The sequence below is a fragment of the Lagenorhynchus albirostris genome, chromosome X, assembly GCF_949774975.1.
Source record: "Lagenorhynchus albirostris chromosome X, mLagAlb1.1, whole genome shotgun sequence".
In the NCBI taxonomy this organism is placed as follows: Eukaryota; Metazoa; Chordata; class Mammalia; order Artiodactyla; family Delphinidae; genus Lagenorhynchus; species Lagenorhynchus albirostris.
In genome coordinates this window covers 8591941-8736119 of record NC_083116.1, presented here as the reverse complement: position 1 = coordinate 8736119, position 144179 = coordinate 8591941, and the positions used below count along the sequence as shown (strand labels likewise).

At 39.4% G+C, this 144179-nt stretch overlaps 2 pseudogenes; one reads left to right on the top strand and one right to left on the bottom strand.

Moving 5' to 3' along the window:
* The first annotated feature begins 3901 nt into the window (after window positions 1-3901).
* Window positions 3902-8060, top strand: LOC132514046 (ubiquitin-ribosomal protein eS31 fusion protein-like; annotated as a pseudogene).
* Window positions 8061-41251: 33191 nt separating this feature from the next.
* Window positions 41252-117160, bottom strand: LOC132514045 (heat shock-related 70 kDa protein 2-like; annotated as a pseudogene).
* Between the last annotated feature and the right edge of the window lie 27019 nt (window positions 117161-144179).

Here is a 144179-nt window from a genome sequence, read left to right as displayed (position 1 = left end):
GATCTTCCCAGACCAGGGCTCGAACCTGTGTCCCTTCCATTGGCATGTGGATTCTTAACCACTGCATCACCAGGGAAGCCCTGGATTGAAAATATTTTTTAAAATTCCAGAAAGTTCCAGAAAACAAAACTTGAATTTGTCACCTCAGCAACCATTTGCGTAGCAGTTACCTTGTATTTAGAACTATTTACATAGCATGTACTTTATATTAAGTATTATAAGTAATCTAGAGATGATTTAAAGTATACAGGAGGAGGTGTGTAGGTTACTTGCAAATCCTACACCATTTTATCAATGTACAAGAGACTTGAGCACCCGTGGAGTTTGGTATCCACAGGGGTCCTGCCACCAATCCCCCACAGATACCACGGGACAGCTGTGCCTGAGCCAGTGCCAATCAGAAGCACAAATACTTAATAGCAAGAAATGAGGAAGAAAGCCTTCCAAGCAGAATCACCTGATTAAATACATAGGGGTGGGAAAGAGAGGGGAACCTTTGGGAAGTGATGAGTAACAGAGTTTGGCTTGAGCACAGGATCGATCCAAGAAAGAAACTGCAAGATAAGTCTGCACAGAGGAATGTCACAGGAAGTCTTAAATTCCATACTTAGGAGTTTGAAACTGGAATTTTTTCTGTATTCGAAAATGTAGAATAGAGAAATGCGATTAAAGCTTCACTAGAAAAATAAACCTGGAATGGAAAGTGAATTAGGATGACATAGAGATAGAAAGCAATTACAGAAATCCAGACAAGACACAATTTATCCATGTAATAACTCATACCTGGATTCCTACAACAGCACCTACTAGCCTTTCTGTCCCCTTCCGGCCCCTCCCATAGCAGCCAGACTGATCTTTTCCAAATGTTTATCTGATGCCCTTATCCTCATCTTTAAAGCCCTTTGCCGTTGCATGAAAATTCAGGTTGTGGCCCTGATCTGCCTGGCCCTGGGCTAGGTATTCTGCTTTATTTCATGACACTAGGCTTCAGCCATACTGGTCTCCTTTCTGTTCCTCAAATAGACCAAGCTCTTTCTACCACAGGACCTTTGCACATGCTGGATTTTTGTCTGCCATTCTCTTTGCCCTTTCATTATGTGGCTTGCTACCTTTTTCAGGCTTCTGTGACTCATACCTAAAGTAAGAACTCCTTTGTTATTCTCTACTCATCCCGTAGCTTTTTAAACTCATACCATTTAATGAAACTTAATTTTTGTTTGTTTCTTACTTGTTCTTGGTCTTTCTCTCTCCACTAGATCTTAGGTGGCGTGAAGGCAGAGCCATGTCTGCTTTATTCATTTCTGCAGTCCCAGTTCTTAGCACAGAGTAGGTGTTCACTAACATTTATTGCTGAATACATGTTAATGATCTACACTGTATGGCAGGCATTGTAATAGGTCCTGAAGAGACAGCATAGAGTAGGAGAGTATCATTGTCACGTAGCTAATGATCTAGAAAAGGGAGACAGACATGGAAACAGAGCATGGCAATGGAGACAAGAGTAGAGTCAAGCCGACCAACTAGGAGACTCTTCTCACTGTTTAGGCAAGAAACGATGAGGGTCAGAGAGATGTTTAAGTGGGAAAAACTACAGCACTTTTAGGGAGGAGAGAAAGGATGAGTGTAGGCCATCACCCTGATTTTTGGACGAAAGAGAGTGATCACAGTGGCAAAGGAAAGAAAAGGGCCATTGAGGAATATTTTAGATGCAGGACTACAAGTCTTGGCAACTGGTAAGGTTTTGAGGAAGAGACAGAAATAAAATGATGACTGAGCTTTGAAGCCAGGGAGGCTGCAGGGATGGTACTTACTGTTCTTACCCAAAGCAAAGATTCTGGGAGAAGGAGAGAGGAAAAGAATTTGAAAAATAGATATTCATTCTTAATTTTCACAACCTTCTCCTCAAACTTAAAGCCTGCCTTTTTATGCAGTACATGGGAAGTGCAGCTTTAAGTCTTATTTAAAATAGAAAATTTTGACGTTTCGACTAGAGAAATAAGCAGTTTCATCCATAGTGTGAGAAGGAAAGTCAGGACTACAAATAACGAACACTGAACTACTGGCCTAAGCCCAGCCACTCTCTGTCATCAACTACCTCTTATTCCACCACATCCAGAGAACGGCAAAGGTTTTTAAAGAGGAAAGATTTCATGTAGGGAGAAATATACTTAAAGAAAACCAAAATTCAAGTATATAATTGAATCCAAAAAAGAAACTTAGCAATTTTTGTGAGCTTTGGGCATCAGGAATACTCACTGATGGTCTGAAAAAATTAATTCCTGGGTTAGATTTGACTGTAAGTGAGAAGATAGCCTTCCAGAACCAAATTTTTTAAAATTCAAGTATTATTTTCAAGAAGTAGAAGCAAACATGCATCTCTGATGGTTAAGTTGGCTTCAAGATTCTGCAAAGAGAACTTTGAGCCAACTTTCTACCCTCTGAACCTTCCCACTGGCTATAATTTATGTCCATGAACGGCACTCATGTAAACACGTCCAACTTTCTATGGCTACTTGGAAAAAACTGACCTCAGAATATGGTCTACTCAGTGGCTGCCCAGAACTTAATTAAAATTCCCAATGGACTAAGCTGACTTCACGTGGTGCCATAACTAAACTTCCTGAAGCTCTTCTGCAGAAACATATGACATGAACCCCAAGCCCAGCCACTATCAATCTTGAACACTCCAAGCACCATAATTCATATTGAAGCTGTGTCTACACTGGCAAGTGTTTTCCAAACAAAATTTATGTTTAAGCAAATGAGCAATTCATTTGGAACAGGCTTAACAGATCAAATGCATTTGTATTGGTAGAAAATGATCTTCCAAAGAGTCATGGAGGCAAAACAAAGACCTTCTTTGAGTAAACCTGACTTGCTTCAAAAACATACCCAAAGTCTTCGAAAAATCATTTCCATTTCCCTAGTCACCTGTGAGATCTCACCATGAGACTGATGATGTTGCTGGGGGGAAATTCTATTCTTCAAGAGTTTAACAACATAATAGGGAGATGAGTGTGTCTTCGTGGAAAACAATGGGTTTTGGAAGCAGAGAGACTTAGATTCAAATATCGCTTCTGCCACTCTTAATATTTGGCATGTAATGTAGCCTCTTTTGCCTTAGTTTCCTGTGTTTTCAAAAGGGATTATGCCACCAATGCCATATCAGTGTCACAAGAATCAAATGAGACAACCCTGCCCATTGGGTATAGGGCAGGATTCCTAGACCTCATCTAGTTACATAAAGTAACTAGAATGATGCCTAATATAAGGTACACAGTAGACAGATTTTAGGCAATTTTTCCTTTATTTTGCTGGAAAGAAACAGCTATGCACATATTGAAAAATGCCACCCTCGCCTTGGTACATCTCTAGGTTGCAGCCATGAAATCTGCATTTGTCACCCTTTCTTTTACTTCTGTTCATATTCAAGTTAATTTCCCCTTCTATTCTCAAATCCGCTTTGTTGTAGCCTCTTTTATTTTCCAAGACAGAGCTTGATTTTTTCCTCCAGAAAGTCTTCCCCGTATCATCAGAAACTATGTACTGACCCAGTACATCTCATGGCTATGTTAACCTGATCTATCTCCCCCGCAGATGCTCAACATTTTGAGGGTGAAGCCAACGTCTAACTGAACTGCTCCCAAGTGTGCTAAGCTAATATCAGTTGATGAGGTCAGTTGGTATGAAACTGGTATATTAGGGCTTTAGTAGAGGGGACAGTAGAATTAGGAGGAGAGGTGGTCAGAGAGACTGGCATAAGCTTGACCATCTAAGTTTAGATTTTATTCTACTGGCAATGGGAAGACAGTAGAGGAATGGCAAGTCTGACTGACTTTTATTTTATAAGAGCCACACTCTCCTGAAGTACATAAATCAAAATTCAGAGGGTGGAAGAAACATGACCAGTTATCAGACGATTGTAACAGTCCAGGAGAGAGCTAACGATGGTTTACATGGTTTGGTAGAGGGGGCTGTGGAAGAAGTGGACATGTCTGAGATGGAGTCAACACAGTTTGCTGATGGACTGTATACAGGGGTGAGAGCAAGGAGTCAAGAATGATCCAGGGCTTCCCTGGTGGCTCAGTGGATAAGAATCCGCCTGCCAATGCACGGGACACGGGTTCGAGCCCTGGCCCAGGAAGATCCCACATGCCGCGCAGCAAATAAGCCCGCGCGCCACAACTACTGAGCCTGCGTTCTAGAGCCCACAAGCCACAACTACTGAAGCCTGCGCGCCTAGAACCTGTGCTCCACAACAAGATAAGCCACTGCAATGAGAAGCCCGTGCACCGCAACGAAGAGCAGCCCCCGCTCGCCACAACTAGAGAAAGCCCGTGCACAGCAACGAAGACCCAACGCAGCCAAAAATAAAATAAATAAATTTATTAAAAAAATACTTTAAAAAACAAAAAAGAATGATCCCAAGTTTTGCAGCCTGGGCAACCGGGTGAATGAAGATGCAGTCTGCTGAGACAGGGAACATCCTGAGCTCCTCTCCCTCCTGTGCAGGACTGTGTTTCACTCATCTTCTTCTCCCCACTGCTTATCACAGCGCCTGATAGACAAGTAGCGCCTGACAAATGCAGGTTGCAGAAATGGTCTGCTACATTTCCCACAGCAAAAATCATCCATAACATTTGAAATGTTCCCTGTGATCCTTTGGGCTTTAACTGAACTGAAACACAGATTCACTGTTTACTACAACGTTGTAAGGATGTGGGTTTTCCATTCTGTGGGCTTAAACTCTAGATGGCTGAAGGCCAAACAGGATTCTGTCTTCATACACGCATAACAAGGCCATGCATCTGCTCCTCTAGCGACGTACCTACTCAGGACCTAGGAAATCCTGAATAATGATAAACTACTCCAAGTGATGGTCTGAGGCTGCCAGAATGAGACATTCATGTGGGATTAGTCAAGGAGTGTAAGCTTACTGAGGACAAAGCCTGTGAGGGACTTAACTCCGTACACATTAGAGGACCTTGCACATATTAGGCCAGACTGTATGTCTAACACTGCTATATAATTTTCATACATCTAGTTTAGTATAAAAATAAGTATGTGTAGAAAGAGGATGAAATTAACCATGATAAATTGCAAACAAAGAAGAAGACTCACCTACAAAGAACTTTAAGAGTAAATTATGATATCTTCTAGTGTCATCTACTGCTTACTTCTTGAGATATAGAATGAGTCTAGTTGATCTCTTTCACCGTTTTAATGATATGCATCCTTAAGATTAAAACACAAGAAGCTTTATCAGTACACCCACTCAGGGTAACGAAATTTCTTACATCGTTGGGTATAGGGCAGGATTCCTAGACCTCATCGCTACTGACATTGGGGTTGGGTAATTCTTCATTGCAGGGGGCTGCCCCGTGCACTGCAGAATGTTTAGCAGCATCCCTGGACTCTACCCACTACATGCTAGTAGCAACCTCACTCCAACTGTGATATCCAAAAATGTCTCCAGACATCGCCAAATGTTCCCTAGGGGGCAAAACCATCCTAACTGAGAACCTCTAGTACAGGGAAAAGGAATGAATATTCATATATTCATTTATTCATTCTATAAACTATTTGAATGCCTACCAAGAAGTAAGCAAGCCTCTGGGAATACACTGGGGGATGAAACAGATATGGTCTCTGCCGAAATGGAGCTTCCAGCAGAAAAGAGAAAGAGGCAGCCAACAAGTACACAAATACATGCCTGCAATAAGTTTCTTTTCTTTTTTTTTTTTTTTTTACAGTAGGTCCTTGTCGGTTATCTATTTTAAATATAGCAGTGTGTACATGTCAATCCCAAACTCCCAAGCTATCCCTCCCCCTGCACCCTGCCCTCCCCACCGCCATAATCTTAAGTTTGCTCTGTAAGTCTCTGAGTCTGTTTTGTAAGTTCATTTGTATCATTTTTTTTTTAAGATTCTGCATATAAGCGATATCACATGATATTTATCTTTCTCTGTCTGACTTACTTCACTTAGTATGATAATCTCCAGGTCCATCCATGTTGCTGCAAATGGCATTATTTCATTCATGCCTGCAATAAGTTTTATGAAAGAAAAGAAAAGGATGTCCTGGACAGGATAGTGAGGGATGGCATCTATGAAGAGGTGGCATTTAAACTGTGACCTGAAGAATGAGGAGAAGCCGGCCAGGGAAGAGTGGGAAGAGGAGTGTCTGAGTCCGAGAGAACAGCATGTGTGAAGCCCTTGCTATGACCCAGACAGTGTGCTGGTCCCACTCCACGCACGTGTCGTTTAGGAAGGGCGCCCTAGGTCCTGGCTGCCCACAGCAATCCCATGTGCACCTGTGGCCCTCTGATTATTCGGATGATGAATTAGACTGACACCTTACATTCAAATATTACAACATTTGAAGGGGAGTTGGTTCCTCTCTCTATGCTACACATAGGCTTGCCTCAGAGATATTGCAAGTTTGGTTCTAGACCACCGCCATAAAGCGAATATGGTGATAAGGCAAGTCATGTGAATTCTTTGGTTTCTCAGTGCATATAAAAGTTATGTTTACACTGTACTGTAGTCTACTAAGTGTGCAATATCTTTCTGTCTAAAAAAAATGATGTTTGTACCTTAATTTAAAAATACTTTATTGCTAAAAAATGCTAACCGTAATCTAAGCCTTCAGCGAGTTGTAATCTTTTTGCCTCGATGTTGGTGGCTGCTGACTGATCAGGGTGATGGTTGCCGAAGGCTGGAAGGCCGTGGTACTTTCTTAAAATAAGACAACAATGAGGTTTGCTGCATTGATTGACTCTTCCCTTCACAAACGATTTCTCTGTAGCATGCAATGCTGTCTGATAGCATTTGACCCACAGTGGAACTTCTTTCAAAATTGGAGTCAATCCTCTCAAACCCTGCTGCTTTATCAACTAAGTTGATGTCATATTCTAAATCTTTGTTGTCATTTCAACAATCTTCACAGCATCTTCACCAGAAGTAGATTCCATCTCAAGCTACTTTCTTTGCTCATCCATAAGAAGCAACTCCTCATCCATTAAGGTTTTATCATGAGATTGCAGCAATCCAGTCACATCTTCACGCTCCACTTCTAATTCTAGTTCTCTTGCTATTCACCACAAATGCAATAACTTCCTCCACTGAGGTCTTGAACCCCACAGAGTCATCCATGAGGGTTGGAATCAACTTCTTCCACACCCCTGTGATTGTTGATATTTTGACCCCTTCACATGAATCACAGATGTGATCCCTTCCTTTCCAGAAGGTTTTCAATTTACTTTGCCCAGATCCATCAGAGAATCACTATCTATGGGCAGCTATAGCCTTAGGAAATGTACTCCTTAAATAGTAAAACTTGAATGTTGAAATGACTCCTTGATCCATGGGCTGCAGAATGGATGTTGTGTTAGCAGGCAGGAAAACAACATGAATCTCCCTGTACATCTCCATCACAGCTCTTGGGTGACCAGGTGCTTTGTCAGTGAGCAGTAATGTTTTGAAATGATTCTTTTTTTCAGAGCAGTAAGTGGGCTTAAAATATTTAGTAGCCTGTGGGCCGGTGCGGCACCCTTTCTTTCGGAGCCGCCATCTGCAGTGGCACCGCTGCCAGTTTGCAGATTTTCGTGAAGACCCTGACAGGAAGACCATCACTCTCGAGGTTGAACCCTCGGATACAATAGAAAATGTAAAGGCTAAGATCCAGGCCAAGGAAGGAATTTCCCCTGACCAGCAGAGACTGATCTTTGCTGGCAAGCAACTGGAAGATGGACGTACTTTGTTTGACTACAACATTCAAAAGGGGTCCACTCTTCATATTGTGTTGAGACTTCGTGGTGGTGCTAAGAAGAGAAAGAAGTCTTACACCACCCCCAAGAAGAACAAGAATAAGAGAAAGAAGGTTAAGCTGGCTGTCCTGAAATACTATAAGGTGGATGAGAATGGCAAAATCAGTCGCCTTCGTCGGGAGCGCCCTTCAGATGAATATGGTGCTGGAGTTTTTATGGCCAGCCAACTGGCAGACATTACTGTGGCAAATGTTGCCTGACCGATTGTTTCAACAAACCGGAACACAAGTAACTGTATATTGGTTAATAAAAGACATGAACTAATGGAAATAAAATATTTAGTAAACCATGTTGTCAACAGATGTGCTGTCATCCAGGCTTTGTTGTTCCATTTATAGAGAACAGGCAGAGTAGATTTAGCATAATTCTTAAGGGCCCTAGGAGTTTCAGAATGGTAATTGAACATTGGCTTCCACTGAAAGCCACCAGCTACACTGACCCCTAACAGGAGAGTCAGCCTGTCCTTTGAAGCTTTGAAACTAGGCATTGACTTCCCCTATCTAGCTATGAAAGCCCTACGTGGCATCTTCTTCCAATAGAAGGCTGTTTCATCTCTATTGAAATTCTGTTGTTTAGTGTAGCCACCTTCATTATGATTTTAGCTAGATCTTCTGGATAACTTGCTGCAGCTTCTACATCAGCACTTGCTGCTTCGCCTGGCACTTTTATGTTATACATACGGCTTCTTTCCTTAAACCTCATGAACCAAACTCTGCTAGCTTCAAACTTTTCTTCTTCTGCAGCTTGTTCACCTCTCTCAACCTTCAGAGAATTGAAGAGTTAGGGCCTTGCTCTAGATTAGGCTGTGGATTAAAGGAACGTTGTGGCTGCTTTGACCTTTTATCCAGACCATTAAAACTTTCTCCAGATCAGCAATAAGGCTGTTTCACTTTCTTATCTTTCGTGTGTTCACTGGAGTAGCACTTTTATTTTCCTTCAAGAACTTCTCCTTTGCATTTGCAACTTGGTTAACTGTTTGGTGCAAGAGGCCTAGCTTGTGGCCAGTCTTGGATTTTAACATACCTTCTTCACTAAGCTTAATCATTTCTGGCTTTTGATTTAAAGTGAGTAATGTGTGACTCTTCCTTTCACACTTAGAGGTAATTGTAGGATTACTTATTGGCCTAATTTCAATACTGTTGTGTCTCAGGGAATAGGGAGGCCTGAGGGGAGGGAGAGAGTCGAGGAAATGGCCAGTGGGTGGAGCACTCAGAACACACACAACATTTATTGATTAACTTCCCCGTCTTATATCAGCACAGTTTGTGGCCCTAAAACAATGACAACACTAACATCACAGATCACTAATCACACATCACCATAACAAATATAATAATAATGAAAAAGTTTGAAATACTGCAAGGATTACCAAAATGTGACAGGGACATGAAGTGAGCAAATGCCATTGGAAAAACGGCGCCAACAGATTTCCTGGACACAGGGCTGCCACAAACCCTCAACTTGTTAAAAAAAAAAAAAAAAAAAGGTATCTGCAAAGTGCAGTAAAGTGAAGCAAAATAAAACGAGGTCTGCCTGTATAAGAAAACTGAGCCCCATTAGGTTAAGTAATTTGTACAAGTTCAAAAGTTAATAAGTGACAAAACCAGGATAATCTTATAAAATTTGTGTCCCACCTGACTCCAAAGTCAATGCTTTTAACTACTCTGCTTTAATGTCTCCCATAGGGAGGGGAAGGATGAAATAAGATAGAAGTACTAAGCAGATATGAGATAGTAAAAGTGGAAGTGATAATGTGAAACACAATAAATATTTGAAGAAATGATATGCTTTGCAATGAGATTAAAGCTGGAATTGGGATCACTGGAACCTGATGGCATGATGGCTCCAACAGGACCTGCAATCAAGTGTTCTTAGAAGATCAGAAGCAACTTCCTCACCAAAGAGTAGTATTCCATTGTATATATATACCACATCTTCTTTATCTATTCATCTGTTGATGGACACTTAGGTTGCTTCCACATCTTGGCAACTGTAAATAATGCTGCTATGAACACTGGGGTGCATGTATCTTTTCGAATTAGTGTTTTTGTTTTTTTCAGATATATACCCAGGAGTGGAATTGCTGGGTCATATGGTAGAAGGAAATAAAAGGAATCCAAATTAGAAAGGAAGAAGTAAAACTGTCACCATTTGCAAGTGACATGATACTATACATAGAACATAAAGATGTCACCAGAAAACTACTAGAGCTCATCAATAAATCTGATAAAATTGCAGGATACAAAATTAATATACAGAAATCTGTTGCATTTCTATACACTAATAATGAACTATCAGAAAGCGAATTAAGGAAACAATCCTATTTACCAACACCTCAAAAAGAATGAAATACCTAGGAGTAAACCTAATTAAGGAGGCAAAATAATTGTACCCTCAAAACTATAAGATGCTGACGAAAGAAATTGAAGATGACACAAACAGATGGAAAGATATACCATGTTCTTGGATTGGAAGAATCAATATTGTTAAAATGACCATACTACCCAAGGCAATCTACAGATTCAATGCAATTCCTTCAAAATACCAATGACATTTTTCACAGAACTAGAAAAATTTAAAAATTTGTATGGAAACACAAAAGCCCCTGAATAGCCAAAAGAATCTTGAGAAAGAACAGAGCTGGAGGAATCATGCTCCCTGACTTCAGACTATACTACAAAGCTAAGGTAACCAAAACAGCATGGTACTGGAATAAAAACAGACACATATAGCAATGGCACAGAATAGAAAGCCCAGAAATAAACCCACACACTTACAGTCAATTAATCTATGACAAAGGAGGCAAGACTATACAATGGAGAAAAGATGTGTTTTCAATAAGTGGAGCTGGGAAAACTGGATAGCTACATATAAAGGAATGAAATTAGAACATTCTCTGAAACCAGATACAAAAATAAACTCAAAATGGATTAAAGACCTAATGTAAGACCAGAAACCATAAAGCTCCTGGAAAAAAAAATAAGTAGAACACTCTTTGACATAAATCATAGCAATATTTTCTTGGATCAGTCTCTTAAAGCAAAGGAAATAAAAGCAAAAATAAACAAATGGGACCTAATTAAACTTAAAAGCTTTCATGCAGCAAAGGAAACCATAAACAAAATGAAAAAACAACCTACTGAATGGGAGAAAATATTTGCAAATGATATGGCCAATAACGGGTTAATATCCAAAAATATATAAACAGCTCATACACCTCAACAACAATAATAACAACAAAAAACAACCCAATGAAAAAATGGGCAGATGATCTGAACAGACATTTTTCCAAAGAAGACATACAGACGGCCACCAGGCACATGAAAAGATACTCCGTATCACTAATCACAAGGGAAATGCAAATCAAAACCACAATGAGATTATCACTTCACACTTGTCAGAACAGCTATCATCAAAAAGAACACAAATAGGGCTTCCCTGGTGGCGCAGTGGCTGAGAGTCCGCCTGCCGATGCAGGGGACGCGGGTTCGTGCCCCGGTCCGGGAGGATCCCACATGCCGTGGAGCGGCTGGGCCCGTGAGCCATGGCCGCTGAGCCTGCGCGTCCGGAGCCTGTGCTCCGCAACGGGAGAGGCCACGGCAGTAAGAGGCCCGCGTACCACAAAAAAAAAAAAAAAAAGAACACAAATAAATGTTGGCGAGGATGTGGATTAAACAGAACCCTTGTACACTGTTGGTGGGAACATAAATTGGTGCAGCCACTGTGGAAAACAATAGGAGATCCCTCAAAAAACTAAAAAAAATTAGGCTTTTTGAGCCATTAGCATTGCTACTTAGGTATTCAGTCAACTTCTTTATTTTTTCAATACACTGAATTCTTCAGAAGATCTGAAGATCCCTTGTGGTGCAGTGGTTAAGAATCTGCCTGCCAATGCAGGGGACATGGGTTCAAGCCCTGGTCCAGGGAGATCCCACATGCTGTGGAGCAACTAAGACTGTGTGTCACAACTACTGAGCCTGCACACTAGAGCCCATGAGCCACAACTACTGAGCCTGTGAGCCACAACTACTGAAGCCTGTGTGCCTAGAGCCCATGCTCCGCAAGAACAGAAGCCACCGCAACGAGAAGCTCACTCACCACAACAAACAGTAGCCCCTGCTCGCTACAACTAGAGAAAGCCCACGTGCAGAAACAAAGACACAACACAGACAAAAATTTAAAAAATAAATAAATAAATCTATAAAAAATAATGCACGTTCTCCTGGGAAGAAATATAGATGTGACATTTTTTCATGTCTTGGTTGAACTGTCTGGTCTGATACACTAGTCTGGTTGTAGCTGGATGTAGCAGCTTGATGGACCTGTATGCCACTACATCAATGTTCCCCATTCCACGATGGCCTTCACGAGCTCACCCACAAGAGAATTTACTATATGGCTCTCATAGTTGTTTCTAGTTGGGGAAAAGACTAAACAACAGAAAAAGAGAAAGTATAGCACTCTGTTCCAGGCAGAAATTACCAAATATCAAGTTGGCATTGCAGTGGTACTTTTTTTGTTTTGTTTTGTTTTTGTGGTACACAGGCCTCTCACTGTTGTGGCTTCTCCCGTTGCGGAGCACAGGCTCCGGATGCGCAGGCTCAGCAGCCATGGCTCACGGGCCCAGCCACTCCGCGGCGTGTGGGATCTTCCCAGATGGGGCACGAACCCGCGTCCCCTGCATCGGCAGGAGGACTCTCAACCACTGCGCCACCAGGGAAGCCCTGCAGTGGTACTTTTTCATATCCATCTGTGCTTGTCTGCTTGTACAATCAACACTTATTGTCTGGGATTTCAAGCAGTTTAAAAAAATATTTCTAGAAAAACAGTGCCCCTTTGACCTTTAATAAAACTTTCAATTGTCATTTGCTATAACAGAAAAATGTTGGAAAATGCCTATTCTTTTACCTCATTATTTTTTTTCACAGTGAGTCATAGAGGCGTTGTATTTTTTTTTTTTTTTTTTTTTACAGTAGAACAGAAATAAAATTTCTCAACTTATTTGGAAGGGGGTTTTAAGTGACTATCTAAAGTAGCTTCCATGGTGTCTTTTTTAAGCTAATATTTTTTAGCAAGTTTATTAAGATATAATTCACATATCATAAAATTAACTCCTTTAAAGTGTACATCTTCAGTGGCTTTTAATATACTCATGGAGTTGTGCAACCATCACCACTACTCAACGTTAGAACATTTTAATCACCCCAAACAGAAACTTCATACCTATTAACAGTCACTGTCCCGTTCCCAATCCCCTCTCCTCCCTCTCCCAAGAGCAACCACTAATCTACTTTCTGTCTGCATAGATTTGCCTATTTTGGACATTTCATATAAATAGAATCATATGACATGTGGCCTTTTGTATCTGGCTTCTTTCATTTAGCATCATGTTGTCAAGGGTCATCCACATTGCAGCATGAATCAGTACTTTATTCCTTTTTTAAAATTTATTTATTTTATTTTTGGCTGCCTTGGGTCCTTGTTGCTGCACGTGGGCTTCTCTCTAGTTGCGGCAAGTGGGGGCCATCCCTCGCTGTGGTGCACGGACCTCCCACTACAGTGGGCTCCCCTGCTGCGGAGCACAGGCTCCAGGCGCACCGGCTCAGTAGTTGTGGTGCACGGGCTTAGTTGCTCCACGGCATGTGGGATCCTCCCGGACCAGGGCCCCAACCCGTGTCCCCCTGCATTGGCAGGCAGACTCCCAACCACTGCGCCACCAGGGAAGCCCTTCATTCCTTTTTATAGTCATAATGTTCCACTGTGGACATGCCATACTTACTTACTCATTTATCAGCTGATGGAAATTGGAGCTGTTTCTACTTTTTGGCTGTTATGAATCACACTTCAATGAACATTCATGTACAAGTTTCTGTGTAGACATCTGATTCCATTTCTCTGAGCTATGTACCTAGGAGTGGAATTGCTGGTTTCCCCCAAAAGTTTAAACAATGGTAATTTAAACAGTTATTGTAGAGATGGGTTATTAAGATAAAATAATTGGAATTCTTCTTATAAACCACTGTAGGCAGGCAAGAATTTGTATTAGAAAGATTTAATTTAAAGGTTAAAAAGACTGACAGATTATTTCTCAGATTTAATAGCTTGTAATTAAGCTGTTATCAACTTTAACATTTCAAAAGCTGTTTTCTTCTTGTAACTGGTCATTATAAGTTAGGTTTCTTTCTGCCTGTTTTAGCACTGCTATTACTATTTATGAATTTCATTACTGTCAAATTATAAATTATACTAAGAAGGATTGCTATGTCAGGTCATAACTCTTAGGCCATTTATATGTTTAATTTACAAGGTTTAAAATAGCTGTATTGTTATATTTGTGAATAATTAAATGAGCTAATACTGTGACAGAAAGTATAAAAACAGATGAACATAAATTGTGCTTGCTATTTCATTCATTCACTAGGAATAAGGAATACAGTTTTGTTATAAAAATCACAAAACACTTTCCTGGCTTTAGTTTGAAAATGCAAGCTCTAGTCTTTAGAAGTATTTTCTTAAATATATCATAAGGTACATTTACTGCAATTGAACTGATTTACGCTCTAAAATAACTGCACTGTCAGTCTCGATTAGGGCAGAAGGAATCATCAGGAGAGGCTGAAGTTCGGGGACTAAAAGTGGAGGTTTCAATCAGCCCACTGCAATCAGCCAGCTCCTCACAACGTCCGCAGGACATCCTTAGGAGCTAATTAGGCCTCCAGCTACATTCTCTAGAATCTACACTCTCCACAGTCAATTGTAGGGATGGGGACTTTCAGAACAGACCATGTGATGAAACATTTGAGAACTTTTTAATGTTATAATTAACGTATGGGTTTAGTCACATCTCCACTTAGTCACATCTCCGTGGAAAAGACCCTGTTGCTAGAGATGAAATATCCTTGCCCCTATACAAGGCCAAGGCCTCCACTTGTGCCCTAGATCTCATCCCTTCTTACCTACTAAAGGACATCACTCCAGCAACTCCCTCCTAACTACGTTTGCATTTTCCCCTTTCTATTCCACTGTCCCCAGCAGCACACAAACATACTGTCATTTCTCTGACATTACAGAACAAACCACACAAACTACCTTAGACCTTAATCCTCCTGTCAGCTATCTCCTCATTTTTATGCTTCCATTTGCAGTAAAACACTGGGAAACAGTTCTCTACACATCCTGCCTCTAATTCATCTCCTGATTTCTCCTCTTAAACCCACTATGAACAAGCTTTCACCTCTACCTCCACCAAAGCTGATCTTGCCCTGCTCAGAAATGACCTTCACGTTATAAACCCCAGGGTCAATTTTCAACTGTCATCCTAGTCGACCTATAGACAACACTGAATATGAGAGACATTCCCTCCCTTTTCTTTTCTGTTTTTTTTTTTTTGGATCGAACCCAGGCCCCCAGCAGTGAAAGCATAGAGTCCTAACCACTGGACCGCCAGGGAATTTCCCCCCATCCTTTTTCTTATTAAGCTTCTTCACTTACCTTCCAGGGAGTTTTTCTCTGGGTTTTTCTCCTATTGGACTGGTTGCACCTTCAAGGCTTCCTTGGCCAGTTGCTTTCCTTGCACTTTTCACACTGTTGTGCTCCAGGGCTCAGTCCTTAGAGTGGGTCTCTTTTCTATCTACACTCTCCTCTTGGTTTTAAATACCATCTACATATTGATAACTCCCAAATTCATATCACCAGTCCATACTTCTTTCCTTAACTCCATACTAGTACATTTTACTTCCTATTCAACATCTCCATCAGTTGTCTAATTGACATCCCAAAATGAGCGTGTTCACAACATCATTTTTGAGGTTCTATCAAAACTTACTCCAGCCTCATTCTTCCCCACACCGTAGGCAGAAGCGCCATCCTTCTCGTGGCTTGGGTCCAAAAGTTTGGCGTTATCCTTGATTTCTCCATATGTCCCTCTTCCTCTCTCCTTCTCTCATAGTTCGTATCTAATCCTTCAGCACCTTGCACTGCCTTGTCGAACCACTATAATCTCTTGTCTGGTTCCCTGCAAAGCCTCCTAACTGTTCTCCCTGTTTCTCTCCTTTCCCCCTGTAGCCTGTTCTCAAAACAGCAGGCAGAAAGACCCTGTTATTACACAAATCAGATCACGTTATCCCTCTGGCTGAAAAAGAATCCTCAATCGCTTCCCAACTCAGGGCTCAGAGTCAAAGTCAAATTCCTCCACAGCCATACTTGGTACAGTCCAGTTAACTCTATGACCTCATTTCCCAAAATTTTCAATTTCCCAATTAATCACTCTGCTTTTTTGCCTCAAAATTGCTATTCACATTCCTGCCCTGGGCCTTTGCACTTACTGTTCCTTCCTCCTGGAGATCTCTTCTCTAATTCTGTCACCTCCATCAAGTCTTCCCGAAGTCCTCTTTTTCAGTGAGGCCTACCACGCACATGTACTCCTCTACCACTAACGACCCTTCACTGGCACTACTCCCATCCTGATTTTTTTCCAATGTCCTTATTTATTATGTTTACTGCTTATTCACTATATCCTACAATTATAATGAAAGATCTATGAGGGCAAGGATTTTGGGGGGAGTTGCTTTCATTCATGCTGTTTGCCAAGCATTTAAAATAGTACTTGACACACAGTAGCTACTAAATAAATATCCATTGACTAAATATATCAATCAATCAAACTCAGCATATCCAAAACAAAACTTAGGAAGTTCCTCTCCCTGACCCATATCTCAGCAAATGGTACCACCGTTAATCTCATTGCTCAAACTTAAGACCTAGGAACCTGCCTTGATTCATCTTTTTCCTCCACCAGCAAATACAAGCGGTTTATCTTCAAACTACATCCAGAACTGGCCACTTCTCACCGCCTCCATCACTGCTATCAGAGCCCAGTCCACCATCATCTCTTACCCGGGTGACTGGTCTCCTTGCTTTCACTCTAGCTCCACAGTCTATTGACACTTCTGTCAGACTGATACTTTTATCTCTCAAATCAAAACATGTCATCTCCACATTCTTAACTATTCTAAGTGGATGCCCACTACACTTGGAGTAAAATCCAAACTCACCATGAGACATTCAACCCAACAGATCAAAGCATAACAGGGACTTAGGACTAAATATCTAGAGATCCTTCTTTTGTTTTAATGCTAAATGAAGTCAGCTCTACCCAAAGGCAAATTATAGCCTGCCCTGTGAATGGTAAGGTCATCACTAAAAATCTCTCAGACACAAAAATGCAAAGCATTTGATCACTGCATTTGGGTAAGCAATGTTAGTGACAAGCAAAAAAATTTGAAAAGAATAGCAATCAAAAGAAATGTAATTGGATTAGATTTACCCATTGAAAGATAGGGACTATCACAACAGATTAAAATAACACAACATAGGAAAACAGTATGGAGGTTTCTTAAAAAACTAGAAATAGAATTACTATTTGACCCAGCAATTCCACTCCTGGGTATATATCCCCCCCCCAAAAAAAACCCAAAAACACTAATTCAAAAAGATACACACATCCCAATGTTCATAGCAGCATTATTGACAATTGCCAAGATATGGAAGCAACCTAAGTGTCCATCAACAGATGAATGGATAAAGAAGATATGGCATATATATATGTGTGTATACACACACACACACACACACACACACACACACACACACACACAGTGGAATACTACTCAGCCATAAAAAAGAAAGAAAATTTGCCATTTGCAAAAACATGCATGGACCTGGAGGGCATTATGCTAAGTAAAATAAGTCAGACAGACAAAGACAAATACTGTATGTTACCACTAACATGTGGAATCTAAAAAATACAACACACTAGTGAATATAACAAAAAGGAAATAGATCCACAGATATAGAGAACAAACTAGTGGTTACCAAAGGGGAGAGGGAAGTGTGTGGGGGGGCAATATAGGGGTAGGAGAGTAAGAGGTACCAACTATTATGCATAAAATAAGCTACAAGGATATATTGTACAACACAGGGAATATAGCCAATATTGTATAATAACTATAAATGAAGTATAACCTTGAAAAATTGTGAATCACTATATTGTACACCTGTAACTTACATAATATTGTACATCAACTATACTTCAATAAAAGATAATTTAAAAAAATAACACAATGGGAGAGGAACCAAGATGGCGGAGTAGAAGGACGTGCTCTCACTCCTTCTTGCGAGAACACCAGAATCACAACTAACTGCTGGACAATCATCGACAGGAAGACACTGGAACTCACCAAAAAAGATACCCCACAACCAAAGACAAAGGAGAAGCCACAATGAGATGGTAGGAAGGGTGCAATCACAGTAAAATCAAATCCCATAACTGGTGGGTGGGTGACTCACAGACTGGAGAACACTTATACCACAGAAGTCCACCCATTGGAGTGAAGGTTCTGAGCCCCACATCAGGCTTCCCAACCTGGGGGTCCGGCAACAGGAGGAGGAATTCCTAGAGAATCAGACTTTGAAGACTAGTGGGAATTGACTGTAGGACTTTGGCAGGACTGGGGGAAACAGAGACTCCACTCTTGGAGGGCACACACAAAGTAGTGTGTGCATCTGGACCCAGGGGAAGGAGCAGTGACGACAGGGGAGACTGAACCAGACCTACCTGCTAGTGTTAGAGGGTCTCCTGCAGAGGCAGGGGGTGGCTGTGGCTCACCGTAGGGACAAGGAAACTGGCAGCAGAAGTTCTGGGAAGTACTCCTTGGTGTGAGCTCTCCCAGAGTCCGCCATTAGCCCCAGCAAAGAGCCCAGGTAGGCTCCAGTGTTGGGTTGCTTCAGGCCAAACAACCAACAACCAGCCTAACCCATCAGCAGTCAAGTGGATTAAAGTTTTACTGAGCCCTGCCCACCAGAGCAATAGTCAGCTCTACCCACCACCAGTCCCTCCCATCAAGCCTCTTAGGTAGCCTCATCCACCAGAGGGCAGACAGCAGAAGCAAGAAGAAGTACAATCCTGCAGCCTGTGGAACAAAAACCACATTCACAGAAAGAGAGACAAGATGAAAAGGCAGAGGGCTATGTACCAGATGAAGGAACAAGATAAAACCCCAGAAAAACAACTAAATGAAGTGGAGATAGGCAACCTTCCAGAAAAAGAATTCAGAATAGTGATAGTGAAGGTGATCCAGGACCTCGGAAAAAGAATGGAGGCAAAGATCGAGACGATGCAAGAAATGTTTAACAAAGACCTAGAAGAATTAAAGAACAAACAAACAGAGATGAACAATACAATAACTGAAGTGAAAACTACACTAGAAGGAATCAATAGCAGAATAACTGAGGCAGAAGAACGGATAAGTGATCTGGAAGACAGAATGGCGGAATTCACTGCTGATGAACAGAATAAAGAAAAAAGAATGAAAAGAAATGAAGACAGCCTAAGAGACCTCTGGGACAACATTAAATGCAACAACATTCACATTATAGGGGCCCCAGAAGGAGAAGAGAGAGGGAAAGGACCAGAGAAAATATTTGAAGAGATTTTAGTCGAAAACTTCCCTAACATGGGAAAGGAAATAGCCACCGAAGTCCAGGAAGCTCAGTGAGTCCCATACAGGATAAACCCAAGGAGAAACACGCCGAGACACATAGTAATCAAATTGGCAAAACTTAAAGACAAAGAAAAATTGAAAGCAGTAAGGGAAAAATGAAAAATAACATACAAGGGAACTCCCATAAGGTAAACAGCTGATTTCTCAGCAGAAACTCTACAAGCCAGAAGGGAGTGGCATGATAAACTTAAAGTGATGAAAGGGGAGAACCTACAACCAAGATTACTCTACCCGGCAAGGATCTCATTCAGATTCAATGGAGAAATCAAAAGCTTTACAGACAAGCAAAAGCTAAGAGAATTAGGCATCACCAAACCAGCTCTACAACAAATGCTAAAGGAACTTCTCTAAGTGGGAAACACAAGAGAAGAAAAAGACCTACAAAAACAAACCCAAAACAATTAAGAAAATGGTCACAGGAATATACATATTGATAATTACCTTAAACATGAATGGATTAAAAGCTCCAACCAAAAGGCACAGGCTTGCTGAATGGATACAAAAACAAGACCCATATATATACTGTCTACAAGACACCCACTTCAGACCTAGGGACACATACAGACTGAAAGTGAGGGGATGGAAAATGATATTCCATGCAAATGGAAATCAAAAGAAAGCTGGAATAGCTATACTCATATCAGATAAAATAGACTTTAAAATAAAGACTGTTACAAGAGACAAGGAAGGACACTACATAATGACCAAGGGATCAATCCAAGAAGAAGATATAACAATTATAAATATATATGCACCCAACATAGGAGCACCTCAATACATAAGGCAACTGCTAACAGCTCTAAAAGAGGAAATCGACAGTAACACAAGAATAGTGGGGGACTTTAGCACCTCACTTACACCAATGGACAGATCATCCAAAATGAAAATAAATAAGGAAACAGAAGCTTTAAATGACACAATAGACCAGATAGATTTAATTGATATTTATAGGACATTCCATCCAAAAACCGCAGATTACACTTTCTTCTCAAGTGCGCATGGAACATTCTCCAGGATAGAGCACATCTTGGGTCACAAGTCAAGCCTCAGTAAATTTAAGAAAATTGAAATCATATCAAGCATCTTTTCTGACCACAACGCTATAAGATTAGAAATGAATTACAGGGAAAAAAATGTAATAAACACAAACACATGGAGGCTAAACAATACGTTACTGAGTAACCAAGAGATCACTGAAGAAATCAAAGAGGAAATCAAAAAATAACTAGAGACAAATGACAATGAAAACACGATCATCCAAAACCTATGGGATGCAGCAAAAGCAGGTCTAAGAGGGAAGTTTCTAGCTATACAAGCCTACCTCAAGAGAAAAGAAACATCTCAAGTAAACAATCTAACCTTACACCTAAAGGAACTAGAGAAAGAAGAACAAACAAAACCCAAAGTTAGCAGAAGGAAAGAAATCATAAAAATCAGAGCAGAAATATATGAAATAGAAACAAAGAAAACAATAGCAAGCAATAAAACTAAAAGCTGATTCTTTGAGAAGATAAACAAAATTGATAAACCATTAGCCAGACTCATCAAGAGGTTGTTTGATTTTTGTATTTGGTTTGTATTAGAAATCTATGACTATTCCCACTGCCACCCTTAAGTAAAATAAATCACCCTTAAATAAAATAAAATAAATCTCATAAGTAAAAAAAAAGAAAAAGAAAAAAAGAAAAAAATCAGGTGAAGACTGGGAGTGAGTGAAAGTATAGATGGGACAAGAATGGTAGAATGTCAATAACTGTTGAAGCTAGGAGATGGATATACCAGGGCTCATTATATTATTCTGTTTACTTTGTATGTATTTGAAAATCCCAAACTTAGAAGCTGAAAAACTAAAATCAAACTGTTCCATGTAATAAGCTTCCAATTCCTTTGTGTAAAAGTTTATTGCTTCTTTTGTTTTACAGTGCTAATTATAACAGCATTTGTGTCATGTGAAGGCTGCATTATGAATTGCACACTAAGTCATCTTAACAACCCTGATTATAACTGGGAACACAAAAATCTGGTTGTGGGAGGTGGGCAGTGAGAAAAATATTCCAGGAGCACATTTTAACCTGTCATTATGTAAAAATTGGTGAGAGCCATCCCGTTCTTAAGGAAAGTAGGACAGTAAGTATGACACAAAGATGGCTCAAAGACGTTTCGTCTCAAGCCAGTTGATTTTTCTCTTCTTCTACCAGATGGAAGCCCTGCAGAGACCATGGTGATCTGGATACTTAGACAGCACCTCCTACTTTTTGTAATAGCTCTTGTTTCTTCCCTCAAAGGCGCTAAAGGTAGGAATTTGGGGGTGGGAATATGAGGTGGAAATTAAATAAAAGAGTAAAGGAATTTGGAAAGTGGACACAGAGGTTATTTTCTATAATCCTATCACTCAAGGATCTAATTTATCATGTGGAAGTACATATGTCTTCTCACAGACACCAGTGAACTTCCTGCCAGAACAGAAGCAAGAACCCTCTAGTAAGAATGTGTGGAATAACATGGAGATATCGAAAAGCATAGGATATATTCTGGGACTATTAATAGTCCAGATGGCCCAGATGCATGAAGCATGAGTAGGGAAATAACCTTAATAAGTCTAAACAGCATAGGGAGACTTGTACTTACTATTAGGCACCCATTATCTCATTAGGAGAAAAATCATCCCAAAAGTTTAAGAATGAGGTTTTGGTTAATATATTTTGATGTAAAAAACCATACTTTTCTTCTCTCTTGCAAAATGAATTACATGAACCCAGCTCATTCATATAATATTGGGATTTATCTTTTTCATAGAATAATAACAATAATACCAAATATAAAAGTAGAAGCAACTTGCATTTGCATGGCACTTTAGATGTGTCAACTAGTAATGATAACATTTATGGACTGCATATTATATGCTAGGGACTGTGCTAGGTATGTCAGAAGACTGAACTCATTTGATCCTCATAGCAACGATAGCCCCATTTTATGGATGAAGAATCTGAGACAGAGAGGTTAAGTAAACAGGGTCATGCAGCTAGTGAGTGGCAAAGCTAGGATTTGAACCCAGGCAGTCTAGCTCCGAGCCTGTGCTGCATTATGCTGTCTTTCAAAGCTGACATGGTCTATTAGTTCTGTGGCTGCTGAAAAAATTATCACAAACTTAGTGACTTAAAACAACACAGATTCGGCTTCCCTGGTGGCGCAGTGGTTGGGAGTCCGCCTGCCGATGCAGGGGATGCGGGTTCTTGCCCCGGTCCAGGAGGGTCCCGCATGCCGCGGGGCGGCTGGGCCCGTGGGCCGTGGCCGCTGAGCCTGCGCGTCCGGCGCCTGTGCTCCGCAACGGGAGGGGCCGCAGCAGTGGGAGGCCCGTGTACCGCAAAACAACAACAACAACAACAACAACAACAACAACACAGATTTATTACCTTATGGTTCCGAAGGTCAGAAGTCCTAAAATCAAGGCGTCAGCAGGGCTACATTCCTTTCTGGAGGCTCTAGGGAAGAACACGGTTCCTTGCCTTTTCCAGCTTCTAGAGGCTGCCCACATTCCTTGGCTTGTGGCTCCCTTCATCCATCTTCAAAACCAGCATCTCTCTGACCCTTCTTCTGTTGTTACATCTCTTTCTTTGATCACAGCCAGGCAAGGTTTTCCACTTTTGAGGACGCTTGTGAGGAGATTGGATCCACCTGGATAATCCAGGCTACTCTGCAGACCTCAAGGCTCTTAAGCTTAATCACGTCTGCAAGCCTCCTTTGCCAGGTATGGTTGTCACAAGCTCCAAAGATTGGGACATGGACATCTTCTGGGGACCATTATTATGCCTACAACACATGGTTTCTTCAAAGGCTTTTCACTTACATTGACTGATTTGATATCAACTGTATGTGAAAGTGAAGTATGTACATTAACCCCATTTTCCATACAGAAAGACAATGTTTTGCCCCAAGGTCATAGAGCTAGCATTAGGGCCCTCTACAAATGGATCTCAAACTACCTCTCTAGTCTCATTTCATACAACTTCCCTCTACCTAATCTCTAGTCACAGTGAACTTTTTTTTCCCCTCAAAAATGTCACCCCCTTTGCAATTCAGTATTTGGATGTGTTGTCATACCCCCTGGGAGGGAGTCCCCACCATCTTGACTTGGCAAACTTTTACTCATCTTGTAATGTCCCACTTAATGTTCTCTGCCAGGTGTTCCCACATCACCCAAGCAGCTAGTGGCAGGGTTCTCACCGCCTCTGTCATACTCTTGCTATACACTAGCCACACATCGTAACATATGTGAACACATGGTGTTAGGATGCAAATGATTCTAACTGCCTGGTTTTGATGGAGATGCTACTATGATTGACATCAGGAGACTAAAGTAAGGATAACACACACACCCTTCCATAGAGAACCTGACAACCTGTTGCATAACTCCTAGACTCCTCAGCCAGACCCGAGTTATAAGATGGGGCCAGAGAAGAGAAAGCTTCTGTGAGGAGAGTAGCGAACAGTTTCTTTAGAGGGAGTGGTAGCCGGGCTGTGAGTCCCCAACCTGGGGACAAAACTTCAAGTGCACCTTTGGACAGTGTTTCCTTTAGTTGAGAGAGAGAGAGAGAGAGAGAGAGAGAGAGAGAGAGAGAGAGAGAGAGAGAGATGGCCCGTGCCTGACTCATGCCTGAGAAAGTTAAAGCCAACATTCATCCTGGGGGCTGACTCCTACCTGGGACTCCAGGGGGCAAGAAAGTGCCTGACTCCTCTTCGATGGTAAAGCCAGAGATTGCACTGAGATTGGCTAGCACTTTCAGAGGTTGTCAAAGCAAGGATTTTCCCCATGGAGCACATGAAGTTCACCTGGTGAAACCTTATCATGACGTTGTCTTGAATCCTATCCAATACGGTTACCTGAGAGGTGAGAACACCACAGTGGAAAGAGGCTAGATGCCCAGGAGCTGAGAAGTAACAGTGGTAGTTTGTTAGAATAATGGCCCCCAATGCATCACAGCTGTCACCTTTCTCCTTTACAATGTGACTCTACTCCTCTTTCCATGATGAGGTGGAGTACATTTCCCCACCCCTTGAATCTAAGTAGCCTTTTAATTTTTTGGACCAATAATTGCAGCAGAAATGATATCATGAGACTTCTGAGGCTAGGCCTTGAGAGAACTTGCATCTCCTACTTTATCCTTCTTGGAACGCCTGTGTCATCAAGTAAAGAAGCCTACTGGAGGATGACAGATGGGTCATGTAAGCCCAGCTAAGAGTCAGCATCAAAGTGCCAGTCATAGAAATGAGGCCATCAAAACTAGCCCCCCAGCTGACCTGTCAACTGACTGCAAACATGGGTGAGTGAGCCCAGCTGACATTACTTAAAATCGAATTGCCCAGCTGAGCCCAACCCAAACAGCCAGCCACAAACTGTGAGAAAATAAATGGTTTTTGCTGTAAGCCACTAAGTTTTGGGGTGGTCTGTGTTAACAGATGACTGATGCAAGCAACCATTTGAACTAGAGGTGCATCTGCTGGTGTAAGAAGAACTGTAAAAGAGGGGCTCAGCAGGAAACCTCCAAATAGCCCACGAAAGCACCCCCCAAGCTAATACCAATTTTAACCTTCTATATCAGACTCATCCAATAACACCAGCTTTTGCCATCTGCCATGCCTGGACAGCCAAGAGTATCATTACAGATTTATCTTCTTCCTGCCTCTATCTCCCTTCCCACTTCTACAGCAGTGTCTTAGTCTGTTCCGACTGCTATAACAAAAATTCCAGAGACTGGGTGACTTATAAGCAACAGAAATTTATTTCTCACAGTTCTGGAGGCTAGAAGTCCAAGATCAGGGTGCTAGCAAGGTCAGATTCTGTGAGGGCCCTCTTCTGGGTTGCAGATGGCCATTTTCTCAAGTGTCCTCACGTGGTGGAGGGGACAAGCGAGCTCTCTGGGGTCTCTTTTATAAAGCACTGATCCCATTCATGAGGGCTCCACCTCATGACCTCATCACCTCCCAAAGGCCCCCATCTCCTAACACCATCATGTTGGGGAGGTTAGGATTTCAACATATGAATTTGGGGGGCAAACAGTCAACCAGCATCAGCAAAATTTTAGTTTATTGAAAGTCTCAATTCAGCATTTAGAATAGACAGACCTGGGTTAAAAAACAAAAGCCAAAAAAACCCAAACCCCAAACCAAAAAAAACCCAATTCCCAACCCTCAACTTGGACCTGCTTTAGCTGGAAGCCTGCAGTGGGAAAGAGGAACACGGTTCTCTGCTCTTTCACAGTTCACCTATTCTCCTACCTGTTTCTAAAAATAAGAAGAAATGTTCACGGCTTGCTGGAGTTTTTATATATGGTTATGGGAAGTTTAAAGGGCCAGTAGAAGACAAAAATAAAGTCACTTAAAAAAACAACAACAACAATGTACAGGCTACTTAAAGAGATGTTATAAGTAAAACAACACAAAGTTTGAAGATAAAGCAAAAGTATGAAAAGGAAATACCAAAAAAGCTGCAAAAATATAAATACCAAATGCAAATAATTTATAGAAACAAAGACACAACATAATGATAAAAGGAACAATTCACTAAGAATTAATAGATTCGTGCATTTTTATGTCCCTGACAGCATAGCCTAGTTTCCTAAAGATGGCCTGGTCTCTGTTTTCTGATAACATCACGTCTTCTCCGTGACTCTCCAGACCTAGAGATCACACAGCTCCTGCCAATCTCAACTATTTCACCTTCCCATTTGGTTTCCTCTCATTAATATCACCTGTTAACTAATTCTCTGTATTAAATTTGCTCTTTGTGAAAGACTTCAAGTGATTTCTGTTTTCCTAGTCATACCATGACTGATACAAGTATATTATTTTTCGAGCAAAAATAGAACACATACAAATTATGTCATGTCACGTCTCACAAAATGTTCTGGTTCTGTTCCATTTCCTCCCCCTCACCATTCATTCTCTGCTTTTCTCTCCTTTGTTCCATGTCCTAAGTGGTTAACCCCTATAAATTGCATTATCTGGACTCCTTACACTCTGCCTTCCAGTTAGGTATGGCTAATGGGAGGGTCTACAGGAGACTGGAGAGCACAAAGAAAGAGAGGTCAAGGTAGTTTCCTCCTGCTCCCTCCCTGGCTGGATGGGTGCCATGGTTCTGGCATTAGCAGGGCCCTTCTATAACTTCAGCTTCTGCATCTGCATCTTCATACAGAGCATCCCTGTTTCCACTGCTCTACATCTCACTGGGTTCCCATAATACTGTTTCCTCCCTTTGTTCCTTAAAGCTTGGAGATCGTAATAGTCCTTTCTCACTGTTGACAGTCCCCAGCTGTTGTAACCTCCCCCAACATATTTGTAAATAAATTTTCATCACAATTCCAACTGAGTGTGCCTTCTCTTTCCTAGACCTTGAGTGCTGCTGAAGCTGATACACAAACTGAGACTGATACCTAAAGGAAGCTTTCACAATTTTCAAAAAATTAATATCAGACAGATGAAAATATCTCATAAAACAATTAGATTAGAAATCAGCAATAAAAGTTAAGTGTATATATATATGCATAACCATACTCCTAAATAACTACTGAGATAAAGGAGAAAGCATAATGCAACTTATGACTAAATGGTAATAAAATTATTATGTATCAAATATTTTATAGTAATATTTGATGGTATTTTATACAGATACCTTTTAGTTAGTTTTATCTATTTGTCTAATTATTTCTTCACCATTCTTTCCTGCATCTCAGACCTTTCTTCAGGAGTCTATCTTTCTTCTTCCTGAATAATTTATTTAGAAGTTTCTTCAATGAAGGCCATTTGTAAGTATGTACTCCCAGTTTTGTTTATCTTAAATGTCTTAATTTTTCCCACACTCAAGACAGTTTGGCTAGGTATACACAATTCTATGTTGATGATTATTTTCTTTTAACTCTCTGAGAAACATTCCATATCATTTTCTTGGTAGTTGATTTTGAGTTCATTGTCTTTGGTTCTGTAGGTTCACAACAATGCGAATATTTCTTTTTATATCTCCTGCTGTATATACCTGGTATCTCCTATATTCAAGGATTCTAGACTTTCATCAGTTCTGAAAAATATTCAGGCCTTATAATCCTCAAAAATTACTCCTCTCTTCTCTTTATCCTATACTTCTTGGTCTTTGATTTGATAACATTAAACTATTTCTCTCATATAACAAAATGACAGCAGGTTAAATCTGCATGATAGGTAGATGGGCATTTCAGTATATTTGAACTATTTGATAATAAAAAAGAGTAACTGCCCATGGCTAAGGATTGTCAAGTGCTTAAATGTTTCTGAACTGATGAACATAACACAAGAGCAGAAAATGTAAACAAACTTAGTAAAAAGATAAAACCTAAATAGTACACCTTTCTTCCAAATCATTACAAGCATTTGAACTACTTCTGAAGACAAATTCAGCTCTATTAAAAAGCTATACACTAGGAAACAAATGTTTGCTTTAGATGCTAAGGAAAGATTCCCATGTTTCCCTGGAAAATTCTGGAATATATCTTGATTTTTAGTATTGGAGTCATGGAACACCTAGCAGTAAAGCATTACATCCTAGCTGACAATTTTATCCCCTTGTGGCTTGACTCTCATACAGGAGGTTTTCATTTAGGTGTTATTGTTTGGCCACCAGGGGTTGAAACTGTACCTCATTCAACTCAACTCTATATCTCCAGTGTCCAACACGGAAGCTGACAGCGAAGAGGCACCTGAAAAATGTTTAATGCAGTGCTTCTTAAGCTTTAGTGAGCATTAAGAATTCCCTAGGAAAGACGGTTAAAACAGTTTCTTGGATCCCATCACAAGAAATTTGGATTCAGTGGTTCAGGTTGGGGAGTGTGAATTTGTATTTCTAATATGCTCCCAAGTGAGGCCTATGCTGCTGGTCTGAGGACCACACTATGAGTAATACTGGTTTAATGAATGAAAAATGTATGTGAAGATATGTTGATTGGGGAAAACATTGAAATTTACTCATGGTATTATCTGATTCTTTTTTTGAGTGATCTATGTAACGAGTATTCTGCTTTTCCTTCTTATGGAGAGGCCCTTAAGGTGATGAAGCCCTCACAATCTTGCTCATAACTGACTTTTCAAGCCACACCAACCTACTCTACTTTCACCGAACTCACATGCACCTCCACACCCAAGTGCCATCATGTATGCTTTTTACCCTCTGTCTTGAAAGTCCTACTTTCAATCAAACCTTCATCCTTCAAGGCTTAGCTCAAACATTTCAAGTCTTTCATAATCCTCCCTCCTCCATCCCAAATTTGAATCACAATTTTTCACCTCTGCTATACCCCCAGAGAACTCATATCTTTGCTACCATCCAAATTATAGTAGGAGTGCTCACTGATGTTCCTGTCCATCCAGTTTTGTGCTTATCCTCCAGTACTGAACCCATCCTCCAATACTGTATACAACATACATCACAGAACCCAGCACATGGTAGATGGTTAATAAATGCTCGTTGAACTAGAACAAAGAGAAATGGCAATTTCTAGTACATGTTAATTTAGCATTAAAATTCTGATATAGCAAACAGTATTTTCATGGTGATGTCCATGAGACAGTGTGATCCTATGTTCAGGTTCATGCCTGCTACTCCAGCATCATTATTAAGACATACCGCTTTCACTCTCAAAAGGATCTAGGAGGGTAAATTATATGGTTACTCTATCATTAGCCCAGGTATACTTCTTAAGGCTCATTTATAGCAGGATCTGGCAAAATGTTGCCTCTGGTTTTCATTTTACCCCACTGGTCTCATCATATAGCCAGTCAGATGTCATTTGATACACATCAGATTCAAATGGACAAATTACAAAGTTCATTTTCCTATTTTAAAAAACATTTCTCACTTACCTTCTTAATATGAAAAAGATGGAGCTTATGAGGAAGAGGTTTCACAAGATCAATCCAAGCAACTATGTGCCACATATCCTTGAACAACTTAGCAGACTTGCAAAATTAAAAGTGCTATTCAAGAGAGGGAAAAAAATGGTACCTGACATCCAGAAAGGGATTAAGCCAACCATTCATTTTTAATACAGATTTCTAAAAGCAGACATGAGAATTACTATTTATTTTATCAGCTATAAAGAGCACCATATGGAAAAAATATTAACAAAATACGTGACAAGGGATGGGGTTTGACAACTTTGAAATAATCTATAGTTATGTAATTTTAAATGATAAGCATATTAGCTTGGCTACTAATTGAGATTTTTTTTGTACAACAAAATAATGAATAAAGTGGCATAATATAATGTGGCATAATAAAAATAATACATCCTTAGAGTCAAGCAGATTTAGGTTTAAATTTCAGTTTTGCCACTTATTAGCTGTGTGGCCTCTGAGCCCCACTTTCCTCATCTATAAATATAGAATAAGAGTACCTAACAAACAGGGTGGCTGAAAAGAAGAAATGAGATTATATTTACTTAGAATATAGCACGTAGGAAGTATTCAGTGAATACCTATTATTTTATTGATTTTCAAAAACACAGAGTATTGTACAGATGCACAGAATTAAAACAAAGTTTTAAAATTCATACCAATTTTTTTTAATATAGTAACTTATGGTGTTTTCAATAGTCTCCTAGGTGTTCTTGGTGGGAGACAATGATAATGGAATAATTAAGCTTATTATAATTTCTAGTTTTATTTCACAACAGCCACAACCACCCAGTAAAATGCAACTTGAAATGTTGATGAATTGTGTTGACCTGAAACAAACAGACTGCCAGACATTTCTCTAACAAAGATAAGTTTATTCGGGGTCAGCAGAGAATGACAATTTGGGGTCTGCAATCATGATAAGCTACATGCAAGACCCCACATAGCAAGGGAAGGAGAATACGTTTTTTATTATTATTGAAGTGCAGTTGATTTTCAATGTTGTGTTAATTTCTGCTGTCCAGCAAAGTGATTCAGTTGTAAATATATATACATTCTTTTTCATATTCTTTTCCGTCATGGTTTATCACAGGATATTGAATATAGTTCCCTGTACTATACAGTAGAACCTTGTTGTTTATCCATTCTATATATAAGTTTGCATCTGCTAACCCCCAAACTCCCAATCCATCCCTCCCCCCTCTCTCCCTTGGCAACCACAAGTCTACTCTCTATGTCAGTGAGTCTGTTTCTGTTTCGTAGATATGTTCATTTGTGCCATATTTTAGATTCCGCATGTAAGTGATATCATATGGTATTTGTCTTTCTCTTTCTGACTTACTTCACCTAGTATGATAATCTCTAGGTCTATCCATGTTTCTGCAAATGGCATTGTTTCATTCTTTTCTTTGCTGAGTGACAATACTTTGGTAGAGAGGACAAGGAAGTTAGCAAGGATATAGTAAACAAGGAATCTATGGCTTTTCCTTGGCTGGGTCATTGCCAGGAAAGAGGAGGAGTCTTTCTTCTTCTTGTTGGGCTTTGCTGTCATTGCAGGGCAAGAGACCTCCCTCTTCTGGTCTCCCAATTTTACTTAACTGAGGTTTCTGTTTATTAAATTTTTACACTTCCCCCTTTTGATCAAGATCTTTCTTTGAAACCATCACTGATCTAGTTAGGTTTTCTAGTTGCAGTGGCTTTTTATCCCTCAATGTCAGAGGTCTTTCCTTTCCTGGGTGCAGAATCTCACGTCGTAGGGAAAGTGCACATATTGAAAACCTATCAAGGTCACATTTGAGTAACAAGGAGGGGTAGGATGGAGAATTTTTAGGCACTTTTTCTCTAAAGTCCATATGTTGTCAAGATCATAGACACTGGAAATCATGTGAAGCGTTATGTCATCATCAAATGTTTGGCAACAAACTTCCACAGGTCTGGTCCAAATATCTTGGGAAAGCTGTCTCAACAAATGACATCAGCTTCAATTCCAGGAAATCTTTACTTTCAAGTCACCAGGTGATGTGCAGGTCCAGTCAGAGTTTACCACTTTCTTTAGGTGTGTCACATGAATCCAAGATCTATTTCTTGGAGTTTGACAGCTCAAAAGTTGATTAGCAGTACTTGTTGGGGGTCTTTCCAGCTGAAGTGAAGAGAGTTCTTCTGGAGGTGTCTTTTCCAATAGGTGAAATCACCAGGTTGTAAGGTGTGATGCTTAAGGTCTTTGTCTCCCAAGGGTACACTGTGAAGACTGCTCTACCAAAACATGATTATTTTTAAAGGAAGCAATTAGGCCTTTGCAATATTGTAGTATATCTCCTTTTATCAGTTGTGGGTCAGAAGAAGCAGAACCCAAGTGTATCGGGCATCCTGTCACTACCTCAAAGGGTGAGAGTCTGTAAGTTCCAAAAGGGGTGGATCTGAGATTCAGAAAGACCAATGGCAATGCTTTTCGCCAAGGTATTTGGAGAGCCTCTACAAATTTTGCCAATTGAGTCTTAATACTGCTGTTAGTACATTCGACTAAACAGAGGATTGAGGACGGTAAGCATGGTGAAAGTGTTGTAAAACCAGTCAAACAGCACAGACTTGTCGAAGAACCTAACCAGTAAAATGGGTTGCTCAATAACTATGAAGTTCAAGAGGAGTTCCCTAGGTAGGGATAATCTTTTCCAAAAGAACTTTAACCAGCATTGGTAGTATACTGGTAAGCATAGTTGCCTTCCAAAAGAACTTTAGCCACAGAAGAGGCAGTAGCCTGTCTGTAAGGGAGGGCTTCAGTCCAGTGTGAAAACATAAAGATCATGACTAAAAAATATTTATATCAGTTAGACAGAGGAAGTTGTATGGAATGCATTTGCCAGACCTCACATGGTCCATTAGGTAGTTTAAAATGTCCAGGAGCAGTACAAACAGGCTTCCCTGGATTGTACTTTGGACAACAGGGACAAGTGAGATTGGCACTTTTTGCAGTCTTATTAATGTTTCCCCACCAATATTGATCTAGGAAGGCTATCATTTTGTCAGGAGCCCAATGTTTTGATGCATATACAGTGGTGAGGAGTGGGAATTTTGGAGTCTCTGGTAGGACAGAGTTGTTATTTGGTACAAACCAGAGCTTTCTCTTTTTATAAAACCAACAATTGTTGAATTTCCAATCTTGCGTTTCCTTTTCTAAGGCCAATTGTTGGGAGTCTCTAGACAGTTTTTCTATATTATCATTTGGAAAAATATTCCTTTGGACCATAACAGAGGTTTGGCTACTGTTGGTCCCTTTAAGGGCAGCATTCCTTGCAGTAATATCAGTTAGGTGATTTCCCCTAGCTTCCAGAGAATCAAGTTTAGAATGCCCCAGAATCTTAATAATAGCTATAGTGGCCGATAAAAGTATTGTATTCAATAATTCCTGTACATAGGAGCCAATTTTAATTTCATTTCCACCAGAAGTACGGAAGCCATGTAGCTTTCACAATATTCCAAAATCATGAGCTACTCCAAAAGCATATCTACTATCAGTACAAATATTGGCACTTTTGTCTTTAGCTAAACCACAAGCCATGTAAGAGCATATAATTCAGCCTGTTGGGCCAAAGTACCCATAGGTAAAGATGCTGCCTCAACATCAAAAGGAGTTGTAATAGCATACCCAGGACAATATTTGCCATTGTTACCTTTTAAGTGTGAACCTCGAGAAGTCAACGTTACCCAATGGAATATCCTGTAGATCATTATGAGGAGACAGGAGGTGGTCCATCAGCCTTAAGCAGTCACGAGGGACTTTGTCAGCAATGGAGCAGAGAAAAGTAGCTGGGTTAAGGTTATTACAACATAAAGAGTTATGTGAGAGGCAGCTGGCCAAAGGACTTCATAGGAGGTGAGGCAGATGGTTGAGAAATGTTGAGTGTGATGAGAATTCAGGAGAGCTTCTACTGCATGAGGTACCAAAGTGGTTGAAGGAGATCCCACAGAAACTTTCCCAGTGGTTCTAATGGAAGGGCAGTGACCATGATGGCTCTAAGGCAAGGCGCATTTCCCCACACTACAGGGTCAAGTTGCTGGCTATAATACCTTATGCGTTGATATTGGTCCCTGTGTTTTTGGGTGAGTACCCCAAGAACATGCCCTTCCTTTTCATATACAAAAGGAAAAAAGGGAATCTGTAACTGGGATGTCCAAGGGCAGGTAGGTTCATCAAACTTTCCCTAAGTTCTTGAAAGCTAGGTTGTCCAGATCTTCCCATAAAACTGGGTCCAAGTTGTTATTGTTTAGTAAAACATACAGAGGTTTGGCCGTAAGAGACAAATTTGGAATTCTATTTCAGCAATAACCAATTAGCCTGAGAACCTCACAGTTAGCACTTAGTTTTGGGTTTTGGGAAACTTAGGACACCATGAAGTATATCTGGATCTATGTTCTGATATCAGATGTCCTAAATATCGAACCTGAATTTGGGCAAACTGCAAATTTTCTTTGGTGACCTTTTGTCCCTTTAAGGCTAAAAGCTTTAGCAAGTGGATGCTGTCTTCCTGTGAGGAGGCTTAAGGAGAGCAAAGAAGCAAATCATCCACATAGTGCAACAAAGTCATACCTCTAGGGAGCTTTATGTCACCCAGATCAGCCTTCAGGGTTTGAGAGAAATAAGAAGGACTCTTAGAAAACCCTGAGGTATTGCTGTCCAGGTGAATCGTTTTTCTTCCCAAGTGAAGGCAAAAAAGTATTGGCTAGCTTCATCAATTGGAATGCACTACATATGTCAATTACAGTAAAGAATTTGCTTCCAGTAGAAATAGATGTTAGTAAAGTATGAGGATTAGGAACAAGGGATGTTGAGGGATAACAATGTTGTCTATTGCTTGGGGGCCCTGGACAAACCTCCACCCTTGGCCCTTAGCTTTTTCACCAGTAAAGGGGGAGTGTTACAGGGGCTACTACAAGGGATAATGAGGCCTTGAGTCTTGTAGTCTACTATGGGCTTTATGCCTTGAAGGGCTTCTTTACTTTCAGGGTATTGATTAATTCTGGGAAGAGGTTTCGAGGGAGCTACTGGGTTGGCCAAAAAGTTCATTTGGGTTTTCCTGTAACTGCTGGAAAAACCCAAAGGAACTTTTTTGCCAACCCAATATTTGAATCCTGATTGGAGGTGCACTGTGAATTTTGCCAGTATCAGTTGAAGATCTTGGCCATAAGGAAAGTGGTGGCTGATTCAATAGGAACAAACGACCAGTGTTTCCGGAATTAGCTCTAGTACCGTCAGAGATGGAACAAATAAGAGATGTCAAAGGGTTACTTAATTTACCTGCTTGGTTATTTTGATGACTACTGTCAAATTCTAGGATTATTTCCCCCTTTTGGGAGAAAAAAATTCTGGCATGATATTTCTCTGAGAAGTCTCAGCCTACAAGATGGATAGGGTCAGAGGAATAAGAAGAAAAGAGTGTGTATCCCTCAAAAGGTCTAAAAAAAAGGAAACAGGTTCAGAGACATGAACCTCTAGAGACACATTAGAGATGCCCACTATTTCAACTGTTTTAGTACTGTGAGGTGGCTGCTGCCCCACAGTAGTAAGGTTGAGTACCAAGGGTATGGTTCTGGTGTGAATTAGGACTGGGAGAGATTCAGCCCCAATTCGGGGAAATGTTTCACCAAGCCAATTAAGAGGGAGGATTGGGAAAGAGCCCTTGTATTTCCTCAGAACCTTGTCATTGAGAATTGAGAGGACATCAGAGAGGCAATTAGAAGGCTGAAGATGCCTAAAATGCTTAAATTTTTAACAATCTATTTCCCAATGTCTTAGCTCTTTGCAATAATAGCAGAAACTAGGAGGGGTTTGGTTTCATTTAGGAGCCTTCAATTGCTGGAGTCGAATGTTAAGAATTCTGATGGTCTTCCATGGAAGAGACTCATCTAAAGTGTAAGACAACCTAAACGTAAGACTGGATACTATAAAACTCTTAGAGGAAAACATAGGCAGAATGCTCTGACATAAATCACAGCAAGATCTTTTTTGACCCACCTCCTAGAGTAATAAAAATAAAAACAAAAAAACCCAAATGGGACCTAATTAAACTTAAAAGCTTTTGCACAGCAAAGGATACTATAGACAAGATGAAAAGACAACCCTCAGAATGGGAGAAAATACTTGCAAACAAAGCAACGGACAAAGGATTAATCTCCAAAATATACAAACAGCTCATGCAGCTCAGTATCAAAAAAAAAAACAACCAACCAATCCAAAATGGGCAGAAGACCTAAATAGACATTTCTCCAAAGAAGACATACAGATGGCCAACAAACACATGAAAAGATGTTCAACATCACTAATTATTAGAGAAATGCAAATCAAAACTACAATGAGGTATCACCTCACACTGGTCAGAATAGCCATCATCACAAAATCTACAAACAATAAATGCTGGAGAGGGTGTGGAGAAAAGGGAACCCTCCTGCACTGTTGGTGGGAATGTAAACTGATACAGCCACTATGGAGAACAGTATGGAGGTTCCATAAAAAACTAAAAATACTATGTGACTAGGCATATACCACTACTAGGCAATTTATCAAGAGAAAACCATACTGGACATATACCCAGCAATCCCACTACTGGGCATATACCAAGAGAAAACCATAATTCAAAAAGACACATGCACCCCAATGTTCATTGCAGCACTATTTACAATAGCCAGGACATGGAAACAACCTAGATGCCCATCAACAGAGGAATGGATAAAGAAGATGTGGTACATATATACAATGGAATATTACTCAGCCACAAAAGGGAATGAAATTGGGTCATTTGTAGAGATGTGGGTAGACCTAGAGACTGTCATACAGAGTGAAGTAAGTCAGAAAGAGAAAAACATATCATATATTAACGCATATATGTGGAATCTGAAAAAACTGGTATAGATGATCTTATTTACAAAGCAGAAATAGAGACACAGATGTAGAGGACAAACATATGGATACCAAGGGGGGAAGGGAAGGGTGGGATGAATTGGGAGATTGGGATTGACATATATACACTACTATATATAAAATAGATATCTAATGAGAACCTACTGTATAGCACAGGGAACTCTACTCAGTGCTCTATGGTGACCTAAATGGGAGGGAAATCCAAGTGGATATATTTATACGTAGAGCTGATTCACTTTGCTGTACAGTAAAAACTAACACAACATTGTAAAGCAACTATACTCAATAAAAAATCTTTAAAAAAAAGTATAAGAGAGCTGCTTTGCCAGATTAATTAAATCTGGAGTGGACATAGTTTCCCATTCCATCCTGGGCCTTTTTACTAGAAGGGAGAGGTCCTGGCTCATCCCATTAATAAACACTGTTAAAAGCTACCTGGGTGAAATCAACATCTGAAGGAAGACCAGAACTTTCCTTTCCTTAAAAACAACCTGAAGTCAACTGCAATAGTCAGGAACAGGTTCACCAGATTTTTTTTTCTTTTGAGCAGAGAAAGGTTTATTGCAAGGGCCAAGCATGGAGAATGGGTGGCTCATGCTCAAAAGACCCAAACTCTGGTTCATCAGATTTTCTCTTCGTGTGCAAAGATAAATTTTCTTCAAATCAACAGGCTTTGGAAAAGTCCTAAGAACTGTTCAATGAAGTCACCCAGCAACGGCCTAAGCCAGTTGATATAGTAAGTTAGCGGGCTGGTCTTTCAGTTGTAATTCTAAGAGCCCTTTAGGATTTTACCAGTTAGTGGTTTTCATCTAATGCTGGGCCTGGCCTTCACCGACAAGTGTATGAATTAGCTGATATAAGTCAGAGAAACCAGGTTGATAAGTTTGAATGACTATATTAAATTCCTCAGTAAATCTGTGAGGCTCTTTAGTTACTTTGGGAAAATCTTCAACTATGGTTCACAGTTCAGCTTTAGTCCAGGGAATGTAAGAAATTAAGGGTTTAGCCTCTGGATCCTCAGAAGGCTTAATTTTAAAGGGACAGGTTCTGACAAGTTCAGAGGAAAAGGCAGTGGGTAAATTTCAGAGAGAAGAGGAAGTTCAGTGAGAGAATTAGTATGGGGAGATTGAGAGTATAGAGGAGGTACAGGCAGTGGAGAAGGGAAAGAGGAAGATGGCGCTGGGGGTGGAGTCTGACCACGTGGAGCTGAGGGAGAGAGACAAGGTGGCACTGAAGGCAGAGCCCAAGACAAAGAAGGAAGCAGAGCCTGAGACTTCAGGAACCATTTGATCTTTCTTTGTTTGCCTCAGTTAATCTTAAATTCTTATATTGAAGAGAGGCAACTACAGGGTCCTGACAGTGTTTGGAAGCCTCAAAATACCAATCTACCAATCAAAAGAGGCATTCCACTCAGTTTTGGAAACTTTTGAGCTATTATAACCCAATTTTGTTTTAAGGAAATTAAGTTAATGGCCATTGATACTCTAAATTTCCTTTGGTAAGGTCAGTCCATTCAGTTAGAAATGGGAGTGAGGAAGAACCATGGGTTTTAAACATAAAATCGGCCAGAGTCCCTGTGTGGGAGGGGCACCCTCAAAATATTTAGGTAACTGGGATCCCGTTTCTCAGATATTTTTCTCTAGAGTAAAGGAACAATTTTCAAACAGCTCAAAGCAAACAGCTTGCAAACCGATATCAGCCAATTCTATGGAAACAGCTTGGTCCCAGAGGAACTAAGCCAAAGACTTGTTCAGCCAGTTTTCAGAGAACGGCCCCTATTCCAAAGGAATGGGCCTATGGCTTCTCAGCCAGCTTTGGTTGAAATGGTCTGATCTCAAAATCAGATAAAAGAGCCAAATGAGTACTCACATACAGAACAAGACCTTAACCAGAAAGAACAAAACCTTAAAATAGGTCCTGAATAAAGCCTGGAGAGTTTTCAATGCAGAGACTGTGAGCTTGGATTCAGGAGAAAGACATAACTTCAAACTCCAGGATTGGTGAGAAAAGCCGCGAGCACAGTGGGCTCAATTTGTGGGTAACACGCCTCTTTGCTCACCAGCCCTGAAGCCACGGGGAGTCTTCTCTGTTCTCCATACGGGCCAGCAAAATGTTGACCTGAAATAAGTAGACTGCCAGATATTTCTCCAGCAAAGATGGGTTTATTAGGGGTCAGCAGAGAATTGCAATTCAGGTCTGCAACCCTGGCGAGCAACATGGAAGTCCCTGCAGGGCAAGGGAAGAACGCGTTTACAGAGGAAAAGGATGCTGGGAGGGCTACAGTACACAGAGAGTCCATAGCTTTTCACTGGCTCAGTACTTGCCAGGAAAGAAAAGGATTCTCTCTTCTTCTTGTTGGGCTCTGCTATGGTCACAGGGCATGAGAGCGCCCCCTTCTGGTCTCCCAACTCTATTTAATTGAGGTTTCTCTTTATTAATTCTTTACAATTGACCAAAAGGTTAACCTTTAGGATACTAAGGACCTAGGTATGCTTCCTCTTTGAATCTCCATTGAATCACTGAATCAATTAGTTTTTTGGGAAAGTTGTACCACAGCCTATATTTATTATGTGAAATATCCAGATTTGGCAATATTTCCAAATTCCAATGAATTGTCACAAATGTACTGATTTTTTGGCTAAAGTGAATAGATTTCCTGAAATTGTGTTAATTCCATCAGCATCAAAGTATGCTTGAACTAAGGTACTGTATTGATTATAGGCTTATATTCATAACATACCTATCATGAAATTTACCCAAAGAATAAAAGAGGATTAGAATATACATGTTGATGGTTTGAGCATGAATATTAGTGACACTTTTGGGTACCAAAATGTTCTGTATTAATTCAAACACTGGAATACCTGTTACATACAAGACATGATGTTCAGAACTATGAAGCAGTCTCTTTTCTTGACTGCAAACACAGTTATCTTACTCACTTCTTTTTTTTTTTTCTTATTTTTTTTTTCTTACTCACTTCTGAATCCTCAACATCTAACTCAGTGCCTGGTACTTCATCCTCACAAGTAAGAATGGATTAACTACATAAGTATGTAAGAGAAGTGAAAACAAAATGAGCGGGGACTATTCCCTTGAATACTCAAGAGTGTCTGTGTAGGCCCCCAGAGAATGTTGTAATGGTTAGTGTGATGTGCCCAGTTACCTAATCTAACACTAAGTGTTGCTATGGAGGTATTTTGTAGCTGTGGTTAACATCTACGATGAGTAGACTTAAATAAAGGAGTCTATCCTCAATAATATAGGTGGGCCTCACCTAATAAGTTGAAAGGTCTTAAGAGTAAAACTGAGGCTTCCATTAAGAAGAAGAAATTCTGCCTCAAGATTCCAGGCTGAGTTTCAGATTTCAGGTTTGCCAGCCCCCACAATTGCATAAGCTAATTCCTTGAAATATACCAAAGTGAATCAGCCATATGCATAACTAACTATGTCCCCATATCCCCTCCCTCTTGAGCCTCCCTCCCACCCTCCCTATCCCATCCCTCTAGGTGGTCACAAAGCACCGAGCTCCCTGTGTTATGCAGCTGCTTCCCACTAGTTATTTTACGTTTGGTAGTGTATATATGTCCGTGCCACTCTCTCACTTCATCCCAGCTTACCCTTCCCCCTCCCGTGTCCTCATCCTCAAATCCATTCTCTAGTAGATCTGTGTCTTTATTCCCATCCTGCCCCTAGGTTCTTCATAACCATTTTTTTTTAAATTGCATATATATGTGTTAGCATACAATATTTGTTTTTCTCTTTCTGACTTACTTCACTCTGTATGACAGACTCTAGGTCCATCCACCTCACTACAAATAGCTCAATTTCGTTTCCTTTTATGGCTGAGTAATATTCCATTGTATACATGTGCCACATATGATGTCTTCTTTCATGGTATGTCCCCTCTTCTCAAAGGCACTTCACTCTTCAGAAGGCCTCCTTGGTACCTCCTGATGGAATTTGTTCTCAACTTATAGGAAGTGACAAGGGCTCAATACTCTTTATTAACTAGGAGCTCAGTGAACACAATGTTTATAATGTAAAACCAACAATGATATTGACACAGTTGTCCTCCTTCTCTGGCTTTCCTGAAGCCAGTGTTAAGGCAACTTTCCATCTCAGAAGTCGGTCCATCAAGTGTATGGGGAAGAGACTAAGTGGGGAGGTCAGGCAGCCCCAAAACGCAAGCAGGCCATTGTGAGTCACAATGACAATAATCTATGTCACGCTGAATCCCATGTAATCCTACAGAGTTGGCCTGAATGCTGAAAACAACAATTCTTCTCCCTTAGGTCTCGACTTACCCTTAAGAACGACAGTAAAACTACGGTACCATAACTGTGATACACAAAGAGATATTTCTTTTCTAAAACTCACAAATACTATAAGATTCAGTGATAAGTTGTGATTCCAACCAGTTTCATGGAAATTGTGTTGAGTTTATGAAGGGTGAGAAACAGATCTCACCAGTGGGTTATGATGCCCTTTTGAAGAAATACACAGAAAATGTGACTACAAGTAGTAAACTCTATCGTAGTACACAGATGAGTAGGGCACAGTGTTTATACAAGTTTACAGTCACAATATTTGCTCATAAGTGGTCATTGTTATTAAAGTGGTGAGACTGTGATATGGTAATACAACCTCTTCCTTACTACCAAAGTTAAGTGTTTAAATATTTTATAAGTGCTAATTCCCAAACTAGTCACCAGACACAAACTGCAGGTGTGAAAATATGTGATGAAGTTCATAACCTACAGGATGTAGAAGCATTAATATTAAAATGTTGAATAAACTTACAAATATTGATCATTAAGTTTTGAATCTGTCCTTTTTCAAACATACACACTGATGCTGCAAACTAAGCATGAAATATTGAAACTGTATAAATGACTGTGGAGACCAGGAAAGTTTCTCCAAAGAATGACTGTTAGCCCACTTCCCTGATACTAACCCGAGGCTCAGCTGAGCTGCAGAAGCCCCAGCGGCCAGATCCCACTGCGGAGTGAAGCCCGCTTACACTCACACTCAGCTCTGGTTACATTTGAGGCAGTTTAACAGTTCCTGGCACTTTCCAGGAACCTTCCTTTTATCTTCTTGACTGAAATGGAGTCAGATGCCCGCATATGCCACTGAAGGTGCAGAATTCTGCGGTGCTTCTGGCCGCTACCCGATCTTTATTGACTTCCCCTTCTACTCCATCGTTTTCTGCTTCTTTTACAATCTGGTCAGTTTCATCTTTACTGAAACAGCCTTCGTCATTAGTAATGTGCATTTTGTTCTTCCTGCCAGCATTTTTGTCTGCAGCAGGTACCCGGAGGATGGTATTGGTGACCCTGTCAAAGGTCACCTGGATGTCAGGAACACCACAGTAAGCTAGAGGATCCCAGAAAGTACGAACTTGCCGAGCAGTTTCTTTTCGTTAAAGCCCTTTCTCCCTCATACACTTTTGCTAAGACAGTGGTCTTGTTGTCAAAGTAAGCTGGGAACATCTGGGTCTGCTTTGGAGGTATTGAGGTGTTTCTCTTGATAAGGGATGTCACATCCTCCCTGCTGTCTCAGTGCCTGTTGGGAAATGGGTAACATCAACGAGCTTCTCTGCACATACCCTGATTTGTCGCCTGTGAGAAGAGCTGCCTGTGCAGCTGCGCCACACACCGTGGCCTCATCATGGTGGGTGGTCTTGTTGAGCTCCTCTCCATTCAAGACATCTTTCAGCAATTTCTGGAACTTTGGGATACAAGTGGAATCACCCACTAGCACAATTCCATTAACCTGGCTCTTGTCAAGTTGGACATCCTTCAGGGATTTCTGTACGTGCTTCAAGGTACCACGGAGGAGATAAGCACTGAGCTGCTCAAAGTGGGCTCAGGAAATGGAAGGGTAGAAATCCACACCCTTATAGAACCAGTCAATTTCAAACCCGGGGTGAGCAAAGAAGTTCAAAATACATGTTGCCTTCTCACACGCAGCCTCGGCGTGGCACATTGCCTGCTTGTTGGGGGCTGTATGCTTCTTGCGCTTGCATTTGAAGTCATCAACCAGGCGATTCACCATACAGTTATCAAAATTTTCCCCAGCCAGATGTGTGTCACCAGCTGTGGATTTTCCTTCAAAGATGCCATCCTGGATGTTTAGGATAGATACATCAAAGGTGCCATTACCTAAGTCAAAGATCAGCACGTTTCTCTTTTTTAAAGCTTCAGGTGTTTGGGGATTTTTTTTTTTTTTTAAATCCAAGCCTTGGAGTATGGTGCTGCAATAAATAAGCTCATTAATGATTCCCAGGATATTAAGATCACTGATGATCCCTGCATCCTTGGTGGCCTGACACTGTGAATCATTTAAGTAGGTCGGAACAGTAATTACTGCATTTCTACTTTTTTTCCCCTAAATAGGCTTCAGCAAATTCTTTCATCTTGCTTAGAACCATGAAAGAGATCTCCTCTAGGGGAAAAAATATTATTTCCTTTATATTGTACAATGACTTTGGGCTTTCCCTTTCCACAAATCACTTGGAAAGGCCAGTGCTTCCTTCTGACTGAACTGCGGCATCATCAAACTTGCATCCAATCAGCTTCTTGGCATCAAAGATGGTACAGGTGAGGGTCATTGCCTCTTGATTCTTAGCAACCTCATCTATGAGGTGTTCACTTTGTGAGAGCGACTTGGACTGGTACATTTGCCATGGTGATTGGCAATGATCTCTACTTTTCCATGCTGGAAGACCCCTACTCGCGAATAAGCGGTACCCAGTTCAATACCAAAGGGAGACGTCTTGAGTAAAGAAAGAGAAGGGGGTAAGTGAGGCTGAAATAGTTTAAAAGAAATCAGTGTCAACTATAGCCTCTTGCAATGAACCTCTCCAGGAGACCTATATCCTCTATTTTCTCCAGCACCTCCTGTCTGCTGTATTGCGGTCCTTATGTGGGTCAAACTCAAATATAAATGCATTCAGTTTTATAATTCATTCAGATGGTAATGTGTTCCACTTGCCTTCTATTGTTTGCAGCCCTCCCCTGCATTTGTCAATAGATGCCCGATTACAAGATGACCACCAGAATTCTGAGGATGATATCAAGCCATCAGTGGCAACCAACAAGGCTTCAAAAGCCCTTGGAGCCATTTTGGTGTCTCTCGTGCCCAAATTTAATTTGTTTCTAGGTCCAGTCAATTTTTCCTCTTTGCATGTGTCCTGTCCCACTACCACCACTCCGGTTCAAATTTTTATTACTTCATCTCTAGATTATCACAGTAGCATTACCGCTAGTATTTCTCCTTTCTCTGATTTCATGACTTATGCATCACCATCATTCATCCATCCATCTCTCCATTCAATAAACATCAATTATGTAACTGCCATTTGCTAAACACTGTGTTAGATACTGAAAGTAAAGGGAGAAATTAAATACGGCTGCTATCCTCTAGGAACACCATCATGCTGACCTTTTAAAATTATGCCTTTAATCACACTAACCCTTGCTTAAACACTTGTTCCCTATCACCTACCAAATACAATAAATAAAATAAAACACATGCCACTAACCTTTCCAGCTGGTATGGCTTATGGAATCAGACAGACACAGATTCAAGTCCTGACTGTGCCATCTGCAGCTCTGCTAGTTTATTAATGATTAGGCCACTCTGCTCCTCACTTTCCTTACCTTTAAAGTATACCTCCCATCTTGGCATAGAGTAGGTGCTCATTAAAAGTTCTTCTGATGTTTCTTGTCTTTAAATAACCGGCAACCCTAAAACACAGATTCATAAAGAATCAGAATATAATGGATTCTAGATATAATCAAATAAAGGTCTCTAATTAGACATCTGGGGAAACTGAGGTGCAAGCTGGGAAGCGACTGGCCCTTGGTGACACAGGGATTTGGCGGCAGATGGAGATCTGGTAGCTGGTCCTCATGACTCCCCATCAAAGCACTAAATGGAAGCAGCCAGGAAACTTAAGGGCAGGAAGGCAAGGGCCACTCCCAACCAGAGGAATATTTCACTTGATGATCCAGCGCAAATATGTAGCAACATTCTCAGTTTACAGGGAAAAGCTATTTTTATTTTTCTCCAAATGGCAATGTAGAAGTTGGTGATAAATCTGAAAAATGGCAAGCACAGCAAATACTTAACTCTAGGACATTAAGGTAAGTCATAGAGCAGTGTCTTCAGTGGAGGGAAAGATGGATCTGAGATTGTAGGCAGGATGAGAGCGGAGGGACATGGAACTAGAGAAGGTTAATCCTGGGCTGGTCTTCAGAAACCACTGGGTCTAAGCCATTTGGATGACGGGTAAGAAAACTGAGACCCAGAGAGGTCAAGGGATGGCCCTAGATTGCACAGATACTTATAGACAGAACTGGGATACCTGACTTTTTAAAATCTTGCAATTGCTTCATTTGATTACACTGGCTACTCAGACAGAAATATTTGCATCACTTAGCATTTGCTGACTACCTCCTATGTGCAGATCACTGATCAGTTGATGAGAAAAGTTGCTAAGTTATACCGGGGCTGAACACAGGTAGAGAGTAGAGGGAAGGAAAGCCGTTGAGTTGTCCATGTATGCAGCCCCTCTAGCTGCACCGGCAGAATATGTGAATGTCTGCAGTCACAGCCAGCCTAGGCAGGATGACTCCCAAAGAGGTTATTACAGCGTCATTTAAAATTAAAATTTAATAAGTTATATTCAACACGAGTTGAAAACTTTCATAAATTTAATGAATCATCTAATTAAATATTGTATATGCAACAGTATGGAGCAGACTGAAAAAAAACCTTAAGAGTTATTTTTATGCTTAAATGCAGTTAGTGAGTAATGCTTTAAAAACAAAACCCTTTTGAATTGCATAAAGCTTTTTTTCTAAAGCAGAAAATGTTTATTTCATAAACCATCCCTTGTTTTCAGGAATTACATGTTTATTTTTTACTTTCAAGGCTAAGTAGTCAGCTAAACTACAGTTTATACCAGCCACCATGTTGTCAGTCCAGACTCAGCGGAGCCCGATTTCCTGCAGAATGATTACATGGCAATGTTGTCAAGAATTGTGTTGGGTTATGACGCCAAAGTAATCCCATGTTACTGGGCCGGGGGTGGGTGGGGGGAGGGACTACATTTTCTTAATCAGGACATGACACCTAGTTTCATTTATAATCTTTCCTTAATTTGCTTTCCTTATCCTATATTGTGTGGTAAATATATTAGTCTATATTTATTAGTTTATATTTATATTATAAAAATATAAGTGTGGTAAATATTTAGTCTCTTTGGGCAGCTGTTAGTGAAATATCTTCTAAGTTAATATGTCAGCTAGCTTTCAGCCCAATATTCAACCTAAAGTGGAAAGCTCAATTTGAAATCTGACAAGTAAGTTGCTACACAAGTTTGGAAGTCTCTAAGCCACAGCAGCCTGGGCTGGTAATACTGCTCTCCAGTCCTCTTTCTTGAGAGCCTTCTACTTCCTCTGGAACTTGGGAGATCCCTAGAGGATTAAACCCCACCTTCCCAAGCGGCATGCTAACTGTGGAACAAATCATCTCCTTCATAGTCCCCACTGCCTGAGAGCGTTTAGTTCAAATGAAAGATTTTCAGACTTCCGAAGGGCAGAAATGGTGAGTGAAAGCCATGAACTATAAGGAATGTTTTATTTCTTCAGCTGGCTGACATGCACACAGGTAGTCACTGTATTATTCCTTTTGCCAGTTGGGTATTTCTTAACTAACAGATCCATCTCTTTGAGGTTCATGGATATAGCCGGTTCTCTAAAAAATCATAATTACCGTAAGTATTGCATTGGGTAATGTAAGAAATCCATGCAACAAAAACAGATTATTTGTATGCCTTCATCCGGGACCTGTCATTACTCCCTATACTGCCAAGAGTGAATTCTCTCGTGAGACCCACAGGAATTTGCTAATCAATAAGGTTGGATCACCCCCCTCCCGGGGCTAGTCTGGGGCTACAACCCTATAGCATTCATTTCCTGACATTACTTAGTATATACCAGCTGGTCAAGGGTTAACTTTGCTTTTCTTCCAATTTCACTATTCCTCAGTCCTTTATGCAATCCCCCAGCAGCTGTGTTATCCCTAATATAAAAATGATGATTTAGCCTTAGGGATAAAAATCAGGTTAAAGATAATAAATTGCTTCGGAAGATGAGAATAACAGCCTGAAATATATTACAGAAAATTACTGCACCCATTCTGAGTCTGAGGAAGAAAATCAGTTGACTCTTCTCTCCCCTTCCCAGAGCAAAATGTGGCTCTGGAAAAGCTAAGGAATGAAACAGAGGGAGATAATTCATCCAGCTTGATCTAACCAGAAATAGGAAAGGAACCATAGGAGAAAGTCTGATTGGTGAGAACTGTCAGTAAAGAATGTCGAGAGGTTCCAAGAAACCTGCAGGTGTTGCTCCTAAGTCAAATATATGTCAGCTTTTTATGTCTATAATAATGTCATGAATTAAAATGTATTTATGCATATAGACGGTGCATTTGGTTACAACTCAAAAGTGGAATAATACCCCATTGCTTCACATTAATGACTACTCAGAACTGAGAATTCTGAAGCATTATTCTCTAGCATTTGCACAAGGGTTAGGATATGGGAATATCTAAAGCGGTTATGTTGCACTACCCAGCCTCACACATGTATATCTATCCGACTTGCAGAGGGACTTTGCAGGTTCCAAAGACTAAGGCACACATGTCAATTAATAAAAGTAAAATGCGATGAAACATTTCAAAGTACTTTGGAAATGTAAATTGCTATGGAAATGCAATATATTATTGTTGATCTTAATTATAATTTCAGAAGCTTCAAGCATACATTTATATACATATATGCACTTATATACATATATGCACATACATACATATATATGCATATACATATACGTGTGATTAGTCTCAGACACAAACTAAACTGTTAATATATAAAAGAGTGGTCATTGAAAAACTATACTAAAAGTGCAGTATAGCCTATAAGAGCAGAGAAGAAAATGGGATCAGGCAGGGCACATCAAAGGCTTTAGCTGTAATGTTTTATTTCTTCAGCTGGGTGGTATGTACACAGGTCAGCACTGTATTATTCCTTTCCCTTAAGTTTGGTATTCGTAAGTAATAGATAATATTATTTTAAAGACAAAGAATGCTCTATTCTAAACCTGCATGGGTATTTGCAAGAGAGAAAAAAATTAAAAGGAAAATATCTGTAACTGCTGTTCAGCTACAGAAGAGGATATAAACACACACTTTCACACAAGCACACCTACACGTGTGTGCACGCACAGACACACACACACAGAGCCACACACACACACCCCACCACGTGGTGTAATGGGATCAGAAAAATTGAAATTCTGGCTTTGGCTCCACCACATCTGAGAGGCCTGAGCTTACACAAGTCACTTAACTTTGCTGAGGTCCAGCTGACTTGCCCGAAGATGGGATTTTTAATCTGTAGACAGGGCCACTGTGAAAATTATTAATATCATAATGAATATAATTATTAATATACAGACAAGAGCACTCTGAAGTGAAACACCATTATGTCAGAGCACGTGCTGAAGTGGGGATGCAGGCCCTTTGTGCCCATCCAGTCACTGCACCGAACACTCACCTGGAGCCCCAAATCAAAGGAGAAGCTGCCTATGTACACACAGAAGTGAAAGGAAAGTCATATTTGATGTGGTCTTGAGGCAGGAGATAGATGGGGCCCAGGCTGAGCAGCTGGAGTCTGTCCCCTGTGGACAGATACTCCAAGGCGAAGATAATAGTGGGGGCAGAGAGGGAAGCCTGACGTGGGGCTCAGAACCTTCACTCCAGTGGGTGGACTTCTGTGGTATAAGTGTTCTCCAGCCTGTGAGTCACCCACCCCGCGGTTATGGGATTTGATTTTACTGTGATTGCACCCCTCCTACCGTCTCATTGTGGCTTCTCCTTTGTCTTTGGATGTGAAGTATCTTTTTTGGTGAGTTCCAGTGTCTTCCTGTCGATGATTGTTCAGCAGTTAGTTGTGATTCCGGTGTTCTCGCAAGAGGGAGTGAGAGCACGTCCTTCTACTCCGCCATCTTGAACCAATTTCCTCTACTGGATTTAAATGAACATTGAAGAACACTCGTACTGGAAAGATTGGAAGGAAATATAACAAAATGTTAACCATGGTTAACTCTGAATTATAATATTATATATTATACGGAAGAAAAACGAATTTTCCTTCTACCATTCTAGGTTCTTGGCTGAGACAACCCCTGTAATAAAAGACAGATTAACAAGAGAAAAAGAAGCAGAAGTTTAATAACATATATCTCTCCTTACACATGGGAGAAACCCAGGAAAAGTTCAAGCCTTCTCCATTGATAAGACTTTCTAGAATTTCAGAGTCACCCTCTTCTTCCTAGTAGAGAGGGACACACCCTTACAAATGGAGATTTCCCTTATAAATGGAAGATTCCCTTACCAAAGGGTAACCGCTACTACTGATTTTCAGACCTTTTCCTAAATCTGCTGGTTCTTAAAAAATAATCTGCTCAAAATAATCCTTATGCCAAAGAGGCATATTTTGGATGGGGGGGTGACATATTCTGCTCCCCTTCAAGGTAATTTTTTGATTTTGCTTCCTTCATATGTTTCTGTCTTCCAAATTTTCTACTGTGAAAATATATTACTATCAAAATCATAAAAATTAAGTATCATTTAAAATACCAATGAAAAATGCTACCAATTACAAAAGCCTTTAAAATTACAAATTACATATCATTAATATGAAAAAGACATCTTAAAATTTGTCACATAAAACTTACAAAATAAGAAAGAAACACTTTTGGTATGCCAACATTGGCTTTTATCCTGAACCAACCACTGTTTTTGTGTGTGTGTGTGTGTGTGTGTATGTGTGTGTGTGTGTTTAACTAAAAGAAGAGCCTAAAAAATATTAACTAAAAAGTTAATTTTAAAAACTTTGAAAACTGAGAAAATTGAGGATGTTAACATCATAGATTTCCAAGGTAAGTCCAACAAGCAGTATCAGAAAGGGCATCTTAAAATCTGTCTTCTTAAAACTTAAAAAAATAAAGAAACACTGACTTTTGATATATCAACTTTAGCTTTTATCCTGAACCAATCAGTTCCTGAACCAATCAGTATTGTCAAAATCCTAAAGTTCGATGAAGAATTGCTGAAATAGACCAGTATGGATTTTGTAGGTTGTGATACACTTAAAAATTGTTAAAACTCTGGAAGCTGGGAGAAATGTGGGTGCATTAATAACTTCATAGTTTGCAAGGTTAGCCCAATTTGCAATTTCATGACCTCGTTTTCTCACAACTAGACATGAACTCACTAAAGGAACACATTAGAGAACTCTCTAATTACTTACTGATCACTAATAAACAAACTTTTAGGTCAACAAGCAAATGTCTTCTTCTAAAGGCATTACAAAGTACTCTTCTCTATTACCTATATTCTCTCTCATGCTCTTAATGTTGATACCTTTAAGAATCTCCAAAAGATCTTAACATTTATGAGGAAGCTAAGGTTTTTCAGGATAATAAGAAATTCTTATCATTTCACATAAATGTCAAGTTGGATAAGGACCCAACTTGTTGGTTTACCCCGTTTATCATAATAAATTTAATATCACTTCCAGCAGTGAGGCACAGTACTGCATCCACAATACGATAGGTAACTGGAATTCCTCTGCTCCTTAAATTAGTAAGCAAGTTACAGTGCATATCAATCACGCATAATGAGTCTGAAGCATGGCTTGATTATATTTCATTTGCATAAGAATTTTCTGTAATTTTTTTAAACTGATCATTTTTAATTCAGAATAGATTTAAATGCCACACAACTGCTGCTCTCCTCCTGAAATGCTAAGCCATCTTCTTACATAATACAAAAATGCTAATCAATTTTTTTAATGCAGATCCTAGCTTGTTAATGAGTTTTCACCTTTCTACATGCTGTCAAATCTCATTACACTGTCACCTTTCTAGGGTTCACAACTGGAGTACACATTTACATGGTTCATTTCTGATTGCTACATTATTTCATTGCATTTACAAGGGAAATATCTTTTAAATAATCCTTGGATTGTCCAATTTTAAGGATAATTTGCTCTCTTTGCATTCTGTAGTTTGTAAAACTCCTACCATTAATTTATGGAAATACTGATTCAAACATTCTCTGATAAGCCAAAAAAGTCTGAAGACTAAAAATGAAACAAACAGGAACCAACCTAAATGTAGATCCAGAAGTTAATTACAATGAGATAAAATGTACAAATAAAAATAGCTTATTAAATATAATAATTTAGAAACATGGAATTCATTTGGGAATTATTATTTTAAAATAACGATTCATAAGATATTCAGAGGCTAAGCATTTTCTTGAATTTCATATATATTTCTTACAGTAGTCAAAGATCTTGAAAGATTTTGCTGGGGAGGAGGAAGAAATTTCCCTCTACTCTTCTAGGTTCTTCTGGCTGGTCTAAGAATTAAATTGACATGAGACAAATTAATAAGAAAATCAAAGTTTAACAACATGTATACTTGGGAAAGACCCAGGAGAACTGAGTAACCCGCCAAAATGGCCCAAGCCACCACCTTAAATACCATCTCCAGCTAAAGACAAAAGAAGAAGTTGGGGGTGAGGGAGCCAGTTATGAGAGGTGACCAGGAAAAGCACAGTAAACAAGGGTAAGGTTGTTGTGCAGATTTAAGTCCATGCCTTCTCCACTGATAAATTTCCAGAGATTTAGCCATTTTCTTCTTGGTATAGAGAGGAAAACACCCTTACGAACAGAGATTTCCCTTGTAAATGTAAATGCTTCTTTCAAAAGGGTGACTCCTACTTGGTTTTCAAGGTTTTTCCCTTGTGTGCTGTTTCTTAGAACTTAACCAGGTTAAAATAATTAATATCCCAAAGAGACATATTTTGGGGTGCCAAATTCTGCTCCCCTACAATCTCCATGTGAATTTCATTGAAATCTTTTAATAGAACGCTTTCAAGAGTGCATCTTAGAAACCAAGACAAGGGGTGAGACAAGTGACTCGTTTTGAAAACACACTATATACTGGCAGTAACTTAAAAAATGTTTAATAGGAAAGGAAAAAAGAATAGGTTATATGGGAGAAGCAAGCACTTGGAAAAAAATGAATTTAACTTGCTAAGTCAACTCTTAGATGCAAGTCCCTAAGCAATGCCTAAGCATCAACTAAGCATCAACTAAGCATCCCTAAGCATCAACCCACTGGCTAGAGGTAACGGTTCCTGATAGATCTCATTACTACACATTGAATGTTCTATTCTTTGCAAGGAGTATATATATATATATATATATATATATATATATATATATATATATATATATATATATATATATATATATTCTCCACCAAGGTAAATTTCTTTCCCTCTAAATAAACTGTGAAATTTCCATGGAGAAAAATCTGCATGGTAAAAGGATTTACGGAATCATCGTGAGGCATTTTTCCCATCCGTAAATTCCAAGTTTAGTTGGCACCAAGAATACACATTTGTTTAGGGAAAAAAAAAATTCTCTTGTTCACTTCAAGTGCACAACTAATTCCTAAAACCTATTGATTCACTTTTATTCATTCATCATATACAGCTTCTAAAAACAGAATATGTAATATTCTTTGAAAAGGAGCTTATATAAAATTTTAATAAGCTGTTCCACATTTCAAAAATCACAAGATTACTGTCATTTCCTAGACAAGACATTTATCCTTAGTTCAGGATCCAAAATCACTTGTTTAATTTAGCACATGCAGCAAAGACAAACCAGCTCTGTTGCCTTCCCTAAAGAGCAATGTTGCTTGCCATTAAAATAGAATTTAAATAAATGACCATTGAGGCATTCGTTTGATAGTGGGGTTATAGGTGATTTTCAACAATAAGCCTGCTGAAAATCTGGAAAACAAACTAAACAGGAAATTTTTAAAAGCAATGACAAATACAGACTTCACCCAACAGTAAACTAGCGCAAAGCATGGGGAAGGCAACAGACCAGACAGCGAATATGGAGTTTCTGGAGCCCTTAGGCGCTCAAGGGAAGGGCCCTCCCCTAATGACAGTAGACCTGTGGCATCCAAAGTAACTCTATGTCGGAAGAGTGCTTCCCATTTCAGGACAGCAAGTGATGAGGCCATATGAACCATTACAAAGTAAAAGCCTCTTCTCCTCCAGATTAGCCAAAATAGCACAAACAAAATCCAACCTCGAGGTAAAGGTAAAGAAAAGACAAGGGGCTCTGAAAGCCCAAATCGCGAGATCTAGAGGTTCGCCGAATAAATTATAAATTCAATTTCAGAGTAGAGGAAACAAATGGTTAAACACTCCCCTGCATCGCAAAGGTAAAATCACTAAACTCCAGGGCAGTGGTCAATTTCACCCCCTCTGCCTTGCCTCTCCCATTCCATTCTGAATGTTCTAGAGCCTCTGCAGCGTCCTGCCCCACTGCCTCTCTGACCTGACTCCGGGAAGTTTGACATCCGGCCCCGCTCTCGGCTCCAGGCTCTGGGTGTCCTGGCTCCGGGGTCCCAGCTCTCGGCCTTGGACCCCTACTCATGTCACCACGTGGCAGGTGCACACCAGCCGCTTGTAGATTCCTGTGTTCTGCCAGTGTCAGTATCTGTGCCTGTGCTGTTTCCCAGATCTGCCTCAGTCCCGCCTTCCATTCTCCCACGTGGCTCATATGCTCACAATTCAGCCAACTCTAAACAATGTTATGATTTGTGTATTTTCTCATTCTCGTTTTTCATGTTTCATTTCGTCGAACTTCTCATTCTTTTATGTTTGTCCCATGTTTCTTCCATTGTAGTTTCTCATTCTTGCGCCTATTCTTTTATTATCTGGCACTATTTTCTCACTGCCAGGCTTCTTACTTTACTTCATCTTCTAACTCATTTCCTCATTTTTACCCCCATAAATGTCCTTGTCCTTTATTTCACTTTCCTCTCATGTTTAATCTCATATTTTCAGCATATTCTCTACATTTGTATTATTCTCTCACATTTTTTTCATTCTCAAATTTCATTTTAGTGTCTCATCTTTTCCATATTAAACTTCTTCTCCTATTCTTTCGTTTTCACATATTATCTTTTGCCCTTTCTCATGTTTATAAATTTCTGTTTTCTCAAAGTCTTGTTTTTTCACTCCCTCTTACTTTCTACAGTATCACAGATTATACTTTATTCCTTTATTTATTTTCTATTTTCTCCTTCCTTGCTTTATGTTCCTTTACTAACTTCCATTCTCTCCCTATTTTTACTCACATTCTCTCCCATATTCTTTTCCATCACTTTTCCCTCACATACATTTTCACAGTTTTCTCTGCCACACTTCTCCCTCTCATTTTTAAAAATCATTATTAAGTCTAACAGAGTTAAGTAAGAAAAGGTTTCCTCTAGTGCTCAGATACCTGCTGGTAGGTGAACTTACCAGTTAGTGGTCCATGCAGGTGAATGGTGAAACCAAGGCTGTGCAAGTCCAGATGAAATGAGGGTGAAGACTAGCCCATCTAGGGACAACAACTATGTTTTATACTAGGGTGTGGCCTAGCAAGAGCCTCTCATTAGTTGTCCACAATCACACCACTCAGTTACAGAAATTTCTGGAAACACCGAGGGGCCAAGGAAGTCTCACTTCAAAGTTCTTAACCAATCCTTCTTTAGGCACATTGTTTCCTCACAGGACATACTAATCTCACTGAGGCTTGTCATTTTCCGATTATAGGACAATTATTAGCCCCAACTCTCTCCCTGTACATCCAGTTGAAAAATCCAGACAGATGGGAAAATAGAAATATACTGTTTAGGGATGGGAAATAATTGCAAGCATCCTTTAAGCCACGGGAGTAACTAAATGTAGAAAGAAAAGTTTAGAACAGAGCCCTTAGATACATATGATTCAAATTACAAGAACCAGGTGAGGGGAAAAGAATGAGCAAACAGATCCTGAAAAGATAAGCTAAAGGATCTCATGAGAAGAATGTTTCAGAAGTATCACCGTTTTAGATATAATAGAGAGAACATAGGGTTTAGACTCAATTCTGTGTTTGACCACAAGGAAGACAAAGTATTCAAAGCAGGGTTTGAGTGAGGTCAAAGAATAGAGGCCACAAAAAGCGAAATTCAAATAGAAGAATAGACCCGGCACAGCTTCATCTTCACGCTTAATTGTATGAATCAGCAAAGTGTAACTGGGAAGATCAGTCTGCCTGCCCAGTGTCAAATAGGAACAAACCTGGACTTAGCTAAGGAGAAACTTTATTCAAAAAGACTGTTACAATAAGGAGAAGACTTCAACCTCAGGATCTGCAAGCGCCTCAAAATCAAACAGAGAAAGGCTTTTCTTACATGTGAAGGGGGAAGCAGGGCTAGCAGGAACTCTGTGGGAGAGAGGGGCACGTGGTGGGAGTGAGCAGCTTGGTAAAATCAGAGCTCTTCAACAGGAAGTGTTTCTCTGTGTGGTCAACCGGTTCTCCATTCTTGGAATGAACTGTCAAGGGGGATATTATGCACCTTGGTGCTTGCTTAAGCTTCAGGTGACCCAAATGTCAGGGGCCTGTGAGGAGGACAGAAGCCTGACTAAAGTTTTGTCAAGCCAAGTCAGAGGGTAAATAATGGACAGTGGGGGGGGACTTGGTCACCAGTAAGTTAACAGTCCTACCTGGAAGTCTCTACTGGCAAACCAGTTGTGAGCAGAGTACTTAGGCGAACCACTCCATTTTCAATATTTATTTCTATTGCAGTCAACAAATATTTTTGGAATCTATTCTCTAGCAAAGCTGTGTCTTATTTGTTTTTCTGTTCCAGTCACCTATGGAAATTGAGATTAAGGTACGCAATAAAATACACAAATGGAAACAGCATTAATGATTAGAAAGGCCAAATCTGTTACATTGCAGATGACAAAAAGGAGGTCTAGAACTGAACTGTAGGTAACTGTAGGTAATCGTAATCCTCAAACACACACACACAAGCACACACACACACATACACTCACACTCACACTCACATACACATTTGATTATACCTCTGAAAAACTATCTTGGTCACTGAGAATGGATCTCCATTTGATGAAGAAAAGCATTTTGGCCTGGCTGTATAGTTATATTTAATTTAACTTTGCTTATACATTGTATTTGAATTGTTTCCGAAAATGTAAAGTCAATCTTTCTATCTTGGGACATATATACCCACAAGAAAAAATATATTACTCTTTTTTCCCTGTACAGAAAATTACATTAGAGAAAGTCCAGGAAAATAGCAGGAGAACAGTAAATCATGCTGAGGTCAGAGTTGTTTGGGGTTTTAATTAGTCATAATATAACACAATCAAAGAATAATTTGCTGTTACTATCATTTTAACAAGATGGTTTTTCATAATGAATAGTGCTCAGTAATAACCTAAGGTGAATATGCTCAGATGAATTTGTTTTACTATTAATATTTATCCAAGGATACTGCAGAATTCACACTTTCCATATCTGCAACCTGAAGTGAACAGAAAGGAGTAGCAGGCAAGATAAGATGATGAATTAGGTAGAAAACAATCAAATCTAAAAGGAGACATTAGCTGTGATTAAACATATTATTTGCTATGCCTATTTCAGTGAAAAACAAGAATTCAGGAAACTGTAACATCTACTTATAACATGAAATATGGGAAAAGGTATGATAAAAGTAATATGTCATTGAAACCTGCCACTAGTATGGTCTCTTGCCTGTTTATCTTTTATTTGGTTTACATTTTCATACTCTTAGAAACCATTTATTTCTAGAGCTTCTAGTGATATTATACTACATTACACATATGGTGATCTAGATGTCAGGATTGAATGAATATAAAGTAGCTATTCCAAAGGTGTATGAATATGGCAAAAAGCAAACTCATCTCCTTATAGCAAAGAGCAATTGCCTAGAGATAAGATAACACTGCTGACTACGGACAATAAATAATAAGATAGAAATCACAATGGAATAATAAAATGCACCATTTTAACCATCAAACATGTATTACCCTTAATGGGCGCCATATGTTGTGGATTTACAACTATTCTTTTCATAACTACATTTTAAAAATAAGGAATGTGTTTCAGACTTGTAAGGGAGACGTCATGTTGTATTTTCACTCTAATGCCCCCTCCTACCACCACTACTATAACTTAACAAGGTTAAACCAGAAAAGTATACACTTTCCCTTTGATTAAAGACCTTTTGGCAAATAGATAAATACATACATATATTTGTACACACACACACGCACACATATATATACATACACACACATAGCTTTAGTTTAAAAAGGCAAACAGCAATTTTATGTACACAAATCAATTTAATATTTTTAAGTGATTTAACCATTTAAATAATTCAGAATAAGGTTAAAAATCTTTTTTTTTTAAATATAGCTACCACCGTGTGTATATTAAAGGTGAAGGAAGAAGTGAGCACCAGACAGTAAGAATATATGCCTTTTAGAGCCAGAAGATTTGAGTTCGAGTCCTGGCTTCTAAATGACTCTCCGCAAAGAAGTGAATCTCTCTGAGCCTCACTTCATCCAACTGGAAAATGGAACTTATACCTGCCAGTATAATAAGAATCCAATGAGATAACATGTGAAAAAATGCTTCTGAAACTAAAGATCAATATAAATGGGAAAACATTTAGCTTCCCTAGCTACCTTCTCCACATGCCCCTCAGTGGACTGATTGGTCAGGCCTACAAGGAAGAATGTGGGGTTTTAGGTGTGAAACTGTGATTCTATATATTTTTTTTACAGCTCCAAAGGTTCTCAGTTTCCTTAGGTCTCAATGATGTAGATGAAAGTGCCTAGTTTTTGGATCCAGACCGCTGGGTTGGAATCCCAGCTACCCCTCTTTTCATGAGAATGTGATCATGTGTCACTTCAGCTTTCTGAGCTGCAAGTTACTTATTAATACGGTGATACAAATGGTACCTACTTCCCAGACTTGTTTGACGATTGCATGAGATAAGGCTGCTTAATTCCTAGCACCATATTTGGCATGTAGTGGGCACTCAACAAAAAGTAGTGATGTTATCAATATTGATATTTATTGCCCTCATTTGACAATTATGCTTCCTGCTCTAAATGGCAAGATTCAAGCCCCAGGCATTTTTGCCTGAGATGTTTTTACAATGAATACTACTCAATCCAAGCTAAGGTGCATGTGCTCAGGAGAATCTGTTTTGATATTAACATTTATCAGAGGATACTGTAGGATTCACACTTTCTCCATCTCGTGGGGATTTCTCTGCTTCAGATCCTTTTTTCTTCGACTGCCACTTATAATAAGGAATTTTTTCATATCTCAGTGACCAGTATTACAGATAGGTGTCACACCAGTGAACTTATATATTAACAAAACAGTACGTTTAAGGGTGAGGTTTCCAAGCAACCCCTAAATGAAACCGATATTTGAATAACAACATAGTAGCATCCTCAACTAATGTTAACTTGATGACCCAGCATTCTAACCCTAGTGATGAAAGTCCTCACCAGGGATTAGTGATTACCTATGACCTTGAATCAGCCAACTTGCAGTAGTGGAAATTTGCATTTTCAGACTCCCTGTTCTCTAACCAACTGCTTGCTTCCCTAAAATGGACTAAAGAAGAAAGAAGAACTTGTCACATTCATTTTTGGGGGAGCAGTGATTTGGAAGCCACTTGATTTGAGGACTGTATTTATTCACTCCTCTGTCTCCACTTAACTGCTAGCGAAGGCTTTATCCCACAAATCATCTCAGATAATTTCTAGGGCTTTTAGTATCTATTTCACAAACTTAATAATTATGGGGGAACAACATAAATTTTGAATAGATGTTGATGAGTAAAAATACCATGAAAACAAAATTAAAAGAAGAAAGTGAGATAGCAGATGCTGAGATGGGACTAATTGAAATTGGGTGGTCAGGGAAGGCCACGCTAATACAGCAACACATGATCAGAAACCTGAAAGAGGTGAGGATGTGGTCCATGCAGTTATCTGCAGGAAGGGCATTCCAGGAAGAGGAGCCAGCAAGGGCCAACATCCTGGGGTAGTGGTGTGCTTGAGGAGCAGCAAGGAGAGCGGTATAGTGATGATAGTGTAGACAAGGGGATGAGGGAAGTGACTAATAGGTCTTGTAGACAGCTTTTTACATGAACAATGTACGTGCAAGACTTTCATGGAAAAAAATGGTAAAGCACACTTAAACACACACAGAAAAGAACAAAGTAAATGAAAGAGGTACCATGTTTTCTACCTCAAGAAACTATCAGAAAGATAAAACAATAACACATTTTCCCAAAATGATATATAGTTTCAATGTAATGTCAATCAAATTTCTACAGGCTTTTCTAGGAACTTGGTAAATTAATCTTAAAATTTTTTAGAGAAACAGTGATACAAGGATAATTAAGTTGCCAACATACTCCTCTAGGAAAATAGGTAGATTTGATCTACAAAATACCAAGACTTTTCATAAAACTTTAGTAATTAAAACAGTGTGGTATAATAATTGTTCTTGCCTACTGTAATCTTTCTGACTTTGTCTCCCCTTTGTTCATTCCAAACCTGGCTACACTGGCCTCCTTGCATGATTGTCCCCTTTGGACTTTTGTACTTGCTCTTCCATCTGCCTGGTATGTGTTACCTTCAGATATCTGTGTGACTCACCCCGTGATGTCCATCAGGCCTCTGCTAAGATCAGTGAGGCCTTCCCTGTCTATCTTATTTAAACAGCAATCCTCAACCCATCTGGTATGTGCCCTATCCTCCATCTCTGCTTTATTTTTCCTCATAGAACTTCTCAACATTTGATATTTTACGTATTTTAATTATTTATAACTTTATTGCTGCTTCCTCCCACTAGACTATAAGCTCTAGAAGGGCAGGTGTTTTTCTCTTTTGTTCATTGATGGATTCTAATAAGCTAGAAAAGTGCTTGGCACATAGCAGATGCTCAATGTTCGTTGAAGGGATGATAAGTGAATGAATGATATTGGTACAATGATAATATTTAACTGAAACATAAAAGACAAGTCCAGACACAGACCCAAAGATATATAAAAATTTGGTAGATGACAAAGGTGACATTGCAGTTCAATGCGAAAAGAACAAAACTAAATATAATAAAAATCCATGTAAGATATATGAAATGCCTAAATATGAAATGCAAAACTGTAAATATCTTTGAATTAAATCCAATTAATTTTATAATATGGGTAGGGAAATTTTGCTAAAACCAGACCCCCCCCCAAAAAAAACCTCACAATATTCATAAAGAAAGTTTGCTAAATTAAATTACATTAAAATTAAGAATCTATGTTTTCCAAATAAAACCATAAAATAACTGAAAGGATAAATCACAAATTGGAATAATATATTTGCTACACATACAACAGGCAAAAAGTTAGTTTCCAGAATATTTTTTTTACATCTTAAAAATAAAAATAGCAACCAAGTTAAAAATGAGCAAAAATATGAAGACACTTTATATAAGACAACATTCAAATTGCTTGTGACATATTCATCTATACTAAACATAATTAAGAATTATGGACATGCAAATATAAATTCACAAGACACCATTTTATACTCACTAGATTGAGAAAAAGTTAACAAATCTGACAGTTCCAAGTTCTAGGGAGGATTGTGAATGTACTCTCCTACACTGCTGGTGCAAGAAACTGGCATAAGCATGTTGAAAAGCAACCTGGCGTTATCTTTAAAATTATATTGGCTAATACCTAACAATCCAGTAATTTTGCTCATAGGATATAGCCTAGAGAAAGTCTTGCATATGTAAAATGGAAGATAAAGTTGTCCCTTGGTATTCAAACATATTGCTCAAAGCCATTATACAAAATGGCATGGTATTTGCATATAACGAATGCACATCCTCCCATACACTTTAAATCATCTCTAGATTACTTATAATACCTAATACAATGTAAATACCATGTCAATAGTTATAATTACAATGTAAATACTATGTAAATAGTGGCTGGCAAGGCAAATTCAAGTTTTGCTTCTGGGGACTTTCCGGAATTTTTTCCCAAATACTTTCTATTTGCAGTTCGTTGAATTTGAAGATGTGGAACACACAGATATGGAGCAAAGACTGTATGTTCATAGGAGCATCATACATTATTCCTTACCTTCCTCCCACAATAACAATAAAAACTACAAGTAACCAAATACCCATTGATGGGAGAATACAGAAGTAAATTGTGGTAAATTTTCAGAATGAAATACCACAAAACAGGGACTTCCCTGGTGGCACAGCGGTTAAGAATCCGTCGGCCAATGCAGGGGACATGGGTTTGATCCCTGGTCTTGGAAGATCCCACATGCCACGGAGCAACTAAGCTCATGCACCACAACTACTGAGCCTGTGCTCTAGAGCCCGCAAGCCACAACTACTGAGCCTGCGTGCTACAACTACTGAAGCCTTCACACCTAGAGCCTGTGCTCTGCAACAAGAGAAGCCACCGCAATGAGAAGCTTGCGCACCGCAACGAAGAGTAGCCCCCACTCACCACAACTAGAGAAAGCCCACGCGCAGCAATGAAGACCCAACGCAGCCAAAAAAAAAAAAAAATACCACACAACTGTGAAAATGAATGAGCTGCAGCTTCACACACTGACACGGATGAATCTTAGAAACATGAGGTCAAATGAAAAAACAAAGTCAGAAGAATATATACAGACTGATACCATTTCATTAAGTTTTAAAACAGGAAAAAGTTAACAATACATTGTTTAGGGATGCATACAAAAACTGGTTAAAATTGAGCATGCAAGAGAATACAAAAAAAATTGTAAATGATGGTTACCTCTGGTAGGTATGGGGCAGAGGTAACTATGGGGCAGAATTGGTGTGGAGGACAAAGATATATTAAACACTATTGGCAATTTCTTGTTCTTAAATTGTGTGGTGGATTCATATGTGGTACATTTTTTGTTGTTTCATGGTTTGCATAAGTATAACAAATTATTCTGTGTGTTTTGAATAGTTCCTAGTGATGCATTTTTGTTTGACAAAAATGACTTAAAACAAAGATTTCTGTTCAGCAAAAGATACACAAAGTTAACAAATAGGTGACAGATTGGAAGATGAAATGTTCAATGTTAAAATCTGATAAGGCATTAATATCTAGACTCCACAAGTTAGATTACCAGCAACAGAAAATCAGAGATATTGATAGGAAAAATGGACAAAAATATGAATAGTCAAGTCACGGAAATGGAAAACCAAATATGTAACACTAGTAATCAAAGAAATGCAAATTAAACTGTGAACTAACACTTGTCCTCCATACTATTGTCAAAAATGTGAAAATCTGATAGCAAATGTTGGTGAGAACCATGTATTCTCATGTACATCAAAGTGTAATCTAGTACAGCCATTTTGGAGAGCAGTCTGGCCGGACTTAGTGAAATTAATTAAGTATATAGATACTGTATGATCCAGCAAACCCTACTCCTGCAATATTATTCTGAAGAAACTCATTTCAGGACTGTAATAGAGTATGTACAAAAATATTCACCACAGACTTGCTTGTGGTAGCTGAAGTTGGATGCAACCAAGGTGTTCATCACCAAAAGAGTGGATAAAGAAAATGTGGATACATACTATGGAACAGTCTGCAGCAGTAGAAGCAATAAACTAGATTTCCTTATAGTTATCTGGGTAGATCTTAGCACTGGGTGAAAACATCAGAAACCATGATACCTATAGCACAATACAATTTACATAAATTTTAAAAAATACAAAAATACTACATTCTTGACAAAGATACAGGGTCTTGAAAAGTAAAACAATGAAATCTTGCCTCTTCTTTCTCTTTCTCAATAAAGTTACTGTTATGAGTTTTGGTTTCAGAATCATGTTTGTTTCTGCTTTAAGCCCAAGGATATTCTACCTATGAAATCCACCTCTTGCAAGAAATGGACTGATCTCTGACATTGGCTTAGTCAAAGGACAATGTGTAAATCACTCTACGGTTGGCAGTTGGCCAAGGGAGACAGCAGAAAAGAGGTTGATGTAAGTTTGTGTTCGAAGGTCACTGTTCTCAGAAGAGTGAAGAAATACTTAGTTTCTGACCTTTTCCATAAATAGATTTTTGTACCAATTTGGTTAAAAGAAAAAAAGAGTACAACAACTTCCTTGAAGTCGCAAAGCAACAGTTCATAAAATACCACTGATGTGGCTGCTCTTGGATTTAGTAAGCTTAAAAAAAAGATACTGCATATGAAAGTGATCTGTGAGCTTTACTAATTGGCCAATATATTAATAATGACAATCATATTGTAAATTCAAAGCTCCATTGCACTTTATCTAACAGTGTTACAAGTACTTTCACCTGCATGGATTGTGAGGTCCCTAAAAAATCACTCTAAGTTAGGCAGCTATTATCAGTCCCAACTTACAGAATTAAAAACTGTGTCCCAGAGAAGTTGTCATTTCATTAGTAAATTACAGAAGAGGTACTGAAAACGTCTATCTTCTGACTGGATCACGGAATAATTCAAGAAAGTACTGAATCAGAGAACACGTTTGTGTGTCTTTGCATAATGTATTTTCAAGACAAAAGAAGTAGCAGAAACTGAACATAAGTGTTACACTAAGCGCAGAATTCCCCTAATGTTAAATTCTAAATTTACTGCTATATATTCGGGAATTAAAGTGACTGAATTAAGTACTTGAAAACTCAGTAAAGTTACCAACTAGTAAAGGTAATTAGCAAAAATGATCTGCTATTTTAATATTACCATCACATATCCTGAGTAGGTTCTGAAATATTAAATTAAGAATGATGATATTCTTCAAGAAGATATTGAAAACAGAAAAAAAGTTCTACTTTGTGTGGTAAAATTTCCATTTAGTTCATGTTTTATTAATGAAAATTAGCTAACTATGGCACTCAAATACTTCCAAAAATATCATTCTAGAAAGACTTGAAAAAGCAATGCCGCACATACTCAGTAAGTGACTATTTACCATAGATGAAAAGATAGCACTTACATTTCCTTTAGTAATTTTAGGATAATTAGCTATTGAAAAGGGTTATATATTTTTTCAGAACCATTCCAACATGTAATTCAGATGCTCTCGTTTTAAAATTCTTCCTCACAAATAAACCCAGATGGCTTTTTAAAATATTTATTTAAAGTTCTAAATTTACATGTAAATTCATTTTTAACAATTTTTGTCAAGTTTGGTTACATGCAAGTTTTGGCAGGTACCTATTTTCTCAAAGGCTGCCACAACAAAAGATGTTTCTTTTAAGCTGGAACACAATTCCAAGTTGCGTTATCATCAGTACATTATTCAACAAGAATCAGTATGCAATAGATAGTTGTTTTTATTTTTTCATTTTAGTTGGCAGAAAGTGGCCTGCCTTATCACTTCACAATATTGCCCTGATAGTCCACTACACGTAGGCTGCTTAATTTCTGTGTAAGACTGACTTGCTTCTTGAAATATATCCTAGATTCATTTGAATTTTATCAACCTGCAATTCCAAATGTTTTGTCATACCATTTATTTGGTTATAGTATGAATTAGAAGGAAGACCACATGGTGTTCACAGCTAGGGAATTGCATTCAATGATATTTCCAACTCTAGCTGATAATGGTGTCTTTAAATATGGATAAATCAAGATATTAGAAAAGAAGTGATTGCATCATGTTCACTTGATTTCCTTGTGCAGAGGGTGAGCACTCTAAATAGGCCTTAAAATATCACCCTGAACTGCCTTCTCAATCTGTCTTCATGATAAAGCTCTGAAGAATAAGGGGCTAGATAGCCTAATTGTCATTTATTGACCCTAAACCTTGGAAGGTTTGCATTTCATTCAAGCCATGAATGTGACTATGTCGGGCTGCATGTTTATTGCATAATTTTTTCTTTTTTTTTTTTTTTGGCTGTACGCTGGCCTCTCACTGCTGTGGCCTCTCCCGTTGCGGAGCACAGGCTCCGGACGCGCAGGCTCAGCGGCCATGGCTCACGGGCCTAGCTGCTCCGCAGAATGTGGGATCTTCCCAGACTGGGGCATGAACCCGCGTCCCCTGCATTGGCAGGTGGACTCTCAACCACTGCGCCACCAAGGAAGCCCTATTGCATAATTTTAAATACACTTCTCCCAAGATATTCCTTTTTGGTGGAGATGCTTGAATTTTACATAAAATATTCATGATTATAGTTCCTATCCAAAACAAGCTAAAGTCTGGTGGCAACAAGGGAGTAGAGCAAAATCCAATTACCTAAGGCGAATAGACTACCTCCAGGACTGCATAATTCAAAGGGGTGTCATTCCCATAGTTTATGATGTGAATGATGTTCCCTGTGTTTGTGCAAGTAAATGAAAATATATCTGCAGAAATATAAATAGACTGATTGATAATAAAATAGTAGCTTATAGCTGTAACTCAATTTTCTCCAGACCTCAACAGATTGTCAAGACCAGCTGAGTTGCATTAATAATACCAACCCCTATTTCTTGTTTTCTCACCCTACCCACATACTTCAGAAGACCCTCAGCCACTGGTCCAGATCCCCATACTTACAAGTATTTCTGGGAATTCCTAAAAAGGCGCTCACATTTTCTCACGAACAAGTCCCGACAGCTATGGACCCCATCAGCATTTGCTCTTAGCTGTTGCCATATTCACTGCATTGCTGCCTCATAAAGGCCCTGCCGCTCTACCCTGCTGGACTTGCTCATGAGAAAATGTGAGATCTCACTAAGAATAAGAGCACTTGTGCCAGGCACTAGTCTCTCACAAACACTCTCTCCATCTTCTGCTGGGCTCTGCCATGGGTGCACTAAGCCCTTAAATGATCAAAATTGTCTGTGGTGAATGGGAGAGAATGTTTGACTTCTCTTTGTATTACACTCTGTTAGAGAGGACATGCATCTGAAGAGTGAAACAGCCCTTTGCATTTCTATCTACTGTCCTCTCTCTACCTAGGACTCTGATATCAACCCCAAAGGAACTGGACCAGGGAAATGGTGACTAACAGCTTCCAAAGTGTCCTTAAAACAATTTCTCTCCTCTGGACAGACAGCAGAAGCAAGAAGAACTACAATTCTGCAGCCTGTGGAAGGAAAATCACATTCACAGAAAGATAGACAAAATGAAAAGGCAGAGGACTGTTTACCAGATGAAGGAACAAGATAAAAGCCCAGAAAAACAACTAACTGAAGCAGAGATAGGCAACCTCCCAGAAAAAGAATTCAGAATAATGATAGTGAAGATGATCCAGTACCTCGGAAAAAGAATGGAGGCAAAGATCGAGAAGATGCAAGAAATGTTTAAGAAAGACATAGAAGAATTAAAGAACAAACACCTAGAAGACTTAAAGAACAAACAAACAGAGACGAACAATACAATAACTGAAATGAAAAATACACTAGAAAGAATCAATAGCAGAATAACTGAGGCAGAAGAACAGATAAGTGACCTGGAAGACAGAATGGTGGAATTCACTGCTGCAGAACACAATAAAGAAAAAAGAATGAAAAGAAATGAAGACAGACTAAGAGACCTCTGGGACAACATTAACCACAACAACATTCGTGTTATAGGGGTCCCAGAAGGAGAAAAGAGAAAGAAAGGACCCGAGAAAATATCTGAAGAGATTATAGTCGAAAACTTCCCTAACATGGGAAAGGAAATAGCCACCCAAGTCCAGGAGCGCAGAGAGTCCCAGGCAGGATAAACCCAAGGAGAAACATGCCGAGACACACAGTAATCAAATTGACAAAAATTAAAGACAGAAAAATTATTGAAAGCAACAAGGGAAAAACAACAAATAACATACAAGGGAACTCTCATAAGGTTAACAGCTGATTTCTCAGCAGAAACTCTGCAAGTCAGAAGGAAGTGGCATGATATATTTAAAGTGATGAAAGGGAAGAACCCTACAACCAAGATTAATCTACCCGGCAAGGATCTCATTCAGATTCAACAGAGAAATCAAAAGATTTACACACAAACAAAAGCTGAGAGAATTCAGCATCACCAAACCACCTCTACAACAAATGCTAAAGGAACTTCTCTAAGTGGGAAACACAAGAGAAGAAAAGGACCTACAGAAACAAACCCAAAACAATTAAGAAAATGGTAATAGGAACATACATATCGATAATTACCTTAAACGTGAATGGATTAAATGCTCCAACCAAAAGACACAGGCTCGCTGAATGGATACAAAAACAAGACCCATATATAGGCTGTCTACAAGAGACCCACTTCAGACCTAGGGACACATACAGACTGAAAGTGAGGGGATGGAGAGAGATATTACATGCAAACGGAAATCAAAAGAAAGCTGGAGTAGCAATACTCACATCAGATCAAATAGACTTTAAAATAAAGAAAGTTACAAGAGACAAAGAAGGTCACTACATAATGATCAAGGGACCAATCCAAGAAGAGGATATAACAATTAGAAATATATATGCACCCAGCATAGGAGCACCTCAATACATAAGGCAACTGCTAACAGCTATAAAGGAGGAAATTGACAGTACCTCAATAATAGTGGGGGACTTTAACACCTCACTTACACCAATGGACAGATCATCCAAACAGAAAATTAATAAGGAAACACAAGCTTTAAATGACACAATAGACCAGAGAGATTTAATTGATATTTATGGGACATTCCATCCAAGAACAGCAGATTACACTTTCCTCTCGAGTGCACATGGAATATTCTCCAGGGTAGATCACATCTTGGGTCACAAGTCAAGCCTCAGTAAATTTAAGAAAATTGAAATTATATCAAGCATCTTTTCTGACCACAATGCTATGAGATTAGAAATGAATTACAGGGAACAAAATGTAAAAAACACAGACACATGGAGGCTAAACAATATATTACTACGTAGCCAAGAGATCACTGAAGAAACCAAAGAGGAAATCAAAAAATTTCTATAGACAAATGATAATGAAAACATGATGACCCAAAACCTATGGGATGCAGCAAAAGCAGTTCTAAGAGGGAAGTTTACAGCAATAGAAGCCTACCTCAAGAAACAAGAAAAATCTCAAATAAACAATCTAACCTTACACCTAAAGGAACACGAGAAAGAAGAACAAACAAACCCCAAAGTTAGTAGAAGGAAAGAAATCAAAAGGAGTAGAACAGAAATAAATGAAATAGAAACAAAGAAAACAGTAGCAAAGATCAATAAAACTAAAAGCTGGTTCTTTGAGAAGATAAACAAAATTGATAAACCATTAGCCAGACTGATCAACAAAAAGAGGGAGAGGACTCTAATCAATAAACTAGAAATGAAAATGGAGAAGTTACAACAGACACCACAGAAATACAAAGCATCCTAAGAGACTACTACAAGCAACTCTATGCCAATAAAATGGACAACCTGGAAGAAATGGACAAATTCTTAGAAACGTATAACATTCCAAGACTGAAATGGGAAGGAATCGAAAATATGAACAGACCAATCACAAGTAATGAAATTGAAACTGTGATTAAAAATCTTCCAACAAACAAAAGTCCAAGACAAGGTGGCTTCACAGGTGAATTCTATCAAACATTTAGGGAAGAGTTAACACCCATCCTTCTCAAACTCTTCCAAAAAATTGCAGAGGAAGGAACACTCCCAAACTCATTCTATGAAGCCACCATCACCCTGATACCAAAACCAGACAAATATACTACAGAAAAAGAAAATTACAGACCAATATCATTGATGAATATAGATGCAAAAATCCTGAACAAAATACTATCAAACAGAATCCAACAGCACATTAAAAGGATCATACACCATGATTAAGTGGGATTATCCCAGGGATGCAACGATCCTTCAATATATGCAAATCAATCAATGTGATACACCATATTAACAAATTGAAGGATAAAAACCATATGATCATCTCAATAGATGCAGAAAAAGCTTTTGACAAAATTCAACACCTATTTAAATTAAAAACTCTCCAGAAAGAGGGCATAGAGGGAAACTACCTCAACATAATAAAGCTCATATACAACAAACCCACAGCAAATATCATTCTCAATGGTGAAAAACTGAAAGCATTTCCTCTAAGATCAGGAACAAGACAAGGATGTCCACTCTCACCACTCTTATTCAACATAGTTTTGGAAGTCTTAGCCACAGCAATCAGCGAAGAAAAAGAAATACAAATTGGAAAAGAAGAAGTAAAACTGTCACTGTTTTCAGATGACATGATTCTATACATAGAGAATCCTAAAGACGCCACCAGAAAACTACTAGAGCTAATCAATGAATTTGGTAAAGTTGCAGGATACAAAATTAATGCACAGACATCTCTTTCTTATACACTAATGATGAAAAATCTGAAAGAGAAATTAAGGAAACACTCCCATTTACCACTGCAAAAAAACAATAAAATACTTAGGAATAAACCTACCTAGGCATCAAAAGACCTGTATGCAGAAAACTATAAGACAGTTATGAAAGACATTAAAGATGATACAAAGAGATGGAGTGATATACCATGTTCTTGGATTGGAAGAATCAATATTGTGAAAATGACTATACTACCCAAAGCAATCTACAGATTCAATGCAATCCCTATCAAATTTCCAATGGCGTTTTTTACAAAACTAGAACAAAAAGTCTTAAAATTTGTATGGAGACACAAAAGACCCCCAATAGCCAATGCAGACTTGAGGGAAAAAACGGAGCTGGGGGAATCAGACTCCCTGGCTTCAGACTATACTACAAAGCCACAGTAATCAAGACTCTATGGTACTGGCATAAAAACAGAAATATAGATCAGTGGAACAGGATAGAAAGCCCAGAGATAAATCCATGCACCTATGGTCACCTAATCTATGACAAAGGAGTCAAGGATATACAATGGAGAAAAGACAGTCTCTTCCATAAGTGGTGCTGGGAAAACTGGACAGGTACATGTAGAAGAATGAAATTAGAACACTCCCTAACACCATACACAAAAATAAACTCAAAATGGATTAGAGACTTAAATGTAAGACCGGACACTATAAAACACTTAGAGGAAAACACAGGTAGAACACCCTTTGACATAAATCACAGCAAGATCTTTTTTGATCCACCTCCTAGAATAATGGAAATAAAAACAAAAATAAACAAATGGGACCTAATGTAACTTAAAAGCTTTTGCAAAGCAAAGGAAACTACAAACAAGACGAAAAGTCAACCCTCAGAATGGGAGAAAATATTTACAAATGAATCAACAGACAAAGGATTAATCTCCAAAATATATAAACAGCTCATGCAGCTCAATATTAAAAAAACAAACAGCTGAATCCCAAAATGGGCAGAAGACCTAAATAGACATTTCTCCAAAGAGGACATACACATGGCCAAGAAGCACATGAAAAGGTGCCCAACATCACTAATTATTAGAGAAAGGCAAATCAAAACTACAATGAGGTGTCACGTCACACCAGTTAGAATGGGCATCATCAGAAAATCTACAAACAATAAATGCTGGAGAGGGTGTGGAGAAAAGAGAACCCTCTTGCACTGTTGGTGGGAATGTAAATTGATGCAGCCACTATGGAAAACAGTATGGAGGTTCCTTAAAAAACTAAAAATAGAATTACCATATGACCCAGCAATCCCACTACTGGGCATATACCCAGACAAAACCATAATTCAAAATGACACATGCACCTCAATGTTCATTGCAGCACTATTTACAATAGCCAGGTCATGGAAGCAACCTAAATGCCCGTGGACAGACGAATGGATAAGGAAGATGTGATACATATATACAGTGGAATATTACTCAGCCAGAAAAAGGAACGAAACTGGGTCATTTGTAGAGATGTGGATGGATCTAGAGACTGTCATACAGAGTGAAGTAAGTCATAAGGAGAGAAACAAATATCGTATATTAACGCCTATAAGTGGAACCTAGAAAAATGGTACAGATGAACCAGTTTGCAGGGCAGAAATTGAAGCACAGATGTAGAGAACAAACGTATGGACACCAAGGGGGGAAAGCGGTGGCGGGTGGGGATGGTGGTGTGAAGAATTGGGCGATTGGGATTGACATGTATACACTGCTGTGTATAAAATGGATGACTATTAAGAAGCTGCCGTATAAAAAAATAAATAAAATAAAATAAACCAGAACAATTCCTTTCCTCTAACAACTGAGGCTAAGCCACTGGGTCAAGCTTGTTTATACCTGTGTCTTTCTTCCATTTCCATGTGCTTTTGCTCAGGAATTTCTTCAGTTTAACCATGCAAAGAGTCATTATGACAGCGCGTCATACAAGTGTAGCTAACTACTCAAACCATGGGTGGGCACTGCTTTAGGCTACATGGGCCGGGAGTCCAAGCACAAGTATATGCCATACATTAGAGGTTAGAGTATGTTTTCACACACATTCTGTCATTCAATCTTCACAGCAACCCCGTGAATTAGACTACATTTCCCTGTGAAGGACATCAAAATTCAGAGAGGAAATGTTATTTGCTCAAGGTCACTTAAAACAGCTTGATAACATTGTTTTCTTGATTCTGCCTAGTCAGAGTGCTTATTTCATTTCATTTAGAAAACTTCCTGCTTAATTAGGGCACCAGAGTAAGAGACACTAAAAGAACGCAATGTGTAGACCCTATCAACTGACTCACTGTAGCATCTACATGCGCAAGTCATAAGAGCAGTAATGATCACATAGCCTGATGCAACAGACCATACTTAACGCAGGTAAAGAGACTAACCTCACAGAGAGTGGTTTCAGTAGATTGGTGGGGAAAGAAACCAGTTTGCAAAGATTTGAGGAGAAAAGAGGGACAAAAGCTGAGAAAACAGGACTAGATTATTTTGATAAACTTGAGCTATTTATTTCAAGTAGCTTAGACTATTTGAAGAATAAAGGACATACACGAGGATGCATGTAGGGCGAGAAATCTTTCCTGCTTGGGAAAGGAAATGCCTGACCATACTTGATGGCAGAGAAGAAGCAGTTAATGGAGAAAAATTGAAAGTACAATAGAGAAAGAAGACATTCTTAGTGGAATGAGGGCGCAAAGAAGGTAGAAGGGAATGGATCAAAAATATATTGTCCTGGGGTTAGCCTAGGAGTAAAGATATCATAGAACAGAAGGAAAGGAGAAATGAAAAGGCAAAAGGAAATTTCGACTTTAATAGTTGATGAAGTTTTCAATAGTCTGCTAAACCTGTTTTCACTGTAATTAATTTAATGAATATTCATAAGGAAAAATGTGAAGTGGGCTTTTTTCCCCCATCTTGGGCGTCATTTATGGAAAAGTAGAAACCGCCACAAGAGTGCGTTTAAAGTTCAAGTCCAAATTTTGATGCATGCTTTTTAAATTTATTTTTATTTTTTTTAATTTTGCGGTACGCGGGTCTCTCACTGTTGTGGCCTCTCCCGCTGCAGAGCACAGGCTATGGACGCGCAGGCTCAGCGGCCATGGCTCACGGGCCCAGCTGCTCCGCGGCATGTGGGATCTTCCCGGACTGGGACACGAACCCGTGTCCCCTGCATCGGCAGGCGGACTCTCAACCACTGCGCCACCAGGGGAGCCCCTTGATGCATATTTTAACTGCAACAACATGATGCTATCTTGAGGTCCAAATGAGATAAGGGACATGTATATGTTTTGTAAATTACAGTGGTAAATATTAGTTATTTTTATTAACCACACTTTTTTTCCTGAAGCTTTTAAAAACTGCATAAATGCCTTTAAGCAGGAAGAAGGCTTATAAAGATAAGGAAAGAAGGAATAAAAGACAGAAACTGAGACAGGATGAGACAGAGAGAGAGAGAGAGGGGCTGAGAGAGACTGAGAGAAACAGCCAAGAGAACCAATATCAACGCCAAGCATACAGGATTCTAACTGCCACAAATTATCAGAGGAATGGACACTTCTCCGAACTGACATGCAAAATACTAGACAGGATTTCTCCCGAAATGCAGTAATGCCGCAATTTGATTAAACACTCAATACACAAGATATATGCAAGTTTCTTCCATTAGTTAAGAATATGATGCCAAAATCACCAAAGTGTGATTCTTGGACGAGATATTTCATATCTGTTTCTGGTAGAATGTTCGGTTGTTCATCATTAAATCTATCCCAGGGACTAGCACAGAATAGGCACTCACAGAATATTTGTTTAGAGAAAGAATTTGTTGCCTACAGCAAGCAGCCTTACCACCACTCAACAGCAAAGCAGCGTTTGGAGAAGATCACAGGAACAGCAAAAGAAAGAAGAGCCATAAATATTTATAATCAGAGTCTATTTTGCATTACGTTCATCACCCGGTGTATCTGTCAGTGTCGCTGGACTAAGACAAAGATCCAGACTACGGCTATTTCCTGTTACTTACTTGCTCCGCACCCCACCCCACCCCGGACTCCAGTCCCTAGCACTGTACTGAGGCCGTAGTAGGTGTACCATAAGAGCACATCATGTTGAATTAAGGGGAACTTCCCTTTTATTGGGCTCAAATATTCTATTTGCTGTTTTGATTACTGTTTAAAACACATAATAAATTTTACAAAGCAGGCCAGTCTACTGCTGGTACATTTCTGGGTCTTATAGAATAATCTCCGCTAACAACAGCAGCAACAGAAATATCACCCCCCATTTCTTGATGGCCAAACACTGTATAAGCATTATCCCTGATCCTCGTAATTCAACAAAATAGGTATCATTAGCCCTATATTACAGATGAAAAAATGAGATGCAGAAAGGTTAAGTGCCTTTCCCCTGACCACACCTGTATAAATGGCAGAGCTGTGCTCTAACCTAGGTGTGTGTATACGGTTCTGAAGTCCATTCTCTTTCCACTCTGCCATGCTTTCTACCCAAAATAGTTGAAGCTTAAAAGAACTGATGGCAGCTTCATATTTACATTTTTATTACAATTAGTCGACAAGCTGCGTCTGCACTGAGGCATTGATTTGAGTGCCCCCCCAAATGGCATGGTAGCAGAGGCAACTAGGGCAACACGATTGAAAGAGAACATACTGGCAAGACTCAGGTCCCAAATTCCTCAGAGACTCCCCACATCCCTGTTAGTGGAATCTCAAATGAAAAGAGTAGCATTAATCGTATTTTTCAATTCATGAAACATTGTAATTATTAGTCTTTGTAAATCCTTTCTCGATTTTACACATATTCATTCGTTCTTATCCCCAGTTTGCCCTCCTGTTCTCCTCCCACCATAGATAACCACTGTAATGGGGTTAACATATATCCCTTTATTCTTGTAAACAGTGTATCTTCCTGTGTACGTCATGTATTTTTAAATTTATGTAAGTGGTATTGGGTTAATAGATCTCATCCTCTTTCTTACATGTTTCACTTGACATTTTGCTCCATGTGGACTTAGTCCATTCTGTCTCTCTGGCGCACCCACCATAATGAACAAGATTGCAGCCAAATCCCTCCCTCAGCAAAAAAATAAAATGAAAATTGCAACAAATAACTTTGTATACATCCATGCACGGACCTGTGTGTATCTCTATTGTACTTTGACTAAATGCCAACAGTTCGCCTTCCAGAATGACTGCACCGGTCTAGACACCCACCAGCAGGACATGGGGGTTCCCATCTCCCCACATTCCCACAAACACTTGGTATGATCACGCTCTATACCTTTCATCAGTCTAATAGAAGAAAAATATGTCATTGTTTTTAGTTTTCATTTCTCTGATTCATAGTCTTGGTAGCCTTTGTGTTTCCACTTCTGTAGAAAGGCAGTTCATATCCTTTGCCAATCTTTCAATCAAGATTACTGTTTTATATTCTTGTTGGTTTGGAATAGTTCTTTGAATAATCTATATATTCATCTTTGTTTTCGATATTGCAAGTATTGACTCATTCTGTCACATTTTTGTTAATATTGTCCATGATGTCTTTTGTTAAAGAGAAATCCTTCATTTTAATATAATTATATTCATCAGGTTTTTGCCTTGTACTTGGTGCTTTTGGAGTTTTGTTTAAAAACTCCGTCTTAGTCAGTTTGGGCTGCTATAACAAAATACCATAGGCCTCGTGGTTTATAAACAACAGAAATGTATTTCTTACAGTTCTGGAGGCTGGAAGTCTGAGATCAGGTTCTGCTTAGGGCCCTCTTCCACAGTCAGACTGCTGACTTCCTTTTGTAGCCTCACACAGCAGAAACAGAGCTAGAGCTCTCTGGGTTTTCTTTTATAAGGGCAATAATTCCATTCATGAGGGTTTCATTCTCATGACCTAATCACCTCCCAAAGAACCCACATCTAAACATCATCACTTTGGGGATTAGATTTCAACACAGGGAATTTTGAAGGGACACAGACATTCAGCCCATAGCAAATTCCTCCTCCAACCCTAGATAATAAGAATAATCTATAAATTCTTCTATTAACTTTGTAGTATTACCTTTCACGTTTAGATCATTAATTCATCCAGAGTCCCACATTATATATGGCAAGAAATCAGCTCTATTTTTCTCCATATAAAAAGCTTATTTTCCTAATATTTACTAAACCATCCTCCTTTACCCATGATTAATGGTTTCCCCTTTATAACATACTGAGCTCACACTTAGATTCCATTTCATTCCATTTAGAAGCATGATAACAGTTTTATTGTAAGTATTTACAATACTTACAATATATTAAGAATTAAACGTTTTACAACTGTGTAAACTCATAAAGATAAATTTAAAATATCAACTTATAATACATGAGAGGGTATATCATAATTCAAAATTCAGTTAGCAGACATTTGGTCCTGTCCAAAACGTCCATGAGGTTTTGGATAGGACCAGATATCAAGGACCTTTTGGTGTGTACCAAATGTCTCCATGGACATTTTGTACAGGACCAAATATGACCAAATATCAAAGACCTTTTGGCTTGGACCAAATGTCTTACGGACCAAATGTCTTGTGGACCAAATGTAACATGGTCATTTTAGATAGGACCAAAAGTCTTGCAAGGAAAAATTGTGTCAGTGGGTTTGAGAAATAAAAGTTCATATTGATCATGGTTGAAACACCTGTTTCCCCTCCCGTCCATGGATTCTCTGAGGTACATTTTGTAGGAGTGAGCCAGAAGCCTTTGCTAGTATCTCATCTTGTCAAGTTTCCTGGTTTTTATAACTGCATTTTCATCCTCCTGACTACTAAGTTCCAGTAGGTGGTTAATAATACGCCCAAGGAGGCCTCACCAACAAACTAACCAAATGCTGGGGTGTTAAAAGAAATAGAAAGAGCCTCACTTCACATGCTCTGCACCCTCAGTGCCTGGAGGAAAGATGTTGGCTGTGTGCATCTATTGTGTTCTAATTCACACGTCGAGTATATTCACAGGGGAACCATCCAAAAGCACTTTACTGCCTTTGTTTACATCTCTCTATCATGGTTTCAACGATGCAAAGCCTTTTAAAAGTGTCCATGAAGGAGAATTTCATGTGATGATATTAATGATTTCATGTATCTTTAGGCTACATCTATACAAGCCACCATTAATCACTTCCTTCATCTACTGTGGCTTCAACTGTCAGGATACTCCTGTTGCTCGCTGCTCTTCCTACACTTTCAGGCCATAAAATTGCACGCTGTCTGATATGAGAAGCATTTATGTATAGCTCCTCGCTAGCATAGACCAAGACTCAGGGGTTTTCCATAAACCAAGACTCAGGGGTTGAACTTCCCTATCAGGGAGTGTTGCTTATTCCATAAGGATGTAACTCCTTAAGAGTCATGTACACTATTATATACCAGTCCTTCAAATTCTGAGTAAGTAGTATTGAATGAATTATTTTTCATTCAGCCTAACGAATGGAAAATCCTCCATAAACAATAGGCACCCTTCCAGAGGCATGGGGGTTTTGAACAATGAAGTCTTAAGCAAGACAAATTCAGGCTAGAAGATAGCAGATTCTGGAATGATAGTCCGATCTGATTCCAGCCCCTTCACCCATATCTCAGTGCTCCCCAGTAGAACAAATAGAAATGGAATAAGATTACAGTTCCAAAAATCTGGTGTTTTTGACTCAAATGTCTTTATATGTTTCCCAAAGCCTAACTAAAAAACTTGCATTCTGCTTTATCTTACTCCTTTCTCCCCTTTGCAATACCTATATTTTGTTCTAAAACTCAAATAATCCTAATTATCAGGAGAAATAATTATATGTGAAAGAAGAAATGAAAAGAATTTACTGAAGAAGACATGAAAAGTGATTTAAAAGAGCAAGGGGAAAAAAGCCTAGAGAAGTCTTGTCCATTTAAATCATTGTACATAGTACTTGGCCCAACACCACACGATGACACTTATTTTTAACAGAAAAGAAGACTGCATTGGGTAGATGAGTATAAACAAATACACACACACACACACAGACACACACACACACATATATTTACATCCACATACTTTTTTTATCAAATAAAGCCACATGCCACACCCAAGTATATCTAAGTATATCTAAGGAGAAGAAGAATGGGCTGTGGGACTTCCCTGGTAGTCTAGTGGGTAAGACTCTGCGCTCCCAATGCAGGAGGCCTGGGTTCGACCCCTGGTCAGGCAACTAGATCCCACATGCATGCTGCAACTAAGAGTCCACATGCCACAACTAAAAAGTCTGCATGCCACAACTAAGAAACCCTCGTGTTGCAACTAAGAAGTCCTCATGCTGAAACTAAAAGATCCCGTATGCCGCAGCTAAGACCCAGTGCAGCCAAAATAAATAAATATTAAAAAAAAAGAATGTGTTGTATTAACAGTATTACCTTTGTGATCTCAGTTTCCCCATCTGTGAAATTAAAGCGTCTTGTAATTTCCAAGGATACTTACAATTTCTGGTTCTCAGTCTTTTTGCTGACATTAATGCTGTATATAAAAATATAAATTTCTGGTTATGCTTAAAGTTCCAAAAAAGCAAACTACAATCTGTATCTGATTCAAATAAAAAAGCACTTGAAGATTAAACCTTAGCTGCTATGACATTTCCCAGCATTATTAGAGTTAGGTTATAAGCTGTGTAAGAAAAATCATAGGCTGCTGATGATTAATAAGCTGGAGTGGAAAGCTCTGTGGGAGCTTGTACTGTGTGAAATATTATTAGATTTTAAAGGCACTGGGGAAATTCACCTGAGAATTTAGACCGATGCCCTTGAATTCATGTGCTTCGTATTAATTTTCATTCCTAAGTAGCTAGATACTGTGCTGTAGAGCAGAGGTTGTTGAAAAGGTCCATCATCACATGCCACAGTCTTCAGAGATTAAAAGTGTGCCTTACCTAATACCACTGAATGCATGTGAATCAATAAAACAAAAAGTAGGGATGGATAATAAATTCCTTATAAGGAATTAATCTCTTAAGCAAAATACATGTCTTACAGACGACTATACCAAAAGTAGAAATTATTTTACTTACTTAGAGTCAGTCCCCTTCCTCCGCAGGAATTACAAAGTTCTCACAAATATAACCATCCCTTAACTCCCACTATCTGCTGAAACACACTCTGGGTTTCACAAATGAAGCAGTCTACCAATCTGAACTGTTTGGGTATCTCAGTTAAGTTAATATGGCAACCAGAGACCCATGATGAGACGTAGCTCATCAAGAGATACTCATGAGTAAAAGTATACATTGAATACACTGATCTTGACAAACCGTGCAGAGGTGTTATCAGGCCTGATGTGTGCCTTAGTCACCTGGTTTTGAAGGTCCAGGGGTGAGGCAGACCAAAGAGTGTAAGCCTTAGTATGTCTATGCTATAAACCAAGAAAGGCCAGGGTTAGTGTAAGGTGAGGGAGGCACTCCCCTTAAATGCACAATTAAGGGAGGATACCTCAAAACTCAGTAAGCAAGATAAACAATATTTTAATGTAATATTTTAAAAAATCAAAATTAATCATAAACACGACTGTTTAAAAATGCTAAGCTTTTAAATATAGGTACAACTCCTGCACCATTTCAAATTCTGCATCTTAGGTAAATGCCTCCCTTGCCTCACCCAGCTTCCAGCCCCCAAATCATGCCTGAAGTGAGTGTCTAATGCAAACTGAAGTCTGAGACTCAAGTCCTTCCCCTCGTCTGACACTAATCTATATAGATATGGCACTTGCATAAAATATTCATCAAAAATGCCTCTTGGGCTTCCCTGGTGGCGCAGTGGTTGAGAGTCCTCCTGCCGATGCAGGGGACGCGGGTTCGTGCCCCGGTCTGGGAGGATCCCACGTGCCGCGGAGCGGCTGGGCCCGTGAGCCATGGCCGCTGGGCCTGCGCGTCCGGAGCCTGTGCTCCGCAGCGGGAGAGGCCACAACAGTGAGAGGCCCGCGAACCGCAAAATAATAATAATAATAATAAAATGGTAAATTGGGGCTTCCCTGGTGGTGCAGTGGTTGAGAGTCCGCCTGCCGATGCAGGGGACACGGGTCCGTGCCCCGGTCCGGGAAGATCCCACGTGCCGCGGAGCGGCTGGGCCCGTGAGCCATGGCCGCTGAGCCTGCGCGTCCGGAGCCTGTGCTCCGCAGCGGGAGAGGCCACGGCACTGAGAGGCCCGCGTACCAAAAAAAAAGCCTCTTGATAAAATGAGTCTACATACTCTATGGGAATTAATTTAATCCTAATTTCAGTGAAATTGTTACAGAGTCAGTATGTGACACTCAGGAGCATCGATGAGGAAAGAAGGATGATCAGTTGCAGCACTGCTCGATCCTGGGTGTGACAGCTTCGACATGACCAATCAGAAGAAAGCGATGTGGAAAAACCATCAAACCACCAAACGGCCAGGGCTTAATGTGCCTGCATATTGGCAGCACTCATGGATTTGCTGACACCTTCACAAAAGACATCAATTGTGGTATCTTTGCATGTCTGGAAAGAGCCCATGCTTTCAGATTCCATACTGTTGTTCTTTATTGTCAGAATTTGACTTGAAGTAAAAAAAAAAAAAAAAAAAAAAGGAGTAACACGCATGAACTGAACTCTACAATTTAATTAACACTTACATTTTAGGAGTAATGGAATGAACAAAATGCTATAGCGGCACCAGGGTGGGTGAAAATTTTTCTATGGTGGGAAAAAGGAAATCAGAAAAGACGTTGGAGACATAATAAATGAAATAGGCTTTAAAAGGTGTACAGGGCTTCTCCAGATGAAAGAGAAGGATTCCAGGCAGAGGCAACCACATAAAAAATAGAGTTTACGATGATAAGATCCCCTTTCCTCTCTGTCAATAAGCTTAGATGAGGGATCACGACACACAACACAAGGTAGAAAATTCAAGGAATATAAGATAGGCATAGACAAAATAGCATGAAGAGGGTGGAGGAAGGAGAGAAGACATCCAGCTTGAATTTTACCCGATGGATCAAGAAAAGCATCACGGGGGAGCAATCACCCGAGCTGGGCCCTGAGAGATGATAGAAGGTGAATGTGCGCACATGACAAGGACATTCCTGACAACCGTGGTCAGAAGCACACAGGATGTTAAAACAGCAAAGAGTTGTTTAGTTTGGATGAAACATGTATGAAAAGGAATAATAGAGATAATGTGAGAACCTTAGCTGGGAATCAGACAGGTGAGGACAGGAAAATCCAGATTTGTATTTTTAGGCGGTGGTTAAATGGTGATGTGAGTCAATGGTGGTTTTGTAACAAGGGCATGATCATAGTTGTGCTTTGATAGATAAATCAGATCAAGAGTGTAAATGGAATTAAGGGAAGAAAGACCAAAGGCAAGGCGATAAGGAAAGAGACTTTAAAAAGTCCTACTAGGGAACTTCACCTTAATTCAGGACATGATCCTTTACGACAAATAGAACCTGTCTTCAGGCAATTCTGAATTGCAAGAAGTGCTGGCACTAAAACCTTAACCAGAAGAAATCCCGGCCCTTAAATCTACCCTCAACTCCCTGCCTTAAGTCAGAGCCATTGCTCTAGCCCTTCGTTTATACAATTGCTTGACGTGTACTTTTATTATTTCCCTTATCAATTATATTGATGCTTTAGTAAGCTTTGTAAGATGCCTAGCACTATCTACACGTGGAATTCAAGATGGTTTCCTACTCCGTGGGTATCCCTCCAGCTAGTGGTCCATCTGACTCAAATGTCAGCATTACTTTCGAAGGTTCTCCGTTGGCTTGCAGGTTGAAATCCAAGCTTCTTGGCTAGAAACACAAAAGGCTCTGTGACCCGGCCGTTGGTGGGCTCTCCAGCTTCAATTTTCACCAGTCTCTGTCCCACAGTTTATGTTCCAGCAACAGGAAAATAGGTGTAGTTCTCTCCTCACAAGCTGCTTCTCACCTGGCCCATCAGTCTTATCATTGTCTTTGCCTGATAGCTCACACTGTGCAACACCCAGTTCTCCCTCCCCCTGACAGAAGTGACAGTCTGCTTGGAGTATTTCCTCGGGGAAGTCTTCCCCTACAGGTGACTTCAGATTCATGTGCCGATATGTGCACTGGATGCAATGTCATCGATGGTCCAATAGAAGAAGACTGGTCATAATGCCAATGAAGAAAACAGACTGTGAGCTTGCTTCCTCCTGAGATTAGTAGAAAAGAGAAATTGGATATATCCTCTGAATTTCCGTCTGCCTGCCTGCTCCTTTGAGACACTGAGTCAATCCTGCCAATGATCTGTAGTGCTGTCATGAGCAAAGGTTGTTTCATCTCACCTGCTACCCTAGGGGACAGTCTTAGCCTTCTTATTAAGGCTTCAGCAAAGAATCACAGCAAGTTTTTTTTAGGAAGCTGGGTTGATTAAACCATTCCAGCCTCTGCACCTCACACTCCATCACTGTGACATGAAGAGGAAAAAACATTTTTCACCCAGTGCTAACCTTTTTTTTCTCTCATTTATCTTCCCTCCCCTGGATCCCAATTCAGTGTCTATAGTTCTAGTATTTAAATGTGGACCAGGAGTCTATTTGAATTTAACATAAACATTTTAATCGTAGAAAATTTGGCAAACACAATACTATGCAATGAATGTCTATGTCTTCTGAGTGTCTGAGTGTTGCATAAGTGTGCAAATACTTACATGGAGTTACAGTCACATAAATCCATTCTCAGAGCAATACACTCTGTACTTTAAATTTGTAATTTGAATTTTTATGAACACTTATCTCAGTCTTATAAATACTTGAAATTTACTAGTCCATATATACTAGTTCTCAATTTTCACTTCTACAGTGTTGTCAAAACACAGACTTAAGGAAATTTAGAATGGCAAGAGACCCTTAGAAATCTAGTCCAAACTTCGCATTTTATATATATGGAAATTGATGCACAGATCAAAGACGCGACTAGCCCAGAGTCTCACAGTTAGTTGTTTAGCAACGACAAAACACATTATCTCCTGCTATGTAGCCTCCTCATTGTGTCCAAACCACTACTGCCACCAATTAAGCACTGTGCTACCCAAATGGGACTGAAACCACAAATCATTTCCCTCAAAGGGCTGGTTCTCATATCCCATAAAATTGGTTTGCAAATCCGTTACTTTTACGTACTAATTTTCCAAGACATAGCTCCAATATCACCTCTCCTCTAGGATGACTTTCTCAGACCTCACAGGGCCAGTTAGTCACCTTTAGCAACATAGTATAATTTTCTCTGTTTATACCTTACCCTACCCTCCTAGCCTATGAAATCTTTATAGCCAGGGGCCATGTTTCACGCATGTCACTAAGACCATGTATTCAATTCCTCTGGATGTTGTAACAAATTATCACAAACTAGTAGCTTAAAACAACAGAATTTTATTCTCTCACAGTTCTGGAGGTCAGAAGTCTGAACTCGGTCTCATTGGACCAAAATCAAAGTGTTGGCCCTACTCCTTCCAGAGGCTCTTCCGTTCCTTGCTGCTGCCAGCATAACTTGGCTTGTGTTCATGTCACTCCAGTCTCTGCCCCTGTGGTCACATTGTCGTCTCCTCTTCTGTTTGTGTCTAATCTCCGCTCAATTCCCACTTACAAGGATATGTATGATTGCAATTAGGACCCCATTTCAATATACTTGACTTAATCTCATCTACACAGTAGGGTTTTTTGTTTTGGTCACATAAAGTGATACAGTTTCCAGAGATTAGGACATGGAAAATATCTTTGGGGAGGGGTCATTATTCAGCTTACTGAAACCCCCACTTCAAGACCAGTTTGGCTACTGAGCATATTTTTTTAATGTAAATTTATTTATTTATTTTTGGCTGTGTTGGATCTTCGTTGCTGTGCGCGGGCTTTCTCTGGTTGTGGCGAGCAGGGGCTACTCTTCGTTGTGGTGCGCGGGCTTCTCATTGCGGTGGCTTCCCTTGTTGCAGAAAATGGTCTCTAGGTGCACGGGCTTCAGTAGTTGTGGCTCGCGGGCTCTAGAGCGCAGGCTCAGTAGTTGTGGCACACGGGCTTAGTTGCTCCGCGGCATGTGGGATCTTCCTGGACCAGGGCTCAAACCCATGTCCCCTGCATTGGCAGGCGGATTCTTAACCAGTGCACCACCAGGGAAGCCCCTACTTAGCATATTTTTAAACCACATTTTACAGAATCAAGCTTCTCCATTTGGCCTTACCAGTCTAAGGAAACCATTTGTACTCAAGATGAAATGCAGTCAGAGATTCAGATCTCAACTACCTAGGTAATGAACTAATTTCACAGCTCAAACATAATTAAGTTTGGTTATGATAACTGTTTGGAATAAAGAATGCTTATTTTCTACTGATTATAAAACCACTGCTTGTATATTGTAGAACATAAAGGGGAAAAAGAAAAATATTTATAAACTAAAAAAAAAAAATCACCTGTAATTCCTTTACCTATAGATAATCACTGTTAACATCATGTTTATTTCCAATACATTATATATATTTATACACATATATGCATGCTTAAACAAATACATTTTACATTTGGTATATGTGTCCCTAATATTGTAAATTATACTATTTTATATATAGTAACAGACATATCTATCATATTTTCTTAGATGGTTTTATACCATATTATGTGGAATATTTCTGTAGCCTATTTTTTTCTGTAGCCTATTTTCACTAGGCGTTATATCATTAGCACTTTCCCATGTCATTAAAAACTCTTTGTAAACATCATTTTAATAGCTGCACAATGGTCCATCATGTGGGTATACCATAATTTACTTTACCATCCCCTTGATGTTATGCAACTGGGCTGTTTGTAAATGACTTTTTATAGCACTGAATTATAATACAATGAGAGACATCTATCAGGGTCAATTCAGTATCGGTGGAAGTTGATGAATCTATTTTCACAGACTGGGAGATGTGTGCTTCCATATCGCCACACTTAACAGAGAGTATTGATGTTTAGACTGTGTGCCAAGATGGCTTTGCCCCCCTATCTAATAGCTCAGTACCTATGGCCCAGTGTAGCACACGTTTATCAAGAAGCAGAGAGCATGGGATGGGCAAGTAGGGAAGGGTTTAGAGACAGACAACCCAAAATACTTACCTGGAGGATAAAGCCCAATCCAGGTCCTGATGTGAGCCAGAAAAGGCATGGGACATCCAGGAAGCAAGTGAAGTTAGATGAGGAGGTTGCCACTGAGTGGCTTAGTTGCCTCCAGCAGGCCTGGGAAGATGCAGGAATATTGAGAGCTGGAGGGAGAGTAGAGAGAATGATTGGGGTTCTGATTTTTATACCTGGAGAGCCAGAGTATAGTAGTCCCCCCCTTACCCGTGATTTCGCTTTCTATGGTTTCAGTTTCAACTGTGGCCTGAAAATATTAAATGGAAAACTCCAGAAATAACCATTCGTAAGTTTTCAATTGCACGCCATTCTGAGTAGCTTCATGAAGTCTCATGCCAACTGGCTCCATCCACCTGGGACATGAATTTTCCCTTTGTCCAGCGGTTCCTGCCCGTTAATCACTTAGTAGCTGGCTCAGGTATCAGACTGACTGGAGCAGCATCAGCAGTGCTTGTGTCCAAGTAACCCTTATTTTACTTACTTGTCCCAAAGCACAAAGGTAGTGATGCGTGCAATTCAGATATTCTCTTACCGTGCCTAATTTATAAATTAAACTTTGTCATAGGTATGTATTTATAGGAAAAATTATAGTCTATGAGTACGGGGTTTGGTACTCTCCATGGTTTCAGGCATCCACTGAGGGCGGGGTCTTGGAAGGTGTCCCCCACCGACAAGGGGAGACCACTGTAATTCTGCCAGGCAGGGAGATATGGTTTGTGCTTTCTTTTATGCACAAGACCTCCTATCCCGTCCCGTTTCCCAAGTCTTAAAGGGACTGACCTGACTTCTCATAATTCAAATATTTAAGAGCTTACTATGTGCGAGGCTCCATGCAAATGCTTCTTTATACATCGTGTCTTAGCATCCTCCATCAGCCCCATGGCAGCATTATTATCCTCATGTTACAGATAAAGATAACTGATGCTCAGCAAGGTTAAGCACATACTCAAGATTGCTCAGTCAAGATGTGCATATCCGGGACTTCCCTGGTGGTCCAGTGGTTAGGACTCGGCGTTTTCACTGCCGAGGGCCTGGGTTGGATCCCTGGTGTGTGAGGGAACTAAGATCCCACAAGCTGCGCCGCACGGCCCCCCAAAAAAAGATGTGCAGATCCCAAAAACCGTGCTCTTGTCTTAGGTCCTCTACCTTCATTCCTAGCCTAGGTCTCCAGGTTCATTTCAAGACTTTCTGGTTCTGTGATTCCAGCTGGTACCTAAACAAAGCACTTCATAAATGTGTGTCTTTGGGTACACAGAAAGAGCTAGGGCTGGAAAAACACAGAAAGAGCTACAGCTGGAAAAACACAGAAAGAGCTAGGGCTGGAAAAACAACACAAAGCCTATGCCTCCCTCCCAGTGGATTAATTTTCTCACAGGCACCCAGCGGGTCATTTTCTTTCAATCTCCTCAGTATTTACTTAGGATCTTTAAAATACACAGAACAGTCACTGTGAGTGTTACTGCTGACAGAACTCTGTAATTATTTGAAAGGAAAATGAAATTTAAGAGATATAAAATTAGAGATGAAGGTGTCTTTAAATAATATAACTCAACACTGAAGTATTGGGAAAGAACTCAATTTCAGAGCATTAGCAAACACACTTGCTCATATTAAGCCAGGAAAGATATTTTGCTTTCAAGTTTAAATGATTTCTATTGTTGAGGCCCAGGACAGGCTGCCCCAAAATATGCCTCAATGGCATATTGATTATTTTAAATTAACGTTACTTAAGAAAAGACGTATGCAAGAGGGACATTCTGACCCTCTTCGCTGTCTCCCTGAAAGCAGGAGATAAACCTTCCATGTGAAAGGTGCACTCCCTGTATCTGGAAGCAGCAGGACACCCTTAGCACCAGAGACATCTTTCTATAAGCCTCTGTAGAAACAAACTTTGTCACTTCTTTAATTGACTACCCTAAGCCCAAACTCTGTTTAGAGTCTTCACTAATTTAGCACCCCAAACCTACATTTCTTTGTCCTCTCAATTCCTCTCAAATTTATTGTTTCTTTGTCTAAAAAGTATAAAAACTGCCTGCTTTGGCCACTTCGTAGGACCAATTTCTATTAGACCTCTGTGTACCCAAATTAAAAATTGTTTCTTTTTCTCCTATTAATCTGTCTTGTGTCAATTTTCTTGTTAGTCCAGCCACAAGAACTCAAGAGGGGGGGAGGGGGAAAGTTCCTCTCCCCGACACTATCTTTTTCACAACCATTGGCCACCCACGCATAACATTATATTTAATACCTACTACAATGACATTGATTATTCATTTTATTAAAATTATATAAATTGGGATTGACATATATACACTACTATGTATAAAATACATAACTAATGAGAACCTAAAAAAATAACAAAACAAAACAAAACTGAGTAGGAGGAATCTGAATTAATTTCCTTTGGTCCTGAACCAGTTTTGCCTAGACATCCCAAAACTTAGCTAAGTTTTTATATTTTCTTCATACTTAAACTTGCTTTCCCGTAATTCTTACTTTGTAGGCATGTGATTTCAATTCTGTTCTATACAATACCCCATCACAGTTTAACAAAGACCTTCTATTTTTGCCTGGTCGAAATTGTAGAGTCATTAAAAACTAGGGTCAAGTTGACACCGATTTTTCTGCCTTTCTGATGCATTCATGTTCTCTGATTACAGTGTTGGGATTGTAAAATATCACATTTTAAAAAGTGCTTCAATGTTCATTCAATGCATTTAGTCTTTTATTACCAGGAATGCCTTCTAACAGTGCCACAAAAGTGCTCACAAACATTCTCTTGAACATTTCCATTGACAGGAAACTCATTAAATCTTGATATGGTCTATTCCATCTTTGGGCACTTAGAATGTTTGGAAAAGCCCTTCTTTTCCTTATTTTGATAAAAATTCATCTCCTCAAAATTTCCTTTGTTTAGTTGTAGTCTTATCAATGAGGCCACAGAGAAAAGCCTAATTCTTCTTCCACAAGTTTTAAAACACTATGATTGTAATATTACAACACTCTGATACTGATACAAAGTAATTAATAATGATAACTAATCATTAGATAGTGCTTATTGTATGCCAGGAACTGTTCTAAGTTTTTTACATGTATTAACGCATTATAATACTCACAACAACCTTACCTAATAGATTCTATTATTATCCTCATTTTACAGAGAGGAAATTGACACAAAGAGAGAATAGGTAACTTGCCAAAGGTCATGTGATTAGTGAGTGGCAGAGCCAAGATTCAAACACAGGCTCTATGTCTGAGGCCACTAGACTATACATATATGGAAACTGATTTATATTATGTTAGGTTAGATTAGATTAGATTATGTTATGATATGTATGATACGTTATATTATCATAGAGTCTAAATGGATTAAAGAGTTATACATAAAGCATCAAGTCATTAAGGAACATAAGAAAACATAGATAAATATATATATCTGATCTCCCTCCACCAGCACAGTTCTCAGATTCTAGGCTAGATCCCAAGGGGGAAGATTAGAATATCCATTTCTGGATAAATGACTTACAGGTCCTGACATGTGGGCATCTACCACACTGAAGTCTACCAGTGAATAGCACAATGTATTTGCTCAGAATTTCCAAATATATTTTTATCGCCTGACTCTCAAATATGCAGACGGCCAAAGGACAACAGACATTTGAGAAAATTCTCCAAAGGCAAGATAGATACCTTAATAAGTTAATATAAGAAAAAACAAAGAAGAAAGAGAAATAATTTAAGGAGCAAAACTCATCATTAACAATCTCAGATAAATAAGATAAAATATTAAATCTATAAAATTAGGCAAGATAATATTAAAAAAGAAATATTGCCCCCCAAAAGAAAATGGTCTTAGAAAACAAAAATATGATTCCAAATTTTTTAAAAACTTGGTAGAAACTGGGCAATAAGGATCAGTATATTGGGACTTCCCTGGTGGTCCAGTGGTAAAGAATCCACCTTCCAATGCAGGGCATGAGGGTTCGATCCCTGGTTGGGGAACTAAGATCCCACATGCTGCGGGGCAACTAAGCCCGCATGCCACAACTACTGAGCCCGCATGCCTCAACGACAGAGCCCGCGTCCCACAAACTACAGAGCCCACATGCCCTGGAGCCTGCGTGCCACAGCCAGAGAGAGAAAACCCACACACCACAACTAGAGAAGCCTGTGTGCAGCAATGAAAGATCCTGCACACTGCAACTAAGACCCGATGCAGCCAAAAATATAAAGAAAATAAAGAAATAAAAATAAATTTAAAAAAAAGGATCAGTATATCATGCAGAAAATGGAGCTTAAAACAAAGATCGGGAACATAGTAGACAAAAAAAAAAAGATAAGTAAATTAGAGAAACAATTTAAGATATCCAAATTATAATGAGTTACAGAGAGAGAGAAGGAGGGAAGGACAGAGGGAGAAAAGAAAGGGAGGGAGGAAGAAAAAAAGAGGCAGGCCAGACATATTTTAAAAATACAATAACAATTCCTAGAACTGAAAGACAAGAGATTATAATTTGTAGAGTTCTGCCATTTCTCCAGCACACTGAATGATAAAGCCACCATACCAAGGCAGAGCATGAAATTTCAGAATTCCAGGGATAAAGAGAAAAGTCTGAAAGTTTACAGAGGGGTTGGAACAGTAAGTTACATACAAAGAATCTGGAATTATAGTGCCATCAAACTTCTCGACAGCATTATTGGAAGCTAATTGATAATGGAGCAATGCCTTTGAAATGACAGAAAATGATATTAACTTAGAATTCTCCATCGAGAAAAAATATCAATCAACAGTGTGAGGAAAGTAAATATATTTTCAGATAAGCAGTGCCTTCAAATTTAACTTCCTTTCACCTTAAAAAGTAAAGCTATGGAAAATTTGCTACACCAAAATAAGGGAGGAGACCAAAAAAGAAAAAGATGGGATCCAGCAAACAGGAGATCCAACTCCGGAGAGTTCCAGCATGATGGCATCTTATATGTCACTCAATTCTATCTCCTTAAGTATAAATCAGGTCACTTTTCTCCCCTGATTAACACACTATAATGTCTTCCTATCACTTTTACAATGAGATAAAAACGTTTTTTGGCCTATTTCTCCACCATCCTCTGTCTCTCAGTGCTGCAGCTACCTTGACCTCACTAGGGTTTGCAATCCATTTCCCTGGAATGCTTTTCCCTCTGATCTTCACAGAGCTGCATCCTTCTTTTCATCCAGCTCCAATACCAAATACCATGTCCTTAGACTCCCCGTCTGTTTATTTATAATTGTATCAACACCACTCTTTATTGCCCTTACATTGTACATTTTTCTTCACAATGCTTACTATTACTTGCCATTATTTTATTTATTCATTTATTTTATTTAATAATTGTTTTTCTCCCCTTCTAAAATGTAAGCTCCGGGAGAGCAGGGGTTCTGTTTGTTTTATTCCTTGATCTACCTCCATTGCCCAATCAGTTCCTGGCACACGGCAGGTGTTCCATTAAATATTTGTGGCATGAATCAAATTTACCAAGATGCTAATAATATTCTTTTGGAGCACAGAGTTACGGATGATCTCTTTATACCTTTTAGCATTTTAGAAATGCTAAAATTTTTATAAGCATTTACTGCTTTCATAATTTAAAAAAATAACCATATTCTAATGTTCTAAACTAGAAAAAATGTAGTGGAAATTGTCCTCAGAAATACGATCGATTGGGTTGTGGCAGTTTCTGTCCACGTAAATCTTACAGAAATTAAACTTCCCTCTAAAGTGAAACTTCCATGAGGATTTGTGATGATAATCTAATCCCTTCCACTTCCTATTGGATTTCCAGTAAAAATGTTCTAAGGGATGTAAAAGCAGGGTAGGGGAATCTAGATCCATCACTACAATTGTCTCTGAGAGGATGAACAGCCTCTTTTATGCCCAGCCACCACCACTGCAACCACAGTCACCACGATTTCCAATTCTGTCTAGGTTGGCATGGGAGGTAGAGGCGGGAATTTGAGATATAACTGCATGTCAGACAACTACAAAGCAAAAGAACATGCCCAACTCGAGAGAAAAATTGAAATATCTCCCACCTCTACCTCCATGCTCCCTGGAGACAAGAGTTTTCTATGGGCTCCAGAAAGGTATATCAACAGGTCTAGTGATGCTGTGGTGTTTGTTCCAAAGGGAATACTATTGTGACTTTAGTAATCAAAGATATTATGATTATACTTTTTAACTTAAACTGAACCATAAATTAATGATGGAAGATGACTTTCTGAGAATCTTATAAAAACCTATTTTGGGCGAAAACATTATTCATAATCATTATCCTAATGAATGAACAGAAAACACATATGAGTAATTGTACACCACATGGTCTTTGTTCACAAATACCCAAATACCTCAACAGTTTGGGTGAGTTAGTGTTATTCATTTGGAAAAAGTAGTCAAGCTAGAAGCAGTCTTGAGAATAGTATTATGAGTAAATTTGCATTGCTTAGAGAACAGTGGAGGAACAATGATAAATTAAACATAAGGTGAGCTCAGATTTTGATACCAACCTACTCTGCAGTGAGAAATATTTTTGTGTGTGAAATTACAGTATGGTTTCTGAAAATATACCAACCACCAGACATTCCCACCAGTACCATTTTCCCAGAAGTACTGTCCCTAGGAAACTGTAATGTTTGGCATTTCTAAGTACGGACTAGAGCTTTGCTACTTCTTTTGGCCAAATGCACAAGTCTATAAAATCGAAGAGCAAAGGATTAATATCCTAAATATATATAGAGAGATTATCCAAACCATTAAAGACCCAAGTAGATAAGTGATAGAGGGGCGGAAAACCCCTCTAGGTTCTTTGGCTGGTCTAATAATTAAATTGACATAAGACAAATTAACAGGAGAAAAACAAATTTAACTTTATATGTATGGGATTCCCAAAGACATGAGACCTGAAGACACGCAGTTGAGGCTTAGATGCTATTCTGAGCTAAGGAGAAGGGGGTAGGTATCTGGAGCTTCGAAGGGGAGGAAGATGTTTCTCTCTACAATTACTCCCATTTCTATCAAAGATAGCCACAATAAGACTAATTTTGCTTGCAAATTAAGTCTAGTTTTAATAAAGTTGTCCAGATTATTTACATAAGTACAGCAATAATAGTGTTTAACCTTATAGACTCTTTTAAATCTGCTTTGCTAGAGCTTTTCATAAGGAATCTCATATTGAACTCTTAAAATCATCTCAGGCTAGGAAGCCAAACCAAGCACTCACCATCACACTTAAGGCCTGAAATACCTATAAGTTTGGGTTAACTCCTCTCTTCACAAGGTCCCCGGAATATCCTGAGGTTCCTGGGCTTGCAGGAAGTGACCTTACTTACTAACCTGGTAAGGCTGCTGGGAACCCTGTAGCAAGTTCCCAGGCCTGATTTTTCCAAAAGGCTTTATTGGCTCCATAAAGTCAATCTTAGTTCCTTAAAGCTGTCAGGTCATATGTGAGCCTATGCATATCCCTCTCAAATACGCTATTCCAGTCAAATCCTTGGTAATATAACCAATGTTTCCAATTGTATCCTGTCATAAGGAGAACAGATTCTTATTGAACTTATGCAAATAACTGTATTGCCATGAAAATAAAAGACTCATTATGAGTTTCCAAATTCTGGAGGGATCAGGTAGGGAGAAAAAGATAAACATTTTACCTTTGTTCACAAAGATACATTTCACTAAATTGCTGTAAGTTATAGATAGCTTAAGAGGAAATATTTCCTTCATCTGGAAAACAAAAACCAAAACAAAACATTAAAGAACCAACGATGTTTTAAATAAAAAGTCATAAAAATTATAATCAGTTCATTCAGTTCCATATAATTAACTCGTATTGATCTTGATCTTTTGTTAGCAGTTTTATGAAGCCATCATTTTTTTTTCATTAGAGTTCTGTAATTTCTTACCAAATTCAGTGGTATGATCAGAAAGTCATCAGAATACTGTATTTCAGAGTACTTGTCAGAGTCCTTTCCATGAATTTGTCTGAAAATGAAACTCTTTTGCAGGAATACTTTTGCAAAAGCACCAGTGTAAAATAATAACTGTCTGTAAATGACATAAGGTTTTTATTTATTTATTTATTTATTTATTTATTTATTTTGCGGTACACGGGCCTCTCACTGCTGTGGCCTCTCCCGTTGCGGAGCACAGGCTCCGGACGCGCAGGCTCAGCGGCCATGGCTCACGGGCCCAGCCGCTCCGCGGCATGTGGGATCTTCCCGGACCGGGACACGAACCCGCGTCCCCCGCATCAGCAGGTGGACTCTCAACCACTGCGCCACCAGGGAAGCCCCGACATAAGGTTTTTAAATGGCAATGGTTAAAGATCAGATGAGAGTTCATTATAATGCGACTGACAAGGAAATTTGGTTATTTCTATGATACAAAACGTTTTAAGATAATAACTAGAATTACAAGTGATAACATACCAGGACATATCAGATTTTTAGGAATTTCATACAATTTTGAGAACAGTTGTATTAACAACATTCACTCATACAATATAACTTAAGAAGATTTATCATCACTTGTTTGACAATGATTCCCATGTAATTTAATACACCAAATAAGCCTAATTAGCATAACGTCTCTATTCTTTAATAAAGAGAGAGAACAAATCTTTTGAGACGTTCCAGGGGCCCTCTGCAAAAACCCAAAGTCACTTCGAGGTAAAAAAGACTCCATTTAGAATTTGAGTTTGGGGAAGTTTGTCAAAAATATCAAAAAGGTTTTAAAACACTTGATTAGACAGGATCATAGTTACTGTGAAACAATATATAGTTATCCAGTTAACCAAAGTGAAAATTAAAGATTTTGCAGGCAAATACAGAAAGTTATATAGTCATATATATATATATATATATATATATATATATATATATAACAACTTTAGCTCTTAATAGAGAAGGCTCAGTTTTCTTAGGTAATCAAAGATCTGAAAAGGGCAACATGAAACACAGAAAATTATTTTGATAAAACACAGAATCTCTGTTTTCTAGGTAGATTACTTAAAAGGTAAAAACAATCTTTTATAATCTCTTATCAAAAGCAGACCAGTAGTAAAAAAATACCCTTGTCCTATTAGTATATGAAGGAAAATTACATAAGCACACTATTGATATTAAAGCTTATTTAAAAAACCCTTATAATAGCAATTCAGTTTTAGCCAACTTGACTACACAGGTAGAATTCTCTCTTTTTCTCTCTCTTCCCAACTTTCTATACAATTTTGTCCTTTATTATCCTCTTTCCCACTCTGAAATTACCAGTTTTACATTAGGACAAATTAACTTCATTTTCCCTTAACAAAAATACATCGCCATACCTCACACCTTCTTAGTCAAAAATACATCCTACCGGGCTTCCCTGGTGGTGCAGTGGTTGAGAGTCCGCCTGCCAATGCAGGGGACATGGGTTCGTGCCCCGGTCCGGGAAGATCCCACATGCCGCGGAGCGGCTGGGCCCGTGAGCCATGGCCGCTGAGCCTGTGCGTCCGGAGCCTGTGCTCCGCAACGGGACAGGCCACAACAGTGAGAGGCCCGCGTACCGCAAAAAAAACAAAAAAAACCATCCTACCTTCCTCATATACAAACTTGTTTCCACTATTATTTCTAGTCGTTTTAATTATACACATTAATTAAATTTTGAATTAGAATTTTTAAACCTTAGAAACCTTAATTTCTGGTGAAAAGTAAGAAGTAAGCAATTGTGAACTGCCTGTTATACCAGCATTCTTTATATTGGCAAGTTCTGTGACTAAGTTTCATAATTTCTAGAAGCATACACTTCCTCATAGTACAAATTTTCAATGTGGCATAACACATGTTTACTATGAGACCCAAATATATTTAGTTTCTCTGTGATAATGTAATAAGAAACCAAAAGTAGATAAACCTATGTTCAGTAATGAATGTTTCTGCATTTTATCTTATTAGGAAGTGATCTAAATTCAATGAATTTCCATCATTTAGCTTAACTTAGAAAAACTCTAAGGGTGTAAGTTACCAAAGAGATTTGAGAAACTAAGTAAACGTATCAGAAAACATAATTATTGTTGAAAAGTTCACCTAAAAACTCTCATCCCACTTACATCTATTAAAATCACTTCCTCCCTACATTTATGTTTAGACTACCCATGAAAACTTTATTAGACACTAGTCAAAGTGAGCAATCATCCCAAGCTACCGTTCTTGCAGACAAATTTTATAATACAGATAACATAAACTTATTTCACTAGTAAACTCAGGTAGAATAAAAGTTGTTTATCTGCATATTTAATGCTGATAACTCTGGAGGCATACCTATGTTAATTAAACCAAACTTAAACTAGCTTTTATTTACCAAAGATTATACTACATGAAGTTGAAAAATATTTGGGTTAGTTTCTATATTTCTGAGATTTAGGAATACTTAATTCATAAGTGCTTATTGTTAAGCCAATTAAGTAGCAATCTCTTACCAATTAATTTTGAGAATACCTTCCACAGGTAGTAAAATATCACATACATGTAACATACATCCGTAGACATGTAAACACACAGATAGACACAGAGACCCTATAGCTTCCATTCCAAAATTTTAGCCATGAATCAGGTACAATAATACAAAACTCACTAGTTTATAAACCACAATTAGATCCAAATTATGTTTCTGGCAGTTGGAATAGGTTAAGTTTACCAGCTCAAATTGCTAAAGCGTTTTACAATTTGTAGAGAAGACTTTTAGGATTTGTATTTGCCTTTGACAAGTAATCTTATGGAGTCTGTGGACTAGATTTGGGCAAGGGAGCCTTTATAGCAGTTTGTATTTTAAAAAGCTTCTCTTTCGTTTTTTTTTCAGTCTCAGGTTAAGTGTGGGCAGTGTTTTAGATATCGCCTGGGGTGTTTATATTTCAAAGACATGGTAAGATTTACACCTTCAAGGGACAAAGAAAGAATACACGTTTTCTCCTAGGCGTTTTGGGGGTATATTGGTCCACTATCAGAAGTCTAGGGTAATTACTGTTTAAATTTTTCTTTCTTTTTCTTACATGCACAACAATTGCACTTCCAATGTCCTGATTTTTTACATCTGCAAATGTCTGGAGGCAAATAGGAAAGGATCTGAGGGGGTCTTTGAGTTCCTCTCAGAGTTATGCTTTTGTTCCTCTAAAGATTCAAATTGCAAACCAAGAATTGTTGATTTTAACTCCTTTTTTCCTCCTTCATTTCTGCAAGCTACCTTCAAAGAATTGGGCAGCTGCTTCCATTATAATACTTAGAGGTTGACTAGCCCACCCAACTATACTATTTTGAATTTGTCTTTTTATTTCAGGGAGAAAATTTCCTACTAAGGCAGAAATGGAAAAATTTCTATGTTCTGGAACTTTGGGGTTTAATGCAGTATGCATTGAAAAGTCTATATAAGCATTCAACAAAGGCCTTTGGATGCTGTCTTTCTTTCTGCGTGTACGATTTAACCTTAGACCAATCCACCTTAGATGAGGGGAAGTATTTACTATTGCTCCTATAAGCCCCTGAATATTGGTTTCCAGCTGATTCCTTTCCTGATCATTTGTAGGAGGGCCTGGGAGAATTTCTGGTCATCGGTTTCCTCTGTGAGAGATGTTTTCCCCCAGGAAGCCATCTGGCTTGTCTGTTAACTACAGTGTAATTATGGTTGGGAAAAATATCCTTCAGCAGCCAATTAAGGTCCTTATGAGTGGGGTTGTGAATGGCCACTAATATTTCTAATTCCTCTCTAAATTTGGTAGGATCGTCTAAAAGTGGAGGTAAAAGGGCTGTACAATTTAAAAGATCTATTGCTGTCCAGAGGAGGTGAATTCTTTGTCGTAGGGAATCCAGGATACATCCACAAAGAACATTGCACAGGAAGGCCTGAAGCTGGCAGAGAAAGTGAGTCTTACTGTCCATCCCCATGTTTTTGCTAAATTTACTTAATGGCTTTCACCCTTTACATGCGTAAACTGTATACCCTGGGCCTAGAGATTAGGCTGGAGTGCTCTCTGTAAATCCTGTAGGGAAAGGGAAGCTAAAACAGGCAGCTGGGTTTTTAAGGGATCTTCTGGGGAAGGTGGAGGAGTCTGGGAGCTAAGGGAATTTGCTGAGGAGATGGGGCTGGATTTTAAGAAGGACGATATGCATTGGACGTGGACTTTAGTTTTTGTTCTAATTTCTGTTCTTTCATCTTATTAACGGAGTCCCTAAGACCAGCCATTATATTCCTGTGTCCACTTTTTTTTTTTTTTTTCCGGTACGCGGGCCTCTCACTGCTGTGGCCTCTCCCGTTGCCGAGCACAGGCTCCGGACGCGCAGGCTCAGCGGCCATGGCTCACGGGCCCAGCCGCTCCGTGGCATGTGGGATCTTCCCAGACCGGGGCACGAACCCGTGTCCCCTGCATCGGCAAGTGGACTCTCAACCACTGCGCCACCAGGGAAGCCCCATGTGTCCACTTTTTAATTCAGCCTTTCCATAGGTACAAATAAGATACTTAGGATGAGAGCTCTCTAAAAACTGTTTTCTTTCAAATACAGCCAATTCAAGGCACCCGTAGTCTGGCCATTGACAACTAGGATCTTATATTAATCTCAATAGTGACTCAAATCAATAAGCCTCTATATGGCTTAACATGGACCCAAGAGGCATCTCAAAGGAAAGTACAAAAGATACAGCCCTCACAAGATCCAGAAAGTTCATTCCCAGGTTAGCCTAAGAAAGCAAAGACTTTTGTCACGTGCTAAGAATGGTGTAGTGCAGTGTCTGCAGCTGCCCATGAGAATGTGAGACACCCCCAATCACAGACCCACTAATCTGTGACATTCGGTGGGTGCTACTGGAATGGGACTTTTCCAGCACTACAAGGCAATGAAGGTTGAGACAACAAAGGTCCCCTGTGGACCAGGACCCCTTACGACAAGTTCTCCTGACAGCTGACACAGCCGAACAAAGAGAATGCTGTGTGACTTCGCATCTCAGAATCCCAGTGGATTCGACTGGCCATCAAAATGGAAGTTGGTACTTGCATCTTCTGGCTGGTGGAAAGCAGAGACAATATTCTTACTCGTCATAAGGCCAAGCTCTCAGGACACAGAACAAGGTGAAAGGAAAATCTCATCTGGTTTTACACAGGGCATCTACTCCAAAGTTTGTCTAAACAGATGTCGATCTGGTGGGAAGCATGAACTTACCAATTTCTGAGGCCAGCTTGAACAACAGGCTTATAGGACCTATGCCTGTGTTCTACCCTACGGTATGACAAATGTCACAAAAGACAGAGACAAAGGAAAACAAAGACTTTCTCTGGGAGGAAAGGGAACAACAGAAAACAAGAGGACTCATAACAAATCTTTACCAGAGTTGCTATACCTAAGAAACTAGTTCACACAAATATCTTCTCCTGCTAATCTAAATTTAGAGAGAGAAAAGGACTCTTACCAGTCTCACTTCCTCCAGACCATGCAGGCAGAGATCCAAGAGACTGTCATGGTAAGAATTCTTACCTTCTGTTGGTTCCTGTCAGCAGTCCCAGGATCTCTCAGCTGCAGCAGCCCCAAAGTGAGCAGCGTCCAGCCAGTGTAGAGCCCCACATTGGGCACCAAAACTGTAGGACAGGAAAAGTTTTCCATTCTTCCATTATAGGATCTCTGGCTGTTCTAATAATCAAATTGACATAAAACAGCTTAACTAGAGAAAAACAAGTTTTGTACTTATGGGATCCCCAAAGACAGGAGACCCAAAGAGTCAGGCAACTGAGGCTGGTAAACAGATGTTTCCATTCCATGCAGATAAGTCTTTCTGATATTAACTGTTATCATTGATACTTGCTATCTTCCTGGTACGGGCCCTCTATCTAAATTCTTTTAGGCAATTAAGGGAGAGGTAAAGAGCTTTTGCAGTGGAATATTACTCAGCCATAAAAAGGAATGAAATTAGGTCATTTGTAGAGATGTGGATGGGCCTAGAGACTGTCATACAGAGTGAAGTCAGTCAGAAAGAGAAGAACAAATATCATATATTAATGCATATATGTGGAATCTGAAAAAATTGGTATACACAATCTTATTTACAAGGCAGAAATAAAGACACAGACGTAGAGAACAAACGTACGGACACCATGGGGGAAGCAGGTGGTGGGATGAATTGGGAGATTGGGATTGACATATATACACTATTGATACCATGTATAAAATAGATAACTAATGAGAACCTACTGTATAGCACAGGGAACTCTACTCAGTGCTCTGCGGTGACCTAAATGGGAAGGAAATCCAAAAAAAGAGGGGATATATGTATATCTATTGCTGATTCACTTTGCTGTACAGTAGAAACTAACACAACATTGTAAAGCAACTATACTCCAATAAAAATTTAAAAAAAAAAACAGAAAACAAATTAAAAAAAAATTTTTTTTTTAAAAAAAGAGCTGTTCCTGAGTCTGCTGGGTCTTAATTGTCTTCAACTCAAAACAATCCACATGGCAAAATGGCACACTTTGGGTCGCACATTTTACTCTGCCTCATGGGCAAAGGAAATTAAACAACTTCTAAAAAGCAAAAAGCAAATACCAAACAAACATATATTATGACCTAAAGAATCAGAAAATACACTAAAACAAAGATGAGATACAAGCTATGATCTGTTATTGTTATTATTTTTTGGCTGGCTGTATGGCTTGCAGGATCTTAGTTCCCTGCCCAGGGATTGAACACAGGCCCTTGGCAGTGAAAGCATGGAGTCCTAACCACTGGACCGCCAGGGAAGCCCTTATGATCTGTCAATTTATATGCTAATCCACAGTACTAGTAAGAACTTTGAGAAGAGTAAGGGGCAGAGAAGCCAGTACTCTTTTACATTACTTTTGGAAAGCAATTTGGAAATAAGTATGAATAATCACAAAGTTCTTTATTGCTTTTGACCTAGTAATTGCATTTCTGCAAATTTATCATACACACACACACACACACACACACACGTGAAGATAATTTAGAACCTCTCTAAATTGTAAAGACCTAAATGTTCAACAGTAGAGGATGGCCAATGAAATATCATGGAGCCGTTGAAAATAATGGTTTTGAAAAGTATAGCAACATGAGGGAGTTCTTGTGATACAACGCAACTAAGAATTTCTGTGTGGCTGGTAAGGTAAAGAGAAAAGGAAGGTTAGGGTGTGTGTGTGTGTGTGTGTGTGTGTGTGTGTGTGTGTGTGTGTGTGTGTGTGTGTGTGTGTGTGTGTGTGTGTGTGTGTGTGTTGGGGGACAGGAGAAAAGCTGGTGAAGAATCTTAGAACCAATGAAAGAGTCTTGAATGCAATGAGATACAAAAGGAAGACAGTGCAGTGGTATATTTGAAGCTCATGTGCAAATTTGATGTGTCTTGCAGAAATATCAATTTTATACGAAGAGTATAAGGAAAATGCTTATATTCAATTGACATATAAAGTAGAGTGCAGACATCTACACACATCGCAAAGATAAATCTTGAAACTTCAAAGAAAATTCACACTTAGATAAGCAGGCCTTTCCAACCACTGAACTCATGGGAGTATGTGTCCATACTCTTTCATTGGGAGAAATGTCTCAGTTACACCATTTAAGAAGGGCAACAGTCAGGAGAGTAGGAAGCCAGTGACAAATTTTAAGAAATCAAATAACATGTTCCAAACTTACGCTTTAAAAGTATACTGTAGGCAGCATAGATTAGCTAGAAGCCATAGCATACGTAGGCATGCCAGTGAGGAGACTGTTGCCACTGTCCATTTAGAGAACGGGGACTTCAGCCAAGAAGGTGTGATAGTAGTCATGAACAAGAGAGGATGAATTTGGGAGAAATGTCAGAGATACAATCGTGATTTTTTTTTAGATTTTTAAAAATAAATTTATTTATTTACATTTTTTTATTTTTGGCTGTGTTGGGTCTTTGTTGCTGTGTGCGGGCTTTCTCTAGTCGTGGTGAGCGGGGGCTACTCTTCGTTGCGGTGCGCGGGCTTCTCACTGCGGTGGCTTCCCTTGTTGCAGAGCACGGGCTCTAGGTGCACGGGCTTCAGTAATTGTGGCGCATGGGCTTCAGTAGTTGTGGTGCACAGGCTTAGTTGCTCCACGGCATGTGGGATCTTCCCGGACCAGGGCTCGAACCCATGTCCCCTGCATTGGCAGGCGGATTCTTAACCACTGCGCCACCAGGGAAGCCCACAATCGTGATTTTTAATAAGCAATTGGATGTGGGGGAGATAGCTGGGAGGAAATAGTCAAACAGCTTCCATAGTGTCCTTTTCCTGCTCAAAAGCTCTCAACCGCTTTTTTTTTTTAGCCTGTAGTAAAAACTTTAAAACACTGAGCCTGGCACTTAAGACCTACAAAGATATAGCCCCAACGCACCTGTCTTCTTGTATCGGACTTACAGTGTTACTAGCCATGAGTCCTTGCCATTCTGCAAATATTCCCACATTGTTCATGCTGTTTCACATGCTTGGAATTTCTCTCACGTGTCTACTTTGCCAGGCTTCAAAATCTACTTCACAGCCTACTCCTCTATGAAGACACCCTAATCAGCCCCGAGCAGTGAGCTCTCATTTCTGTGAATGCTCAGAGCACTTTGTCTGCATCTCTTTTGCGTCACACATCTTATCCTCTTCTCAGCAGGGAAACCAGTTACTCTATCATCCCGTGAGTCAGGTCACGCCACTCCATTGCTCAAAACTCTGTCGTGGTTCCCATCTCACTCAGCTAAATGCTGAAGTCCCTAGAAATCTCTATCTCGGTGTTTCTCACTCAACCCCAGCTACACATTCGACTCCTGTCAGAAACTACTTTTTAAAAATCCATATCCAGGCTTGACTCCAGACCAAGTGAATCCAATCCTTAGGGACGCTATTTTCTAAACCTCCCTAAGTGATTCCACAGTGCAGTCAGGGTTGATGGAGAACCACAGAGCTGCTCCCTGTTCACTGCGTGGACTAGAGGTCCATTCTGGACCGTGGGCTGCCCCTTTCTGAACCATTAACATGTTTCTCCAGTACTTGCCTCAAGCTCGAGTTTCTCCACACAAGTAAATCAACACACAAGAGCCTACTTAGAACACAGTCCCCCTCAGAAGCTGTCAGTTGCTGTGACTTAGAAACATATTTTCTCCTCTGAGGAAAATTATGAACATAGCTTTGTCTACAGAAAAATGAAACCTTTTAAAAAATAAATATTTGATTCAAGTTTATCGAAATTGCAGTTGACAGAAAGCCACATTTGTGAGTGTTAGCAAGTATGTTGCAGAACAGACTCCAAACCCTCTGGGTCTGGTGCTCTGCCAGCCTGGGGAGGGCTATGCAGTGCACATGCAGCCGCCCCTCTTACCCTCCTAATGCCATCTGTCTGGTCTGTGTGGTACAGGGGGCTGCTTCAGCCTCACCCCTGTATTCTAGAATTCTCTCAGTGGTGTCTTGTCCATGATTAGTTGTTCTTCTTGTGAGGGGAGCAGAGTCAGAAAGAACCTACGTCACCATTTGGTGATGTCACTCCTAGAATCAGAATCCAACAAGCATTGGACAAAATGGGGCAGTGGAATGAATCTAATGAAATGCAGTAGAATTAGGCAAACATAAGCCAAATATGTCAGAAGTCTGACATAGAAGCAGCACGTGGAAGAGATATTTAGGGGGTTGACTCTCAGTCAAGAGTACAGCAGTTTCCAAACTTGAGCATGCATCAGAAGCACCAGGAGGGCTTGTGAAAACAGTCTGCTGGGCTTCCCCCTTACAGTCTCTGATTCAATACGTCTGGGGTCCAGTCTGAGAATTCGTATTCTAACAAGTTCCCGGGCGAAGCTGATATTGATGCGGCTGGTCCAGGGGTGACCATTTGAGAATCACTAGTGTAATATCAATTTCAAACCAGGTTACTGCAAGTTTAGGTGGTGGAAGCAAAATTTGTGCAACGAAGAGGTAACAGTGTAAGTATTCTCCATGAGCTCTAGCAGGCATCTGTGCAATGAGTGCCATAACCAGCAACATGACCAGAGAAGAGAATCAGTGATGGTGAAGGGACTTGTGACTGTGTCATATGAAGAACTTGGGAAGGAATAGGACCATGTAATTTGGAGAAGGTAAGATTCAGGTGGGACACAATGACACTGTTCCCTTCAACCCTCCAAAGGGCTATTACGTGGACAGGAGAGATTTGTTCTGGGTAGAGCTAGAATCCATGAGCTGTCCATCTTAGGAAACAGACATCGTTCAGAAGTAAGGCAGATATTTCTGACAGACGGAGCTGTCCTGTGTTACACTAAGCTGCTTCCCAAAGTGTTGAGCTCCTATGAGTTGAGATATTCAAGCACGGACCAAAAGGTATTCAAGCACCATATATGGAATTGGGAATAAATGGCCTCTGAGGCACTGCCAAAACGAGAAATCTGATGAGTATGTGACTACAGTTACCTTTAGTTATATAGTCTGCCAACATAAAACTACTACGTTCGGAAAAATAAGGGCAAATTGAAGGCTGGTATCCCAAACATGGTATCTCCAAATTGCGGTTGAAAATATGAGACGAGGGTTATTTAAGAAAAGGCTATAAGCAAAGCAATTTGATACTGAAGGGAGGAAATGGATTAAAAAGAGGTATCGAAGCAAAACCCAGACAGACTGCAGGGCCAGAAGGAAAGGTAAAGAAAGGTATGACTGAGTATTTCAAAGTACATGTAGAAGTTGGACTAAAAGCGGGCAAGAAAGCAAGACAGACAAAAATTCACTCTTTCCATGGAAATTTACTACCCACAGTAAATATTTTATCTCCATTCTGACATCTAATATTACCTGCAGTTATGTACGAGCCCAAATTTGATGCGAATGATCTGGGAATTGATTAGAGTTAAGAGAACTCATGAGGACTGTAGGTCAGGTAAATGTCTGTGTCGTCAGTGCTGAGGTAGTAAATCAGTCTGAGGTGGAAAAAAGCAAAAAAAAAATAAGGAGCATGAGATAGAAGGTTGTCACTGTAAAAATACTACTTGACTAATCTAGGCACCCAGCCCTGAGAGGGTTACAAGCATCTGGGGACACATGGTCCCTGAGGATATCTTGGGCAAAATGGTGGTTTGATACCATAGCCTTTTCCGATTCAAAGGTAAGTTCTTTGCACTCTTCCCATTCCTGGGCTTTTAGTCCTCTGTCTTCCTGTTCTCCCCTATCTATGCTGAGAAAAAATTGTAATGTCAGACACTTATACTCTATTTTGAATGAGGGAATGTGAATGTGTTATGATACATAGAGATGTATTTCCTTTATACACCTTATACCATCATTAACAGACTTTAAGGCCCCAAGGACAAATATGCGAAGATTTGGGGCAGAAAGAAGTCTTTCCTCAGAGTCACTAAAATAACAGCCTACTCTCCACTTCCCGCATCGGCCTAAGGGCAACAAGGACCACATGAAAAGCACTGGGGAAATCTTACTGGAGTCAGCTCCAACACAAATCACTTGAATTTGGAACATAACATGAATATTGGGTGCTATGTGTTCTGGAATAAAATTTAAAAACACACGTAGGTGCCATTTCTCAGTGGCAAGAGATGTTATTTCAATTCTTAAATTAAATGTTTGGATTCAGTTGGCTAGCAAGCTCAGTTGTTGAGGTCACTGTGGTAGATCAGCATAATGGCTTCAATTCCTATGTATGGCAATAAGAACTAGACTGTTAGAGCTGGAAGAACCATTAGAAACCAGCTAGCCCCAATCTTTATTCCCTAGATGTTTAAAATAGAGGCCTCATGGTGGGAAAGGAACAGCAAATGCATAAGATGAATGAGTAGAAGAGCTGGAATATGAAGGCCACATCGTGCTAACTTGGTAACATTTGCATTCTCAAATGGCACCCATATGCATGACCAGAGGGTGACCAACCCTCCTGAGCTGCCCAAAACGTTCTCAGTTTTAACACTGAAAGTCCCGTGCCCTGGGACTCAGTCCAGGGAAACTGGAATGATTGGCCACCCTACCTGGCCAGCTATTCCCAAAACACATGACAACAGACCAAAGGGGATCGGCCCCGACTGTACAGATGTACCTCACAAAGTGTATTACCAGTGCCAACTTCTACTGGGTCGGGAGCTCGTAACATCCTCCTCCTAGTCTTCTTCCTCTTAGATGTTCTCCTCTCCTCCTCTTCTTCTTCTTGCTTAAAATCGATGTGTTTAACAATTTAATTTTTTTTAAGAATAAAAGTTTACAGTATCTGCCAGGCATTGTACTAAATGTTGAGAATTCAGCAGTGAACAACAGAAAATCCCTGACCTCATGGAGCTTGCATTCTGGTTGGAGAGAGAAACAGAAAAACCCAAATACCTTAGTGAAATAGATAATATGTCAGCTGGTGATAAGTGATATGGAGAAAAATGAAGCACAAAAGCAAGGGAGAGAGTGGGGTTTGTGGGCTGCTGCTTTTTTTAGATATTGTTGTTAGGGAAGGTCTCTGATGAGATGTGGCTTTATAATTTACAAAGTCATTTCCTACATTATTTCAATTATACGGGCATTTTCAAAGAACAGTATCATCAGATTAAGCTTCAGTTTATTCCCCTATTTAGTTTGCAACAGTCTTTCACTGCAGCGGCCAAATGTTTTAATTCCTCCCCTGAGTTCCTGTAACTGCTCTTCCAGTAGTGGCATTTGTTCTGTGGGAGCATTCCATAAGGATATGTGAGAGCTTTCGAACATCCCAAAGGGCCATGACAGTTGCAATGCAAACATCATCAAGGTCTTTTAAAAGTATAATTTGCATTGTTTATGCTTCCAGATGTTATGGAAAAATAAAAATAAAGCTCTACTGAACGACAGTACCTAACAAAGTGTCTGGGGACACGGAATACATTCAACAAATATCTGTGGAATAAACGGATTTATAGAAATTCAAAATCAAAGCCTTTGATCTTTATTCAAATGTCAATTTCTCAGTGAAGCCTGCTGTGTTTTCCATATTTAGAACTGCAACCCCTCTCCTACACTGTCCTCCTTCTCAGCTACAGTTTTTCTCCACAGAACTTATCACTATCTTAACTCCCTCATACGTTACTTGTTCATTTTATTGTCTTTCTCCTCTCATTACAATGTAAGTTTCATGAGGGCAAAATTATTATGTTTCATTCACTGGCATATCATCAAGCCCCAAGAATGATGCCTAGAAAACAGGTGCTCAAAAGTATTTAACGTATGAAAGAATCCATGACTTTCTCTCAAATTCATCCTTTTTTCTCTAAATCAACTACCAGCACTTCCACCATCTCTCCTGCGGACTATTATGTCCTCCTAATTGACCCCTCTACCACCTCTCCAAAAGAATTTCTACATGACAGTCAAAGTAAGCCTTCTGAAATGAAGGATTTATTATGCTATTTTGAGACTTAAATCCTCCTAATCTATAAGACCCAACTTGAGATAGTTTCCACCTATCTGTTTCAGCCACATTTCCCATCCTTTACTTACACACATTTTAAACTCTATTTCTCATGACCTAAGCCAGCCCCCCACCTTGGGGCATGATGTGTACAAGACTTTCCCAGAGTAAGTGGCAGCTCCATTCTTCCATTTTCTCAGGCCATCCATAAACCTTGGAAGCATCCTTTTGCACACCCCATATCTAATCCAGGAACAAACAATGTTGCCTCTGCCTTCAGCATACACCCAAATCTAACCACATCTCAGTGCCTCCACCGTGACCTCTCTAGACAACGTCACTACCACCATCTCCTGTCTGCTTCCACTCCTCTTGCCCTTCTACAGCCTGTTATCCACAGCGGGGCCAAGGTCACCTTTCACAATACAACCTAGAAATGGTCTTCCCTTGCTCTTAATTCTCTATTAGCAACCATCTCACTTTGAATAAAGCCCAAAGTCCTTACCATGGCCTGTAAGGGCCGTCATGGCCTGATCCCTATCTAATCTCTGCTGTCACTGCCTGCCACCCTCTCCCTTCCTAACTGAGCTCCACTCACACTGACATCCATATTGTCTTAGATCTTAATGCTATTCCTGCCTCGGGACCTTGGACTTGCTGGCTGTTCACGCTACATTGTTTGCTCTCTTACCTCATTCATGTTTCTGCTCAAATGTCACCACCTCAGAAACCGCATTTTAAAAGCCTCCTCCCCCATTCTCTACCCTCTAACCTTGCTTTATTTTTCTTCCTATCATCTGATGGTGTAAGTTTATTCACTTTTTTTTACTGTCCAGTTCCCATACTAAAACACAAGCTCTATCAAGGAAGAAACTTTATTTTGTTCACTGCTCTATCCCCAAGTACCTGGAATAGTGCGTGGAACACAGCAGGCAGCAGGCAACCAATAAATATTTGTTCAGTGAATGGATACTTTCTTTGCATATGTTATTTTCTCAGACTAAAATGCCTTTTTTCACCTTTGGTGAAATAGGCAAAGCATTTTTTAAGGCCTAATTCAATTGTTTCTTCTTCGCTGAGGTACCTCAGTACTCTCTTCTCCATCCCACCCCACCTCAGGAAAAATGAACTGATCTTTTCTCTGACTTGCCTTGACATTTCATCCATATATTTACAGCATTCAGTCTGTTGTATTATACTATTTTCTTTTGTTCTTCTGAGCCACTTACTTCCATCCCAGTCTGGTAGCCCCTTCAGGATGCAGAATATGTAGATATTTTGTAGTCCCCTATTTCCTCTGCAGGACTGACTACATAATTTTCAACACCCCATGTAAAACGAAAATGTGAAAATAAGAAATTCAAGATGGCAACAGCAGAACTTAAGCCAAGCATGGGATCTCTCTATGCATGGGGCCATGTGTGACTACACAGGTGACATACCCATAAAGCTGGCCCTGCTCCTCTGGCAATCAGAGGCGCTTCTTTCAGTCTCTAATTCACAAGTCAGTGCTTCTCTGAAGGCTTCCCTGCCCCCATTCCAAACACTCCAGGCAGAGGTAGCTGTGTCTCCCACAATATTTTCACAGCTCTCAGAGCTTACCTTTATGAACATTTATACTACACTGTAATTGTTTGTTTCGTTGTCATTCTTGATCTATTGTGAGTTCTACCAGACATCAACTTCGACTGATTCACCACTGAGCCTGACACATGGGTACTCAGTAAATGCTTATTCATCAAATGAGGGTCTACTGAAAATCCTAGCCTTCCATTTGTAATTCATATGAAAAGAAGTTTTGCAAATTTATATGCAAACAACTCAAAACAACTCCCCTAATGCTGCTGAGCCCGGGGTGTTTCATGTAAAGGGACACATTTTCAAAAGACAATTTTTTTGCTCTATTCATCCCAGCATTCTGAAGATAATACGAAGCCTTTGAACTTCGTGGATTCCAGATGAACTGGGTCTGTGCCATATGTATGTACTTTGATGAATTTTAAAATGGAACCCACTAAAATATTGACGTGCAACATTTGGGATGGGAATTGAAAAGTAATTTAGAAAGAAAACAAGTCAAGTCTGTTCTCCGCTGATATTTAATGCTGTTTGGACTCCCTTGGCAGCCTCTAACGCATTAACTTCTATCTTTTTTCATTTTTCCTTTAGAATATGTTCTCATCCTTGTTTTCTGTGAATTACGAGAGAGAATTTTTTAGTCTCCCATAGTTTTATTGTCTGGTAAAATAACTGCTCTGAACATAATTGCATTATTTTCTTAAAGGTAAACAGTTGTTAAAATTCAGAATCTAATATTGGATAATTAAAATTTCAAGAACACATGATAGCAATTTCCTTTGTATAAACTTGTCTTTAAAATGATGCTCCCCAATCTTATTTCTACTGTGCACGGCATTTAGTTCCAGGCAGAGCCACTATTATGGGTTGTTAGTTTATGCAGAAATGTAGTGAAATGCCTGGTCACCAGAGAACGTTATTAATTCATAACACAGCTTCACTGAGTACCTCCAAGTGCATTCTCACAGTTAAACACTGCACAGGAGCCTTGCTAAAAGCTGCGATGTAATGAGAACCTTCCGCTCTCTCCACTAACTGAACCTCCTTGCACAGGTCTAAAAATTGTGTTACTCTGGTTCTGTTATTTTGAAGCTCTAGGGTTTAACTAGCTATTATAACAGCTAGATTAATAATTCAGAAATTATATAAACAGTTCACACCACACTTCACGAAAACACTGAATAACAGATTCTTTTTAATTTCTGGCCGTGCTGCACAGCTTGCAGGATCTTAGTTCTCTGACCAGGGGTTGAACCTGGGCTCTCGGCAATGAAAGCATCGAGTCCTAACCACTGGACCTCCAGGGAATTCCCTAAATAACAAATTCTTGAGGTTGAACTGGCCTATTCGATTCCAATTTTCCATGAAGAGAAGGGCTGGGTCTTCCAAAGCATCCAGACAGATAGAAAAGAACTGACCTAGGGCTTCCCTGGTGGCACAGTGGTTGAGAATCTGCCTGCTAATGCAGGGGACACGGGTTCGAGCCCTGGTCTGGGAGGATCCCACATGCCATGGAGCAACTAGGCCCGTGAGCCACAACTACTGAGCCTGCGTGTCTGGGGCGTGTGCTCCGCAAAAAGAGAGGCCGCGATAGTGAGAGGCCCGCGCACCGCGATGAAGAGTGGCCCCCACTTGCCACAACTAGAGAAAGCCCTCGCACAGAAACAAAGACCCAACACAGCAAAAATAAATAAATTTAAGAACTGACCTAATCTGAAAAAAGGTTATCTATTAAAAATCTATACTAAACATTATTATTAATGATGTAACATCTGAAACATTTTCCTTAAAATCTAGAAAGAGACAAAGAGGTTCACTATCAGCACTTTTATTCTAACTTGTACTGCAGGATTCAGCCTGTACAGTTAGACATGGGAAGACAGTAACCACAGGTATAAGAATTAAAGAGAAAGAAATAAAACTGTCATTATTTGCAAATGATATGGTTTACTATCTACAGAGAAAAGCAAAAATTACCTCAAATTATGAGAAATAATGAGAATTTAGTATGGCGACACTATGTAAAATCAATACATAATATTAACAAGAAGTATATGCATTTACATAGTGTTTATTCTGAGTCAGGTGATACCATAAGTACTCTATTTATATTAACTAACTTTAATAATCACAACAACCCAACAAGATATTCCTATTTTAAACTTTAGGAAACTGAACACAGAGGATTGTAGTAATTCAAACAAATTTACACAATAATAGTGGTAGAGCCAGGATTCAAACCTAGGTAAGCTAATTCCAGTAACAAAGCTCATAGTCACTATGTTATATTCAATTACACTGCTATATACTTGAAGCAGAACTAGAAAATGTATTTTTAAAGGATGTGTTCCATAATATCAACAAAATAGAACTTCCTCAGAATAAATCTATCAAAAGATAACCAAGACTTGTATAGAGAGAATTGTAAAATGGCATTGAAATATATTAATAAGAATTAAATAATTACAGACATTTACCATGTTCCTGGAAAAGATTCAATATCATAAAGGTTTTCTTCCCAAATTGACCTATAGATTTTATTAAATACCAATTAAAATCCCAACAAGGCGTTTCAAGAAAATTGGCAGTCTGATTCTAAAATCTGTATGAAAAAACAAAAGTCAAACAATATTTAAGAACCTTCTGAAGAAGCAAAATAAGGTGGGTATGTACACACTTTACTATTAAGCTATAGCTATTAAGGCAATGTGGTATGGGCAGAGAGGGAGACAGAGAGAAACAGAGAGAGAGAGAGACGGAGACAGAGAGATGGGCTCATGGAACATAAAAGTAAAAGCCCAGAAGAAGACTCACGCCCTACTCACCTCAAAGCTTTTACGTGTGTACTCTTCCCTCTGCCTGGAAGGCTCTCTCCACTTTGATATCTTCACAGCTTATTCTCATATCATCTTCAGGTCTTTACTCACACGTCACTTTCTCAGCGAGGTCTTTCTTGACTGCCCTATACAAAATTCACCTTTCCCGAGTGTCACTTTCCCTTCTCTGCTTCACTTTGCCCATAGCACTTATCCCAATCTGCCGTACTATGTGTTTAACTAATTTGTTTTATTTGATTTCATCCTCAGAAATAATGTGAGCTCCACGAGGGCAAGGATCTGTATCTCGCTTATTCACTTCTGTCTCGTCAGTACCTAGAACAGTGCTTGGCACAGAGCAACAAATATTTACTGAGGCACTGTATTGAGTGAATTTCCTGACTAGTTTATAAAGTTTCCAGTCTGTCTCAAACCACATTACCCCAATCCTGCTCTTGAATATGATACTGAACTTTCTTCAAAGCAACTGTGCTTAGATAACTTATTAGGATTTTGCTTTGTATTCTGTTACAGTTGATGAAGTACTTTTGAAAGAGTGGGGTGTAGTGGTGTAAACGTTCCCCTTCTTCCCTTTCAAGTTCTTTGGCTGGTCTAATAATCAAATTGACAGATTAACAGGAGCAAAATAAATTTAATTACATGTATACAGGACACCCACAAAAACATGACGACTCAAGGCAGTCAGGCAATTAAGACTTACATTCCATTTGGAACCAAGGGGAAGGAGATGGGGTATGGGGTTTCAAAGGGGAGGAATACAATTCACAAGTAGCTGAGAAGACCAAAAGTTTAGTAAACAAATGTTGGCAATGAGGTGCAGGTAAATCTTTCTGATATAGAAAGTTATCTCTGGTAATGGGTCTCTTTCTGGTACAGGCCCTCTAATCTAAATTCTTTTAGGCAGTTAGGGGAGAGGTAAAGCTTTCCCTGAGTCTGCTGCATCTTAATTGCCTTCAGCTCAAAACAATCCACATGCCAAAGTAGCACACTTTGGGGTATAATATTCTGCTCCATATCAGGGGAAAATATATACTTTCCTCCCCCAACACAAGAAGTCAATCAAACTCTTTGTGTTTTGGGTGTTTGCTTTAAAGGGGAGAATTTGACACCCCAAAGTATGCCTCTTTGGTATAAGGATGACTTTGGGCAGGATATTTTGAGAAACTACAGGCACAGGAGAAGCTCTGAAAACCAAGTAGAAGTTACCCTTTTGTAAGGGACATTTATATCTCTCAGGGAAATCTCCATTTGTAAGGTCTCTCTGTCTATACCAGAAAGAGGAGGAAGATTCTAATCTCTAGAAATTTATCAATGGAGAAGGCAAACAGCTAAATCTGTACAACAACCTTCCCTTGTCCACTGTGCTCTTCCTGGTCACCTCGCATAACTGGCTCCCCTGACCCCCAACATCTTTCTTTTGTCTTTAGCTGAAGATGATATTTAAGGTGGTGACTTGGGTCATTAAAGAGCTTTTCAGGTTTCTTGGGTCATGTATACAGGAGGTGTCCATATTATTAAGCTTCTGTTTGTTTTTCTTCTGTTAAGCCGTCTTTTTATTACAAGGGGGTCTCAGCAAAGAATCTAGATGGTAGAGGGAAAATTAGTTTTCCTTCTCCACAGCTTCTTTTGCTAAGGACAATCTTTTCCCTGTGTCCACTAGATTCAAAACCCAAAGTTACAGAATACCTGGAAGACACTCACGTACACAGACTTTCCTTTTGGAGTTTGTGTCCCCTGAGAGGGACTGGCATTGAGGAGATCAAAGCCCTTTGACCTGGGAGAGAGAGCGTGAGCCTTTTGGAGAGAACAAGGAGACCAGCACACCATTCTTTCAATTTCCTCTTGTATAGCATACTCCACAGTACATTATAAAGGATATTAAATAAGGTACAGTTCATACACATGGAGCTCTAAAACCAACCACATGTGAAATTATCTCTTTCTGGAAACTTTAGAGTTGGTTTTTCAATAGATTTTGAACTCTGTAGGTCTATCGTTGCCTATAAAACTTTCTTCAGTATTAATTAGTGAAGCACAATTTGATATTATGAGCATAATAAAAAAAAAAGGGTAAAAAAATCACCCTGAATTCACCCTGAAACAGTAGCTGAACAACTTAAATAAAAAACAGATGAAGAATCTATGCAAGTTAGAAAAAAGTGAGAATTCCTAAAACATGAGCAATATTAGAATCTTGCCATCCTGATAAGGGGGAGGGGGTGCTCAAAGCCAGATTTAATTTAATTCTATTTGAAACTGAATTTTGTGCCATTTCTTGCAATAAGAGTTGCGGAGCTCATTTATACTTTCTTCACAAACCTGACCACTCTACTCCTCTTCTCAAAACACTCTAATGAGTCTCCAGTGCCCTCAAGATAAAGCCTCAGCTTGTTAGTACACCAAAGTTTCCTCTTCGTGACCAGGCACCTGTAAGTCTTAGCCCTTACAATGCCCCTCGTATTCGGTTTCTAGTCATACCTGCAGTTTTCCACACAAGCCATCTTCTCTCTCACCTCTTGCCTTTGTTCCTGTTGCTTCAGTTGCTGGGATAGAGCACCCATTCCCCTGTTCTTTGCAAGGAGAACTTACTCATCCTTCAAGTCTCTGCTCTAGGGAGCCTTTTCTCACCATCCAACCCCCATGCGAGGCCATACTTATGCCCTTATCTGCATTTGCACAGCCCTCATGCCCATCACAATACTCATCACACTTGTGTAACTATCCATTTATATGTCATCCTCATAAAGCTGTGAGCTCCAGAAGAGCAAAGGTTGTCAGTCTTACCTTTTTATCCATAATGCCTGGCATATAGTAGATGCTTAATAAATATCTGTTGAATGATGAAGGAAGTAGGAATTGCTTCTAAGAGGAGCTATTAAACAATGGAGTGGAATGCCTCAGAGGGCAGTAGCTTCTCATAACTGGGATGCCCTAGCAGATCACAGTTTACCACCAGTCTGGGAGGCCGTTGCCAGAACACATATTTCAATTAAGGGTTAAGCAACGTGACTTCTGAGGTCTCTTCCAACTCTGACTTGAAGCAAACAAATCTCTGCAATGCCAAAAAAAAAAAAAAAAAATTCTGTCACTTCAATTAAGTTCATTATGTTTGAATTCAAATTTATGTTCAATTTATATGTAATATAACCCCCTGCCATTGGCTGGATACCCTCACATACATTATCTCATTTTGTCCTCACTATTATGTGAAGCACATTTTGCCATCTCCATCTTACAGACCAGGAAACTGAAGCTCAGCAAGGTAGCATTCACAGAGCCAAGATACAGATTTTGATGGGTTTGACTCAGAGTTCAGGGACCTCTCCATTACATCCTACTTAAATGGTCTTGCACGGTGCTAAGATTCCCGAGGAAGTTGCGTGAACATAACATAGACAGTCAGAGACACTTGGAAAGAAAGGTGGCCTAAGAGAAAGTTTGATAAGTGAGCCTAAATGTTGGATACCCTTTCCTTGTCCTGCTTCCTGGTGACCCCTTGATGCTTTTCTCCTACCCTCAGGATTGTACTTTAATAACTGAAATTAAGTTATCCACTACTGAAACACAAATGAACTCATTACTATTAATATTAATTTGTGCCAATGTTCAAAGAATTTTAAGCCTGCTTTGGAGTTTGAGAAACTGCTTTAGGAATCACTGAAAAATAAAACATGGAAAGGTACGAATGGAAAATAGCAGTCCTGTTTGATGAATCTGGCTCTATTTTGGGTTTTCCCTGTGGAGTTTTGGGGAAACTTCTTTAGGCAAAATGTATCACAAATTATGCATGCTCTTCTTCAGAAATTAATGATCAGAACTATGAATACAGCAATGTTGAGAATTTCAACTCTCCAAGCAATATTTCATCTTTACTCACAAATATATGCAGAAAACAAGTTGATATTAAATTTTTCTTTTTTTATCTTATGACATTGGAATACTACTTCATTAATATTTTTTTTAGAGGAGGAAGAGTCTTAATTTTTATTTAACTTTTTCTTCAACATCAGCCATGAAAATAAATTATAAGGGAAATATACTTGTTGATCATTCTTCCTTTATCACCTCTCTTTCCCTTTTGACAGAAAACGAAATGTACAGTAAAAATGGAGAAAATGCAAACATGTCTGCCCATCCAGAGCATGTGGATTTTAATAGAATATAGATCATCTTTATCAAAAATGAAAAGATCAATGTCCTACTTGAAACATTTATCCCAAACTTAAACCTTTACAATATTAATTTTCATATCCCTCAAAGAATAACTATAACATGGCTATTAATTTCTATGAAAAGAGAAAAAAAATATGTGAAGGACAAATCATAAAATGATGCATTGAGTGACAAAAATGTTACTTTAATGTTAAAACTTTGTTTTTGTCTTTCCACAATACTAGCAGAATTGTACTGGATGAAGGGGGTTAAAGGAGAACTCTACACTTAAAACATGAACTCAACGTACCTCTTCAATTTTAAATGAAATATCTAAACAAACACTATAATAAATAATTGCATTAGGATAGTACTCTAGGCATAAATCTCTGATCCCATACTCTTGCAAGGAGAATTTTAACAAGGAAGATTTTGTTCATTATGTCAAGTCAAAAATATTAATATTACCTTTGTGTTCCTGTTTGTTTTCATGAGTTCCTGAAAATGTCACTCAATTAGAATTTATTACTCTAAAATTTAAGAGTCTTAGACTTTTTGAGTCTTTCATCACATAGGCAGGTTGAAAAGCAACATTGATCACTTCACCTAGACATGTTTGTAACAGACAAATACCTAGAAAAATCAGTCATTCTTCATCATTAAGAAAATGAAAAGACAAGCTACAGACAGGGAAAAAATATTTACAACACATATATCTAATAAAGATAGTTATCCAGAATATATAAACTACATCTCCAACTGAATATAAAAAGGTAAACAACTCAATTAAAAACCACAAAAATCTGTGCACTGTTAACAAAAAATATATATCAATGGCCAGTAAGAATATGAAATGATACTCAACGTCATTAGTCAACAGGGAATGCCAATTAAAACCACAAAAGGCACCACTATATTCACACTAGAATGGTTAAAGTGAACAAGAATGATGACAGGAAGTATTGATGAGAATATGGAACAACTTGGAATTCTCATAATTACTGGTGGAACTGAAAAATGGTACATCCACTTTGGAAAACAATTTGACAGTTTCTCACAAAGTTAAACATATACTTACCATATGATCCAAAATTCCACTCCTAGGCATGTACCCAAGAGAAATAAAAACACATCTATACAAAAACCTGCATATGAATGTTCATAGCAACATTATTCACAATAGCCCAAATCTGGAAACATCCCAAATGTCCTTCAGCTGGTGAATGAATAAACAAATTGTGGTCCATCCATACAGTGGAATACTACTCAGCAATAAAAAGGAATGAACTTTCAATTCACACACAACATAGATTAATCTCACAGCCATTACGCTAAAAGAAAGAAACCACACACAAATAGCCCATACTGTCTGATTTCATTTATGTGACATTCTGGAAAAGTTAAATCTAATCTATGTTGACAAAATGCAGGTAGGTCTTGAACACTGTGGGAGAAGAAAAACTGATTTCAAAGGGGCAGGATAAAACATTTTGGGTCATAGAAATATTTTATATCTTGACTCTGGTGATGGTTATATGACTATATATGTTTGTCAAAACTCATTAAACTGCAGCCTTGAAATGGGTACATTTTATTAGATAAATTATAATGCAATAAACTTGTTTTAAAAATTACAATAAGAAAATGCTCACTTAAAAATGAGAAAGAATGTGAGATTATAACAATAGTTAGTCCAAGGTATATTCTACCAGCAGCAAACGACGGGTCAACATATCTTCATTTGTAGACAGAAATGGACTCAGTCTGTACCTCTAAGTCACGCTCCCAAATTGCCTCAACAAGTCGTACACACTCTGATCAGCATGAGGTCAGTGTCCAGCAATCCTGGTCCCTACTGCAGATCCCTGGCCTGGCGCACAGTACACATTCATCAAATGGTCCAGAATTCCTCACTTGCCAATTAACTCGAAATGAATTTCTGAAGAATCATGAGACAGGCCGTGTATCCTTTGAGATACTAGAAAATAGTGTTAGGTAAATGATCAATTCCAGCTCAGGAGGAGTTGCAGACATGTGTTTAACAACCCAATTAATAAACTGCAGTGGGAGAAAACAGAACAACTGAAATCGTTATATATTTCAATGTTTTTCAACTTTGTTTGGTTTGCTGCACTAATTCCTAATTGACTCTACATGCTGGCACTTTTTATGTAGAATAGAATCTATAAAAAGTACTTGCTGAATGTTCCAAGAGTCTTCTCATGGCATTTTCTTTCATAGTGCAGCAATGGCACAAAGTTGAGGCTGCTTCCTACACAATGGACAAAAATTATTTTCATGAAATTAGCTAGAGTGGTAGTAAACTTTGACCTTTGCTACAGTGTGGGGTAGAAGCCTAGAGCTATGGAAACATTGTTGTTTCCTTACAGAGTAATGAGGAAGGTCAGAGTTGAAAATGTCCCCAGGCTACACTGAAAAAAGGAGTTTGATTCTAACTGCTAGAAACAGCCACCTATGCTTCCTAATCAGCACTTCTGTTCCCACCCGGGGTCTGGTCCTTTTGTTCAGTAAGTGGGTGAGTTCCTAAATGGCACTGATTCATATGAGATCCCCATCTCATTCCGATTTGCTCAGTTGTTAGGAATTCCACTGCCAGATGCAAGCATCGAATCTAGAGGCAAACCTAGGCAAGGCTTTCTGTACACAGGGGTTAAGATTTCCTCCCGAAGGAGAAACACAAGAAACAAACACATTCACAACAGCCACCACCAGCAATACCCCAGTGACCCCTGAAGGTCTGAAACAGTCAACCCATATTCTAGGCTTCAAAATCCAGAATCTCACAGTTTTCTATGCTGTCTAAGCAACATTTGTTGCTTTATCTGGGGTATTTTAATGTTTTCTGTATTAGAAAAATGTGGCAAAGAACAATGTAAGTATATAAAACGTATTAGGTGGATTTTCACAATGGGAAAGGAGTCTGCTTTAAAAAATTGGATCCATTCTTGACCTTCCTTGAAATAGTGAATTTCCCCAGCACGCTTAAAAACTATCGATTAACCTTCAAAACTTAAATTTCCATGAGCTTCTCAGGAACACATTATGAAACACATTGTATTAGATTCCAATTGCTGCTGCAATAAATTAGCACACACAGAGGGGCTTAAAACACACAAATGTATTCTCTTACAGTTCTGGAGGTCAGAAGTCTGAAATGTGTCTCACTGGGCTAAAATCAGCTTGTCAGCCAGGCTGCATTCCTTCTGCAGACTCTAGGCAGAAATCCATTTCCTTGCCTTATTCAGTTTCTCGAAGCCACCTACCTTCCTTTTCTCATAACCCCTTCTTCCGTCTTCAAAGCCAACGATGTAGCAGCTTCAAATCTCTCTCCTCTGACTATGCTTGTATCCTTGCACCTCCTTCTAAGACCTTCTTGCCTTCGTTTTATAAGGACTTTTGTGTACATTCAGCCTATATGCAAAATACCAGAATAGTCTCCGCATCTCAGGATCCTTAAGTTAGTCACACCTGCAAAGTCCCTTGTGCCATGTAAGGTACCACAGGTACAGGTTCCTTAGATTAGAATGTGGACATCTTTCTAAGGTCATTATTCTGCCCACCATACACAGTGGTATGTTATTTTCTATGTAGTTTTGGGGAGGAAAATTTTTCTTCTTTCCTTCTAGGTTCTTCTGGCTGGTCTAATAATTAAGTTGACATGAGAAAGATCAGTAGGAGAAAATCAAATTTAATTTTGAATTCTAATGGGACCCCATAAGAATATGAGACCCATAGGCAGTCAGACAACTGAGGTTTATATGCTACCCTGAACTAAGGAGGAGGGGTAGGGGTTTGAGACTTCAAAGGGGAGGAAGACAATTTGCAAGGAGAAGATGGGAAGAAGTAATGTTTGGTAAACAAATGTTTGCCATGCCAAGGGAGAAGTCTTTCTTATGTAAAACAAAGTTATCTTTGGTGATGCTGTCTTCCAGGTACAGGCTCCCTATCTAAATTCTTCTAGGCAGTTAAGGAGAGGGTATAAAGAAAAAAAATTCCTGAGTTTTCTGTTTCTTAACAATAATCAGCTTAAAATAATCCTCATGTCAAAGAGACACATTTTGGGGTGGCATATTTTGCTCTCCTACAGCAGTTAGGAAAAAAGTAAACTAATAAACTAATTCGTAAGTTCTCTGTCCTTGTGCATGGAGTTGCAGTGTAGGAACAATTGATAATATTTGTATATGAACTAGGTTTAGAATAATGCCAATGTAAGAAGATAGAAGGTTGAAAACATTAAGTTCCATTGGACTAAACTTGAATGATCTTGAGGCAGGAGATAGATGGGGCCCAGGCTGAGCAGCTGGAGTCTGTCCCCTGTGGACAGATAATCCATGGCGAAGATAATAGCGGGAGCAGAGATGAGCAGAGCCCTGCCCAGTTCAAAGATAAAGAGACCACATATTCCTCATTCTCGGGGTCAAGGAGACCTTCCTGACTACACACGTACAGAAAGGCTCCTCGGAGTTCAAAAGGGAGGGGGCGCCACCCCATAATAGGTGATGTCAACTTACCCATAGGCCTCTGCGCTGGAATCCATCTTGGCTAAGGGATGCACGCACACACATGGGAGGACACTGAGATAAACCAAATATGGACTCAGAACCAGGCAAAGCAATGGGACTTCCCTGGCCGTCCAGTGGTTAAGATTCCACACTTCCACTGCAGGGGGCGTGGGTTCGATCCCTGGTTGGGGAACTGAGATCCTGCATGCAATGCAGTGTGGCCAAATGAATAAATAAAACAAATTCATTAAAAAAAAAAAAAGAACCAGGCATAGCAAGATGATTGGCCAAAGGAAACCCGGAAGAAATGCCCCATTTAATCATTCAAACTACCATGAAGACTGACTCTCTCTCTGAGACCACCCATGTGTGTATTCACACATACTCTTTTTTTCCTCCTAATAAGCGCTTTACTTGTTTCACTACTTTCCATCTCTTTGCTGAAATTCATTTCTACAAAGCACACAAGCCAGGGCCTTGTCACTAGCCACTTGTCACTGGCCCTCGTGGTCTAGTGGTTAGGGTTCCAGTGCTCTCACTGCCACGGTCTGTCTTCAGTCTCTGTTCGGGGAACTGAGATCCTCCTTCAAGCCGCTGCTGGACGAGGCCACCCGAGATTAAGTTGAATTCAGTTAGGATTTTGTGACAGAAGCAATATGTATTCTAATTAATCACATACATATTTTATCAAACTCATGTAAGGTATTTAGCTCCCATTCCATCTATGTGATATAGAACAATGAATAACATGTAGATAATCCTCTTTTACATGTTTTAGTTGCCTAAATAAATTCCCCTCCTGAAAGAATGGGTTGGATTATTTATTCTTTAATAGCAGAGAATCTAAACATATCTTTTAGCTAGTTGGAGGTCACGAAGGCTTTAAGAAGCTGCTCTGTCATTACTGAGTCACGAAACTTAACAGCCTGTGAATGCTGCCCGAGTTCAACACCAGAGGCTAAATAGGATAAAATACTGCATTAATTACAGTCTATTATCATCAGCTGTTGGTTAGGGGAAATGTGGTTATATTGAAACTTCAAAATACATTAAAAAATTAAACACTTTCATAACAGTAACAGTGAAAACATTTTTAAGGTAAAAATTTCCTATTCCACACCTCAAACAGCTTACCTGTGTTCACTATGCCTTGCTATTTTCCAGTTCTCGTGTAGGTACATACATACATCTATACATACATACATACCTTGTTTTCACATACCTGTAATCATAATATAGATACAAATTTATGTTTGGCTTTTTACACCCTAATATGTTTATTTTTTTCAGGTAATTATGTAATGGTCATAATTTTTATTTTAATGGCTACAGCGTATTCCACAGCGTGGATGTAACACGATTTTCTTGATTCTATGATTAGACGTTTATGTTGAATCCATTTTTTGACCCTGATAAACATTGCTGCACATAACATTTTGGGGTATGTTTTTCTTGGGGATTGGAGAGATTATTTTCTCGGGACAGTTTTTAAAAGTGTTATAATAGTCATATGGAATTTTAAAACAAATAATGACAGGTTTTGTTCCATGTTTGTACATAGTAAAATTATCACTAGCGACAGGGAAAGTACTTTTAAAAGATGCCAATAATATCTTTATACCAACATTCATACCTTGCCTGAAATCATTTTCCTGAGGACAGAAATAAGAGCGAAGAATATGCCGAATGAGTACAACGGTTAAATTATACACAGATTATTGTTGATTATGTAGAAAAGGTTATATAGAAAAATTGTGGAGGAATAAAAGGAACAGTGAATTTAAAAAGACTATTGCTATATGCCAATGGAGCAAGTTACAAAATTCTGTACGTAACTCATGTATATGGTTTATATTCAATTCCATGCTAAATATTTAATAATCATTGCTCCTCTCCTGAGAATTAAATTCTTAAAGAATAGGGATTTGAAGTTCTATTTATGTTACATAGGCTACAAAATTTTAGAGGTAATAGAGACATGTTAGAACTTTCAAAGTACATATATTTTTATGTCAGTAATAGAGTGTAAGGCAGGAAGTAGATTTGGTTTCATCAGATGGTGGAATGATGGAATGATAGCAATTTCTATTACATTCTTCATGCTGCTTGTCACTTTACTCTTAATTCAAATGTACAAGGAGGAAAGACATTTTGTTAAAACTGTCAGTAAAATACTTAACAAAAGAAGCGAGCCATGTGTTAAAGGTTCCAAGAGGTGGGGGAAACACTGCAATAAATCGAGACCTTCTCCAGCTTTAATTTCATTATCTAGCTGCACAGTGTTTATCTAAAGAACTCACAATCATATGTAATTTGACTTTTAAGTAGGAAATATGACCAATCCAGACTGAAGCATTAAAAGTTGTAAGTGCCTGTTCAATAATGTGAGAGAAGTCAGGATTCACACTAATGGGAAAGCCGGTTGGCTATCTTTGCAGAGGAGAATATCTTTCAGTGGAATAGTTGTCCCTGACCACAATGAGTTGACCCCCTAGAGAATTCCTGATGCTTAATATAAGAGAATACTGATATACTCAAAATTTTAAATGGGCTGAAGATTCCATTACATAGTACTGCGAATAAAATTGGCAAACCTGAATCTCTGCGAGGTGCTATTGACACGATAATAATGATCAATTTTCTGAAAGGAGAGTCTTTAGGATAAGAGGAGCTACCTCTAATTTGTAAACAATAGAGAACTTATACAAAGTAGCATGATTAGCTTGAGAGACTAATTTTGTAAAGTAACTTTATTTCTATATGATGTCCTTTTATTCATATTTTAAACATATAACTTTTAATTAATTAATTCTCTCATTCTTTCATTCAGAGTATTAAGTGCCAGACAGCGTGGCTCTCTAAGTGAGCAGGAAAAACACTAAATCCATGCTCTATGGAGGTTACATTCTAATAGATATCTGTTTATGCCACATATTTTTCCCCACTACAAAACATCAAAAGGACCCATCATTATTGGTAAAAGAGGGGAAAACAACATAGCAGTATAACTATCAAATGGAGTTGCAGAGACATTCTAGAAAAGAGTATAACATGCAGCAATATATTTCAGTGAATACTGACTGGATAGGAAAGAGATAATGCAAGCTCACAGAGGTGTTAGAATTCACACCAAGTTTGGTTTTTCAGATGTCTGAGAGAGGTTTGATATGCACCTCACCTTTCTGTTTTGGGTGGACTCAACCTGAAGAAAAAGACTGTGTCTTTCCTTTGCCCGCAGGTCCTTTTCAATCTGTGGTCCCTCATAACAATAGCACTGGTTGTCACACAGAGAAAGGCAGTAGCCAATAGGTAGTTTCACTCACATCTGTTTTATTTCCATATCCCTTAGATCCCCAAGCTACGTGTGGCTACGTTGCTTGGAGGAAGAATGGAGAATGAATGGAGGGCTGCACTACTGACTGTATCTTGTATCAGGTTTCCTTTGAGAAAGAGAAATTTGGATAATCTTGGGATCACAGAAATGTTTAATGGAACTCCAACTAGCTGAGGAGTCAATACCAGTGGGAAAACTCCCTTCACAGACAAAAATCTGTAGTCAGACCAAATGAGCTCCGTGAAGTGACTAAATCCACCTTGGCAGAGGCAGGAGGCCTCATTTTGGGTGCTTTTAAAGCAATGAATACTTTACATATGGGCTACAAAGGAAGCTAATCACTTTCCATATACTTTAAACACACTCTCTTATACCCAAGACAATCCAAATAGTTGAAATATCCTCACTATCCACGTGTCAAAGAGGAAACGCAACACTAGCCATAACTGCATCATCTTTAAAGAAACCTTTGTAATAATTAAGCTCATTACATCTGAATATTTCATTTCTGCCAGTACACAACTAAATAATTTTTCAAAATACTGTAGTGAAATCTACCAAGACTATTAAAAGTTTACCCAACTATCATCTAGAAAACATTACAAAGTTTCTAGTCAGGAGCAGCAGAGCCTTTAGAGGATTTTCCAGTATCACCTTAGACACCTTCTCAGTATGGTAGAAAACGATCACAGCTTACCAATAACCAAGACAAATTCCGTTCACCTTCTGCTATTCGAAGTTGAAAATTCACCTGTCAACACTGCCCTTTCCTAACCTACATAGATAATCATTAAAATCATTAGGCATTGACAAAATTCTCATAATTTATAAGATGAGGCTTTGATTTTTAGCCCTTAAACTTTTAAGTTATTTTTTTGTTTGTTTGTTTTTGTTTTTCAAAAACAGAGGAAAATCCCAAATTATATCTGTTTGGCAATGGAAGCGATGTCCGTTATTCATGGCCGAAATATCCAATGCAATGTGGTTGGAAACATTTCTCTATATCTCTTTAGTCAATAAATAATGGCTACTATATTGCCTATGATATCTTTAAATGATATATGGTCCATATCATGCTTACTGGTCCCTGGAGACTTAAAAGCAATTAGTACATAGCTTCTTTTCAGATATAATGATCATCTGAAAACAGGTTTCACAGACCTCCTAAAAGATTCAAAAATTTTGATTTAATATATCTTACGAGTATGGCAGAGATAGATAAACACTTTGGTTTACATATCTGTATGTTAGTTAAAGCAGTATATGTTTGTTTCCTCTGCTGCAACCTCTTGATTCCTTTGTTACAATGAACCAGAGTTGGTTTTTTCCTCCGATGAAGTTCCAAAATGCAATGTGAACAATGTTAGCTATTCATAAATCAACCAACTTCAACCTCTTCATTTTTCACTATTAGCTATTTCCTCAGAGTCCACTCCTGCCCTTGGAAATTCAGAACACTTGCAAGTCCTTGATGTGGCGGAGGTTTTTATTCGGTCAGCCATTTGGGAGAGTACCTGAACTACCTTCTGCACCAAAATAAAATCCACGCGATGTCAGCCCAAATGCCTCCTCTAAAAGCATCACCCTGGTCCTTAAACGAACACCAACACTGACATTTTAACACACAATTTTAGAGGAAACTAAGAAAATTACACAGTATCTGCTCTGCTATAAATATAAATAATACAATTTAAAGATAAGTATATAGATTAAGATCATTCACGATGTGTTAACAATAATTTGTTCTTACTAAACCCAACAGGGAAAATACAGTTTGCATTCAGGTCACCATTATTAGGACCTGGAGGTCTACATTTTTCTTAGTCTGTAGTCAGTATCTCTATTTGCCAGCAGGAGACTTCTACTTGAATTTTCCTCCTCTCAACTCAGATCAAGTTTGTCCAAATGTCTATTCTTCATCTTCCCTGGACATCTGTTGTCTTTCAGCACCTTCCTATATCAATCACTGTCATCTTCAATCTCTCATAAGTCCTAGTACCAAACCTTAGAGCCCTTTCTGAATCTTTTTTTGCCTTTATCCGCTGCAACCCTTTGGTCCCTTGATAATCCTTCCAATGCATGCCTTTTATATCTGTTCACTGCTCCACCTGGTCTGAATCCTTGTCACCTCACATGTAGACAATTACAACAGATGCTTCCTAGCTTTAGAAACTCTCAAGTTCCTTTTGCTCCAATTCATCTTAGACTTTGCTGTCAGAATAACTTGACTAGGGCTTCCCTGGTGGCGCAGTGGTTAAGAATCCACCTGCCAATGCAGGGGACACGGGTTCGAGCCCTGGTCCGGGAAGATCCCACATGCCTCCTAGCAACTAAGCCCGTGCGTCACAACTACTGAGCCTGTGCTCTAGAGCCCGTGAGCCACAACTACTGAAGCCCATGTGCCTAGTGCCCGTGCTCGGCAACAAGAGAAGCCACCGTGATGAGAAGCCCGCGCACCGCAACGAAGAGTAGCCCCCGCTCGCCACGACTAGAGAAAGCCCGTGCACAGCAACAAAGACCCAACGCAGCCAAAAATAAATAATATATAAAAATAAATTTTAAAAAAAGAATAACTTGCCTAAAACATAAATCTCACTAAAATGTCTTTCTATTCAAAACATGCAGTGGTTCTTCAATGACCTTTTGGATGTAGCTCAAACTCTGTGATATCTAGAATTAATTCAGCCTTTTTAGGCTGGTATTCTAGGTTCTGGCCTGACCTTGCCTGTGTACTCTCATCCCACTATTCCATGACAGTGACCCGGTTCTCCAGTCAAGGTACCTCTTCACTGTTCACTAATATTATAATCATTCCCAACTACAAGCTTTTCTTCTTGCTTTATCTGGCTGTGTCTACTACTAGGCAGGGTTCCTTAACGTGTCATCCAAAGGTCACCTATATCAGAATCATCTGAGATGCTTATAAATCATGCAGATCCCTGAATCCACAACTCAGACCTACTGCATTTGGAGACTTAGAATTTACAAGCTTCCCAGGTGATTCTGGTATAGGCTAAATTGTGAGCTCCTTCATGTTATGGGTAAGTGGAATTCCACTCTTAGTCTCTCTGTCTGAGACATAGTGCCTGGCACACATTAGAAGGTGAATATTTTTTAATGGGTAAAATTTATTATGGTATAGAATATCTTAAACAGGAGGATGAATTCTAAATTTCTTTGAATTCTAAATTTCAGGTATGAGGATGAAATTGTCTCTGCTTCCTTTGTCTCCAATGGTGCCCTAGCTTTTGGCTAAGATCAGGTATGTCCCCTTTAGTCTAGTTTCCATCTGCAAAACTTGGAAAACTTTATAACAGGCGCCAGGTGGACTCAAACGTAGGCAGGGTATCTGTCCAGCAAGCATGGAAGGTATAGGTCCTGTTGCAAGTTCTTTCAAGTCATTATAAGAAAGAAGTTAGGAAGTGAAAGCCAGTGGCAGGCTCACAACTAAGTAAATATGTTTTTCTGAGTGACAACAAAATGAAGCCCAGAAAGTTGTCAAATTCACAGCCAGAGTTAATGAAAAACTTGATAGGATGCTGAAGAAACATGGCACACAGAGTTTCTGGTCAGAAAGAATAAACAATCACCACTGAACCAAATTGTCTTCCTCTGACAGCTGCTCACTCAACAACGGAAATTCTCTGGTTAATTTCAAAGCCTGGATGAAACACCACAGAGAAAATCAAAACAAAGAAAAGAAAGAATATATCCTTATGGAGATTCCCTCGAGAGAAAACACTGAAGGTTAAGATCCTTTTTGAAAAAGGCACTATCTTTTTAAAAAGTAATCTATGCACATGATAAAAATAAATTAATTCATAGTAAGGTTATATGGTTAAAGTAATTCTCCCTCCCATGCCCTTTTCATTTTGTATGAAGGTTTAGATTCTTAAAAATTTGGTTCTTATACATTTATTATGTAGTTTGACCCTTTACTCTGTGGGAGGTGAAAAATAATTCTCCTTCCAGCCTCCTGGGGTTTTGGCTGAGACGTCCTGTAATAAAAGACAGATTAACAGGAGGAAAACAACAGAATTCTAATAACATGTATACCTCTGTGTACATGGGAGAGACCCAGGAAATCTGAGTAACTCCCCAAAATGGCCCAAGCCACCACCTTAAATACCATTTCCAGCTAAAGACAAAAGATGTTGGAGGGGGGAGAGCCAAGTTTTTAGGCAAAGCACAATAAACAAGGGTAAGGTTATGACGCAGGGTTAAGTCCACACCTTCTTCATTGATAAGGGTTTCATTGATTTTGTTACTTGTCTACCTAGCTAAAATACTTCAGGGAAGAAGAAATCTCATAAAATGAAATTTATATAAGCAAGTTCTAAATAGTTTCATGAAAGATTTGGAGGTGAGATTTATTGTCTTGAGTCTTAAAAATCATTGGAACGACGACTTGGAATATAATTATTTTTCTCTCCATATACTTTCCATGTATGTTCATGACTATAAATTGTTAAATTATCTCATTTCTTAAGGCCCAACTTGTTCAGGTAAGTATTTTGCTATTGGAAATATTCACTTTGCCTTTGGTTTACCAAATACTAACCTGAGTTTTGAAATAAATAAAAGTGGAGTGGTCATTCAGAATATTTGATTTCATTGTTTTTCATTCAGAAAGCAAGAATCAGTACTAAAACCCATATGCTCCCCAACAGTAATTTTTTATTTGTTTTTATAAATTTATTTATTCATTTATTTTTGACTGCGTTGGGTCTTCATTGCTGTGCTCGGGCTTTCTCTAGTTGCGGCGAGCGGGGACTACTCTTCCTCGCGGTGAGCGGGCTTCTCATTGCGGTGGCTTCTCTTGTTGCGGAGCACGGGCTCTAGGTGCGTGGGCTTCACTACTTGTGGCACGCGGGCTCAGTAGTTGTGGCTTGTGGGCTCTAGAGCGCAGGCTCAGTAGTTGTGGCACATGGGCTTAGTTGCTCCACGGCATGTGGGATCTTCCTGGACCAGGGACCGAGCCCATGTCCCCTGCATTGGCAGGAGGATTCTTAACCACTGCACAGCCAGGGAAGCCCCCAGTAATTTTTATTTATAGAATTTAACAAATTTTAAGGTGTTATTAGAAAGGTAAAGGCCACTATTTTGTCTTTACATAATACATAATTCTGAGAATACTTAAAACTTTTATTTTCAAAATATTTTTTCAACTGTATCAAGCACCCTTCAACAAATGATTCCTCAATTCTCTCTCACTAGTGAAAAATCAAATGAAAATGCTGTCCAAATGATTGAGGAACACTGATTGTCTTACAAGCTGATAAACTAAACAACATAAACAAACACAGCTCAAAAAGTTCAATTTCTTTGATGCAGCAGCTAAAACTCTATATAGAGCACGCTCTACTCATCTCCAGCCCTAGGCACACCTTTCCAATGTTTTGATCACACAATACCTTGCCTAACTTGTTGGTTCTTTCCATAGATCAAAGAAGTAGAAATGAAGAATTAAGCAATTAACAGATCACTAGATCGCTTCCCTAGCTTCCCTTCAGTAATCTCTCGAACAAATTGTGTGAACGAGATAGCACCTAAAGAAAAATCATGAGTCCACAAGCCTGCACACAGTAGGGGGTGGCGATGACTCTGACTCCCTATCTCAATGATTAACTGAGATTACTTCCCTTTTCCCATTTAAAAACCTTGGTGGCTGTGCAGAATCTTCAGACGTGATTTTCGGGGGACACTGAGTCTACCATTTCCCCAGATTGCTGGCATTCTGATTAAAAGCAACTTTCCTTTCTACCAAGAAATGCTTCTTGGTATCGATTTTTGAGCAGCGAGCAGTTGGACCTGATTCAGTAACAATGTGAGTAAAACTACATATTTCAAGTGAATATGATCTCAGGGGGCCTTGGCCTGCAGCAGCTTGAAGCAGGGTTTCCGTTCCCAGCCAGAGACTGAGGTCAGGCAGCAGCAATGAGAGTGCTGAATTCTAGCCACTAGACCACAAGGCCCTGGCCCGTCAGCTGTGTAGAAATGAATTTCCACATAGAGATGGAAAGCAGTGAAGCAAGTAAAGTGTTCATTAGGAGGAAAAAGAGTACAGGGTGTGTGGATAGACACACAGGAGGGCTCAGAGTCGCACCCTTGTGGTAGTTTGAATCACTTTTATGGGGCATGTGTTCTGGGTTCCCTTTGACCAATCATCTTGCTTTGCCTGGTTCTGACTCCGTATTTGGTATAACTCAGGGTCCTCCCCTGTGTGCGTGCGCATCTCTTAGCCAAGATGGACTAGTATGGGGTGGCGCCCCCTCCCTTTTTGACTTCCAAGGAGCCTTTCTGCATATGTGTAGTCGGGGAGGTCTCCTTGACTTCCAGAATGAGGAATATGTGGTCATTTATCTCTTATCTGGGCAGGGCCCAGCCTCCTCCATCATCCTGCTTTTATGGAGTTTCTGCTATTATGGAGTTTCTGTCCACAGGAGAGAAACTGTTCAGCCTGGGGCCCATCTATCTCCTGCCTCAGTTAAAAGTAACATCTTAATTTACAAAATTTAAGTGAAATATACACTGTAAATTTATTGATGTAGTAATGACACAACGATGACTTTTATATACATTTCAATATATTATGTATATTTCAGCTGTGATGTAATTGGATTTATTTATTTATTTTTTGGCTGCGCCACATGGCTTGTGGGATCTTAGTTCCCCGACCAGGGATTGAACCCGTGCCCCTTGTAGTGGAAGCACGGAGTCTTAAACACTGGACCTCCAGAGAATTCCCATCAATATATTACATATATTTCAAATTTTCTTAAATTTTTCTCCTCATGCATAAGCCTTCATTAAAAACACACTTTTCCATGTTGCATTACTCAAGATACCCATAAAGTATATGTTTCTAAGGTGAGAGCAAGCTTTATGTAGAACCTGCAGAAGAATAAAGTCCTATATCAACCTGTTGTAGTCTATATCAGGGCTTCTCAGCATTGGCATTATTAATGTGTGAGGACAGATGATTCCTTAGGGGAGCAAAATTTGCCACCCCAGAATGTCTCTTTGGCATGTAGATTATTTGAGCTGAAAACAATCAAGGCCTGAAAGACTCAGGAAGAACCTTCGACCTTCCCCCTAACTGCCTAAAGAATGTAGATAAAGGCCCTGATCCTGGAAGGGAGCCAGCACCATAGATAACTATAGTATAAACTAGGTGTGTAGACCGGGAGGAGCCTAGCGAAGTCTGCTTGTTAAAATTCCTCTCTGCGTCCCATTGTCTCTGCCTGGCCCAGCAAACGTTTATTTACCAAACATTTGCTTTTCCATCTCCATGTGAATTGCTTTCCTCCTCTTTGAAGTCCGAAATCACTACCCCCAACATCCTCTCTTGTCTGTAGCTGAAGATGGTATTTAAGGTGAGGGCTTTGGCCATTCTGTAGAGTTACTCAGTTCTCCTGGGTCTCTCCCATGTACACATGTTATTAAACTTTGATTTTCTCCTGTTAATCTGTCTCATGTCAATTTAATTCCTAGACCAGCCAGAAGAACCTAGAAGGGTAGAGGAAAATTTCTTTCTCCCCAAGAATTCCTTGTTGTGGGGCTTGCCCTGTTGGATGTTTAGCAGAACCTGTGGTGTCTACCCAGCATTTACCCACTAGATGCCAGTAGCAACTTTCCCCAGGTTGTGACAACCAAAAATATCCCTGGACATTGCCAAATATGCCCTAGGGGGCAAAACTGTCCCCGGCTTGAGAACTCCGTATTGATGCTTGAGTTGAGACCTGAGTATTATTCTACATCTCTAACTAGTGGAGAAGGAAAATTAACAGTTTCATATTTTATACAGACCACCAAAAATTAAGGTGGAAACTGAGAAAGAATGATCAATGTAACTCAAATGGTAGATTTTTTTTTTCCTGATTTGATCTAAGAAAAGCAAACAAAAATAGGATCTTTTCAGAACTAAGCAGATTTTTAAAAATCACGTTTCTGTGAAGACTTTAAAATACAATTAATCACAGCCCATAAGGTCATTCGCAGATAGGTGTGTACATATGTCATAGTGATTGGGCCAGTGTATGGGCTGTGCAGTGTGTATCAAGAGCGCAAGGGGACGAGGAGAAAAGCTGGAACTCGGAAATCAGACTTCAAATAGAATACGAGTCAGGACAGTGGGGGGGTAGAAAGTCAGGAAAGCAAACAGAAATCAAGTGCAATAAATCGTTTGCAAACACAGAAAAGAGTCATCACACTGGGACGTTGCCAGAAACTGAGAGAATAAATCAGGGCAGGAGGCAAATTATATGCATGACCGCAGCAGCAAGAGAGTTACCCACACTGACACCGCCTCAGATCGCTCTCCTCACCTAAACTGGCTTATTTCCCCTCCCTGTAGGGAGACTCATCCCCAGTAAATCTGGCCTAGAAACCTGTATGTGGTGATCACTGACAGCAGCAATCTGTGTCAGTAGTGTAGGATCAGACCTGCTTGCTTGGCAAAAGCATTTCTGTGACTCTGTGTCCAGCAACAAAGCACAAGTGAACAGACTGTGTCTACCCTGACACGACTGGTTTCCACCTCACTGTTGAACTGATGGCTGCTGGTTTTCCACAGGGACTGTGAACATACACTTAGACTGGGAATGTGATTGATTGTGTTTATATCTGCTTTCTCATTTTCCAAGTGAATTACCCCAGAACACCTCTTCAAGGTGCTAAAAGGCCCTGTGGAGTAAATTTAAACAATGTCAGAAGTCACACTTTTTCCATTTGTGTATTTCTCATCTGTTTTGTTGTCTTTATAGCATCTATAGCCATTTGAAATTCTTTTTTTTTTTTTTTTTTTTTTTTTTGCGGTACGCGGGCCCCTCACTGCTGTGGCCTCTCCCATTGCAGAGCACAGGCTCCGGACGCGCAGGCTCAGCGGCCATGGCTCATGGGCCCAGCCGCTCCGCGGCATGTGGGATCTTCCCGGACCGGGGCACGAACCCGTGTCCCCTGCATCAGCAGGCGGGCTCTCAACCACTGCGCCACCAGGGAAGCCCCGAAATTCTTTTTGCCTAGTTTATTGTGTCTCCTGCACAGAAATACGAGTTCTAGGAATGCTGGGACCTTGCTGTCTTACTAGCTTCTCTCATCTGTGTCCCCAGCACCTAGAACAACACTTGGCTTATAATAGGCATTCAATAAATATTTGTTGAATGAATAAATGAATGAATGAATGGGCAATAAGCAATTGCAGGAAACGTTCCTCCAATTTGGTCCTCCAAGTAATGAGCCCTTTTAAATATTTCAATCTCAAATTATGCTACCTACGCAGTAATACCATGGATGCTGTCAGTCACCCTCCTCTGTGCTTTGGAGGTGTCAGTGACAGTGTCGACAGAGGCTCTGAGGATATCTCTGCACAGATGAGCAAATCACTCTGATCTCTTCCATCTTGACATGAGCCACTGAAGACCGAGTGCCAGCCTGAGGGCTAGAAGTAGCGTTAGTGGCTTTGGGGCAAAGGAGAGACCATGACGCAAAGCAAGTAATGAGGAGTTATGTTTTTACCTGCCCTCCATACAATTAAATCTTGACCTCCAGCTGTATCTAAATAGGAAATAGAAACGTTTGAATTTAGATAACCCAGTGAAGTGCCACCTATGCCAGATACAATGCATGGGATTAACACCTCTTACAGAAGAAATCACTGCACTAATTAGATCTCAGGAGCCATCACCTGCGACAATGAGCAGAGAATAGTAAATGTGGTACCATATGCATGACTAGCTCAGTGGATGAATAAATATTAGCTGTTCAGAATCCATTCCCAGTCCAGCCTCTGCACAGTGAATACTCTAGATCTGAGAAGCTGTGGTATGCCACCCAACTCAAATTTGGTAAAAGCAAAGTGAATGGGTTGTATAAGGGAAAAATGGAATCAAAAACATTGGTATTTTGAAGGAGGAATTCACAGCTGGACAAAGCAAGCTGTGAAAATCCTGCTTCCTTGCTGAAAGAGCTGTCACAGCCTTTGGAGCTCAAAGGATGCAAAAGATTTAACAGAGTTCTTTGAAAATTATGCTATTTGAGGGGCACATTACTCTAGTTTGCTCAGTTTTGATTTTATGCATAGGCTTTACTTTTTTTTTTTTTTTTTTGCGGTACGCGGGCCTCTCACCGCTGTGGCCTCTCCCGCCGCGGAGCACAGGCTCCGGACGCGCAGGCTCAGCGGCCATGGCTCACGGGCCCAGCCGCTCCGCGGCATGTGAGATCTTCCCGGACCGGGGCACGAACCCATGTCCCCTGCATCGGCAGGCGCACTCTCAACCACTGCGCCACCAGGGAAGCCCCAGGCTTTACTTTTAATGAATCTATGCAATAGTTATTTTCCTTAACGGAGAAGAATTTTAGGAAAGTTCTTTGGATTCTTAGAATCTCCATACAACTTTACACTATTTCTGAATATAAACAATAAGCTGTATTTAGTTTTAAAATATAAGAGATGACAGGGGTATAAGAATTCAAGACCTCTTTGGAATTTAAGATGCGTTCAGTAATTCCAGAGTGGAAGAGTAACACTAAAAAAAAAAAGATCATTCTCATTCTTGGAAAGAACAATGATTTTAACACAGCTGCTAATACAGAGAGAACAAGGTAAGGAGGAAGACAATTTCAAAAAGAAAAATCTGCATCCAAATGTAATGTCATTTATTTACAAACCCACTGGTCTGAAATAAGCCTGACGTGGAAAAAGGACTTCGGAGGAACGCATGACCAGCGCCTTACTCCCAGCTGTTCTTTGGACATTTTTTCCTTGATTTCTCTTCTCACCTTTTTCAAGTTCCTTTATTAATAATGTAGTAAAGACTACTAGTTACTGACCCAATAGGCTTGTTTTTTCCTTCTTTAGTAATAGAACCCCAAACTTGTCTCTTGTGTCAATATGCTTGACTAAATGACTCCATTTCTGAATCTCCTTGGCAGAAAAAACAAGTGAGAGAACTAAATTTTGGCCAATGTAATATAAGTGAAAATGTTGTGTGGGACATTCAGGAAGGCTCCTTAAAGGTAACTGACTCCATTGCCTAACCTCCCTCTTACGAATGCATAGAACACAGATGCAATGGCTAGAGCTTCAGTAGCCATATTAGACCACATTAGGAGGGTGGAACAGAAAAAGAGAAGGAATTTCAATTCCTGGTGACTTTATAATCACACTACCAGCCCTGGATGTCCAGTCCTAGAATTACTTTAGATGAGAGGAAAATAAACTTCTCTATTGCTTGTCAGTACTGATTTAATTTTTGTGTTAGACAATTGAATCAAATTCTAATTGATGTAAAACACTAATAAGAATTGCCCAAAGTTAAAACAATGAAGGAGCTAGGGAAAAGCAGATGCAAGGGTATTTAAAAAAATGAGGTGGAGCACCATTTGTCACTGCAAAATATGTCTCTTTGGCATAAGGATTATTTTAGGCTGTTTGTTTTAAATAAAAAAACAAACAAAAACCAGACATGAGTGAAACTCTGAAAGCCAAGTAGATGTTAGTTACCTTTTTATAAGAGCAATTTATGTTTATAAGGGAAATCTCCATTTGTAGGAGTGTTTTCCTCTCTGTACCAGGAAGAGGAGGAACCACTAAATCTGGAACTCTTATCCATGGAGAAGGCATGGACTTAAATCTGCATAACAACAATACACTTGTTTACTGTGCTTTGTCTGAAAACCTGGCTCCACCCACCCCAACATCTTCATTTGTCTTCATTTATTTATTTATTTTTAAAATTTATTTTATTTATTTATTTTTGGCTGCATTGGGTCTTTGTTGCTGCACGTGGGCTTTCTCTAGTTGCAGCGAGTAGGGGCTACTCTTCGTTGTGGTGTATGGGCTTCTCATTGCGGTGGCTTCTCTTATTGCGGAGCATGGGCTCTAGGTGTGTGGGCTTCAGTAGTTGCGGCGTGTGGGCTCAGTAGTTGCAGCACATGGGCCCTAGAGCGCAGGCTCAGTAGTTGTGGCACACGGGCTTAGTTGCTCTGTGGCATGTGGGATCTTCCTGGACCAGGGCTGGAACCCGTATCCCCTGCATTGGCAGGTGGATTCTTAACCACTGCACCACTAGGGAAGCCCTTCATTTGTCTTTCGCTCAAGATGGTTTTTAAGGTGGTGACTTGGGCCATTTCAGGGAGTTACTCAGTTTTCCCAAGTCTCTCCCATGTGTACAGGAGGGATACATATTATTAAACTTCTGTTTGTATGGTTTCTCTGTCAGAGTCTCCAGAAAAGAACCAACACTGCTGACACCTTGATTTCAGGCTTTTGGCCTCCTGAACTATGAGAGAAAACATTTCTGTTATTTTAAGCCACCACATTTGTGATAATATATTACAGCAGCCCTGGGAAACCAATACAGGGATCTAACATAGATTTTCTCATTTAATCTTCACAACAGCACTGTCAGATGTAAATCATTATACGTGTATTTTTAGATAAAGATTGTGAATCAGAAAGAAAAGCTAACTTACTTCATTCCTCTGACACGTATGCGGTGCCTATTCTATGCTAGACTCTGCTTATATACTGGGAAGCATAGAGGTAAAGAATTATGCAAGGAGGGACTTCCCTGGTGGTCCAATGGTTAGGACTCTGCGCTCTCACTGCTGGGACCAGGGTTCAATCCCTGGTCGGGGAACTGAGATCCCACAAGCCCTGCGGCACGCCCCTCCCCACCCTCAAAAAATAAAAACCTATGCAAAAAATAAAAAATTGTGCTAGGAAGCAAAAATTACAAAAGGTCAACCCAGAACTTGGATCCACATTGCCTGCCTCCAAAGGCATTATGTCCTCATCACACAGCTCAGCAATGATCCTACAATTCTCCTCAACCATGTGCTGCTGATTCAGTACTAATGCTGTCTACAAAGTCTTCGTATGTGGAAATCATACTTCACTGATGGTCCCATCTGTGTCTCAGTGCTTTTTTCCCAATAAGACCAAGCAGGGCAACAGACCACATGATTTACTTTCTACAAACAAAATGCTAAGGGTGAAATTTCTCTCTTCAGAAAAGGAGCTGAAATAATGGCCTCTCTCCTTTGAAAGGGGAAATGTTGTCTTCTGTAATCCATTGCAAAGAGGGTTCTGTACCATCTGCTCATCACATCTGGGTCAAGGGCAGTATGTCTGAAGATGATTGATTTCACTGAAAACAAAAAAGGGTAAAAAAAAAAACAACAAACCCAAAAAACAAAAAAGGGTTTGTTGGTGCCCAATTCTGAAATCATATGGGGCCAAGCTTGACTTAACAGCCTTCAGGTGCAAGTCTCAGCAGAACCTCATTTTGACTTATTTCCCCAATAGAATAAGGATTGTCCTGCTCTAGGCACAAAGACGCAAAGGGCAGAGTGAACTGTACTGGGTTTGAGGTCGAACAGAACTGGAGTCAAGCCTTGACTACGTTACAGTGACAAAGCTGTAGAATCATAACACGAGAGGATTAGAAAGTCATTCATTTTCACTTCTCTAGTTTACAGATGACGAAATTGAAACCAATAATGGGGAAGGGATTTGGCCACGGTTATGCAGAAAGGCTAGACGGCAGAGTCAGAAATAGCACAATTCACTCCTTTAGGACTAATGCCATTTCCACAAGTCATGTTCATTTTTGAACCTCAAAATCCTTGTCTGTAAATTAAGACTAAAGAGACCAGCTTGGCATACCTAATAGGGTTACTGTGATCATCAAATGAGAGAATCTATATGAAACAACTTGGGTCAAACACTTCCTATCTCTGGGCCTCAAGTTCAACTAACTTTCAAATGAGGAGCTTCCACTAGATGATACCTCAGTTATAATGTTTGTTGTTCCTACGTGTTTTATCAGCGCAAAGTGGTATATGTATGTATTCTACCTCCATATTTCCATAGTTCCTGAACCGAACAATTTGTCTCTTCTTGATTCAGTTTATTTTAGCAACAGTGAACAAAGTTTTTGAGGTCAGATAGAAACAAAACTGGCATCTCTATACCAAGGATACTATGCATTCCATAAAAGAATATAATTAGAAGGGACCTTCAAGATGGCAGAGGAGTAAGACGTGGAGATCACCTTCCTCCACACAAATACATCAGAAATACATCTACATGAGGAACAACTCCTACAGAACACCTACTGGATGCTGGCAGAAGACCTCAGACTTCCCAAAAGGCAAGAAACTCCCCATGTACCTGGGTAGGGCAAAAGAAAAAAGAAAAAACAGAGACAAAAGAATAGGGATGGGACCTGCACCTCGGGGAGGGAGCTGTGAAGGAGGAAAAGTTTCCACACACTAGGAAGCCCCTTCGCTGGCAGAGACGGAGGGTGGGGGTGGGGTGTGGGGTGGTGGTGGTGACGGGGGTGGGGAAGCTTCGGAGCCATAGAGGAGAGTGCAGCATTCTAAAGTCTGCAGTTCCTTTAGCCTGAGCATGAGAGATGCTTGTAGTGTTAGTGTTTTACATGATATGCCTGAATATATATATATATACATTCAGCATTTATGTTAACAATGAAATTGATGAGTCAATGGCTATTTCTATTTACATTTCATTGCCAGATGGCTGAATATATATTTGAGCCCAGTCTTATTAGAATATGGTCAAACCTCATAAAGGAACAAAGAACAAAACCTGGTTAGCAGAAGCTTTCCGGTATTTTGTGACCCTTGTTAATCCATCCTTTCCCTACTTCCCTGTTTCTATTTTGGAGTTACTGATATTCCCTTTCTTAAATATGCCAGTATCTCCAAATCTGTATTAAAATGGTGCCCAGCCACTCAACTGAATGAAAGTGTATGGATGTAAATCTCTTCACTTGTTATTCTCTCATTGTCACCTGTCACGTACACCTATGACCTTTTGGCACTGCATCTGATTTTAGCAGGAAAAAAACACCCACATATTACTATTGCTGCACATGTTTTCTCGTTTGCGTTATGTTCTTGCAATCTTTACTTTCTAAGCCCTTCTCAGTTGTTTTCCCTTCAGTTACCCTGTATGGTCCCAGGGCACATATTTCAATATCTGGCCAATAAAAATACAAACTTGAACTAAGGCGGGAAACAAAAATGCTAGGGGTATAACGCCTCTTAGAAACTTTAAGGTACATTAGGATATTTGTAGAATAGAATGTTTTCCCCAAATTCCTTTTCTAAGATTTAAGAGTGAGTGAGGCAGATGCTCTAGTTCATATTCCTGGGCCCATTCACAGACCTCTTAAGCTGGTATCTCAGTTGGATGGGGCCCAGAATTTGCAGCTTAAACAAGTGTCCTAGCAGATTCTGATGCTGGTGGTCTGTGAACAATAGTCGAAGAAACACTGTCTTTCAGGAGTGAGAAAAATATTTCAAATATCTCAAAATGCAGATGAGTTTTAATCCTAGTTTTCCTATTTATTACTTGTATGACCTTGATTCAATTTGTAGAATGAGGATAATAATATTCGACTAGCCTCATTCACAGGGTTATTATATTTATTTACTTATTTTGCGGTACGCGGGCCTCTCACTGCTGGGGCCCCTCCCATTGGGGAGCACAGGTTCCGGACGCGCAGGCTCAGCGGCCATGGCTCACGGGCCCAGCCGCTCCGCGGCATGTGGGATCTTCCCGGACCGGGGCACGAACCCGTGTCCCCTGCATCGGCAGGCGGGCTCTCAACCACTGCGCCAGCAGGGAAGCCCCACAGGGTTATTATAAAATCAAACAAGAAAATATATATCAGTGGTTCCTAAGTCAGGCTTTGCATCAGAATCACCTAGTGCTTATTAAAAATAAAACGGTGTGGGCCTCACTCCCAACCCACTGGATCATAATTCTGGAGAATGGGTCTTGGTATTCCTTTTACCTCTCTCCTCTGTTGGAGCCTGTTTTCTGGATATTGCATTTCCTATTTTCTTGTTTTACGCCCTTGTTTTAATGGAATACATCAGCCAGCAGGTTCCTGAGAAAGAATGCAGGAGAAGAATTTAAAATATTTGAACCTGAGGTTATGCAAACCAAGAATAATCAATTCTTGGTTTGGCTAAATATATAATATTATGTAGGAAATTATCTCCCTTCAGAATTTTTAAAGCATAATTCTAATGCCTCTTTCTTTTTTTGTATGCAATTTAGTTTTTTTCCCCAATATTTTTCTCTTTCAGGGAATTTTCGTCTTTATCTATTAGTTAACTATTTCTCATGTTCTACATTCCTTACTGTTGATCTGAGCTTCTACCAGGTATCATTTCCACTCGCTGAAGAAATCATTTAGCATTTCTTTGAGTGCAGGTCTGCTGGTAACAGAGTCTTTCAGCTTTTGTTTATGCAAAAATGACTTTATTTCACTCTTTTGTGAAGGATACCATCATCTAATATAGAATTCTGGGTTGACTACTTTTCTTTTGGCTCTTTGAAGATGACATTCAATTGTCTTATGGTCTCAATTGTTGCTGAAGGGAAGTCAGCTCATTTGTATCTTTGTTCCTCTGTATTTAATGCCTCCCCCCCCCCCCCACTGACTAAAGATTTCTCTGTCTTTGGTATTTAGTAGTTTGGCTAGATAAAATTAGGGGTGCATGCATAAGTGTGCACCTGTGTGTTAATTTATCCTGTCCAGGATTCACTGAGCTTTTATATATAATCTTTAAATTGGCTACTTTGATCAAATTTGGGAAAATTTCAGGCATTAATTCTTCAAATGTTGTGCAATTCATTCTCACTCTTCTCCTTCTGGAACTCCAAATAGATGTTTATTGAATTTTCTTATTGTGGCACAAGACTGAAGCTCTATTCATTTTCTTTCAATCTCATACTTTCTTGGTTCTTCAGGTTAGATTGTTACTACTGATCTTTATTTAAATTCACTGAGTCTTTCTTCTTCTTTTTTAAAAAAATTTTTACTGGAGTATAGTTGATGAGTCTTTCCTCTGCCATCTCCAAACTGCTGTCAAACACATCCAGTGGATTTTACAATACAGTATTGTACTATTCAGTTTTAGTTTATCCATTTGATCCTTTTCATAGATTTCCATTTTCTTCTTCAGAGATCCCCTATTTAAGGCATTTTCCTTCAAATATTCTGACATATTTTTCCTCTGAAACTTTGAAAATATTTAATATATCTACTTTAAAGACTTTGCTAAGTCTACCATCTGGGTCATTTGGAGTTTGGTTTCTATTGATTGCTTTTTTTCATGAACATGGACTGCATTTTCCCATTTCTCTTCATATCTAGTATTATTTTAAATGAACTTTGAAGTGTAAAATTAGATTACTTTTTACAAATATATGCATCCATGCAACCACCATCACAATCAAGATGTAGGACATTTTTATGTCCCACACCATAAAATGTACCTTTATGCTTCTTCCCAGTTAGTCTTCATTCATTCCCCTGTCCTCAGGCAACTACTAATCTATTAATACATTCTGTTTCTACAGAGTAGATTTCATTTTCCTAGAGTTTTACATAAATAAAGCTATACAGTATGTTCTCTTTATGTCTGGCTTGTTTTATTCAACGTAATGTTTTTGTGATCCACGTACATTGTGTGTATCCATAGTTCTGTTTTTGTTTTGTTTTGTTTTGTTACTGAGTAGGGTTCTATTATATGGATATACCACATTTTATTTATCCATTCACCTACTGATGGAAATTTAAGTTACTTCCAGTTTTTGGTTATTATGACAAAAGTGTGCTATAAACATTTGTGTACAAGTCTTGATGTACACAAGAATTTTTATTCTTCTTGTGTAAATACCTAGAGGTGGGCTGGCTAAGTCATTTTGTAAGTGTATATTTAATTCTATAAGAATGCTTACCAAAGACGTTGAGTGATTTGACATTCTTACCTGCAATGTATGAGAGATCTAGATATTCCATATCCTCAATGGCACTTGGTATTGACTTCTTTTTAATATTAGCCAATTTAGACTGTTATGGAAGTGATGATGTGGTCTTTCTGGCCTGGCTGGACTGAAGCTCTAATGTCCCCTAGCACTACTGAACCTTTAGTATCTCTGTTCTGGTTTTAACCCCATTGAAGCTGCTCTTTGGTAAATTATGGATAGCCTCATTCTGCATATGTTAAACCCAAACCTCAGCAACTAACTCACGGGGGACCCCTAACAGACTTCTAGAGCCACTTCTCTGCTCAGGCTTCTCCTCTCTGTTGTCTACTACCCCTGGGTTCTGACCACTTCAGCTGCTATGCCTGGTGGATCTCGCCTCATCAGCTCAGGGTGACTGTCTTGGCCTCCAGCATGCTGCACTGTGGTCTGCAATGTATCCACAGGCACAGAGCTATAGTAATCATGGGCTCACCTCAGGAATTTTGCCTCCCTCAGAGATTGCAGTTTGTGTTGCCTGTTGTCAAAAGCCTGAAAGCAGTAGCCTCATACAATTTGTCCACTTTTATGACTGTTACGGTGAGAGAGCTACTCTCAGACGTTTTACCATCATAGCCAGAAGTAGCTCGGGAAGCTTTTCATTTTTCTCTTCATCCCTGGTGTTAAAAATTTCATGATATCATGAGCTTCTTTTCATTCCTCATTGTGCTGGGCCCTTTCAATCTGGAAAATCATACTCTTTAGTTTTATGAATTTATTTACTTCAAAAATTCCCTCTATCTTTTATTATTTCTCTTTGGAACTCCCGTTATTCAGATGTTAGACGTGCTAAAATGATCTTCTAGGTTTTTTTCTTAAAAAAATCCTTTCCTATCTTATATTTCTTCTCTTTTTGTTTTAATTTCTGGGAAATTTCCTCAATTTTATATCCCACATTATGTATTGATTTTTAAAAATTTTATGCTCTCATATATTTAATTTCTAATATTTATTTATTACTCTCTGAATATTCCCTTTTTACAGAAAACTTTTATTTTAGTTGGTATGGACAGTATATCTTTTCTTATCTCCGAATATATAAAGGGTGTTTTTGCATTAAGTGAACGTTTTCTAGTGTAACATTTTAATTCCTTAAATGATTCTTTTTCACGTTTACTATTTTCCTAGTGATTGCTCGGGTTTACTACATTCATTTTAACTTATAATCTACTTCAAATTTATGCTAACTTAATTCTAGTGAAAAGTGTTAAAACTGTATAACTCTAATCTCTATAGAATTATAAAGGTCTATTCTATTCCTCACTTTTTGTGCTATTATGATAGCTATTAATAGATCTATACATGTTACAAACCTAAGAATATATTCTTTTAATTATTACTTTATAAAATTTTATGTAATATAAAAAAGCTTAGAGAAGAAAAGAGAAAAAGTATACTTACATTTATGGGTCATATTATTAACCTTATTTACCATTTCTGGTTTTCTCATTTTTTCCTACGGATCTGAGGTCTCATCTGGTCTCAATTCCTTACTCCAATACAACTTTGCACCTACTGCCTCCTTTGTGCTGTTGTTGTCAAATATATTACACTTATATATGTTATAGGACCAATAATACACTTATATACATATTATTTTATACAATTAAAACATCACTTAACAGAAGAAGAGGAAATATGCATTTATGATGTCTTTTACAATTATACAATGACCTTCACCAGTGCTCTCTGATATTCTGTGTGATTCAAATTTCTGTCTGGTGTCACCTGCTTTCAACCTTGAAGAAATTCCTTTAATATTTTTTGTAAGCTAGATCTGCTGGCAAAATCTTCCCTCGGTTTTTGTCTGTAAATGTTATTTCTCCCCCTCATTTTTGAAAGGTCTTTTTTCCCCGCTATAAGATACTTGGTGGAAAGTATCTCTTGGCCTCTGCTGTAACACGGGTCCTATGGAGCAGCAAGCCACACAGGATTTTTTGTTCTCAGAGGGCCCCGGGCATCGGGAGCACGCCAGTTCTCATCAGTACTTGAGACAGGTGACACAGGCGCGTCAGAAACCAGTCCCTCAGGAAGGCCCCCAGAAAAGCTGCCATGTCGGATGCGTGCTCCACTCCTTCCCCCCTGAAGGAGAGGCTGCCAAGCTGTATCAGCCTCTGTCAGTGGCAGCACAGGTCCTTTGGAGCAGCAGCACACTGCCTTGCTCTTTTTTGTTCTCAGTGGCCGCCAGGCATCTAGAGGATGCCATACCCCATCAGCATGCTGAGACAGGAGACACAGAAGCCAGTCCATCAGGCAGCTCCCCTGAGAAGCCAGAATATTGGACTATGGTCTAATCTTTTTTCCTCCCCAGAGAGAATCTGGAAGCTGGGAGTTCCCTCCCAATTGTGTGGCAAAGTCCAGAGGGAGGGACTATGAAGAGAGGGTGCCAGTAATTTTCCGACTGGCTCTGATGTGCCTGATTTTACACTTACCTTGGGTGCAAGGGCCTCTTAAATGGTTTCTGGATTTCTCACAAAGGGAACTGGTCCATATATTGTTGTTAAATTGGTGTCTCCATGGGAAGACAGAGATCTCGGGCTTCCCATTCTGCCATCTTGCTGTTGGTGCACCAGGAGCTCTCTGGCTTCTGTGTGGAAAATAGTTGAGGCAGGGAAGAAGCAGTTAGGTCAGTTAGGAGGCTATTTTCAGGTGTGATGTGATAGTGATTTGGACCAACATGGTAGCACTGGAGGGTGAGGTACGGTGGGATTCTAGAATTGTGAAGAAGATATGACAGTGATGACCCAATGATTTTGTTCTGAGCAACTGAATGGTTGGAATTGCTTTTATTTAAAATGGGGGGAGATTTCCAGTGGAACAGACTGGGTAGGTGGGGAGGGGAAAGATCAAGAGCTTGTTTTGGAGATGTTAATTTAGAGTTGCCTAAATGCAGTCAATTGGAGATGTCAAGCAGGTAGTTAAACATGAGTCAGGAGTTCAGGAGAGAGGGACTACTTGGGTTTTTACTTAAACAAAAACAAAAACAAAAAACGAACTAACGAAAAACTCCACCAGAACAAAAGCATCATGATGGTAAGTACTTTTGCCTGTTTGTTCAATTCTGTTTTGTTCTCTTTCTAGAATAATCCCTGGCTCATATAATTACTATAAATATTTATTAAATAGTATTTCATAGTTTTTTATAAGGCTAAATAGATGAAAGAAACATACGTTCAGTCAACCATTGGATGACCCATTGGCTGAATCAGAAGTTCATAGCGACAAGTCTCTATCTTCAATTGTGTATTTGGCTTCCAGGGAGTAAAATAGATATTTCAGCCATGTATGTTGAAAAGGGGTGATTACATTGTCTTAGGTTCAATTTATTATGAGGTTATAAAGTCCACTGGGTAATTTTATTATCATTGAAACTTGGCTGTAAAAAACCTCCAGAAATGTCACTCTGAATATGTTTATTTATTTATTTATTTTTACTCTATTGCCTTCTTTATTGTTTAGATATTTGACAGTGAATGTGGATTGCTATATTTAATTAAAATGAGCAATAATACATAAGAACAAAGAAAGACCTCCAGACTGTAACTGCCATAAAGAGTACTGACTGCACTGAGAGGTTGTGTCCATATTCCAATCAGTCTGTTCAGAGTGTTTGCATTCTCCTGGGAACGGCATTCAGTGGCAGCTAACAGCATAAGAAATTTATTCTTATTCTTGTCTTCATCCATTTTTTTTTTAAATTGGAGCATAATTGCTCCACAATGCTGTGTTAGCTTCTGCTGTACAACGAAGGGAATCAGCTATATGTATACCTATATCCCCTTCCTCTTGGACCTCCCCCACCGCATCCCCACTCCCACCCATCTAGGTTGTCACAGAGCACCGACTGCACTTCCTGTGTGCATGTTCCTACTAGCTATCTATTTTACACATGGTAGTGTATATATGTCAATCCTAATCTTCCAGTTCTTCCCACCCTCCCCTTCCCCCTCTGTGTTCACATGTCCGTTCTCTACGTCTACATCTCTATTCCTGCCCTGCAAATAGGTTCATCTGTACCATTTTTCTAGATTCTACGTATATGCATTAATATATGATATTTGTTTTTCTCTTTCTGGCTTACTTCCCTCTGCATGACAGACACTAGGTCCATCCACATCTCTACAAATGACCCGATTTCATTCCTTTTTATGGCTGAGTAATATTCCATTGTATATAAGTACCACATCTTCTTTATCCATTCATCTGTCATTGGACATTTAGGTTGTTTCCATGTCCTGGCTATTGTAAATAGTGCTGCAATGAACACTGGAGTACATGTGTCCTTTTGAATTATGGCTTCCTCAGGGTATATGCCCAGTAGTGGGATTGCTGGGTCATATGGTAGTTCTAGTTTTAGTTTTTTAAGGAACCTCCATACTGTTCTCCATAGTGGCTGTATCAATATACATTCCCACCAACAGGGCAAGTGGGTTCCCTTTTCTCCACATCCTCTCCAGCATTTATTGTTTGTAGATTTTTTGATGATGGCCATTCTGACTGGTGTGAGGTGATACCTCATTGTAGTTTTGATTTGCATTTCTCTAATGATCAGTGATGTTGAGCATCCTTTCGTGTGTTTGTTGGCAATCTGTATATCTTCTTTGGAGAAATGTCTATTTAGGTCTTCTGCTCATTTTTAGATTGGGTTGTTAGTTTTTTGATATCGAGCTGCATGAGATTTTGAATCTATATTCGTATGACAGATTGGTTTATCATATTTTTCTCTTTTTAGAATTTA